The sequence below is a fragment of the Panthera tigris genome, chromosome B1 (assembly GCF_018350195.1).
Source record: "Panthera tigris isolate Pti1 chromosome B1, P.tigris_Pti1_mat1.1, whole genome shotgun sequence".
NCBI lineage: Eukaryota > Metazoa > Chordata > Mammalia > Carnivora > Felidae > Panthera > Panthera tigris.
Window position 1 is genome coordinate 31,624,610 of NC_056663.1, and position 122,126 is coordinate 31,746,735.

General features: G+C 39.4%; 1 protein-coding gene and 1 long non-coding RNA gene across 4 annotated transcripts; one reads left to right on the plus strand and one right to left on the minus strand.

The window, feature by feature from the left end:
• Positions 1–4,444: 4,444 nt before the first annotated feature.
• Positions 4,445–89,832, minus strand: PPP2R2A (protein phosphatase 2 regulatory subunit Balpha). Of its 3 annotated transcripts, XM_042983186.1 has the most exons (11): positions 88,162–88,699; positions 87,591–87,665; positions 54,167–54,305; positions 40,759–40,856; positions 22,798–22,963; positions 15,638–15,750; positions 14,815–14,992; positions 13,016–13,180; positions 11,924–12,093; positions 9,216–9,307; positions 4,445–5,987 (listed from the first exon to the last, which is right to left on the minus strand). In XM_042983186.1, the coding sequence occupies exons 3-11, from the start codon at positions 54,180–54,182 to the stop codon at positions 5,708–5,710; spliced, it is 1,278 nt and encodes a 425-aa protein (XP_042839120.1). In that variant the 5' UTR covers positions 54,183–54,305; positions 87,591–87,665; positions 88,162–88,699; the 3' UTR covers positions 4,445–5,707. The 3 variants fall into 3 exon arrangements, with proteins under 3 accessions (XP_042839120.1, XP_042839119.1, XP_042839118.1); XM_042983185.1 differs by lacking the exons at positions 54,167–54,305; positions 88,162–88,699 and adding an exon at positions 89,525–89,832; XM_042983184.1 differs by lacking the exon at positions 54,167–54,305 and having other exon boundaries at positions 88,162–88,700.
• On the plus strand, positions 7,896–21,369 carry LOC122237879. Its single transcript, XR_006216597.1, has 3 exons — positions 7,896–8,101; positions 10,143–10,220; positions 21,043–21,369. It is a non-coding gene; the product is annotated as an uncharacterized LOC122237879 (long non-coding RNA).
• Positions 89,833–122,126: the final 32,294 nt, after the last annotated feature.

Consider the following 122,126-nt stretch of genomic DNA (forward strand, 5'->3'; position numbering starts at 1 on the left):
CAGGACAAGGAAGAGAAAGAAAAGGCATCTGAAAGGAAAATTAGAAAGACTGTGGAGAAAGAAAACATTTGTTATAAATAATCTGCAGACAACATGGCTCAATAGAAAACTTCTAAAAATCTCCGTAAGTGAATTTGGTAAGATGTCGGGATACAGGGTCTATATATAAAAATCCATTCTATTTCTAGAGGTGAACAATGAACAATTAGAAATTGAAAATTTTATAAGTACCAATTTCCCAGCATACATACAAAAAAACCCATGAACTGGTAACAATACTATTGTGCAACATCTGTACGCTAAAAACTAAAAACAGCGATAAAAGAACTCTGCAACCTACAGAAAATGGGACAATATGCTGTGTTCACTCAGATTGGAGGACAAATCCTAAAACATCCACTCTCCCTGAACTGGTCTGTGTGTGCAGTGCCGTTATCATCCAAATCCGAGAGGGTGTTTTTGTTCGCAACAGGCTGGCTCTAAAACGTGTAACGGAAAGGCAAAGGAATTCAAATTGCAACACGTTTTTGAAACAGAACAAAGTTGATTTTCTGACTTACGGAAAGCGACACGAATCAAGGCAAGGCAGTGTGGATGAAAGCAGATACACTAATGGAACAGTTTAGAAACAGGCTAACACTGTGGCTGATTGTCAGCAAAAGTGTAAAGAAAACACTTGATCTATCTGTGGTGTATAGGTTTTATACGTACCATATGTAAAAAGTAACTCAAAGGCATCACAGACCTAAATGTAAAAACTTAAAGCCATTAGAGTTCTAAAGAAAAAAAAAATCTTTATCACCTTAAGTTGGGCGGGTTTCTTGGATGACACCACAAGCATAATCCATTAAAGTTGCTAAAGTGGACTTTGTGAAAATTAAGAACTGCTGATGTTCAAAAAGCTCTGTTAAGAGAATGAAGAAAAGACTGGCTCAGAGTGGGAGAAAATATTTACAGAGTACATACGTGTCTTGTGTTATAGAAATGAGTTACCTGGCTAGAAATAGGGAAACACAAATTGGTGTACCATTTCTGACTTTTTCAAATTAATAAAACTGAAACATGAGATTTTGTAAGTGTGAAGATATGGGTAATCCCACATACTAGTGATGGAACTTCCATTTTTGGAAGGTAAATCTGACAACATGTATCGTATCTTAAACATATCCATAGCCTTTAACACAGTAACTGTGTTTCTAGGAATGTATCCTAAAAATCGTACCCATCAATACTTCTATTTGCAAAAATAAAAACAAAATTCAGTCCTCACAACAGGGACCAGTGAAATAAATAGTGGATGATCCACAAGCGTGAGGTTTGCAGACAGGGAAATCTCGTATCTGATCTGGAACACTGCTCGGCACAATGTTGAGTAGAGAAATAGGACATTAAACTGTACACAGGATTCCATTCTCCATGGAAAGAAAAAAAAAAAAAAAGGCAACTATGTTTTCCCTGCATGGTAAGATTACTGGTGGGGTATTTTTTCCTTCTGTACTTTCTGAAAAACATGCATTCAGGGTCTAGAAGGTTTTTGTTTTTTTAAAGAAATGGTGGCCCAGAGTTAAATCAACATAAAATTCCTGGTCTCCTTGTAAATAAGAAAGCGAACATGGCACTTAAGGATCTGATTTTGCAAAGGGGTAGCCAGACTGTGTAGGCTAGGATTGAAACAAAGGAGCGCTCGACTCTTGGGTAATTTCACTTTTGCTGCTTCCTCAGTAAGAAAGGATCACAAAAGACCTCATAAGTGACATGTGGGATCCATCCTCTATCATTGGGCCTGTTAATAAGTACTACTAGGTCATGTTGAATACTGGTTTTATTTGGACATAAGTATACCTTGGGCTTCCCCTTTATTTGGTTCCCAATTTAGTGTTTGATAATTAAGCTCTTACAGTATAGGAATAGAATTCTCCTGTTAATGCATTCTTAAAAATACCTGGTAAACGCTGTTCAGGACTTAACCATTGCCCCCTAGTGGGAAAGCCCTCAAATAACTTGTTGCTATTCACATACCACTGAGCAGAAGCATAGAACTTTAAAAGAAACAAGTTTAGTTCTTTGCTAAATTTCTCCTTTTGGAGGCATCTTTGTAGTGCCTTCAGTTTGACAGTTACTGTGCCAAAGAGGAAGTTTTGGTGGGCGTGTCTTAATTCTTACATAGAGATAGATTAAAAAGTCTGATACCACTATGCAATAAAATGGCAAGGCGACAAAGCTAAAGTTATCACCCGCTTAAAAAATTACCTTCGGCATTTGAGAACACCCCCAAGGCTTTGTAAGCTCACCAAGCATTTGATAATACTAAACAGTGAGTGAGGATGTTTTGACCTCATATGCAGTTCTACAAAATGAAGCAGGGTCAGGTTCTAAGGTTTGGGGAAAAGGTGTGTGAAAAACTTTTAGTCACGGACACACACACACACACACCACACCTTATCAACCAACTGAATAAATAAGACCCAAAAATAGTAATGTTCTCAAATGCTAAAGTAAGTTGACTTGATTCTTGATTACCTAGCATTCACCTTTTCTCTTTTCTAGGCTTGGTTTTGTTCTTCCAGAAGTGTAGATTATCGCCACTTGAATTTAAGTGTGATTAAAAAAAAAAAATGCTGAAGCAGTGTTCTCCAAGAAGGTAATGATTTGTATTTCACTGAAAACACTGATCAGTAGTGTTTAGGTTTCACATATAAATTTTCCAAGACCAAAAAGATATTACTTGAAATAATTACACACTGCAAGAACCTGTTCTCATACTTCTCATTTTCTTTAGGAGTATCTGTAGCCAGAATCCTCACATTTAAGGTTTATAAAGATCCTCACTAAAAAAAAAAAACCAACCCCCCCCCAAAAAAAAACAAAGAAAAAAAAAACCCGAACAAACAAAAAAACAAAACTTCAATTTGAAATGAGAAAAAAGTGCATGGATGTCTTTTTGGTTTTTTAAATAGGCTCCATGCCCCGCGTGGAACCCAACGCGGGGCTTGAACGCACCCCGCTGAGATCAAGACTTGAGCCGAGATCAAGAGTTGAATGCTTCATCGACTGAGCCACCCAGGTGCCCAGCATGGAGTCATTTATTCCAAAGGACTAAGGGCTTCACAGAAGACAGTTTAATGTCCAGTAGTTAGTTGTTACATGAACAGCTGTTCACCTAAATACAGAGATTTATAAGAGGACTACTGCCCAGCCACTAAAGAGATCAAAGGAGATTAACAGAATGCAAGTTCCTTTTCCTACTGTAATTTTAAAAACAGGTTAAGACAGATGGGATAGAATATGAATGTTTGTAGGTGTCAATAGAATACAAGCAACTTGACAAGACTAAGTTTATTCTAAGCAAAATTTTTATTAATAAAAAGATTAACCATGACCATATGAGATGAGTGGCTGGGCTTCTAATTTGCTACATCAAATAAGTAGAAATGGATACTTGAGAATATCATTACAATTTGTAAGAGCATTCCTTTATGGAGGCATTTTAACTGTAGTCATGTTTCTCTTAAACATAAAAAACTAACCCTTAGTGTCATGAGTGAGAATCATTATAGCTATTGCTGAATCCAAAGAGAATTTCCAAGAGCTGTTTGGTGGTATTAATCTCAAGATCTACACCCAAACTTTAGGGAAACGATCTTCCACGTAGATCTGGAAAGCTGCCTGATCAGAGACGAGCATCAGTGTTTGATACTGTGGCAGGAGAACATCCCACTCCGAGTCAAGTGTGAAGAATAAATAACAAATTAGGAATGCACCCAAGATCCCCAAATAAGTTAGTAAAAGTGCCATTACTTGAAGAATTTCCAGACATAGAACGTGTTTAAATACAAATTCCAATTTGTTAAGTCCAAAAGATACAGTAATTTTATTACATAAAATTTCTCCTGTGTGCTAAAAATGTTGACTTACAAGACATAATATTCGTATAAGTATAGAGGGAATTACGGTCGAATTGCTTCATCATCTTTCATTGATGAGAATAGAACCATAGGTAGTGGACATATATATATGTATATATGTATATATATATATATATATATATATATATATATATATACACACGAAGCACTCAGAGTCCTCTAAAATTCTAGGTTGTCTATTACTGCTCATCCAAAACATCCTAACCATTCTCTAATAATATACATGCCTACTCAATTTATAGTTTTAAAAATAAAGTCCATTTTCTTCTCCATTAAAGCTTCTGCAAGACTGACAAAGGTACATTCTACCCATTAAAAAATAGGAGTACTCTTCATCTTTGGAAAAGGTATCACCACTTAAGGAAAATGTAATCATTTACAGATTACTAAATTTTTATTTGAGGCAGCTATTGGGAGTCCATCAAGCACTTTCTGAACACTGAACCTTTAAAGTTTGTCTTTAATATTAATACTTTGGAAAACCAAAAATAGAGGAAAACATATCTATGGCAAAGTACATTTCATTCAGATCTGATAGCAGTAAAATACAAAAAAAATATTTAGTGCAGTGTCAATTTTATCTATGTAAATCACTGGAGGATAGTTTTATGTCATGTCTTATGAGTGAATGACAAAAAAAGTTTTAACCTGTTAAGAAAGTTTTTTAAACCTTTAACTTTAGTAAGGCAAAAATGAAATTAAGCACTGTAAAAAGTCTTTAAAAATGAAGTTCTACAAATTTGGTTCCCATTTACAACAATTTCATTAACAGATGAGTTAAGTGTAGATACAATGTATCCAATACTTATAACCACAGTAAAAAAAAAATCTCTAATAGCAATTTATAGATTGTGAAATCCTTAGTAATACCAATATATATTCAAAACATGTTCATACAGAACCAAGACCCCTTCTTCTCCATGTAAAAGAACACTTGTTAAAAATAGTTAACAAAAATACCGATTAAACAATGGAAACTCATTTCATTTCACTGCGCCCAAAAGTATGACACAAAATATTGGCTTAGAGAGGTAGATTAAAAAAGAAAAAGAAAACCAGATTCTCCATTCTTTGTCACTTTTATTCAGTAGTAGTATTTTTTTTTCCTTATTTTCGGTGCCAGACACGGCAAGGAGTGATTACAGCCAACTGTTATTTAAAACATTTGTTCGCAACATATACCCCCTTTACCACTGACCCCAAACTGACTCATTTTGTGTGCTTTCGTTCTTTCTTTTTTTAATATACCACCACCAAGACTGGGTGGAGGGGCAGGGGTGAGAGAGACGGAGGGGAAGAGTCCAGGAGGCCAGAAGAGGAGGAATGCTACAAGCCACAGTAAGAATGAGCTGTGTTTAATTTAAAAAAGGGGGAGGGGTGTACCCCACAAATGATACAGTAATGAGGATACACAATTAAATCCCATAAGCATGACTGAAGGCTTTCACTGTGTTTGACGTCATCACAATGGAAGGCATAAAAAGTGGAGGAAATCAATGTTGACACAGTCCAATCTAGTCCATTAGGCAAGATGGTGCAAGAAGTCATTTAAATTAAAAGTGCCCTACCCTTACCTACATGGCTAGCAGACATGGAGAACACCGCGGTGAGAATCCACAGAGATTTCTCCATGTAGCTATAAAAGATGTGTTGTCGAATGGCACACTGTCAAACACTGGAAAGGGGCGCCACAATGGACCTCTCTCGTTTTTAGGTACGAATGCTAGATTCAACTATCTCAACTAAGCAGGAAGTGGGCTCTTCGGCTGGGAATGCCAACCCTAATTCACTTTGTCTTGAAATATATACAGATTGTTTGTAGTAGCTACAGCGATGATATTTTCCTTGGGGTGCCAGGCCGTATGAAGTATTTTCTTGTTGAAGTCTAGGCTGTCAACGCTTATTTCGTCTTTCTTTCGCTTGCCACTTGCACAGACTTTGCGTGGCTTCAGAACCGTGCGAGGTTTATTGTTTTCCCGCGACGCTTCTAGGGTTATGTCTCGCTTCGTGTTCCTGTCAAACATTCTGAAGAAGTTATTGTAAGATCCGGTCATGACAACACTGCAAAAGCAAACAAGTGTGCAGTCAAATAAGTGAAAAGAGTTCATTTTCAGTACAACGGTTCAGGGATGAAGCCCAGTCCAGTGTGCTCCACAGGAAATAGCGACTTCGAGCACATTTGGATTTAGGAAGAGGGCTGCTGACACCAGCCCCGAGACCATCCAAACAAACTGGTCCTAGTCTGGGGCTAGGGCTAGGGAGCTTGGTTTTCTGTCAACGACTCCTTTTCATGACTACCCAAACCATCACCAACGCGGGAAGCATTCTCAAGGGCAGCTTCTGATTACTAGTAGTGACGTCACCTTTGTCGAACATTTTTGTCACTACAGGCTGTTACGTGACTGACCAAACCTGTAGCTTTCTGAAGTACCAACCGTGGGACCACAGGTTCTGAAACCCCCAAATTGCACGGTATAAAACTGCTCATAAGAAACCCAACGCTTTGCTTTGTTTTGTGATTTAAATGATAAACTAGAGAACTTGTTCCCAGGATGCTGTCTGGCTGGGATCATCCTAGCTTATGAATGGTTTAAGAAATCCGCTTCTGAGAATACTGAGTAGCATATGAAGTTTTTACGAACAGAAAGTCGTTTTACCTATAACATTAAATGAATCTGAAGCACTTTTTTTGACAAATATTTTTAATAGTAACCGTTTAAAGGACTGCCAAATTTTAATCCTACCCAGGGTAGCTCTTTGTCAGTTTCACCTTCCATCCATCACCGCTCAACACTTACTAAGTTTTAAGTATCCCAGTAAGCAAAAAAACCTAAGTTTGAAACCGTTCATTTGGAAAGGGTCTGGTGCTATTATTACTTCCCCCATTCTTCCCACATGGTTTAAATTATTATTGTAAATAAGATCACAGGTTATCAAGGAACTGTTCACCACTTGAAAACAACTCTGAGTATTTGCACATATCGTACGTTACACAGTACTGTCAATTCCCCCAAAGGACACTTGACAACATTTTAATCAAACTTAAATAGGTGCATATACCTGAAGGTACTAAAACTGTATTTCTTTTAAAAGGATTTATGTAATTTAGACCGGCATCCTTGTATTATTTGAATCTGTGAGGTTTGAATGGATTAGGACACGTAGGTCTATTTAAAAGGTTTCGTTAGGCCAGCATTTCTGTGGTATACCTGCCAAAAATGTGTCACCTGAATCAAGTCCCGAGGAAACATTAGACAACACTCCAACTGAGAAACATCCTATAAAATCACTGGCCTGTTTTTCAAAAATGCCACAGTTGCAGAAGACAAGGAAAACACGAAGAACCACTGCTCCAAATTAAAGAAGACTAAGGAGATAGGACAACTAAATGTTACATATACCTTTGGATTGGCTATTTGATCAGATTTTTTCCCTCTGCTAGGAAGGACGTGACTGAGGAAGGCTGGGGGGGGGGGGTTAATTTTTTTGAAGTTTATTTTTGAGAGAGAGAGTGCAAGAGCGAGCAGGGGAGGGGCAGAGAGAGAGGGAGCCACAAAACTCAAAGCAGGCTCCAGGCTCTAAGCTGTCAGCACAGAGCCCGACGCAGGGCTCGAACCCAAGAACTGTGAGATCATGAGCTGCAGTCAGAGGCTCAGCTGACTGAACCACCCAGGCGTCCCGAGGCTGGGGAAATTTTAATGGGCTCTGTGGATCAGACAGGAGGACTGCACCAACGCGAGTTTCTCTGCTTTAGAGGACTGCCTTGCCATCATATGGGAGAAACTATTATGTTTTAGGAAATACTTATTAAATTTAAATACTCATTAAATTAAATTTAAGGGCAATGGGGCATGTTTGGAATTTACTCTCAATTGGTTCACAAATAAAGTATGTGCGTCTGTTTAAATGTTTTTTTTGTTTTTTTTTTTTAGTTTATGTTTATTTATTTCTTTTGAGAGAGAGAGAGATCCCAAGCAGGCTCCGCACTGTCGGCACAGAGCCCGACGCGGCACTCGAACTCACAAACCGGGGGATTGTGAACGGAGCTGAAATTCAGCGTCAGACGCTCAACCAACTGAGCAACCCAGGAGCCCCTACCTGCATGTCTTTATAGAGAGAGAGAAAAAGACCCAGCAAAAGAGAATGACCCAGCAAACAGTACCAGGAGAACCTGAGTAAGGGCTAAATAAGACGTGTAACCCTTACAAGTTTTCCGTGAGTTTGAAATCATTTCCAAAAAATTATTTTAAGGTTAAGGGAAATCAACAGTTTCAACCGTGTGAGGAAGAACTAACTAGTTGCAGCAGTGTGCCGTATTCTATTCTATCAGTGTCTTCTTTCTCTTCCTACTTGCTAATTTCTCCTTTCCTCTTTTCTTTTTTCGAAACTTCTCGATGCCTCAGGGTTAGTGCATTCAAAGGCAAAGCTTGCTTGTTCCTAGTCTAGGTGCGCTCTGGTCAGCCTATTACTGGGTGTCATGTTAGAATCAGATAAAAGTACTTTTAAAAGTCATGCCAAAGATAAACGATCTAAGTTCTATCATCCTCTTTAACACATAATACCACGAGACTCATCACCGATTAAACTAAAAGTACCTCTAATTACCTTGAAGGCAAGTTTAGGTAATCCCCAAATTATGTTTTGTTGTACCATGTTCTGTTCTACTGAAACTAAAACCTGAAAGATTAAGACTTATTTATCCTTGGAAATAATGGTACACATGTTCATGACATGGTAAAAATGAAGCATACCATGGCAAAGTTGTGGATTATAAAAATCCTAATTACTCATGGTAATATGGTTAAAATTACAGATGATAATTACCACTTCCATGAGATATTAATGTAGTGTCTGGAAAAACTGGTGTGTAGCATTCCAAACGAAATATTCACTGACTAAATATTTCTAAAAACAGTTTCATAATTGATGAACAAACAAACTGAAATTTCACCATTTTAACTACTGGCATGTCAAAAATGTCATTGATCTGGTTCACCAAGGGAAATATTTAAAGACATTTAAGTCATAATTTAAGATCCTGAGACTTCTTTGTGCATTTTCATATTTATTAGTGAAACAGGTTTAATTTTTTTCTGCTGTTACTGCTATAAGGTTACTGAATTTATTTCAAGGAAACTGAAAGAAAATGAAGTCAGGATTTATAATTTGTGTCAATCTAAAAGAAGTTGTATTTTTAGTGAACGTGGCAACCATAGAAGCGAAATAGCAAATTTCTTTCCTCTAATGAAATGCACAATTGAATGAGAAGTTCAAATTAAAATAAATTACCTGTCAGATCCGTTCCAACAACATTCAAATTTGTCAAATATGCAGTCATTTTCATACAGTGAACAAAGTTTACTTCTGAGGTATTCATGAACCTGAGTTTTAAGTACAAATGCATTATTACAGATATATTTATTTACATCTTAATATCTGCTGATTGATACTAGGAAAACAATTTAACTAAATCCTTACTTGTTTTTTTAAAAAAGAAATATACAGAGATACATACACACTTTATTTAATCTTATTAAAATTCAATTCTCTTGGTAACAATAAAGGCAATAATTTTATTCTTTTACAAACAAATGAGCCCCTTTCCAAGAACACACATTTTCCCATTGTAGGACAGAGAAAAATACCCTTTGGGGCATGGCAAATGAACACTTTATAGGCCTGACTAATTATTCAGGCTAGAGAACATTTGAAAACGGTACAGATAAGAGAATGATAATTAAAGACTATTATTATTATATCTGTAGTTGAATATGTTAACACTTGGTTTTCAATCCATAAATTACATAATTATTATGTTTTACTTCCTTTTTAAATAACTACTTCCTGGGCATAAATAACTGAAGCCCTATATTATCATTACATACCCATACTATGCGCAGCATGACCATGCGCCCCTGGTTTGGTGATAAATTACAACTGACCCTTGAACACCATGAGGATTAGGGGTGCTAAACCCACTGCAGTCAAAATCCATATAGAACTTTTGACTCCCCCAAATTTAACTACTAATAGCCTACTCTTGGCTGGGGAAGCCTTACTGATAATATAAAGTTAACATGTATTTTTTTTAATGTTATATGTAATATGTATTATACAGTGTATTCTTATAATAAAGTAGGCTAGAGAAAAGAAAATGTTATTAAGAAAATCATAAGGAAGAGAAAATACATTTATGGCACTATACTGTTTTTACAGAAAAACAGTCCACGTGTAAGCGGACCCACGGAGTTCAAACCATGTTGTTCAAGGATCAACTTCATATAGTTACTCGAGGTATGCATCACTAAAAAAATTGGTTATTACTTGATATTCCTTATGGAGTATCAAAAACTAATGAAGAGGTACTGGTTTTCTGAAGTATAATTCTGTATTTTACTCACTAGTATCTCACAAGGGGATAAGCCAGAAAAATCATTAAATCTGGTATTTAAAAAGTATTCTGAGAAATGATGCATTTTTCTCAATATCAACACTGTTAAATTACAAAGGACATTCCAAAGCTTTTGTTGTGACCAGAGGGAGGGAAAAAGGGGTCTCTATCTTACTGACTACTTAGAGAGCCTTATAAAATAAATAATGACAGAAAAGAGCAGGTACCTTCTAAATGCTCAGAATTCTCTATTCTTTACGAAACAACCTTAAGTCATTTTAAGTGTCCATTTCAATTAAGTATAGTGGAATGATTCAGCCATGTCTATGTGACATTAAGCACAAATTTGTTAACACAGAAGAACTGTAACTCATGTAGAGTTAGAAGGCAAAAAATTAGTAAGCTCAAAATACCCTTTAGTCACACAGCTCAGAAAGAGGATTATATAAATTCAGTTAAGAGTTGAATCTGCATACATTACATTTGAGTATAATGGGACTCTACTCTGAATCACTAATTCAGCATAAGCAGAAAACCTGCAAATCTGGTAAAAAGAGGTAAATCCTAACAATCCAACAAAGTTTTAGAATGCACATATAAGGGTTTCTCACCAAACAATTTTAAGTGTATGAAGTTAAGGTTCAAATCAATTACTCTCAATGGCAATGGGGTGGTGGTGGTGAGGAACCCCAGGAAATAGATTACAATCTTGCAGGTCACACAAATGTAACGTGAAAACAAAGCAGTATATATTTGCTTTTGTTTCAACACAGCATTTATTTTAAAATTTCAAATACCATTAAGAAGAGTCTTAAGTAGTTTACGTTTGTCAAAGAGGATTAAAAAGTTAGAGAAACGTTGTTCTAATTTTATGGAAGACATATAACATAAAGAAGGTACCGTTTATAAGTTCTCTATTCATACGACAGTGTTAAGTGTTTTCTACACTGTAGCCTAGGGCTTCACCCCAGGTTTCTGCTTGCCCTCCACCCTGTTCCCAGCTGTGCACACCTTCATTCTCTTCTCTAGAAGAGATAGGGGATCAATGGTAGTGGCTGGCTGACGAGAAGAGAATCCAGACCTAACATCCTACAACAGATAGGCAACACCTAGAGCCGTCTGCTGGGCTTTCAAGCCCTTCTCCTTTAGCTTAAGACAACAGTTATCAGCCAAAAGGCAGAACGCCGGTCCACCTGACTGGGCACGCCCGAGTTCAGCTTCAGTTTTAAACTACTACTGTGCACACTCCAACCAGGACATCTCCAGTAGGACTGGCCATTCTCCCCAATCCTCTTCCCCACCTAGACATTAATAGAGAGCTTGCTCTCCCCTCCTCACTGTAAATGTAGACAGGGGTGGGGAAGAAGAGTTGTTACTACTGAACCAAACTGGTAGCAAAATCACACTTTAACTGAATAGACAACACAACCTACAAAAGTATACATAAAATTAACATTAGGCGAAGCAACATACTCAATGGATGTCTGAAGGAAAAAGCCTATGGGCTGACCATGCTGTACTGGGATTAACATGTAGTACAAAATCCACTATAAAAACTTAGAAGTAAACAAGGTATATGCTCATTGAAAGAAAAAACTGCAAATACCTGGTATGTTTCCACAGGCCTGTTTTCCATATTTAAGTCCCAAATTTTGACTGACAAATAGTCTCTAGTCATCATATATCGACCACTATGGCTGAATTTTACATCAGAAATAGAGGAGATGATTTCAGAAAAAAAAGACCTGTTACTGGGATCTTCAGGTTCTTCAAACACTAAAAACAAGCAAAAAAGGGCAAATTGTATAATATTCTGGCTCGGACAAAGCACTTGCTGAGACAACCATTCACAAACTTCCTACAAGTGAGTCAGAGATGACAGGCTAGTATATAGAACTGAAAAACCTCTCTGGCTACACGAACATAACCTCCCTGGAGGTTTCTTAGGAGTGATTTAGTGCCGACGTCGAAGACGCCCAAGTACATAGCGCACACCCAGAGCCCTACGGCTGGTTTAAGGGAGCTAAGCTCCCCCCAGGGCTTCGGGCTTCAGAGTGCACCAGGTCTGCGGGTTCCGCATCCTCCACGACTGCCTGTACTGCCACCGCAAGGAAACACACCGTCCAAATTCATTCCAGAGTCTACTGTTTTAGTGGCCAGGTGAAACCGTTTTGATAACAGGCACGTACCAAATGAATTTCACGTCTACAGTAACATGAAGACAATAATAATGTAAACCCTTAATTTTTTAACCTGGCGCTTTTTCATTTTTTTTGAAACCAAGGAAAGCTCTTCTCAGAAAGGTCTTCCGAGAAAACTCAAAATAGAAAGTGACAAAGGGAGGGCAGGGGGAAAAGAGAGAAGGGAGGGGGGGAAGGGAAGGAGAAAAAAAACCCGATTACACTTGAATACAGAGTTGGAGAGCCTAACCCCAGGTTCCCAAAAAATCATATTCCATTTAAAAATATATCCACTGGGACATCGACAGACATGCTCCCAGGAGGGCCTTCATGTTGTTCCAGTGGAGTAAGCTCCAGAGCCTCGTGTAGAGTCAGGCAGCTTGGCAAAGGGCACGGGAGACCCTGGGCACACAGATTCCCAGACTTATAAACCTACGTAAATGCAGTCACCACATCTGACACTAGTTTCAAAAAACCAGAAAATGTTATCATTTGAAAAAAAGACACAGTAAACTTACGTTTAGAATGCCTATCACAGAGGGCAGAGGCCCTCATGTCACATAACCGAATAGTTCCTTTACTGCTGCTGTATACAAACGTGTTGCAGCTGTTCGGATGGAATTCTGCTGCTGTGATCACCTCTGTTAGCTCTTCCATATTGGCAGGCTTGATATCCACAATATCTGAATAGCATTTTATTAAGGAATTTCCACTTAGAAAAAAGAGCAAATATAATCTTGCAGTTCTCAAATCTAAAATTCATTCATAAACTTAATTAAGCACAAGTATTAATCCTGAATTGCATTCTACTCCTTAAAGGAGTATAAATCCCAGAGGGATTCTAACGCTTGGGGAAAAATCTTCGAAGAAACCATGGGTGAATTCTATATCCTGTTAGAATGTAGCAGGGCCTTTTTTTCCTGAGTGTGACACAAATCCCAGAAGCCACAAGGAACCGATTGATAAGTTATCTTCCTAAATATTGACAGGAGTTAGTGTACATTCCAAACAAAAGTAAAAAACTTCAAGGGGAACCTACTGCACCACAAAAATGGAGCTGATGTACCTAACGTAAAAACTAGAAAAGAAGAAAAAGAAACATAAATGGTTGATAAACAGGACTTTTCACTAATGAGACTGTTAAAGGGACCAGACTGGAGGAAAAAGGCTCTTTTATACAATATGGGTAGAGTATAAATTCCAATAAGGTGTTAATTTTTCAAATGAGGTCTATTTAAAAATACATACAATGACACTCGCGGTAATAACTGCTAACATTTACAAAACCTTAAAAAATAAAAGGAAGACAAACTTAAATATATTTATATACAACCCTAGATTTGTATGCACATAGTATGCGGTGTATGCCAGGTATGTATAGTATCATACACTTGTACAGAAAAATCTCAGAAGGATAATATGAACAATGAGAATGGCGTTGGGAAAGGTATTTCTATTGACTTTATACCACTATTGCATCATGACTTGTATGAATTTTTTTCCAACTCTAGTGAGCATATTTTTATAATTACATTTTTAAAGAATATTACTCCACAAATTTGTTTTTTACAAAAAACTCAACTATTAAAAACATTAATTTTCACAGGGACTGCAGCAATATTTAATATACACAGTATTATATAGCAAAGCACTTAGCGCTAATTACTGAACTTACTATACGTAATAGTACTTAAAATTCTAAGAATCCTATTTAAAATTTTTTTAATATTTATTTTTGAGAGAAAGAGAGAGACAGAGTGTGAGTGGGGGAGGGGCAGAGAGAGAGGGAGACACAGAATCCGAAGCAGGCTCCAGGCTCTGAGCTGTCAGCACAGAGTCCGACGCGGGGCTTGAACTCTCGAACTGCGAGATCATGACCGGAGCTGTTAACTGACTGAGCCACCCAGGCGCCCCCAACAATGCTATTTTTATATCAATACATTATGCCCTTTATCAAAGAACTTCCCCCAGTGTTTAATCACTTAAGCACAAAGAAGAAATGCTATAGGGACGCCTGGGTGGCTCAGTTGGTTGAGTGACCAACTCTTGACTTCGGCTCAGGTCATGATTTCACAGTTCATGAGTTTAAGCCCCATGTCAGGCTCTGTGCTGACAGTGCGGAGCCTGCTTAGGATTCTCTCCTCCTGTATCTCTCTCAAAATAACTAAATAAACTTAAAAAAAAAAAAAAAAGTGGTATAGTAAGAAGCTCCTATAAGCAGAAAAAATAAAAATACATAGAAGAGAGATGAATAAATAACTAGTGGGCACAACATGCCTTCTTTACCGAACACCAAAAAAAGAAACCAAATGGATACTAAAACTCCTGTCTGTAATCTCCAGATGCCAAAGATTAATCCGTAAATCATCTGCAGATAAATAGGTTTCATAATCACTATTAATAGAAATTGAGTTGATGTGATATGTATGAGCATTGGCAAATATTCTTCGTGGGCTGGCCTCAACCATTAGATCCATGGGCCTAAAGACTGGCACCTGTCAATACATGAAAAACAGTCATTACAAAATGCTCATTTATTTACAATGGCACTTAAGGTTCAGTTCTTTACTCCAGTTTTTGAGGGAACACTACAAATAGCACACAGATTTAGTTTTATACAGCAACTGATATTGATCCTTAAAGTGTTGAAATGAGAAGAAAAATAATTTGGTCAATTTATCTTCTTTTACACTATTAGAATTTGATGTGCGTTCTAGTTCCAATCTTTTGCTTGAGATTTACAAAGCTAAACATTTTCCCAGTTTGAAATGGCTAAAAAGGAAATTGGCCCAGAGCACCTAATTCTTGGTATTTTTCAGCAGAAACCAGAATATCTGGTCCATTTCTGCTTTTTTGACCTCCAAAGAAAATTAATCTTGAAACTTAAGGTTGTGTTAGCTAACAGAGACTATAAAACAGTCTTGCGTTAGGTCTTGGGTCAGCCCCTGACACAGAGAGACCTCTATGTGGGACATGGTTGTTCAAAATGGGAGTTTTTAATGTCCTACCTGGTTACAGAATTATTGGGAGGGGGCAGATTACAGTTAATCCTATTCAAGTTCTGCTCAGGATCTAGCATATATAATATGAATACAGAACACTATTTGTCATACCATCATTTTTTCGTAAGTAGTACTTACTCGTAGTGTAGTGACTGTAGTAGGATCTCTATACCTTCCATCCTCCTCTTTCAAGTTATACCCTTCTGGTCTTTTGTCCCTTTCACTGATTTTCCATAATTTTATTGTTTTATCTGGAGAGAAAAATGAAAAAGTCCTCAAAAAAAGAGTAATACTAATGGAAGAAATATATATAGGTACATTAAAACATGCTATTTCGGGGCACCTGAGTGGCTCAGGTGGTTGAGTGTCTGAATCTTGGTTTCGGCTCAGGTCGGGCTCTGCACTGACAGCGTGGAGCCTGCGTGGGATTCTCTATTCCTCTTTCTCTGCCCCTCCGCCCACTCAGGCCCTTTCTCTCTCTCTTTCAAAATAAATAAATAAACATTAAAAACAAATTTCCTATTACCTGATGAATAAAAACACATATTCATAGAAATACAATACAGAAATCACAAATTTATGTTAATGGTACTCATAAAGTACCATTTGATATTAAAATCAAGTCACAGCCAGGTCCTTTATCTTTTAAAAATTATTAAAGCTATGGGGCGCCCGGGTGGCTCAGTCAGTTAAGCACCCAACTTCAGCTCAGGTCATGATCTCACAGTTCATGGGTTCAAGCCCGGCATCGGGCTCTGTGCTCACAGCTCAGAGCCTGGAGCCTGCTTTGGATTCTGTGTCTCCCTCTCTCTGCCCCTCCCCTATCCACACACACACACTCTCTCTCTCTCTCAAAATAAATAAACATTAAAAAAATACTTAAAAAAGTAATTAAAGCTAGAGGGGAAAAATTATACATATATGTATCTGTGCATGTAAACACATATATGTCTGTACATATATATACAAACACATACATATATATTTACTTAATATTTAATTTTTAATAGAGAACAGACTTAAGAAAGATTATTTAGAATAAAAATGATAAAGGAATATCTATCTTCCTTTGTCCCATACTTCCTAGCAGATCTATCAAAGACTTCCCATGGGTGCCAGGGTGGCTCAGCCAGTTAAGCCCCTGACTCTTGATTTCCGCTCAGGAGTCTGCTTAGGATTCTCTCTCTCCCTCTGCCTCTCTCCTGTTCACGTGTGTGTGCGTGCACTCTCTCTCTCAAAAAAAAAAAAAAAAAAAAAAAAAAAAAAAGAGAAAAAGACTCCACAAATTCCTTCACAGACTGGATGCCTTTGTTTATTTATTTTTTTTAACGTTTACTTATTTTTGAGACAGAGAGACAGAGCATGAATGGGGGAGGGTCAGAGAGAGAGGGAGACACAGAATCTGAAACAGGCTCCAGGTTCTGAGCATTCAGCACAGAGCCCGACGCGGGGCTCGAACTCACAGACCGCGAGATCATGACCTGAGCCGAAGTCGGATGCTTAACTGACTGAGCCACCCAGGCGCCCCGGATGCTTTTGTTTAAATCTATCTTCTCCCTGCTGTACTAGGGATTTAAGTCAAGTTGTTAACAGGACTGGGAAAAAAAAAAAAAAAAAAAAAAAAAAAAAAAAAAAAAAAACCACCACCAATTAAAACTATGTCCCCAAGTTCTTCAAGACAAAATTCCTAGGTTATCAAGAATATAGGAAATAGTATTTTTTAAATAAATGCTTATTTTAAGTTCAGAGTTACAGTAAAGTTGCAAAGGTAGCACAGAGTGTTTCCATTATACCCTTCACCCAGTTTCTTCTAATGTCAACAACTTATGCAACCATGGTATTTATGCAACATCCTATTTTACCATTTGTTACAATTAAGAAATTAACATTGTACATTACTATTAGCTTAAACTCCAGACTTTACTCAGATTTCCCCAGGTTTTCTACTAACAGCCCTTTCTACTCCAGGATCCAAACAACACTGTATTTAGTTGTCAACTTTCCTTGGTCTCTCTGACTTTAACAGTTTCTCAGACTTTCCTGATTTTTCATCTTCCCGACCATTCTGAGAAGTAGTAGTGAGGTACTGTAGAATGTCCCTCAGCTGGGTACGTCTGTTTTCTTTTCTCATCAGACTGGGATCACTGGTTTTTAGGCAGGTACCAGAGGTGAAGTAAGATACACATGTATACATGATATCAACATGACTTTTCCACTGGTGATGTTAGCTTCACTCACTTGGCTAAGGCAGGATCTGCCAGGTTTCTCCACTGCAGTTACTCCTTGCCCCCTTGTCATACTCTATTCTTTGGCAATGAGTCTCTAAGTCTGGTCCACACTTAGAGAATCAAGTTACAGTTCCTGTAGGGAGGAGCATCCATCCATATATTTGAAATTCTCCTGTAAGAAGTATCCCCTCTCCCTGCTTATTTATTTGACCAATCATTTATTTAAATCATTATGGACTCAAGCAGGTTTATTTAATACTTCATGTTATAATCCTAAAACTGCATTCATATAAATGTGTCACATTCTTAATGGTCCTTTCATAAACAAATGGGTAAAACAACTTAAAAAAAATAGTGTATGGGGGCACTTTATAAAATTCTGTCACATACAGGCATAGCAGGGACTCTTCTAGCCTTACCACCTCTCTCTGCCTGGTAGGGAAGAGTGTGTCAGTTACCCCTGTGGATGCCCTTTGCGAAGATGAAGTGTAAACAGAAAAAAAATCGCTAATTTTGCTAACTTGTAATCTAATATTTCATCTAAACCCTAGTAATGTTTAGAGTTATCTTGCAGTTAAAAGTTCTCTATGTGCTATGTGTAAAATATATATATACTGTATATAACATGTAATATATACTGTATATAAATCTTATGTAAAGATGTATATATTTTAGGATATTTTACTTGTCCCCAAATGCATGATATAAATAAGTCAAGCCTAAACTCTTCATTTTTTTAAATTTTATTTATTTATTTTTTTACGTTTATTTATTTTTGAGACAGAGAGAGACAGAGCATGAACGAGGAAGGGTCAGACAGAGAGGGAGACACAGAATCTGAAACAGGCTCCAGGCTCTGAGCTGCCAGCACGGAGCCCGATGCGGGGCTCGAACTCACGGACTATGAGATCATGACCTGAGCCGAAGTCGGACGCCCAACCGACTGAGCCACCCAGGCGCCCCTAAACTCTTCATTTTATAAGAATGAAAAGCTTCCCCTCACCAATTCATAACTATCGTACGGCCTGTTCAAATTCACCATCCTTACTAAAGATATAAAGAAATCACAATATATGTATCAAATTTTTCAAATAAAATGTAATTAGTCTGTGGTTCCTAGTAGTGTTTTAGGAAGAAAATTATATTTTAAAAAATCACGAAAAACTGGGTAAACAGATTTTTAAAACATATTAAATTTCAACATTTTTTAAGTGATATAAATTTGTCACTTAAGAGGTTAAAAAAGTTTTTAATTAATTTAGAATAAAAATGATAAAGGACTATCTCCCTTCCTCCCATACTTCCCAGGAGATTTATCAAAGACTCCACATGGGTACCAGGGTGGCTCGGCCAGTTAAGCAACTCTCGATTTCCGCTCAGGAGCCTGCTTAAGGTTCTTTCTCTCCCTGTACAATTTGAGTGCAGTTCATGGGAACAAGGCAGGTCAGAAATAAAGTATTTTAGGAGCACCTGGGTGGCTCAGTTGGTTGAAATGTCCAACTCTTGATTTTGGTTCAGGTCATGATCTCGTGGGTCATGAGTTTAAGCCCTGCACTGGACTCTGTGTTAACAACGGGGAGCCTGCTTGGGATTCTCTCTTTCCCACTCTCTGCCCCTCTGCTGCTCACTCTCTCTTTCTCAAAATATAAACCTTTTTTAAAAAAGAAAAATAAATACTAAAAACATTTTTTTTAATGTTTTTATTTATTTTTGAAGGAGAGAGACAGAGCATGAGTGGGGGAGGAACAGAGAGAGAGGGAGACACAGAATTCGAAGCAGGCTCCAGGCTCTAAGCTGTCAGCACAGAGCCCGATGCAGGGCTCAAACTCACGAACTGTGAGATCATGACCTGAGCCAAAGTTGGACGTTTAACCGACTGAGCCACCCAGGCGCCCCAAGAAATAAATATTTTAAATATTTTTAAAAGCTTGTTCATTTTTGAGAGAGAAAGTATACACGCACCTGAGCAGAAATCACGAGTCATACGCTTAACTGACTAAACCACCCAGAAGCCCCAAGAAATGAAATACTTTAATAAGTATAACAATTAAAAAAAAAAAAACAAAAACGAAATTCCTAAGCTCTACAGTAGTGACTTTTTTAGCTGCAGTTTTTGGCCTACTGGAGGTATGAAACAATAATCAAACTCCATAGAGGTGCATGCAAAATTATTCCTCAAAGAAATCTGTCTTTTCTAAAAGGTTAAGAACCACTGCTCTTTGGTGGTTCCCTACATTGTCAATACTAATTAGTAAAGGGTGTTCCAGAAATCCCCAAGTCCCAGTGCCCCTCTCACCATAAAAAGAGGGTTGGGAGAGGGAAGACCATGCTACCAAGTTTCCTTTGTGGGAATGCAGCTTTATTATTCAAAAGCTTCTTATTAACAAGCTGTTAAAACACTGTTATTTACTAGTGAACTCTGTACTACTCATATACTCAAGACTCATGACCAACAGGTTAGAGATGGACATTTCTGCAACATGGAAGAATCGAGGAGCATTCAGAGAAAGCGAAAGGAGATGAAAGAGAAAAAGAATAAAGTCACTTAAAGAAACATTAAAATGAACTCAAGTTATAAGGAGGGCATTACGAAGTGACTTAAGAAAGAACAATCTGGGGAACACTGGACAGTGTATGATGGGACCATGGCAAAGCAATGCAAAGATGAAAATAAGATTACTTTGGGTCAATCAAAGCTGCGATATTTAGTTCTATTCCCTACCATTCTCCCACAGTAGTTTCTCATCTTTTAGGAGAGTAAAGGCCCATTACAAGTGGAGGAGGAGGAGGTATCATTATGCTTAATCTCACACAGACAACAATACCAAATTATATAAAGTTATTACTCAGAGTTGAGATGTTGATGTTCTCCCATGAGTACTTTCTTTTAAAAAGAATAAAGCTTTTCAGATATAGTTTAAATTCTGCTCCTTCCATCCTTTTCCCATCCCACCACACCCAGACAGAGCAGTGCGTAAAATTCCCATACCTGTTTTATCCTTCCACAGTGAGCTCTACTTTTTAGTACAAAAAAATAATGCATCCCCAAATAACTATTAGTACTCTTTAATAATAACGACAAAAGATACCTACAATGCACTGTGCAGTGCCCTTGAAAATAATGACTTTAAAATTTACGCAGTAAACCTATTTGGGAGACACTTGATTCTACAGAAAAATACTACATAGAGTCATATACCTAAGACCCAAACACTGGAATCCCCAGTGGTCTCCCCCTCCACTGAGCCTCTGTGAAGTTTTCTGTCTAGGAAGGCTCATCTGATTATACACTGCTTTGCTTATTTCAAATCACAGAGAGCGCATGGAAGACACATGTGGATATCAAGTGAGAACTGAAAGATATTTGAGATTTATTCCATAAATGAACTGAAATGGGATTTGCTTCTGAACAATACTGAGGAGGAGGAGAAGCAGAAGCACCTGAAAAAACAACTGGCTATGAACTGAGAACTGCTGAAGCTGGGTGATGGGTATGCAGGCTCCATTATTCTATTTCAACTTTTACTTTAAAAATCTCCCTTTATAAAAGAATAGTAATTTATCCCGCAAGAAGTGAACTGCCAAAATTATTAAGAACAAATATCCCAATATATGAGGTATGTATGCCCCAGCACACTTACTTGGGGCATTTACTTCCAAAAGTAGAAACCATATAAATGATATGATCAAGTATTATTTTGATGTGAAACAGCAGTATCCGAAGTGTTGTTGAAACAACTTAGTTTACATCTAAATTTAAAGTGAACCAAGATTAGAAGCCAACATACAACATGAATAAACACATTTCCTTCATCTATAGTGCCCTAAGTTATAAGCTTTAAATCATTTTTATTTCTATTTATTTTTCCTTTAATAAGGAGAAGAGAGGCAAATGCAGTTTATGTGAGAAGAGATGGGGTAGAGGGTTTCAACATGCTGGTTGGGGAGAGCTTTGATGATCCGAAAAGTGGTCACCTAAGAAGCAGCAATGGTGTCAGCTAATGGCATCATTTTATGGAATGTATTTCTAAGAACTTGATACAGTGGGTGATAAAGCCTAAATTGGATGAAAGGGTCACTCAGTAATCTCCACCATGTCACCCCAGAAGTCTCTTGACTTTATCATCTGCAAATGGGAAAGGACAGTAAGGTCTAGGTACTAAAATCTAATTTCATTAATAGTGCCTTATACAGCCTCAAGAAAGTTTTAATTTAAATTTTTACAGACAATGGCTAACTAGAACCTGGATGTACCCCCCTCAATCACTCTTAACGATTCTCTTCAGACCCAAACCCCCATGGATAAACCAAGTCACAACAACTTATATTAAAAAAATTTAGAAGAACAAAAAGAGATATTCTTAAATTCTGGTAGTCATTACATGATTCTAATTCTTAGTTAATAACTTTTCTCGAGCAAACAAAATGGTGTAAGAAGAATCTTCTTCCATCCATGAGGCTTGCTGGGAAGAAGGCAGTATGTCGATTCCAGTTTGTGTCCTTAAAGAACAAGTATCAAGTAGAAAGAGTGCTCTCCCAAAAAGTATCCTGGAATGGAGACCATCCTTTGACAGATAGTGTGTATTTACACTGAAATACTCTTTGGAGAGCTTAGGCACACTTTAACGAGCACTCACTATGCACACTAAGAGTTATCACATTTACTACTCATAATGATACTGTAACATAGATACTCCTATCTCCAGTTTGGCCATGAGGAAAATCTGACTCAACTATTATGATCTGCTCAAGGCTACTAAGCCAAGAAGTGGCACAAACGGTACCTGCTCTAAATCTAATAGTAAAGTCTTTTTTTTTCTTCCCTACAGACTGTGTGGGTACTAAAAGAAAACTGACACCTAAAGGATCTCTTTCACGGAATTTAGAGAAACTAAAAGAGAATACAAAAGGGAAGACAAAAAAGAATTTACACATTCCATGTGGGAAAGACACATTTCCAAGTGTCTATTTGCAGAAATCTCTGAATTATTCTACTTTGTAAAGGTCAAAGTAGCCTACAGAATAGGTGTACACAGTGGGCATATAAAAGGAAAAAATTTTAACACTTACCATTGGTAGACAATAAAAACTGAGCAGCATTTTTCTGGGGTAACCACCTAATTTTGTTGATCTTTTCTTCTATTTCTAAACTTTTCAAGTAGTCAAACTCTGGTTCATGGCTCTGAAAGGTGCTGTAAACATTATATTCTCCTCTGCTATGAGACTGGATTTTGTTCTAAAATGGAAACAAAAATATTTGGACGATTGTTGAGAAATATTTCAAAAAATAATCAAACATGTAATCAATTCCAACAGACCTTGCAAAATTCTGGTTAATTATCTGCATCTTAAATACAATTGCTTTTTATGTTTAAGGTCTTCAAGGAATAAATAAAACAGATTCACCAAAAAGGAAAAGCTAAAGACTAATAATTAAGCCCAATATAATTGGAAAAGGGTACGGATCAATCTGATTACTAATTTACCGTTATTTAGTAAATAATAAAGGACTACTGGTTAAAAAAAAAAAAAAAGAAAAAAAAATCTAAGTATCCTTAATGAGGGAGCTCATCCAAAATGGGAAAAGTAAGTAAAAGCTTATCAGAATCAGCTGGCTGAGGCACACTTTCTTTCACTGCCCACTTTAGGGTCAATCCTCAGTTATTTAATATGATGCATTATTTTCCTCCTCCTCTTCCTTTCTCATGCCTGCCTTTAGGTCATTTCACCACTAAAAAACTCATTAAGAGCTCTCATCAATGTCATGGCCACCACAACACCCACCCCAAGACCACTGTCACATAGCTCTGTTACTCACTAAGTCCGCATTCAGCATTAACCAGCAAACCACTCCCCACAAACCCATCAACAATTGTTTACGCTCCTTAAATTAGCCTTCTTATATTATAAGCCTAGCACACACCGATGATTTATTTCATTTAGTATCAGTGAGTGAATATGGTTTAAGCTACTGGGTAAAGAGACTGCTGGTGAACTTCTTTAGTCAACACTAACACCTTAGAAAAAGTCAGAGTTATAACCATGTTCAGAATTTTATCTTTTAACCTATTATCACATGATTAAAAATCTTTCCATCAAAAACACTGAAAGTTTAGTTCAAAGAAGAACCTATAGGAAAATAGTTTACAGGAACGATATTACTGATAGTCAACTATTTTAAGGTAAAACTGAATTATCAAGTGAAATGTTTAAGATTATCTAAGAATGGCTCATTGGTTATTATTCTCCATACAGAAAGAAAACCTTATTGAATCTTTTTTTTAAAATTAGGACATAGGTCTTCTTTAAAAAAAAATTTTTTTTAATGTTTATTTTTGAGAGAGAGAAAGAGAGAGAGAGAGAGAGAGAGAGAGGCAGAGAGAGAGGGAGAGAGAGAGGGAGACACAGAACCTTAAGCAGCCTCCAGGCTCTGAGCTGTCAGCACAGCAACGCAGGGCTCAAACTCACAAACCACAAGGATCATGACCTGAGCTGAAGTCGGAGGTTTAAGTGACTGAGCCACCCAGGCACCTCTTGAATCAACATCTTAAAAGCCTGTTTTGGGTTGTTTTTTTCTGGTAGCTTGATTACCTGGATCGATCATTCATGGTTACAGTTGTCTTTGTGCCCTCCAGTAGCAGTATTAATTATTACTGAGTTTGCCAATATTAAGAATGCAGGGCATATGACAAAATATAATCCACATGGGGATTAGAACCTTGATCTCATTACCATAACCTTACACCAAATCAGATAACCCAATCCATTAAATAAATATATGCTAATATCACTTCAGAAAAAAACATCTTCTATCTAAAATTACTGTTTCAAAAGGTTTGTCACGTTACTCTCCAAAAAAATTATCTTAGCAATTCAATTTTTTTTTAAATGTTTTATTTTTATTTTTGAGACAGAGAGAGAGAGAGAGAGAGACAAGAGAGACAGAGCGTGTGAGCAGAGGAGGGGCAGAGAGAGGGAGATGCAGAATCTGAAGCAGGCTCCAGGCTCTGAGCTGTCAGCACAGAGCCTGATATGGGGCTCAAACTCACGGACCAGGAGATCAAGACCTGAGCTGAAGTCAGATGCTTAACTGACCGAGCCACCCAGGCGCCCCATAGCAATTCAATTTTTAATATGAATGTGTTTTGAACTTGAGCAAGTGAAGTGCACATGTTTCCTACTACCTACAATAGAGAGATTTAATAACACAGATTCTCTACCTTCAAGTAACTTGTGTATGTGAAACTTTAGTCAAAAATAGAAATTAGGGCACCTGGGTCAATCAGTCATGTCCGACTTCGGCACAGGTCATGATCTCGCGGTTCTTGAGCCTGAGCCCCAATCAAAGCAGGAATCTGCTTTGGATTCTGTCTCCCCCTCTCTCTGCCCCTCCCCAACTTGTGTGTGTGTGTGCGTGCTCGCTCTCTCTCTCTCTCAAAAATAAACATTAAAAAGAGTTATAAAAAAAATAATTTTTTTAAAAAGCAGAAATAAGGTCCATTTAATTCAGGTAAGCAATATAGAGAACCAAGGGCAAACACATACACTTCTATATGCAAAAACTGGGTCTCTATGGGTCACAATATATAAAATGATAAGAAAAGCACAAACATAAACATATCTTCTAAAACAGGAAAAAAAAACCCCATCATCCTAAAGACTCAGTAATTATTACATGGATCTAAACATGATTACATGATACAAAAACAAAATCATGGAGATGACTGGCAGTCTTAATGGATTTCAAGAAGCATTTTTTCTTTACAACAGGCAGATAAAAACTACATCACACAAGAAGAAAGTTATGTCTACAATGTTAAACATGGCAGGCTGGGCTCACGTATTAACAACCATATTCCTGAAACTCCACTAAAATTACAGTAAAATAATTTTTTTAATTATTTATTTTGTGTGTGTGTGTGTGTGTGTGTGTGAGAGAGAGAGAGAGAGAGAGAGAGAGAGAAAGAGAAAGAGAAAGAGAAAGAGAAAGAGAAAGAGAAAGAGGGAGCGAAAGACTATGTGGGCATGCACACGCAAGCAGTGGAGGGGCAGAAAGAGAGGGAGACAGGACTTGAACTCACGAACCGCCAAGATCATGACCTGAGCTGAAACTGAATGTCTGATGCTTAACGTACTGAGCCACCCAGGTCCCTACACAGAAGAATTTTTAAAGACAAATCAACAAGAACAAAGAATAACAGCAGAGATGACAGCAGCAGTGACAAACAGAAGAGGCCATAAAACAGATGCATGCACAGAAACTGACTTAGTGGATTCCAGAGAGCTGAATCTTTAGTGAGCAGTGAGATTTCCCCTAAAACTTGGGGAGGGATGTTTACATTATTATAATGATCACGACTGTGAGCAAGTACGAACTAAGTACTTTGAGCAAATATAAAGAAAAGGAAACATAATCCCCCTGTCCTCAACACTGTGACACTTGAACAAGAATGCATCAAAGAATGTCGTTTTAAAAATTAAAGAATTTTAAATTTAAAAATTTAAAGAGTAAAGGGGACTCTTGATTTCGGCTCCTACCCAAGTAGCAAACATGCACTTCACAAAAGATAATATCCAAATGACCAATAAACGCATTAAAAGATGGTCAATCAGTGTTAAAAAAAAGAAAGTATAATATGACATACACAAAATCTCCAAAATATTTGAAAATTTAAAAAAAAGACCGATAATAAAGTATTGGCAAAGACGTGAACAACCAAAATTTTCATATACTGTTCAGGAGAATAAAATCGGCAAACCACTTTTTATTGTGCTGTCCACCTCATGACATAGTAATTTCATGCATGACTGTGTGGACCAAAAAACATGATCAAGAATGTTCAGCAAAACTAAAAGGCGATAGAATGGGAGAAGATATTTGCAAACATCAGATAAAGGCTTAGTATCCAAAATCTATAAAGAACTCATCAAACTCAACACCCAAAAAACCACAAATAATCCAGTGAAGAAATGGGCAAAAGACGTCATGAACAGACACTTCTCCAAAGAAGACATCCAGATGGTCAACCGACACATGAAAAAATGCTCAACGTTACTCATCATCAGGGAAATACAAATCAAAACCACAATGAGGTACCACCTCACACCAGTCAGAATGGCTAACATTAACAACTCAGGCAACAACAGATGTTGGCAAGGATGTGGAGAAAGAGAAACCCTTTTGCACTATTGGTGGGAATGCAAACTGACAGAGCCACTCTGGAAAACAGTATGGAAGTTCCTCAAAAAATTAAAAATAGAACTACCCTACAACCCAGCAATTGCACTACGAGGTATTTATCCAAGGGATACAGGTGTGCTGTTTCAAAGGGGCACATGCACCCCCATGTTTATAGCAGCACTATCAACAACAGCCAAAGTATGGAAAGAGCCCAAATGTCCACTGATGGATGAATGGATAAAGATGTGGTGTGTGTGTGTGTGTGTGTGTGTACACACACACACACACACACACACACACACACACACACACACACACGGAGTATTACTCGGCAATCAAAAAGAATGAAATCTTGCCATTTGCAACTACATGGTTGGAACTGGAGGGTATTATTATGCTAAGCGAAATTAGAGAAGACAAATATAAGACTTCACTCATATGAGGACTTTTAAGATACAAAACAGATGGATATAAGGGACAGGAAGCAAACATAACATAAAAACAGGGAGGGGGACAAAACATAAGAGACTCTTAAATACGGAGAACAAAGAGGGTTACAGGAGAGGTTGTAGGAGGGTGGAAGGGCTAAATGAGTAAGGGGCATTAAGGAATCACTCCTGAAACCACTGTTGCACTATATGCTAACTAACTTGGATGTAAATTAAAAAAAAATAAATTAAATGAAAATACCAAAAAATAAAAATAGTGCTTGTCAAAATAGTAAAAATCCATCCAAATTAATATTTTTAAAAAATTTTAGATACCAACATAAGTGAATATAACTTATTTATCATATAAAAGCTCATTTGTTATCATTAGTCACATTGTATAGTATGGAGAACAGAAGAGAAAGTCGCAAATTAGTATGAGGAATATGGTCTTTCCTATTCCGGGAATCAATCAAAATTATAAAGGACATCCTGGTCAATGTGGGAGGTTGTAGTCAATAGTTGGATAGAGACAATTTATCCAACTGGTAAAATAGCACTGCTTTAAAAAAAAAGAAAGAAATCTTCTACCAATCAAGCTGTTTGTGAAAAACAAGCCTTCTCTTTGTACTGCTTATAATTCTAAATACTACATCAATTAAGGACAGCAAAATTTAAATTCCTTTCTCTTGATTACTGAAGTGAAAATCAATCTCCAGTAGTGATGAAATTGTTCTGCCCACCTAACTATTCAACAGCTTTCACTCTCAAAATAAAAATAAAAATGGCCTTAAATTATACTTTAAAATGTTAATTGGGTGAGTTTTAGGCATCCACCGTGCACATTTTCATATTTTTAGTAACACACTGCTTTTAAAAACTTGTATTTCTAGTAACGTTTTAGTTTCTAATGTATCCCTGAGTTGAGTTATTATGTAACTACTAATCACTCTGCTTAACTAACTTATTCAAGTCCACCTTTTCCTTCCCACCCCTTCCTTATATCACCAACGTCTTAAAACAATTATCTTTTGGAGCATTTTTATTAGTGTCTAATTCCCTCGTAATTTTCAATGTGATCTTTGCTATATTTCCAATGTCATTCCTGTGACTGAATAAAATAGCCAGTTTTATTGAAATGTCTATTTTCAGACTCTCTGAGTTGTAAACATCTTCTACATTATTTTCTATAGAACAAATTTGTTCTTTATATAAAGGTGTCTCCAAAAATTTTTTAACAAATTCTGCCTTGATTGCATATAATTATGAAGAAAAAATATCAGACTGATAAGTTCAAATATATATATATGGATTTGAGGTTCTTTTTAGTGTGTTTATGTATTTTCAATAAAGAAAACATGAAAAACAAAAAACAAAAAAACCAAACAACAACAAAAAATAACGCTCATAGATGCATTATTCTTAATAGTCACAAACTGAAACAACCAAAATGTTTGCACCTACAACATAACAGATAAATTGTAGTAAAGCAACACAAAAGAACATTCATTACATAGCAATGAACATGAGCAAATTATATACACACAAACATAGTATTGAGCAAAAAGGCCAGATACACCCTTATTATGATTCCATTTATGGAAGGTTCTAAAAGTACAGATCAAACTCAGTGTTAGAAATCAGGCTTATAAATAGACTTTTCTTTAAGGGGAGAAAGGAGAAATTAATGACTTGGAAGGGGAATGAGAAGGGTTATGTGGAAGGGTGGAAAGTTCTATTTCTTGACCTAGATGTCTGCTATGTGATAATGTACTAATGCTTTGTATGCTTTTGTGTATTATTTCAATACAGTGTAAAAAAATGTGGCACACAAAAGGTGCAGCCACTTTGAAAACAGTATGTGGGTTCCTCAAAATAGAACTACCCTGTGATTCAGCAATTGCACTTTTCAGGATATATTCGAAAGAATTAAAACAGGATCTCAAAGAGATTATTCACAATAGCTATGTGAATAGCAAACTAATAGTAGAAGCAAACTAAATGTCCAGTGACGGATACATGAATAAAGACAAATGTGACATACAAACACACACGAATATTAGTCTTAAAAAAAGCCTATCTTATGCCACTATATGGATGAACCATGTAGAGATTAAGCTAAGTCAAACAAGCCAGTCAGAAAATGAGAAATACTCCATGATTCCACTTACATGAGGTATCTAAAGTAGCCAACTTCATAGAAACAGCAAGTTAGAATGGTGGTTGCCAGGGGCTAGGAGGAGGAAGAGGGTAGGAAGTTGTTGTTCAGTGGGTATACTGTTTCAGTTATGCAGGACTGGTGGGGGGAGGGGCTGTATGGGGGGGTTGTCTAGCAATCTGTTATACAACATTGTATATATGGTTGGTAATGCTGTATTGCAGACTTGGAAAACGGTTGAGAAGTTCCACCTTATATGATATTTTACCACAGTTAATTAATAATACAGCACACAAAAACAAAATATATATTATAAGAACACATTTAAATCGTTACCTATAGGGACGGATGAATCTACCTCTATTGTTACCTACAGGGAAAGGTACATGAAAGCGTGTGAGAAGCAGTGTATGTGCACCTGCATGCCTATGTGCACAGGTTTGGAGCTCATGAACTCAAGTATGACCCTGAGGTTTAAACAAACCAAAACAAAATATAAAACCGTAATATTCAATGGTGTTAGAACCAACCAACCATTTGGAAAGAAGACTGGAACTTTGTTTCTTATACACAAGTAAACTCCAGACGGAGCAATTAAATGCTCAAAAATAAACAAAAGCAACAAAAGGTAAGTACAATGGTGAATTTCTATATATTTTAAAGTGAAAAAGAACTTTTTACTATAAAGACAAAAGTAAATAGCAGAGAAAGACTGACAGCTAACAAGATGGCTAGTATAGGCCAGAAAATTATGTATTATATAAGATGTATTATAAAAGGTCCTTAAAAATCACTACGAAAGGGGAGCCTGGGTGGCTCTGTTGGTTGAGCATCCGATTTCTGCTCAGGTCACGATCTCGTGGTTTGTGGGTTCAAGCTCCGCATCGGGCTCTGTGCTGACCACTTGCTCAGAGACTGGAGCCTGTTTGGGATTCTGTGTCTCCTTCTCTCTCTGCCCCTCCCCCACTTGTGCTCTGTCTCTAAATGTAAAAAACAAAAAAAATTTTTAAATAAAAAAAAAATCACTAGAAAAGAATATCAATACCTTTCCTTGAAAGATGACAAAGGTCAAAAGTTGGCAATTTATATAACACATGGTCAGTAAATATATGTAGAACTGCTCATTATTGTTAGTAATCAAAATTGAAGAATAATGTTTGGTCCTTAGACGAATAAAAAATGTGATAATGACCATCGTTTTAATGATGAGAATATGGTTCAAGTCATATACTACCAGAAGAAGTATAAATATTTACACAGCTTCTCTGGAGGATAATTTGTCAATACTTATTGAAAGCCTTAAAAAATGTAGATATTCAACAATTCCACTTCAAAAGTATAATCTCATGGAAAACCATGCCTGCAAAGATGTATGAACAACTTAATGCATAAACAACCTCAATATCCATCAAATCAAGTAAATTATGAAATACTATAGAGCCAATTACATTCAACAGCAGATCAGTGTGTCTCAACCATATTAACTTAATCAAGCACAATGCTTCCTGCTACTCGTCTTCTATAGCTCCCACAAGCTCCATGTTCATTTAACTTTTGTCACTTAAGTTATAAAAGCAGACTGGACATGTTCTTCCACACTACACATGCACTCCTTTCCACTCAATTATTGCCCAGTTTCTTCACCTCCTTGACTGAAATTAACCTGATCAACATCAACAGATACAAAAACTTATGGAGTCGCATGTGCAACATGATTCTAATTCTGCAAAACAAAAATACCCAGAATGCACACAGACACAGATTGGTCTTTATTCATGAGATGAGATGAGACGATTCTGAATGTTTGGGGGGGGGGGGGGGGGGGCGGGGCGGCTCCCAAGTAGTCTTTGTGTTGACAAGGGGCTCAGTTCCATCTCACAAACCATGAGATCATGACCTGAGCTGAAATCAAGAGTCGGATGCTTATCAGACTGAGCCACCCAGGTGCCCCTGAGATGGGATGATTTTGGATTTTTATCTTTTTCTTTGTGAAAATGATAGTTTTCATACTTTTCATGATAAACCTATTAAGAATAATCAAGAATTAAAAACAATCTCTGAAAGAACATCATTTGACATTCTGTAACAGCTAATTCTAAATATAAATAACTGCACTGTGCTTTTACTAATAACTTCCTTCTTTTAAAAGAAACTTTATGAAAAGGTAGGACTTACTTTGTTCCTTGAACAAAACATAACACACTTTAGAAAAAATTAAAAATGTATTTTACTGTAACTCATATAAGTGACAATGGATATTTTTTAAGCTGCTAAATAGAACACTAATAAAATTTAGTGTTTATTAATGATTCTTTAATCTTGTAATATATTTGTAACAAGCAAACATTTGCTTTTTATTTCAAAGTGGTTTAAAAGAGTTTGACTCTTGTAGGGTGGCTAGGTGACTCGTCGGTTAAGAGTCCGACTTCGGTTCAGGTCATGATCTCACCGTTTGCAGGTTTAAGCCCTACGTGGGGCTCTGTGCGGACAGCTCAGAACCTGGAGCCTGTTTCTGATTCTGTCTCTTCCTCTCTCTCTCTCTGCCCCTCCCCTGTTCATGCTGACTCTTGTGTTCTCCCTCTCTCTTAAAAAAGTAAACATTAAAAAAACTAAAAGAAAAAAAAAGTTTGAGTCTTGTGAAATGACAGAAATGGTAGAAAACAAAATCAATTCATATCTGATTAACAAACCACTATCAATGCAAATATATGGAACTTTCTAGAATAAAGCAAGATAAAACACAATCGATGTAAACAGAAAACAACAACAAAAAAAGAAATTTCTATCATTTTCTGATCACAATGATGGTGGTGGAATATTTCAAGATTTTTCAGCTCTTATTAAATAGTTGTGCCCCTTCGCTGAATGCCTATTATATACTATACTAAGCAACACACACTTTAGATAACTTAGACTCTTATGGAGTTGGTTTCCTCTCTAAACAAGATTAACACACAGATTGGTCTTTATTCATGAGATGAAATGATTCTGAATGTTTGTTTATTTTGAGAGAGAGAGAGAGAGAGAAAATGAATCCCAAGTAGGCTCTGTGATGACACGAGGCTCAGCTCAATCTCACAAACCGTGAGATCATGACCTCAGCCGAAATCAAGAGTTGGACTGCTTAACCAACAGCAGATGGACCCCACATCTTTAATGTCCAATCGATCCACATTATTTAGACACAACATGATATGGCTAAACATACAATGGCCTGCAATCCAAAAAGCCGAATGTTAGTTTCTCAAATTAGGAAACCTGCAACACCCTGTATTCTGACCAAGTTATTTATTTTGAAAAGAGCAAAAGGAGTTATTTGAGAAAGAAACCAACTTCAATAAATTCTGAAACCTGTATATACAGCTCAATTACAATATGGAAAAAATAAAAAAGATTAGTTCAACACACTTAAGGTACTGAAAAAGTAAAATACAGTAAAGACTAGATATAACTCTATAAAATAATGTTCTGTCTGATACAGATGCATTTAAAATAGTCATTGTAAAAAGATTATCAGTATGTATGTTGGAATAACCTGCCTGTCAGTTTGGGGGTGGGTAGGGAAGGTAGAGGAGGGGAAGATCTCTAAATTACATAAAGCAGAGTAATAAATTTCAATCAGATATTGAATTGAAATGGGAAAATATGAAATATGGGTAAATGTCTAAATAATTTAGAGGCAGGAAACCAGCAAACACAAACAGAAAAAGTAAACGAAACTTAAAGGCAGCCAATCTACAAAACTGAGAAACACAGCCTCCTGAAAGAACTTACTCTCCTCGCAATACATGGCCTATAACAAATCAACTTATTAAATACACCATCAGAAAAACAGGACATATTTTTATGTACCTGGAAACAATTTTAATTACTGGAAGTATCAAAAGTTTAGGTAAAACTAAAATCCAGTAAAAATACCTTTTTTAATCACCAATTTGTCGATTTTATTTCTTCTCTGTATTTAGAAATTTTTGGTTCAAGTATAAATTCATAAAGTTTACTGGAAGAGAATTGGCCAATATAACTTAAAAATGCTCACAACCTTAGATCCAGCTACTTAACTTCTAGAAGGTTCTAAAGAAGTCATAGGTGCTTCAAAGTTTCAACTACAAGAATGTTTTTATAGTGTTATTCATAACAGAAAAAGAAAAAAAAAGATCAGAAAGCAAGAAATAAACAATCTAGGTAATATCTAACAATAGAGATTACATTAAATAAACTTCAGTACATGTCTGTAATGGAGTATCATGTAATCATTAAAGATGAGGATTTAGAATCTTTAACAACATGAAAGGTCTTTACATACAGTATGTGAGGAAAAATAACATACCACCCTAAATATAATCTCATTTTAGAAAGACAAATCTTTAATACACACCAAAAGTGTTGGGTTTTGTTTGGTGGAGTTATAGGTACTTTCTTGCCCCCTGTCCATGTCTCCTAAATTATCTACAGTGAATATGATGTTTTTAATTAAGAGGGAGAAATTACTTGTGAGAAAAATACAATTAAGAAGTGTTGTATGTGTGAGGTTGAGAAGATGGCAGAGAGAAGAAAAAGTAAATTCTAAAATTACTGGGTATTATTAGTTTCACAGATTTGGATTTGTTTTTTGTTGTTTGGATTCTGGGGGGACAATATAAGAAATATGGACAATTCAAATTTCTGGGCAACAGGTAAAGTGAAAAAATTACTTTAATATGTCAAAAACATCCTTTCAAGATCTCATCCAGTGTTATGAAAAATAACATTTAGAAGAATCCTACTTTGTCTAACAGTTGTTTAGTGACATTCATACTGATAACGCTTAGCAATCAGAAATGGTACTTTAAACTGATACTTCACTTCTGGAAAATATAATTCTTTTGAATTTTGAATTCTTTGAGCTGGAACCTCAAAAGATTAGTAGGTAGGTGACATGTGTTTGACAGCTGGTTGGATAGAAATGTGGACAATAGACGGCTGAACAAGAGAGGTGGCTGGATGAATTCATGAACAAATAGAAATGAGGTATTTAAACTCTCAATCCAAACTCTAACTTTTCCCTCCTTAAGCCTACCACAGAGAAGACATCATTCGTTAATGGCTACTATTAAAAAGTCAAGATCAAGTATTTTCCCCATTACGATAAAGTAATGAAACTGATTTTCCTGTGTGACTTGTATCACTTAGGCTCATTACTTAGAGAAGTCAGATTTTTTTTCATATGTTAAACAATATGCAGCGTTGTGGATATTCATTCCAATTTATGCAGAAATTAACTATTACCGACTTCACTAGCTATGTGATCTTAGAAAAGTTATCTTCTCTAATCTCAACTCATCCATAAATTGGTAATAAATTGAAACACAGGAGGTGTGCACACATCTTCATTATTTTGCTGTGAAGATTAAATAAGATTTTGCGACTGTGGCAGAGAAACAAGACATGTGGATTCTAGAATTAAGGGTTCATCTCTTTATTAAAGTGTATGACTTTGGATGATTAAACCTACTGTCTGGGACCCCAGTCTTTTTATTGGTAAAAAGAGACTGCTTTACCAGGGGCTGTAAATTTGGGGCCCATATACTACCTATCCATGGATGAAACCCAGGGATTTTGTGAACCTGGATGTGGTGGAAATTTAAATATTTTTTCCTACTAATGTCTAGCTGAAATTCAGCATTTCTTTCATTTATGGATACAGGTGATAAAACACCATATTAGCAGCCTCCATCACTTTGTCACTATAGACATGACATGTTTTTAAATCACACCCCAGTTGTTATCCACAAAAACTTTTGTTTTTAATTTTATTTACTTTTTCAATTTTTAAAATATTTTTATGTTTGTTTATTTTTGAGAGACAGAGCGTGAGTGGGGGAGGGGCAGAGAGAGAGGGAGACACAGAATCCGAAGCAGACTCCAGGCTCTGAGCTGTCAGCACAGAGCCCAACGCGGGGCTCGAACTCACAAACCGTGAGATCATGACTTGAGCCGAAGTCAGACAATTGATTGAGCCACCCAGGCACCCCACAAAAAACACTTATTACTCAGTAATAAGTGTTTTTAAAAACACTTTGAAACGTATTTTTCAATATAGTTTCCTTCCTAATCCTATGTTATTATATACAATTAAAACATTCTGAGAAGTCCACAGAACTGACCAGGCTACTGACGAAATCCATGACACCAAAGGTTGAGAACCCCTGCAAAAGCTTATAAATTTTAGCACTTAATTTCTGTGAATGCACCATATACAAATAAAGCTCAATATGGGCAAAACAAATTTCACAGTTATCTCTGGTAGAGGAGGGTAGTGGTAACAGGAAGGACAAAGAAGGCCTCTAAAGTGCCAGTAATATCCCATTTCTTGATCCAGGGAAGAATTACACAAGTGTGTTTGTTTTGTGAAAATTTATAGAACTGTACACTTGTGATTCTGTGCATTTTTCTGCATGTATCATGTGATCTATCTTAAAGGTATTTACATTTAATGTATCTTAAATACATTTAAGATCTATCTGTTTAAATGTATTTTTAGATATAAACTTGAAGCTGTATTATGGAGCTTTTATCCTTATCCTGGTACTGGAATGCAGAGAATTTCAATTCGACATTTTCTATCAAATGAGGTCCCCAAAGGACTTTTAAAAAAAGTAAAAGTGGGATCTCGGGCCTCCAGACATTCTGATTTAGTGGGTATGAGACACAGTCCAGTAATCTGCATTTGAAATGCATGTTCCCAGGCGATTCTAACATTTTATTCTTTGAAAAACACAAAACTTAGATCAAAGAGTGAATGAAAAATGAAGACAGTTAAGCCCAGTAGCTAAGAGAAGAAACCTTATTTTATAGATACTTTGATTTAGAATAAACCACACTGGATTTTCTTGAACTTCTCATGTATTCTTTCTATAATATTCCTGACAGATGGGCATCCAGATCTTGTGTATTTATTTCCATATACAAAAGAAACTAATCAATTCTTCCCACATAAATCCCTAAATATCAAGACTCTACACAGTCTCTTCTCCTGGCTATACAGACTTGGTTCCTTCGATCATTTCTCACCAACACTGCTAAATTTGCTGTTCTGATTGCTGCTCAGTAAATACTATGTAAAGCGAATGCTGCCACATCACCCTAGAAAAGTGGGTTCTCTCTTCACTTAAGCATCAAAGTAAATCAACAACCCCTTTGTATGGATGATACTGAATCTGTTAAAAACAAATCTTGTTTTTTTTTTTAAGTTTATTTATTTTGAGAGAGAGAAAGAGCAAGTGGGGGAGGGGCAGAGAGAGAGAGACAATCCCAAGCAGGTTCTATACTGTCAGCACGGAGCCCCACGTGGGGCTCAAACTGATGAACCTCATGACCTGGCCGAATTCAGGAGTTGGACGCTCCAATGACTGAGCCACTTGGGCGCCCTTAACAACATCTTGGTGATTTTGAGCTCCATTCTAGTCTTTCCAAATAATTTACAAAGAAAATACATATTAAACCCCTACCCATTTTTTTTTTCTTTTATTGGAGAGGGAGAGAGAGGGAGAGTGAGAGTGCACTCACACAAAAAGGGGACGGGGAGAGGGAGAGAATTTAAAGAGCAGGCTCCATGCTTGGCATGGAGCCTGACACAGGGGGCTTGATCTCACAACTGTGACATCATGTCCTTGAGCCGACATCAAGCTTAACAACTGAATCACCCAGATGCCCTAACCCCCTACACATCTTTTGTGATAAACATGATTTCTAAGATTTCTTCTATATCTTGTTAAGGAGTTTTGGGAATGTCACATTAAGAACAACCAAAAAATGAGAAAAAGCCTAGAAAGTTACTAGCACTCCTAGAACACAGAAAACAAAGGCTCTATATAATAATCTAGGAAGAAATGTAAAAAAGGAACATCTCCCTTCTCACCTTTCTCCTTAATTGTCCCTTAAAAAAAAAATCTCCCCCCTACACACACTTTAACCTATATCAATCAGAAAGCCTCAGAGAAAAGTGAAGGTCTGAGCAATCCAAAGTCAAAAGAAAAATCAGCAATTTCAACAACTGCCGCCCACCTAATTTGAATACCCATAAAACGAAAGATCCTCTACAAAATACAGAACACCAACACCACCTAGTCTAACAGTTACTTGGAATCTCCCAAGAAAAACTATTAATATTTTCATTATCAACAAGAATATATCCTGCCATCTACTTGGTTGTCAAAAGCTATTACATAAAAGTTATGAAAACAGTAAGAGTGTTCACCTATTTTAGGACATGCTATAAACACCGGACTGGGTATCAACACTTACTGACCACAGGACAAGTGGAATGCCTCATGGAAATCACCTTACTCTTGGGCCTTAATTTCCCTACCCGACCTGCTTCTATCACAGAGATTCTGTCAAACAGAAAACTATAGGAACGTATTAGTTATAAAAATAGTATTAAATGACAGCAAAACATGTTTTAGCATCACCAGGGTGAAATATACTCGAACTGAATCACAGCCGTCTAAATGACTACCCAGTTTCTTTGACTGTGGAACAGATGGACAGGCAGCAAGAGGTAACCGACAGGATGACAGGAAGGGGATCAGCCACACTTGAAGGGTAAAAGAAGGGAGACAGAACGGTGAGTTAAAGGTGTCAGTCTGCCGTGCCAGTCAAGTGAAGTTTAGAAAGGAACCCTGCCAGCCACCCAGTGAGAAGATAAAGCCACGAGAATGCAAATGCCACTGTTTTGTACACGGAGCTAGCATCATTATCAGACACTAAGAAAGGCTCACTGGACAGGCACCAGTGCTCCCTGGAATGTATGTTTAATAGCTGTAACTGTTAGAAGAAGCTGGACTGAAATTCGGAGATCTAAGTTCTAATTCTAGAGCTCTGCTATTAAACTAAGCAATACAACCTTTTGATAGAAACCTTTTCTGGGATTATCTAAAAACTAGAAAAAGATCATCTTTAAGTTCTCTCCCACTTTCCAAACTAGAACACTATTTTACAGATGTAACAGATGTGGATTCATAAAAATCTAATCTAAATATATTAGGTACTGATACAAAGGTGCCTCTAGATGTAAGGCACAGACATTATCAGTGACGTAGGCAGTGAGTGTCCTGAAGACAGCCCTATACTACACGCTCCATATAAGACAGGGCTTAAAAATGTGGAAAATAAATTAGGTAACAGGCACCAAATTAAGATTAACAAGATAAAGTTTTGAAGGAAGAAGTAAATTATTACCTCATCATTATTTAATCCATCGCTTAAAACATACTGATACTTGTACTAAGTAATTCTCAAGATACACTACTAACCTGAGGTTCTAGATAATGCATCTATCTGAATTCTTAAATGCAGTTAAGAAGGTCAGATACATGAAAAAGGAAGTCCTTTTTTGGTACCAATGATCCTTCTCAAAAAGTCATTTTGCTCATTCCTTGTTATAAGGGTATGTATCTTAAATTTTAGCACTTTAGAATCTTCAATGGAATTTCAGAAAAGAATCAAAGGAAACCTATCCTTCAAATCTGGGGCCTTGTTTGCCAATACAAGTAAAACGTTCGAGCAGTTGCAGTAACTCTGTGTTAGATCTTTTATTCCAATTTATCGTATTACTGACGGCCTTCAACTATTACTTTGAGGACACTTATCAAACCCCTACTAGATTTATCGAAAGCTCCAAACACCTTTCTTTAAAACAAAAGCTAAGTTGTAGACAGTCATTAACATCCAGTAAAAAACCAAAACCAAACAAACAAAAAAACCACTCAAGGGCAGAGAATGCCAGCTCTAACTTCTGAATAACAAAATTACCATTCATATTTTGGTTATCTAAGGTGAAAGGCACCGAAGAATATTAAAAGATGGTGCGTCAGAAGTTTTGAGTCCTAGCTGTTAGTTCTGCCACACTAATCAAGTGGTCTGTTAATATCCTAACTTTCTCATTTGTAAATAGAAAGGGAAACTGTAATGATCTAAGGTTCCATTTCAACTCCAAGTAGTTCAAGATTCCTATGGTCAAGATTTTAGTTGCTTGAAAATAGGAACAGAAAACTGATTTTGCTTCCCCCCTTCCCATAAGAACAGTCTTTGTCAAGAAAAGCTGGAGTCTTTTCATATTGTCTTCCAACCAAAAATAAATAAATAAATAAAAGGAGACATATTTAGTGTTTGTGCATCTTCTAATCAGACACTATTAATCATTTCTTTTAAAATTAAATTACCTACCTCACTGGGGTGTTGTGAGGATTAATTCATTAGTGTTTGTAAAGCACTTTGAGATCCTCAGGTCAAAGGCGCTATAGAAGTGCAAAGTAGTAGTATTATTACTAGATTCTTTGCTTATTTAAGGAACTTCACAATCCTTTAAAACCTAACTCTCTGTTATGATTGAGACATCTATTTGTAAAACCCTGCCATTTATGCACATTACTTTTAACTCTTTTTGGATATATAAACAGGGATAGGATGTTTCAAAACAGACGATTTTAAATAATGTCTAACTTTGATCTACGAATGGACAGAGAGAGTAAAGGAAAATCTAGTGTGACAAATTTTAACATAAAATTTTAGTGAGAAATCTTGTCAATCGGATTTAGAAGTGTGCCTATGCTGTACCCAAAACAAAACAAAACCCACTTTAATCTCAAGAGTCTGCAATGAGAAATTCCTTTCTTCAAAGAGAAAAGGAAAACAATTTTCAAATCAACTAAGCTTGAAAAGGGGTACTGAGCTTATAAATTACATTACATGGGTATACATGCAATTGTCATTTAAAACAGTTTTATTTAAACCACAGTAACAGTATTAGTATGAACTGATGTCAAAATAACTCAACAGCTTTTTCTTTAAACTAGCCTCCCACCCCCAATTACGCAAAGCAAACTAAGCATTGAGAAGAGATCAAAGCAATTTTGCTTTATGGAGTTTTAAGAGAAAAAAAATGAGGGCCAAGGCTTCAAAACCAGTTAAAATCTTGAATTAACACCACTTCCCACTCCTTTCTCTAACCAAATCTAACAAAGCGCTGTGTTTTTATAGTCAAAACAACACACACACACACACAGACACACACACACACACACACACACACACACACACACACACACACACACAAAGCTAAGAGAAGCAGAGCCATCTATCCATTGGGATATTCTGCTTGATAAACATTAAGGAAAAAAAAAAAAAAAGTCAAAATCCTCTGATGAAATACTCGAGTGCAATACAAGTTCTAGCCCCAAAAGCAAACTGAAATTTAGATATATTAAACTTTCAACACTTACCTCCTGCTCCTGCTGAAAGATGACGACTCTACCACCTTTATCTCCTGTTGCTAGTAATTCTCCAGAATGATTAAATTCTACTGTAGAAATTATATCTGCTGTATAATTGAAACAAAAACAAAGAAGAAATGATTTTAGTTTTTCTTTCCCAACTTACACAGAACTTAGCATGTTTTCCCTAACACATTCCAGGCCTACAGATGAACCTACCATCAGAAATAAGTAAATCTAAGGTTCTTTCATGAATATTTTAGTTCTCCAAAAACACATTCTCTCTAGAATAAATCAGTATGAATCTATTGTAACAGGAATACAAATTATACTTAAATACTAGTGGTTTACTGGTATTTCACTAAAATCATGAGTGTAATCAACAATTTGTGAAACATTTTATAATAGGACCATTAACCATTATAATAATTATCTTGATAATTTTCCTTCTTATATACTTTTGATAAGCTTCTTTATGCGAACCCAAAGGTGGCCTCTGGAACTAAGGCAGATATAACTAAAATGGGGGAAATTTTTAAATGTAAAAGTAACTTTAGATGAAATTTTAACAGTCATAAATCAATATTCAAATTATGGCCTCTCAAACAAAAGTCTGCAAACAGAACCCACACACATCAGGAACACTTTGTGCTATGCGCCGTCAATATGGACAGCTCTTCTTGTGGCTCCCAAACACCACACAGGCTACTAGAAGCAGTCCTTTTACACCCAAAGTCAGTGCTAATTTCACAGTAAATTCAAATAAAATTATAGGGTATTTCACTTGCTTACTGACACCAGAGTCATTTTTCTAAGGGAAAAAATCTAAGTTACAGAATTAGGTATTAAGATAAAGCAACTACACTGGAAAAATTCACCACTGTTACTAACAAGTTCTTCACTAGAAGGCATTATGCCAAATTAGGAAAGATTTCATCATGTGCAATTTAAATAAACTTTTTTTTTTACAAGAGAAAGGCCATTTTCTGACCTATATTAGCTCACTATCACAATTTAAGAATGTTGATTTGCTATAATAAAGAACACTATACATCTTCAATTTTAAAAATTACTGATCAACGTATCTTTACTAATAACCTGTCCAACACTCCATTTTATAGTTTTCTTTTTAGTGATTTTTCCAAGAACAGCTTGATTTTGGAAAGCTTTCTTTGCTTCCTTCATTGTCTAGGTCCAAGGCACTTTACCTTTTTGGAATACTCTGAGAGCCTACTGAAAGTTACACGTGTCGTGCCAAAAAACTGCATGCTTAAGTGTACACAAAAATGTGCATGTAATTTCAGAAGGTGTGGACAGCACCCCACTTCCAGATTAAAAACCTTATCCCAGGGGTGCCTGGGTGGCTCAGTTGGTTGGGCGACCGACTTCGGCTCAGGTCATGATCTCACAGTTTGTGAGTTCGAGCCCCACGTCGGGGTCTGTGCTGACGGCTCAGAGCCTGGAGCCTACTTCAGATTCTGTCTCTCCCTCTCCCTACCCCTCCCATGCTCACGCTCTGTGTCTCTCTTGTCTCTCAATAATAAATCAATGTTAAAAAAAATTAAAAACAAAAAACAAAAAAAACCACCTCATCTCAGAAGCCCACCGTGGTCAGCGGTATCAGGAGGAAAAAATAAATTTAGTGTTCGTATATGTAACATAAAAGTGTGAAACTGAATATATCAGACTAATCTGTAAAGACAAACATAATTATTTAAAAAGCCATTCTATTTTGCTCATCAAGATTAAGTGTACTCTTAATCCCCTTCACCTATTTCATCCATTCCCCCACCCACCTCCCCTCTGACATGCTTTAAGTGAGTATCCTCAGTTATTTTTTTTCTTTTTCAACAACATTTTTTACTTGAAGCATACTTAAGAATACAGGGTTCTAAAATATATAAATATATACTTTAAAATATATGTATATATTTTTCTAATACATATATTCATATATAAATATGTACATATATATAAATATATACACATATATACATATATACGTGTGTGTATATATATAAAACATTCCATCCAAGAAAAACAGAATACACATTTTCTTCAAGTACACACAGGGGAATCCCCCAGTTAAATCACATAAAAAAGAGACCTAACGAATATGACAAATTTAAGAACCCTTGAATCATACCAAGTACATTTCCCAATCACAACGGCACAAAACTAAATATCAGCAATAAAACAAAGCTGGAAAAGCTACAATGTAATTATTAAATATTTAATATGTAAATATTAAACAACATACTGTTGCACAAGCAATGAGCCAAATAAGAAATCACACATAAAAGCCATTCATTGGGTGCTCTGTATTCTGTAGTGAAGGTTTAAAACCATACAAGAGACCTGCACTTAAAGTACATTAGGGTACACTTCGAGAGAGAAAATAAATAGAAGCTAACAATAGCAGACACAATATATGGAGTCACTTCTTACCTGAAGGTCAGGTTCTTTTTAAAATCAGGGAATAAGGTTAAAAACCATACATCATAAAAATTACCTTTAAATTCAAACCACTCAGACAAGCATCACTTTGGAGACGCAAATTCTTTCTCTTGTCAGTCCAGCTCAGCCAACTTCCCCCAGTGCATTGCTAGCTTATGGTTTCTTTAGCTAATGCACCAGATGAACTAGTTAATTTGCATACAAAGTCATGCTGCACCAAAAATACTTCTCTTTGACTCTCAACTTGGTGAAATGCTCACACCTAACACCAACACCAGATTCACTTTCCTGTTCACACAATGGAATAACAGGCAGAGTTGGCTCAGTATTTAAATTACTTCATCTTTTTCCCAAATTGTTGCGTTCACCTAAATTAAAGAAATTACAACTCTTGTTAGTTAGATGAGCTGTTATGGCTGTAACTTAATAAAGGATAAGTCAATGATCAGTATAATTAGCCTGACTAGCCTTCCTGCTGAGCACTGGAAAGCAAGAGGGACTTGCTGAAAGATGTGCTTAATTTCCAATGGGGGAGAAATCTTATCCTTCTAAAGTGACCTGGACAGGAGAAAAATCTAGAGATGATTAAGTCAACAGGGAGGTCATTATAATAGTACTGAAGAGATGTGGGATAGGAATGGTGGTGATAGGATTCTGTATCTATGTTATCCTCAGAAGACAGAACAAGAATCAAGTAATAAAACAGTAGGCTTTATTATAATACCCCAAGGTGCTAAAGATAGTACTGGTTATAGCTGGTTATAATGCAGTCACTGAATCTGTGACAGGGTGGGGAAGAAAAGAGAAGTGTGTCTGTGTGCATGTAAGAGAGAGAAGGGAGGAGGAAAAGAGAAGGGGAGGGAAGAAGAGAAACAGACTAGTGTTTTAGCGCCAACTGTAACAGGAATAAGGCGACATCTGTTCTTACAATGGTCACTTATCCCAGGAATGGCTATTTTACAACTAGAACTCCAAAGAAAGTGATGTCATAAATGCTTAATACTGAAGCAGCTTCACAGCAAGGGTACAAAATTTTAACAGGCACACTTGAGACAGGCCGAGGAATCCTAGAAACAAAACTAACCACCAGCCTATCAAAAAAAAAAGGGGCCAAGAACCAAAGATACTATATACCACAGAAGTCAACCCACTCTAAATCACTGAGGTAAATCATTGAGGAAGGAAAATATTGGGTGAAAGGCATACAACTTTCTCTATTTATACACACTTTATTATTATTATTTTTTAGCGTTTATTTTTGAGAGAGACAGAGTACAAGTGAGGGAGGGGCCAAGAAAGGGGGAGACACAGAATCTGAAGCAGGCTCCAGGCTCTGAACTGTGAGCACAGAGCCCAATGCGGGGCTCGAACTCATGAACTGTGAGATCGTGACCTGAGCCGAGGTCAGACGCTGTATCGACTGAGGCACCCAAGCACCCCTCAATTTATAGATATTCTTTAAAAAAAATTTTTTTTAATGTTTATTTATTTCTAAGACAGAGACAGAGCATGAGTGGGGGAGGGGCAGAGAGAGAGGGAGCCACAGAATCCAAAGCAGGCTCCAGGCTCCGAGCTGTCAGCACAGAGCCCAAAGCGGGGCTCGAACTCACAAACCGTGAGATCATGACCTGAGCCGAAGTCGGTCACTTAACAGAGTGAGCCACCCAGGTGCCCCCATTTATAGATATTCTTAATACATTGGTGTCTGTTATTTTTCATCTTGCTAAAAGCCAATGAATTAAGAGAAAATCTGAGAAACAGCCAACCAAGCCACTGCTTAGCTGAACAGTGTAAAGCAACAAACAACAAAAATCAAAGAACAAAAACTTCCTCTTTTAAGGAAAAAAAAAAAGATTATTTCCTATGGCCAATAAAATGTTATTTCACAATGAAAAAACTGTCCATGTTAATCTTTTTATAAGAACATCAGTCAGTTTGCCCTACTATGCCCGAAGTCAACACAAAGCAATTTTAGGCATAGATCGAATTCCAGGCAACAGCACTTAAAAGGCACAAATTTTTAGTAAGAAAACTTAATATACACAATGTTTTTGACTCATTAAATCTTATAAAATCAAGGATTAAAATGTATTCTATAAAATGGAATTCTCATTTCTTCCAACCCTTTCCTTTCTTTGTAAACCACTGGCAGCCAGGTTTCATTCTCGGAAGCTGAAATCACTGCTTTCTTCTGGGGGCAGAGTGGTGGTTGGTGGCAGTACGAGTGACAACAGTAGTATTACTGGTCTGTTTTTATTTCACCAGGCACAACATTTCTTGTTACCTGTCTTCCCTATTTCCTAAGTGGTATAATAAACAGAACAGGGTACAGCCAGAAAACTAGCAGATGGTATATATCAATAGTAGTAATTAACAAAAATTACTATGTATTAGGTGAGCAAATAATTATTAGCTCTGACATGTGGGTGAGGGTGAGAATGAGGGTTAGGGGTTAGTTTCTGCTTCTGGCCATGAGGGAGAGACTAAGACAATCTGGATGCATCCTCTTGCTGGGAAGGACCAGAAAACGGAACAAAAATGTTGTCGGACTGTGAACCCTTAGACAAGAGAAAGAAGTGAGTCATATTTAACGCCCTTTACTTTCTGGACAGGGCAGTCAGACAGACAGAGCAGCAATCTCACTTAGTTGTGGAGACAGAAACTGGGGGTTATGGAAAACAGAAATCAGGGGGAATTTGAAGCAGAGCACAGAAAGAGAGAGGACACTTGGGTTCTTTAATTGAATCTGAGCATTTGTGGGGACACTGCACAAGGCCTAGAAAAGAACCACTAGAAAGCTTTTGAGGGCTCAGAACTATTAGGGGATCCCTACCAGCTGGAGTAGAGAAACCTCATAATTAATGAAGCACCAAGTAAAGTCTTCAGAAGAGCATCACCTCAGTAAGTGGAACTACATCAACACAAAAGACTGAATTTGTCCTAACAAAGCTAAAAACAGACTTTGAAAGAATCAAATGTATCTCAAACAACTTAACTATGTGCTAGAATAAAATCCAATACTCAACAATGTAAATTCACAACGTTTGGCATCTAATCCAAAATCACCAGTTATGTAAAGCAGCAGCAATACGTGACCCATAACCAGAAGGACCCGAAATGACAAAAATGATGGAATTAAGGTCCTATCAGACAAGAACCTTAAAACAACTATTGTAAATATGCTCCAGAACACAGAATGAAGTATAAACATGTTGAGAAATGTAAGAGAAAAGACAAGGAACATCTAGAAATGAAAAATACACTACCTGAAATGAAGATACACTGGGTGGCATTAACCAACTAGATACTGCAGTAGGAAAGATCAAGAACTCAAAGGGCTATTATAGGGGGGAGGAAAAAAAAAAAAGCAAGAGCAAAGCAGGAAAAAAGAACAAAGACCTGACTTGTAAGATAATGTCAAGTGTTCTACCATGTGGATCACTGCAGTCCCAGAAAAAAAAAGGTGGAAAATACTGAAAAACAAAATAAAAAAGCCCTCCACCAATATGTAAATGTGAGCATGACGACACTCTATGTAGAATAATCACAATAGATCAGTTATAAATGCAGACTTATACAGGTATACAATAGTGGTAACTCAAAAAACATCAACAGCCTTGCACTGGTGATGTGACTGGAAAATCATGAAGAATTCTTTGTAAAATTCTAGTATTTCAAAGTACAATGTTCCCTTGATTTACATAGCACACATCAGTATATATATTAAACCCATGCAAAATACTATGTGATAAATAAAACAGATTTTAGGCTTAGAAAATATTAGTAAGTTTTTTCCAGCACCAAAAGCATTTGGCAGAATATTCTAAGTCATGCAGACCATGGACGATTTTTTTTTGTTCAAGATTGTCCCGCAAACTGCCAAAGAGCTAGCACACTTGGCCCATGCCTAGTAAATGCCACTAATGCTTCCAACCACTGGTTAAATTAAGTAAAAAGAAATTCAGTATGACAGAGTTTATAATATGTATATAATGATAAAAAGTAAGCTAAAGACGTTAACAGCCATGAATCTTTCCACATATTTTTACTATATATATTTTAGGGTTTTAGAAATAAAGGAATTGACAAAAATTGTAACTACAGCAGAAGACTGACATCCCTCTCCATGCCTGACAGATCAAAAAAGGGAGAAGGGAAGAAGGGGGAGGGGAGGAGGAAGTATACACACTTGAAAGATCAAACTGATACACACATACAGAGAACTTTATACCAATACAGAAGAGCATGTATCTTCCAAAGAGCTATGCAATTAAAAAACTCATACACTGAGCCACAGACAGTCCCTTAAAGAATTCTAATTTCAAATTTAAAGACCACATTCTCTAACCACAATAAAATTAGCTCAAGATTAAGAACCACTGATTCTAACTAACCACTTGATAATCTTACAACTCTAAGGCAAAAGATAAAAACCAGTATTGCAATAAAAATACTTAAAAAGATTTACAGGAACCTAAGTATGAAAATATTTGTTTTTTGTTTTTGTTAAAAAAATAATATAGTGATCATTTTAACCAACTTAAAGAATAAAAAACCTGAAATCCCATCACTAAGAGATAACCGTAGATAGTAACTAAACAGTCTTTCAACAAACATGTGCAAACTGTAAAACAGGTAGAGATGTATTTATGTATACTATGATTTGTGTAAGATCTGCAATGGGATTTAACTCTTTTAATCACACAAACTGCTCTGTAAAAAAAAAGACAATCATCACTCTTAACCCCATTACTGACAGACTATGATTTTAGTATACATCCTTCCAAAGTGTGTCTATGTGTACCTTACATTCTCAGCACAAAAAAATAAAATCTATTTGTACTGAGAAAGAATGCTGCTTACATTATATCATGGAGATAAAAAAAAAAAGATATAAAGCATGTTTGATCTGATTTGTACACAACATAAATGAAAACAATCAGAGCATTATGGAATTTGTTTCCAAAGCTCAAGACAGGGAGGGAGACCAGGTTAACATGCCTATAACCATTACCGTAAGAGTAACATGAAAACCCTGACAACAGATGAATCTCTAAGTCATGAGTTATCACTACACACTATTTGAATGACTAAAATTAGGGGCGCCTGGGTGGCTCAGTCGGTTGGGCATCCGACTTCAGCTCAGGTCACGATCTCGCGGTCCCTGAGTTCGAGCCCCGCGTCGGGCTCTGGGCTGATGGCTCGGAGCTTGGAGCCTGCTTCTGATTCTGTGTCTCCCTCTCTCTCTGCCCCTCCCCCGTTCATGCTCTGTCTCTCTCTGTCTCAAAAATAAATAAACGTTGAATGACTAAAATTAAAAAAAAAAAAAAGATGACAATGCCTGATAAATAAATATCACCTTTCCTCTCCCCAATCCTTTACCCCTTCTGTATGTAGTCCATTGGGGGGAAAAATGTATATTAGATCTCTAGAGGGGTATAAATACATCAGAAGAAGCATATATATATAGATAATGAAAGAAAAATGTGACTTTTACACAATAACTAAAGACAAGTGGCTAAGAAAAATACCTGTATTTCCAAAAACAGCTCATACAACATGGGGAAGACCATTCACAGAAGAGCAATACTCGTAAAATATAATAAAATATCCACTCAAATTAATTTTTTTATTTATTTTTGAGAGAGAGGGAGAGAAAATATGAATATGAATGAATATGAGCAGGGGAGGGGCAGAGAGAGATGGGGAGACAGAATCTGAAGCAGGCTCCAGGCTCTGAGCTGTCAGCACAGAGCCCGATGTGGGGCTTGAACCCACAAACCACTAGATCATGACTTGAGCCAAAGTCATGCTTAACCAACTGAGACACCCAGGTGCCCCTCAAATTAATTTTTAAATAACACACCATTTTCTATCTCTTAATCTAGAGGAAAAATATAAATTGCTCTACCTGCACTGTAGAGAAGTATATCTTGTTATTTTGGAAAACTATTTCATAATTTATACCAACAGCCACAAAGCATTCATTCTCTTGGAACTTCATGTCAGTTCCAGAAATCATCCTACTATAATAATCCAAAAATTTTATTTTACTTTAAATGTTTTAAATGTCTATTTACTTCTGAGAGAGAGAGAGGAAGAGAGAGCGAGCTGGGGAGGGGCAGAGAAAGAGGGAGACACAGAATCCAAAGCAAGTTCCAGGCTCTGAGCTGTCAGCACAGAGCCCGACACAGGGCTCAAACTCATGGACTGTGATGTGAGATCATGACCTGAGCTGAAGTCAGACACTGAACCGACTTGAGCCACCCAGGCGCCCCAATAATCCAAACATTAAAAAAAAAAAAAAAGTATAAAGATGCTCACTGATGTCTAGACCATTAAAGAATAGAAGAATAAGAATACAAGGGAAACATCAGATGTTCTTATTTTGCCAATATCTTTTCACATTTTGCTCTAATTTTTCTTTAAATCCTCCTCCCTTTTCACACTTTCCCTTGGCCCTTCATTAACTACTAGGTAAAAACAGTAAGACACCTGGAGATGTAGTCTCAGCTCTGCTATTAATAATTCGACCTCGAGTGGGGCACCCGAGTGGCTCAGTCAGTTAAGTGTCCAACTCTTGATTTTTGGCTCAGGTTATGATCTCAAGGTTTGTGAGAGCGAGCCCCACATCAGGTTCTGCACTGACAGCCCGGAGCCTGCTTGGGGTTGTCTCTCTCTGCTCCTCCCCTGCACCTCCTCTCACTCACTCATTCACTCAAAATAAATAAATAAACTTAAAAAAAATAATTCGACCATAAGTTAATTGTGAACTTCAAAACTGGCAATGAAATTTCATTTGCCAAGAAACACTGAAAGATGATTTCTCTCTTCAGAGAATTTATCTTTCACAGAGCATATAACATGTATTCAGACACTTCATACATTTAGGGGAGGAAGAAAACAGAATGATGGCTGGAGAAAAATAACGTGCTTTTATCAGGAAACTTCAAATATGGAAAATTAAAGACCTGTAAGACAACACGTCTGCAAAAACTGCGTTAACTCCACCCATGACCATGGATCTCTGTCAGGGACCTCACTCTGACAAAAATTGATCTCAGATTTATTTCTTTGTAACCTGGAATTCACAACAATAGTGACTTAATGAAAGTTACTTTCTGTAAGTTATAAGCCAATCAATGTGAAAACAGAATGGGACTGAAGCAATGAAGCATGATTCTGCTCTGCTCAACTCCCGCCGCTGCTACAGCAGGAAACTATGGTGCTGGATATGCTCGTATCGTTGGAAACTACTCACTACACTTCTATGAGATAGGGTCTTTCTCACTTTTATACATAAAAGTCACAAACTACTTAACTGCAAGTGATGATACATATACACATAGCAGAGAAGTTCTCCATTTTTCAAAACACCTGGGGAGTTTTCAAACATCACTGAACAAAAGCTACACAGCATAAGAATTAACTGAGCTGGATCTTTATTTTCCACAAATTAATTTTAGCCTAATTTTAGATTTACATTAAGAGTTGCAAAGACGGTACGGAGAGTTCCCATACACCTTCACCTTACATTGCTATGGTTTACCTGTCACAAATGAAGAACCAACACTGGAATATTAACTGAACTCCACACTTTATTCAGATTTCAGTCATCTTTCCCTAGTACCTTTTTTTCAGTTCCAGGATCCCATGTAGGATTCCATATTGTATTTAGTCATCTTGTCTCTAGCTTCCTCCGGTCTGTGACACTTTCTCTTCGGTGGTGACCTTGACAGTTTTGAAGAGTAATGGCCAGGTGCTTTACAGCATGTCCCTAAATTTGATATTGTTTTTCTCCTGGCCACACTGCCATTATGGCTTATTGGCAGGAAGATCACAGAGACGAAATGTCATTCTTACTACATCATGCGAAGTTACATCTTATCAATATGGACTTATTGATGATAACCTAGATTATCTGGCCATGATGCTGTCTGCCAGGTTTCTCCACTATAAAGTACCCGTCCCCCAGTAAGGTACTCTGGTAGGAAGTTATTAAGCGCAGCCTACATTTAAGGGATGGAGATATTAAGCACTACTGCCTTGAGGAGGAATATCTACATATTCAGAATTCTTCTCTAGGGGAAATTTGTCTTTTCTCTCCCACTTCTTTATTTAGTTATCAGTATGAACTCATACTTATTTATTTCATATTTTGGGTTATAATCATACTATGAAGTTTACTGTATTGTTCAAATTATTCCAGATTTGGCCATTGAGAGCATTCAGGTTGGCTCCTGGGTCCCTTTGTGGGATGTTCCCATCCTTCTGGGTTTTTTTTTTAAGCACTTCAGGAACTTTAAAAAAATGTAACTTTCATATATTCTGAATATTACCACAAATTAAACATGACTTCTAACTTCTTCATTCTATAGTTACACACTAAAGTTTAAGAACTGAACTTTCTCGGTGAGTTCTGAAGAGAAGAATAAACAATACTGGGAACAAAAGGAGTAAACACAGTAAAGGTCAGCACCATAACTAATTCTTATCCATGAAGTATCTGATCCAGAGGAAGATATCTGTGCTGAAACAGATTTCTCATTTGATCAACTGAGGTTCTAAAACTTAAATTGTTATGTTAGCTTTCTTAGAAGTTTTAACATATGCCTGGCAACTTGAACCTCAGAATATTAATCTCCTGGTATTCACTGTTCTTTTCTTTTCAGATGTTGGAGAGGTAGGGATGAGAACACAGTGGGTATACTCATCACCTTTATCTCTGCTAAAGTCAAAATGTTCTGGCACACAATAGCACAGAAATTAATTCTCATTTTGATCTGATCTGCTTCAACACTCAGAGCTCCAAGCATGCTAATTTGAGGGTACCTGCGTGGCTCCGTTGGTTAAGCATCCAACTCTTGATTTTGGCTCAGGTCATGATCTCACAGTTGTGAGATCCAGCCGTGCACTGGGCTCTGCCCTGGATATAGAGCCTGCTTAAGATTCTCTCTCTCCCTCTGTCTCTGCGCCTACCCCCATCCCTGCACACGTACCCTCTCTCAAAAAAAAAAAAAAAAAAAAGTAAATTAAAAGCATGCTATTATGTCTGGACACAATCTATTATCATGATCTTTTCTCCTTTATTAGTTCAATATACCATAACACAGCAAACACTGATTTTTAGGAATGACCCCACATAGCTATTAAAATATGATTAACCCAAATTTCTTCTCAAAGGCAACTAACTACTCCCCAATGTAAGAAAGTATTTTCCTGGATAATACATCTATAAAATGCTAGTTTCTTGCTGAAGGGGTAGACTAGCTTTAGGTTACTTCCCATTATGATGCTCCTTTATCACTGTTGACCTCTAGAGGGAGCTCAAAGTTTTTGTTACCTTTTCTGAAAGGTCAGGTCCACCCCTTCCACTAAAGTGCTCTGTTCAAGATTTAAGAACATTTTATTTCGGCCTAAAAAGCAAGTGAAGTATGTGCCATCCTTTTAGGAATCTCTTGCTCCTATGAAGTAAGTAAGGCTTGACCTACTCACCTGCTCTTGGGGAAGTGGGCCCCAACCATTTCTTCCTCTCTCCCTTCCAGACCATCCTGAAGTTTTCTTGCCTACTTGGCACTGACTGGGGGGTTATTACCGTAACCTGAGAGGCTGAAAGGAGGATGGCTATAAGAACTGGCGCCTAATGTTCCCCCTTGCTGACTTGTTACTTTCAGTGGAGCAGGCCAGTGTGTCGATCTTTCTCATGTCAGGGCACACACAGAATACACTGTTTGTAAGGCACGCTAGTGTAAAGATAAGATTAGGCTGTTCATGTCTGCTCAGGAACTCTAGTCAGCGAAGCACCCCCCATCCAGCTCAGCATGCACCCCACAGGAACTGAGGGATCACTGTCTTAGCATACCTGTAATACATTCTTGGGGCCGTATCTATAAGAAACCTGTGCAGGAAATGATGAGAAGTCAGACTGGACATTTCTTCACTTCACCTGCCTGTTAAGACCCTGAGGAAGTAACTAAGGCTCTTAAAGATTCAGTTTCCTCATCTTTAAATACCTATCTCACAGAGTAGCTTTGAGGGCTAAACAAGCAATACATGTAAAGAAATGAACCTTGAATCAGGCACGTGATAGGCAGGAGATGTTGGCTGGGCTTTGGGCTTTGCTGCACAAAGCAGAAGCAAGCATTGTAACCTTACCTGTTTCTAGGCTATTGAGGCCAATCTAGCTTAGGTAAAGTTCTCCAAATGGTCCAGCAAAGCTCCCTGGAGACTGAGGCTGAAGCCCAAAGTAGTAAAGTGTCATAACTGCCCTGCTTTGCTGCTTCTTTGCATATACAGATACTCTCGACCTAAGACGGGGTTACAGCCCAATAAACCCATCATAAGCTGAAGTGCACGTAAATGCACCTAACTTACCAAACATCGTAGCTCAGCCTAGCTTACCTTAAATGTGCTCAGACCATTTACATTAGCCTATAATTGGGAAAATTATCTAATTCAAAGTCTGTTTTGATAATGTGTTAAATAGCTCATTAAGTTATTGAATAACTATACTGAAAGTGAAAAACAAAATGATTATATGATAGATACGGAATCACTGTTAAGCATATTCGCTGTTTACCCTTGTGATCACATGGCCAACTGGGAGCAAATACCCTACCATCTATTGCTAGCCCATGAAAAGATCAAAATTCAACGTTCAGTTTCTAGGAATGCATGTTGCCTTCGTACCATCATAAAGCTGAAAAATCGTAGGTCAAACCATCATTAAGTCAGCGACCGTCTGTACACTCAAGAAGCCTCAGGCTGCAGGTTAAGATTCTGTACTCCTAGGTCTCTGGACTAAAATATCACTTTGATTACATTATGATTTTCAACAATAAAGTAAGTGCTAACAGCCTTTTTAAACACCTTTTTTCAACCTCTGACTCAGTGAACAGGAACATGTTACGTGATAGGCTCAAAAAAGACCACTGGCTATTGATGCTCATACAGAACCTACATTGTAATGTTGCCATGAGAGTCAGGGTCCATAGGGTAATTTCCAGAGATGTGTTCTGGAACCAGTCTCCCTTCTTTTTAACTTGTTCCTGGATAATCTGATATCATGTTTGGATAAAATGGAATGGAACCATACCCTCCTGCAACAAAGAACAGAAAGATAAACAGTTGCTAACACATTTACTCTACAGGTGTGATCGTAACAAACAAGCCTTGGTGTATTTATGTTATATATAATGTTAGAATGAAGAACTTGAAACTGACCATTCTAAACCTAAAGTGACCATCTTTATTAGATGTTCACTAACTTTTAAGTGGCTCATAATTCAAACCACAAAGCAAATCACCTCATTAAAGTTGCCTTATCAAAATATAATCCAAATAGTTTCCATGGAGATTATACAGAGCAGTACTGCACAAAGCTTGTGCATCTATGTATGCATGCCTTAAGATATTTTTTAACTAGAATGGGCACCTGGTTATTAGTATCTGCCTAAAATATTTACAAACTAGGATTATTATGGCCATGCTAGAAGAACCAGAAAGCCCTTCACTGTCCATCTGTCTTGGCAGAGTCACACCCAACTCCACTTTGTTTTGACAGGATTCCTCCTGCTCACCTACAAACCCGGTACAAAGGGGAAGCCTATTTACAGAAAGAAGTTAGAGATCATTAAGGTATGTTACAGAAAATTTTACAGACTTTACCCCAATGATTAAAGGGAGCTCACTGTGCCGTTTTAAATACGAGTAATCCAATTAGACGTGCCTTTAGATTACTCGGACTGAAGTGAAGAGAAGTGGGAACTGGGAGGATAAGCAGAGGGAAGTCTGGAGACCAATCTGGAGTCACTCCAGAAATCGGGGTAAGCAATGACAGTGATCTGAGCCAGGACAGTGCAGTAACAGTATTATCATAAGTAGCAAACATCTAAAACGCACTTATTGTATGTTAGGTATTTAACCCTCGCAACAAACCTATAAAGTTGGTTTTATTAATATCACCTGTTCCATTAACTAAACCATGGAGACACAAAGAGGGGACAGAAGTGTACAGATTTTAAAATACATTGATGAAGTATACGATGCAAGGCTTCTCAAGGCTTGATCACTGATAAGGTGTGGAGAGCTAAAGATGAAAGCAAGAAGAATAATGTCCAGGTTCTCATGGTGGTTGAATGTACTTAGGAACATTAATAGACTGATGTTTGCCTTATATCAAGTATTCTTTAATAGCGTGTAAATGGCAGGTTTAAAGAAAGAAGTTAACTTCCATTGGTCATGAATGATTTCACCAAAATTCTCAACCAAAAGGAATACATCACATACTACTACAAAAAAAAAGACATTTAGTCCAGAAAATTCTTTTTCCCCATCTTTTCCCTTTTTCATCCTTTTTCTCTCAGCTGAGGCAGGTTAGTTTGTTCAAAGTGATACTCCTGACCAGTGCAAATTATATTTGCACTGCAATTCATGGTCTCTACTAAACTTTTTAAAATAATTGTAATCATGCTTTTCCAATGATTTGAGATTTTCACATGATTCCATTCTCAAAGATGCAATTTCTTTCATGAATCTCATTGAAAAATAAAGTTCTACATTAAAGGTTTTTCTCCATTTACTTGAACTAAAGATTTATTCCTCTAATTCTGGAAACTGGTGTTTTTTATAAATCTTGTGCACTTGTTGTTTTGCTCATTTTTAGGACGGTCATTCCTTCCACAATATTTGAGTGAGCACCTACCACATGCTAGGGACTCTAGGTCAAGCTAGCATTTCTAGCTGCTGGGGGTACAAGAGTAAATAAATATCCCTGCCTTCATGGAACATACATGCTAGCGATGGAGACATAAACAAATAAATATAAAATGTATAAGGGCAGTATAAATAGAACAGAAATAAAAATAGAAAAATACAAAGACCAACAAGAGAATAAAAGTAATGAGGGTGGGGCATTATTTCAGGTAGAGTGGTCAGAGAAAGCCTCTCTGAGGAGGTAACTTAGGCAGAGACCAAACAGGGAATTAGTCATCCAAACCTGTAAAGGAAAGTATTTCAAGCAGGCAGCCTAAGTAGAAATGTTGCTATATTTGACAAGACTAATTGCATAATAAGGTGGTAGAGGAGACGGAGCATTTGGCCGAGGCCAGATATACATACAGCCTCGTAGGCCATGGTAGAAGGACTGTGGCTTTGTTTTAAGAATGAGAAGAAGTCCTTGCAGAATTTCTATCTTGTTTTAAAGGGATTATCTGTTGTGCGACTGCAGCACAAAATGGGGGGTGGGGGTGGGGAAGGAGAACGGTTCCTAAATTACTGCAGTAGCATAAGCAAAGATGATGATGGTCTGAGCTAAGGTGGTGGCCACAAAGATGGACAGATTCAGAACACATTCTGAAGACAGCACTGCCAGAATTAACGGATGGATGGAGGTTATCAAAGGATGATTCCAAGGTCTAGGAACCCAGCCCAATGGAGGAAAAGCAGTGTCATTTACTGGCAAGAGACACACCAGCAAATAGCAGGTTCTGGTTAAGAAAGGAGCCAAGAATTTCATTTTTATAACTTTAGTATGGATTTCAACCACACATGCAGTAGAAATGTCACATGGGCAGCTAGATAGATTTGAGAGCAGTTTAGGGAAGGAAGGAGAGACATAAATTAAGGCATCATCGGCTAACAGAAGGCATTTAAAGACTAGATATGATTTCCTGGTGAATGATTACAGAAAACAAGAGGTGTGGCCTGAGGACTGGGCCTTGAGCTCTCCCGCACCTAGCACTAAGCTAGCTAGTAAAGGACACTGCACAGGGAACTACCAGTAAGGTAGGAAGAGCTTTTGCGGAAGCCAGGCAAAGTGTTTCTAAAAGGAGGCAGGGATGAACTGTGTCCAAAAAGTGTCCAGATCAAGTAAAGTGAGGGCTGAGAAGCTTGGATTTGGTGGCATGAAGATTCTCTGTGCGATTTCAACAAAAGCGGTTTCAGTGGATTAATTGTCCTTAAAATAAAAGCTGTTTTCTGTGGCTAGCTCTGGAGTTGAGCTGTAGGAGGCTGTAATCATTGCTCTGACACTCTGAAATTTAGCTTATGAAGGACATTCTCTTCAGATCTGCCATGAACGGAGATTTTCCCTTTTGTGTATCTTGGGTTATTCTGAGAAACAGAGGGTTAAACAAACAGGACTCTGAAGCTGATTCATCATGCTTCTGAGTTGCTGACTTCCCAGCTGCCCGGATATACTAAGAGTAGAATTTTTTCAAGAAAAGTACTCGAGTGACACACTTTCAATCATTACAAGCCTGAAAATTGCCATTCTGTTATCCTGCCTATGTGAAGTTTTAGCAATTTAAGATTCTTAGGTTGTAACAGCTTTCTCCTCAGGGTTTTCTAAATGCCACTCCACTATCTTTTAGCACCGTGCTGTCCAACAAAACTTTCTACTGTAACAGAAATGTTCTATTTTGCACTGTCCAACACGGTAGCCACTAGCCACGCATAGCTATTGAGCACTTAAACTGAGGAAATGAATTTATTGTATTTTACCTAACGGATTTAACAGCCACACGTAGTGCTAACATACAGAAGACAAATGAAATGCTCATCTGATACACCTTCCTTTGCAGGTAACTTGCTTCTTGTCAGGATACTTGTACTATTTATTTCTATACCTTAAAGTTTTGAAATCTTTGAAATCCATTAGGCTATTCCTAGGTATGGATCTCATTTATTTTGCTTGGTATGCACTTTAATTATTTGTAGAAGAATATTAAAAGACCCTATCTCATGGGGGTTGTAGAGAATTTCAAATGAGTTTCAATGTGAAAAATACTTGGTACATAATAAGTGTTCAATAAATGTTAGCTATATATTCCCTGAGCCCTTTTGACCTGTTCTCTCTAGGAAAATTTTTACTGTTTCTCTGACTTTATCTTTTATATGTTTGCTCTGATCTCTCACTCTGAACCTTTATTATACATTGGATCTACTCTTTGTGTTTCTTATACTTATGCCTATGTAATTTTCATCTCATTTTCTCCTCTGAACTGTGGGACTATTTCTAAAACCCTCTGCTACCACTCCAAAAAGTTAACAGTTAAGAAGCACAAATTTCACTTAAGAACTCTTACCTGCTCTCTGATTTTTTTTGTTGTTGCTGTTGTTCAAGTGTTCAGGAGTCTCCTTGAGAACAGTAATTAGTTGTTTTTTAAATTGCAACATTTTCTCTTGTTTTTTGAAATAAGTCCCTATCACAGGAAATCACCTGCTCACACTGGTCACCTTCTTTTAGACTGAGCCTGTATGTGTCCACCTTTTCATATGTTCATCTTTATAGAGAAAGGTGTATGTTTATGTAACATTTGGGCATTGTCTTAGGTTAATCAGAAAACATTTAGAACCAAGTTCAATCCTCTAGGGTGGGGGTGTGTGTGTTCACATGGTTACTTCCTGTATTAGTTTCTCAACTGCTGCCTAACAAATTACCCCAAATTTAGCAGCTTAAAACAACAAACATGTACTCTACTCCCTCTGTTTCTGTGGATCAGGAATCTGAGTGTGGCTTAGCTGGGGGCATCCAGCTCAGGATCTTTCACAAGTCTGCAGTCAATGTGTCAGCCAGGGCCTCTATCATCTTCAAACTTGATGGTGGAAGGATCTGCTTGCAGCTCAAGTTCAAACACGTGACTGCTGGCAGTCATCAGGTCTTCACTGACTGTTGGCCAGAAACACCAGCTCCTTGCCTCATAAGCTCCACAGAGAAGCTTACAAAATGGTAGATTGTTTCCCTCAGAGCAAATGAAAGAGGACAGCCCCACATGAAAGCCAAAGCCTTTTTGTAACCTAACCTCAAAAGTTTTGCCATCAAGTTAATCCATTCACTTTTGTCATACTTGGAGAAACCACCAGGTCCAGCCACACTCAAGGTCAGGGGATTAGATAAAAGACATGAATACCAGGAGGCAAGGATCACTGGGGGCAATCTTAGAGGCCGCCTGCCACACTTCCTTGGTCACCATATAGATTCAGCAGTAAGTGGTCAAGTCACAGCCCTGCAGGCCAAATAAGGTAGCTTCAGAGCAGGAAGTTTTCAACTCTATGCTTCACGGCTAGTCTCTCTCCTACAACCATGTGGAGCTAGCCCCTCTTTGCAGATATTCTCCTTGGTGAGAAGCATTGAGTCACTTAGTTTTCAATCCTTGCTTCAAAGTACAAAATCTCATACCAATCAACTACCCTATGGACCACCCTTAAATTCTAGCTCAAAATAGGTCTTTCCTCATACCCCAGGATGGCTTCTCAACCACATAAATGAACACCAAGCTAACCAGAAAGAACTTCCCTCACTATATTTCTTTCTCATTTGTACCTTTTCCTGCCAAAATTCTTTTTAGTTTAGTTATGGCATGCTTCCAGGGTTTCCAAGGAGACTGAACTCTCCCATTATCTTGTTGGGTCATTTCGGTGTGTGTTTGTCTGTTTTAACACATGGACTTAGATCATCATCTTCCACCGGAAGTCAACACAGCGGATTTGTTTAAGTAAAGCACTTTACACATTCTTTAAAAGACTCTGTTTTGATAAACAGGACAGGAAATGCCTGTTGGTTTTCCTACCCATGTAATTCAGTTCTATTGTTGGATAAAACAAAGATGTTTTAATCTACATCATCAATCCCCAGGAAACATCCTACTATGGTAATTTAACTAAATTTTGATGATTTCCAAAAAATGCAATGTCACCAAGCCTAGCACAGAAACACTTTAACAATATACCCATATAATCTTAAAAGGAATCAGACACACAGCTGCTCAGCAGCACAAACCACCACATCACACATGGTTGTAAAGAAGCCCCTACAACTACATGCCAGCAGTAGATACCTTGCACTGCGAAAAGAACCTAACATTAATCAAACACAAACCTTAAGTCAGGACACCAACAGCATTCTAACTCACAAACCAAAATATCCATTTTTTATTTAACAATGTAAAAAGTTTCCCTACCACGTTACTCCTTTACCCCATCCACATTCCCCTGGAAATAATTTATTTGCCCTATTTTCTTAGAATCCTAATAAACAGGTTAGGAGAACCAACAAAAACTAAATCAGATGGCAACAAATTTTCTCATCCGATGACACACTGGTATAGGGTGTACACTCTCCAGGATAATCAGACTTCAGGTTTCTTGTCCTGTGCTGATGAATATGCAAGAAACAGAATTAAGAAGGGACTTAACACAATGACATTAAGCACAAATAACATACTACTGCACGAGACCTAACCTACACAAGCAGCCAACCTGTACAGACAGGTAGGGCAGAGTGTCTGAGGGGTAAACCCTGTATCTGAGCTCTCATCAGATTTCTAGGTGATACGTTCTTAGTCAAAGAAAAGGGATTTTCAAACATCTTAGCACTCTACTTAAGGAATACAATTCCTTATAATCTCAGCAAAGTTGCAGAACACAAAATCAACACACACAACTCAACTGTGCTTCTAAACACTAACAATGAACAACCCCAAAAGGAAATCATGTAAACAAATCACTTTATGATAGCATCAAAAAGAATAAAACATTTATGAATAAATTTACTCAATAAGGTGAAAGACATATACTGAAAATTATAAAACATTGCTAAAAGAAAATTTAAAAAAAAATGGAAAGACATCCCTTGTTCACGAACTAGAAGATTTACTACTGTCAAGATATCAATACTACCCAAAGTGATCCACAGATTTAATGCAATCCCTATCAATGTCTAGGTCCATTTATTGCAGAAATAGGAAAATCAATCCTAACATTGGAATCTGAAGGGACCTGAATAGCCAAAACAATCTTGGGCAGGGGGAGGGGGGAGTTGGAGGTTTCACTCTTCCTTATTTCAAAAAACACTACAAAGCTACCATAATCAAAACAGTGTGATGCTGACATAAACGCAGACACACAGACCAATGAAACAGCATCCAGAGATAATCACTATTCTATTCTGCCTATGGTCACATGGGCCCCCACATAAGGTCAAATGCTTATTGACAACGTCTTTTCGACACCTGGTGCTAGGAAAACTAGATATCCATGTGCAAAAGAATGAAGGTTGACCTCTTATCTTACACCATTTACAAAAATTAACTTAAAATGGATCAAAGACCTAAACATTAGACATAAAATTTTAAGAAAACAGGGAAAAAGGCCTCAGGACATTGGATTTGGCAATGATTTCTTGACTATGATGCTGAAAAAAGGATAAATTGAACATCGTCAAAATAAAAACTTTTCGTGCATCAAAGGACACAAAAGTGAAAAGGCAACCCATGGAATGAGAGAAAATATGTGCAAATCATATACCTGACAAGGAATTATATCCAGAATATACATAGAACTCCTGAAACTCATCAATTAAAAAAAAAAATTAAAAATAGGCAAGGGAATTGGAAAAACATTTCTCTTAAAGGAGATATACAAACAGACAAAAACACATAAAAAGATGTGCAACATAGCCAGTCATCAGGAAAATATAAATCAAAACCACATCGAGACACCACTTCATATCCGTTAGAATGGCTATTATCAAAACCAAAAACCAAAAATAGTGTTGGGGAGAATGTGGAGAAATTAAAACCCATGTACACTGCTGGTGAAAATGTAAAACAGAACAGCCACTGTGGAACAGTATGGTGCTTCTCAAAAAGTTAAACACAGAATTAGCTTATGATTCAGCAATTGCACTTCTGGCTACAGACCCAAATACTCTAAGGGACTTGAATAGATATTGGAACACCAATGTTGAATAGCAGCATTATTCATGATAGCCAAAAAGTGGGAACAATCCAAATATGTATCAACAGATGATTGGATAAACAAAGTGGTATTAAATACAATGGAGGAAGGAAACTGACACAGTCTCTAACATGGATAAGCTCTGAGCGCTGTTATGGACTGAATGCTGAGTTTTTTTACCTCCTCCATTCTATATTTGTATCTTTTTTCTCCTGCAGTGAGAACCCTAGTTCCCTAATCTGTAGCTATCTTTTGTCAGAATATGAAGGTGAAAACAACCTGGATCTTTGATGAAATAAGCCCAAAATTCATGTTGAAATCCTAATCCTCAGTGATATGAGGATGTGGGGCCTTTGGGAGGTGATTAGGTCATAAGGGTAGAGCCCTCATGAATGGGATTAGTGTCATTACATAAGACATCCCAAAAAGCTCTCTCACCCCTTCTGCCATATGAGGACACAGTGAGAGGACAGCCATCTGTGAACCAAGAAAGCCAGCCCTGATCAGATACAGAATCAGCTGGCACCCTGATTTTGGACTTTCCACAACTGTGAGAAATAAATTGTTTAAGCGACCCAGTCTATGGTAGTTTGTTATGGCAGACGGAACAGATTAAGGCAAGGACATTATGCTATGTGAAATAAACCAGTCAAACACTGGTATATTGAAGACAAACACTGTATAATTGCACTTTTATGAGGTACCTAGAGCAATCAAATTCACAGAGACCGAAGTAGAATGGGAGTTGCCAGGAATTGGGAAACGGGAGAATGGAAGTTACTGTTTAATGGGAATGAAGTTTCAGTTTGGTAAGATAAAAAAAATTCTCAGGCACCTGGCTGGCTCAGTTGGAGAAGCATGCAACTCTTGATCTCGCAGTTCTAAATTCGAGCCCCATGTTGGGTGTAGGGATTACTTGACAATAGAATCTTAAAAAAAGTTCTGGAGATGGACGAAGGTGATGGTTGCACAATGTGCACATACTTAATGCCAATAAACTGTACACTGAAAATGATTAAAAAACAGTAAGTCTAATGTATATTTTATCACAATAAAAAAATTATTTGTTATCCCTCACAAGAAATCCCAGTATAGAGCAATTAAATGCAGGGTTAATCCACTGGTTTATCTCATCAAAGATCCAAATTCTTATCATCTTCATATTCTGACAAAAGATAGCTACAGATTTGGGAACTGAGGTTCTCACTGTAAGAGGAAAAAGATACAAATATAGGCTGGGGGAGGTAAAAAAGAACTCTCCGGTATTCAATCTAAATTGGCAGATCTGTAGAAATTAATATTTTCCTAATTCCATCACAAACTATTTTAGTCATCTGCAACAGTAGAGGTAGAAAACTCAGGGTCACTTTTGTTTTATCCATAAAGCCATCCCGTATTATTTTGTGCATATTCCAGATACCTAATTATTTCATCCATATTTCAAAGGTATCTCTAAAAGATAAAGGCACCATTTTTAATATAACCAAACACGATCATACCTGGGGGAAAAAAGGCAAACAGTACTTCCTTAATATCAAATATCCACGATACTGTATATGTTCAAATTTCTAATTCGTATGGAAGATAATTTTTTAAAACTTTTTTAGCTGTCTGAATTACAACACAGTAAGTTTTACAAACTACAATTGACTGATATATTTTGTAAGTCCCTTTTGAAAAAACAAGGTATTATAGTTCATCCTGTACAAACTCAAAAATTAAAAACTGCAAAATCCTTTTAATTTCCTAGCTGTCTAGAAAAAAATGACATTCCAGTAATAAAGAAAACACTTAGCACTTAAAATGGCTTCTAAATACCATTCCCTATTAAAAGAACCCAAAACTTCTTGGAAAAATATTGATTCTAAGTCTGAGGCAGAAAAGTTACACTCTTGAAACATCTTGTGTCAGAAAAATAGGGAGTGATCAAAGACTAACTTGGGCATGCAATGGGGGACACAGGAGGGACTTAATAGGTCTCTCTTACAGACCAAATTTAGGACCATTTAAGCATCAAAAGGAACAGTGGCACTAACAGATTAGGGGACATTAACAGATTAATACACAGAATAACAAAAGAACCTGTAAGTCCACAATGGTACTAAAAAAGGGAGAGAGATGGGTATTAGGAAATTCTGAGGCACCAATGTAAATACTACCTACCTCAGGCAAGGACCATCAATGAATACTTATTAATTACAAAAAAAAAAAGTTTTTGCTTTGTTTTTTTGAGAGATATGGCAACCACTACATGATCAAGTGATCAAATTAACAATCGTCAATAATGGGACAAATTTACATGATTTGATGTTCTGCCAAGAATGTTTAACCTGGATTTTATACGAGGAAACAGCAAAATCCAGAAAGTATGGTATGTTAGAAAACAAGCTTTGACTCTTCAAAATTAACAGGATGCTTTGACTGGATCCTGGACTTAAAAAAAAAAAAAAAAATTTTAAGGACAGTTTTTGAGCCACTTGCGGAGGTTTAAATATGGACTATATAACAGAGAGCATTTATGTTAAATTTCTTGGGTATGATAATGTTATTAAGAGAAAGTCTTCTTAAGAGATTAATGCTAAGTTATTTAAGGGTAAAGCATATGCTGCTTCCAACATGTTTTCAAAAGATTTGGGGACAAGAATGCAGGTGTAAGTATGAGAGAAGAGATAAAGCAAACGTGCCAACATGCTTGTAATTGGTGAATATGATTAAATAATAGTTATAGTAGTATTTTTCAACTTCTTTGCGGGCTTAAAAATTTTCAGAATAGAGGTGGCCTAGGTGGCTCAGTCGATCAAGCGTCTGGCTTCGGCTCAGGTCATGATCTCATGGTTTGTGAGTTTAAGCCCTGTGTCAGGCTCTGTGCTGACAGCTCAGAGCCTGTCTGCTTCAGATTCTGTGTCTCCTTCACTCTCTGCCCCTCCCCTGCTTGTGCTCTATCTCTCTCTGTCTCTCAAAAATAAACAAATGTTAAAAAAAATTATAAAATTTTTTTTTCAAAATAAAAAGTTGGGACAAGGGAGAGACAGACTATAGCAGCTCTAGATATATTCTCATACATTACAGCAAAAAAAGAAAAAGAAAGAAAGAAAGAAAGAAAGAAAGAAAGAGAGAGAGAGAGAGAGAAAGAAAGAAAGAAAGAAAGAAAGAAAGAAAGAAAGAAAGAAAAAAGCACCAGCTCTCTCTTCCTTGGGTTTCTTTTTAAAGGGCTGCGAAGCCTTTCAAAGAACCCTACCACCCCTCCACACACCCCCCCCCCCCCGCTCCTACCCCCAGCAAAGAGCTCTTCCTATATCATTGTATAGATCTAATATTATCTGTCTGACCTCATTTCATATTTAGCTTAGCTATAAAACCATGAATCCACCTACATTGACAAAAAATGTCAGACTGGACTTCTCCCACCCAGGCAGCATGATAACCAAGATCTAAGCTGGCAAGTTCCTGCCAAACCATCACTGAGACAGATCATCTTCCCTATTGTTCTCCCATTTTGTTCTCTACAGTTATGAGTTTCTTGCTTTCTCTTTCCCTCTGTTTTGATGTGCTCATTTGTTTTGTTTCCTAAATCCCACATATGAGTGAAATCATAATGTATTTGTCTTTCTCAAACTGACTTATTTCACTTAGCATTATACTTCCCAGCTCTACCCATGTTGTTGCAAATGGCAACATATATAACAGGCTATATAATGGCACTCAAAATGGGGGAGGAGGATTCTTGCCTCCTAAAAAGGAGATGTAGGCCTATCCGGTCCCACATCAAACAAGACACAAGCAAACTAAATTTGAAGACATTAGTTGTTATCATTCTGTTACTACTCTAGAACCTATGTCATTATAGATTAACCAACATTTTATCTGACAATGAAAGGTGCAGTAACATTTTTATTCTTGAACTTCCTGAAGAAAATGTCTATTATTATGTACAGATGAAGTAGGAAGGAAAGAGCAATGCACTAAGGAGTAAACAGGCCTGAGTAAAAGTTCTAACAATTACTAGCTATAACAGAGACTATCCCTGCAACTGGCCATGCCCCCTTTTCTCCTTTTAGTAAAAAAAAGAAAGGGTCTCCAGGTACCCCTGTCCCTCAGCAAAACCACATAGTGTTTTAAAGAAAATGAGAGGTTAAAGAAAATTAGAATATTCCTTATTTTAAAAAATTAGAAAATTTCCTAATTCTGACCATGCAGACAAGAGCATACTACAACACCAAGACAGAAGAAACCTGGGATCCTGGAAAATCACTGGCAAAGGCAGCTTATCCACTCTGGACTACTCTCTACCACTGTAGGATTACAGGAGAGAGAAATTAGCTAATTTGGGGAACCACTGTATGGGTCTTTTATAGCAGCTTGGCCTATAATAAATAATAGCTTGTAGGACTCTGGGTACTTCTCTGGGCCTCATTTTACTGGTTTACAAAACTGGAGAGAATGATTATGAGCGCTATAAATTCTTCAGCATACAGTATTTTCTATTTTAAATAAAAGTATGTACATTTAGTAAAATTAAAGTCTCAAATATTTAAAAATGGAATGACATGTGAAAACACCTTGTTCAATTTACCTGCCCATTCAAAATATAATTACAAAATTCCCACTAAGTGCCAAATACTGTTATGTGCCTGCAACTATTCAAAATGCTAAGAATAAAGTGATAAAACAAAAGTTTATTCCCTTGTGCATGAAACTGAAAATATGAGAGGAAGCCTACAATATGCAAGTCAACAATAAACAAACAAGATTATTCCAAATAATGGCAAGAGTATTTGAAAAAGAAAAAAAAAGCAGAGAACACAGAGTTATCTAGGGTTAGGAGGGGAATCAGTTAATTTACACAGGGCCACACAAAAGTCTAGGTAAAGTTTATTCCAGATTTAAAAGGGCAAGTCTGAAGCCCTCAGCAAGAACAAGACGGTGTTTGTTCATGGACCACCAAGAAAGCCCAGGTGACTGGAGCTACTAGTGAGCAAGGAAAGAAAGAAAACATCTAAGGCAGGCAGAGGCAGCATGGTACTGGGCCAGCATTTGACTAGATCTAGCCCAGTGGGGCTGGGCCAGCGTTCGACTAGATCTCAGGGTCGTTAAGTTGAAACCACAATGGGTGTAGCGATCACTTAAAAATAAAATCTATAAAACAGAAAAAGTATAAAACTGTTTTATTACTAATATCAGGGGATGAGAGCTCCCCCTGAAAAACAGAGAAAAATTATTACTCCCTCTATGTCGTGGCTTCAGGAACAATGATAATTCCCAACAGAAAATTACGATCTTAGCTGCCCTGCAATCAGTAAGTGACTATAATCTTACATTCTACTTATAAATGTCTTTACTCATAAACATTTTAATTAATTAAAACCAATTTTAGGAGTAGAAATAAAACTTAAACTCATTTGCATCTAATAAAGCTAACACCTCTGATATTTTAAATACATGAGTAAATTTCACATATGCACTCACTCAACAAATATTTCATGAGCACCTACTATGTATGCCACACGTGGTGGCAAGTGCTTTATTAACAGTAAATAAAGATCCACCCTTTACACAGCTTAACAGAATATATGTCAAAGTTTAAAAATGATAGTAATAAATTTTTAAAAATCTCACTGCTTTTGGCTGATTCCTTAATGCCTAAAACTTAGGTTTGAAAGTGCAAGTTAGTGTCTTTTAACTTGTCATCCTTTGCTGTACTTGAGGGAAAGAATTACACAGTATTTTAAAGTTTATTATATTAAAAACAAATAGTACACAACCTTAGAATTTAGATCTAAGAAAAAATCGTCTACTTTTATATAGAAAAAAACCAAATACAAATTCTGTGAATTCTACTGTTTCATGGTAGACGAAGTGATTACCAAGTGTTCTGGGACATGAAGGAAAATCGTACTATAAACATTTTATTGATACACTTGTTAAACACAGAAATTCAAAACTCATTTCTCTCTCCCCTCTAGATCCCACTAAAATGACAATAAATGAATAAAAACAGTTTAAGACAGTAAGAACAAAGGAACATTCAGGGAAACAGCCGAAGGAAGACAACAACAAATGTGATGGGAAATGGAAAGCAGGTAACTCACAGAATAAAATAAACTGAAACCTAAGAACGTATGGAAGGAGTTGCCAAGAGAGGCAAGCAGATTCACCCTGCAGACCCTGCAAAGGGTCAAGAAAGGACGACAGTGAGGAATAAGGCTCCAAACAGGACTACCAGTTAAAACATCTGTTTAAGATGCGAGAAGCCCCATTCTCAAAGAACCACTTTAGCTTTCTGAACTGGCTGGATCAGAGAAGACAGTAGTTGGGAGCTAAGGCTGATGGTGAAGTACCACACTGAAAACAAGATTAAGTTAGAGGGCACGTACTAAAACAACGAGCTGCTCAGTCGTGTTCTTGGCTCCCAAAATATCCGCAGCCAGGCTTGAATATAAGTACCCCCCCCCCCCACACACACACCCAACCCCATACAAGCTTCCTTCTGAGACAGGACACTGGAAGTTCCCTCTCACTGAAACCGTGAGAGTCCCAGGTTTAACACCTTACTGTGAAGCTCAAGGCTGACTAGATCTGTCAGTGCTCACAGCATTTCCAATCTATTTCTCAGCTCCTCATTCTTAAATGCTATGGACAACCAAGGATTACCAGATAGTGCAGTCTGCTGACATAAATAAGAAAAAAGGAACGTGAAAGAAATGGAATGCCAAGATTAGAAAAAATTTAAAACATTAGTCTTCTCAGAGCGCCTCAGTGGCTCAGTCAGTTGGGCCTCTGACTTCGGCTCAGGTCCCAATCTCATGTTTTGTGAGTTCGAGCCCCACATCGGGCTCTGTGCTGACATCTCGAAGCCTGTAGTCAGTTTCGGATTGTGACTCCCTCTCTCTCTGTCCCTCCCCTGCTCGTGTGCTCACTCTCCCTCTCTTAAAAATAAACGACCACTAAAAAAAATCAATCTTCTCAAAAAGAAAGGTTGCTGAAAAAGGAACAAAGGAGCTCTTAAAACATAACTGGAAATGTAAAACATCTGTGAAAGAGTTGAAAGCAAAACTGAGAATTTCTGGAACACAGAACAAAACATAAAGAGAAGAAAAAAGTTGGAGGATCGGTGTAAAAAGCCCAAGATCCATATAATAGGAGTTACAGAAAGAACAAATAAAATAGAGAAGGAAAAACCTAAAGGAAAAGAATCCACAAGGTGAAACGGCCCAAGGACGACTAGCCCAGTATCAAGGCACATCATCCAAACAGGAAAAAAGAAGAGTAAACAGCATGGCATCGGGCTTCTCAAATGCAGTGACAGACACTAGCAGACAAAAGAAATGCCTTTCAGGGTGTCTGGGTGGCTCAGTCGGTTAAGCATCTGACTCTTGATTTCAGTTCAGGTCATGAGTTCAAGCTCCACATTAGGCTCCGTGCTATAAGCTTGGGATTCTCTCTCCCTCTCTTCCGCTCGTGCGCACAACACACTCTCAAGATACGTTAAAAAAAAGAAGAAAAAACTCCTTCCAAATTCTGAGGAAAAATTATTTCCAATAACCAGCCCAACTTTGAAGTGGGAAAGTAATGTAAAGACAACTTCTCCAGGCAAGCAAAATCTCAAAGCCTGTACCACCCATGAAATCTTTCTTGTGAAATACTGGATGGTACGCACCACTAAAATGAGGGAGCAAACCAAAAGAGGAAGTTATGGAATCCAGGAAAATAAGGAGATCCAACACAGAAGAAGCAAAAGGAATTCCCATGATGGTGAAGTAAATATAAGAACGAAGGAAAGGACAAGGACAACAGCTATGCAATAAACTTAGAAAAAAGCCAGGCCATATCGAAGGATAGAGCTCAAGGCAAAAGTAAAACTGATAGAACATCTGATGTACTTCAATATACTGACAGGAGATTTAGTCACCTGTCAGAAAAGCTAAGGTGGTTTAGTGATAGATTCACAGAAAACAAAGCAAATCACTCTAGACTGAAACAACAAAATGGAGAAAACACCAGAAGGTGGGGTGTGTATGTACGTTATCTGATTCTTTTGACAATGAAGAAAATCATATTGAAAGGTGCAGAAAGAAAATAGCAGCGACAGACTAAAAACAACAACAAGCTAAAATCAAGGTAATTATTAACTCTGGAGAAAACAGCATAGCAGTACAGGGTATATGGACACAAGTATGTCCACTCTTACATGAGGTTCCTATGGCTACTGTAACAAATTACCACAAATTTGGTGGCTTAACAGCACACTGAAGTTCTGGAAGCCAGAAGCCCAAAACTCAGTTGCATTGGATTCAAGGTACGAGCCTGGCTAGGCTTCTTTCTAGAGACTCAAGGAAGAATTTGGTTTCTCTGCTTTTCAAACTCTGGAGACCACCTGCATTCCTCGGCTTAAGACCCTTCCCCTGTATCTCCAACCTCTTGCTTCTGGTATCACATCTACTACTTCCTCCTTAGATCTTATCTCCCTCTTGTCCTTGCAAGGGTCCTTGTGATTACATTTAGGGCCAGGATAATCTCAAATAACCTCCTTAGATCAAAATCATTAATTTAATCCCATCTCTGCTCCCTCTCCGGTGAAGTAAATTCACTTGTTCTGGGGATTAGGATGTGGCTTTCTTTGAGGGGCAGGGGAGAGCATTACTCAGCCTACCACAACACTGAACACTGGTTTAAACAACAATAATAATGGTATAGCAATACTGAGAAAACAGGAGCAGTAAGAGAGGCAGAACAGAACGAAACTCTTAACTACCATTTACTTCTGAGGACATCTAAAATGGATAAACAGCTGCTATGTACTTAGAAATAGGAAAATAAACCAGTTGAAAAGTGTGGGGAAGGGGACTCAAGGTGATTACAGGTTAAAGGGGCAGGAAACTGGTTACTTTTCCTCATAAGCATTTTGAATTTACCAGCTTGTTCAACTATGTACCTGAGCTACACAGATAAAATAAAAATCAACTTAAAATAAAACTAAGATTGGGTGGTTAGGAAGAGAGAAATCCTGATACGAGACTGAAAAGGTACCTCCAGTGTTAACAAAGCAAACAGAAAATCATAAAGAATTCAAAACTTAATCATTTATACTTACCAGAATTTATACTTATTAGAAATCTGTTAGCAGTTATAAAATAACCAATTAAGGCGTTAAAATTTTATTTCCTAAATTCATCTTTTTCACAGCACTAGGGGGCCAATCTATTTAAAAAAGCAAATTACTAGCAAAAGCAAACCTTTATGTATGCTAAGATACTGGCCTGAGCTAAACTTGAAATACAAACACAAATTCAATCTGACAATTAGGGATGGCTAACGTGCAGTACACTGTGCTGCAAGCTGCTCTTTTAACAGCTAGTACAAAGCTCCCCAGGAGGTGTTTATTCATTTATTGAGCAAATGTTAAATGATGTGAGAACAGCACAATGAATCTATTCAGTCTGTCAGAAATGCTGAGTAAAATAATTAAGATACTACCGTACCTGTTCTCCCTTCCCCTACAAAAGCTATAAACCAGCTGCCTTTCCCCTGGAAGTGTAGATAGTACACCAACACACCAGCAACAGCAGCAACACGGCCCTCACTGGAGTGGGTGAGAGATGAAAAATCACAGGCTCCACCCCAGATGTACACGCAGAATCATAATCTGCATAATCTCCATAAGCACAGAAAGCTTGAGAAGTACTAGTATCCGCTAATAGAATTCTTTTGACAAAATAAAACACAGCACAACTTCTGAATAAGGAATCAAAGAGAGAAATAAGGGTGTTCACCAGTACAATAAAATGTGCTTTCTCTCCAGACTCCTGTAAAATTTTTAATGGGCTCTACACCTACTCATCAGTCTGCTCAAGGTCTGGTAAGGGATTCAGATCATCATATAACGCGATAGAAATAGAGAACATCGCCAAAGAGAGGGGGAAGAAAGGGCTTTTTTTTTAAGAGCCTCAGCAGTTAAGGGTCAACACTTTTAATGGGATTTTCCTGAGATCACACTTTCAGATGCTCCCAAACTCCCATTTCTTACCTGCTAGAGGAAAATGAAACCAGCAGCGAAGGCTGCTTTGGCTCTAGTGCGTTCAAAGCCCCACCCCTCAAGTAGAGTATCCAATCACAGGAAAGAAAGAAAAAAAAAAAAAACAATGGAGAGACTTGAGAACAACAGGAAAATGGAACAAAAAAAACCCCCTAAAGAATGAGCTTGAACTTCTATTTTAAATTTCTCAAAGTGCCAGACCCCTGCCTAACCCAAATTCCGATAAAACTAATCTTCCTACTTCTGTCTTTGGATTCCCCAAACTCCTAACTCAACCAAGCTAAAGCTGTATTCATTAATGCAACATATACTTACTGAAAGTGCCTGTATAACCTGCCCCAAATCTCAAAAACAACTAGTTTATCTTGATTTGTGGGCTTGAATAGGCATTTACTCCATTAATTTTTAATGTGTTATTTCTGTTAATCATGCAATAAATAACTGCATCAACTAAATTTTCCAAGCAGTAAGGATATGCCAAAACTAAGCACTCCTATACGTTTAATCCTCTGAATAACAAAGCCAGTACTACTAATCAGCCCCATTTGCAGATAAGAAAACTAACAAGTAATAGTTCTCAAATGTTTTTTTCTTACCCTCTGCCTTCCATTGCCTGGCAAGAACAAACAAAAAACCACTTCATTTAGAAAAGACTTTCCCATCTACTCTAGACCCAAATGACTTCTTTGAGCTTCCATACAACTTTCACTAGCTATGATGATGGAAGGTGGGGGCAGGGTGGGGGGAAAGTTTACCTTTTACAAATGAATACGAAAAGTACCCCCAAAGAACAATAAAGGACATGAACAGAACCTACATAGTTAAACATGCTCAAACAAATAAGCGGAAAAGATTTTATTGAATGGTATTATTGTGCTAGACGTTGTCAACAGGTTAGGAAATGGGTACTCCTATTCACTGCTGGAGGAAGAGAAAACCAACACCAACTTTCTAAGGCAATTTGGTAATACATTACATAAGCCATCAAAAGATCGTATCTTTTGACCGGCAGCTCCATTTCTAGAAACATACCCTAAAGTATTAAGATTCTCACAAAGATGTTCATCATAAATTTACAACAGCAAAAACTGTAGAAAACTAAAATGCCCAAATTAAGTACAAGAGCCATTTATCTTTCTAGATGTTAAATAGAAAAAAAGCATTATACAAAACTACACATGTAAAACAAGTTTTTAATTTTTTTTTTAATGTTTATTTATTTTTGAGACAGGGAGACAGAGCATGAACGGGGGAGGGGCAGAGAGAGAGGGAGACACAGAATCGGAAACAGGCTCCAGGCTCCGAGCCATCAGCCCAGAGCCTGACGCGGGGCTCGAACTCACGGACCGCGAGATCGTGACCTGGCTGAAGTCGGACGCTTAACCGACTGCGCCACCCAGGCGCCCCACTTTATGGTAGTTCTAAAGTGAGAAGAACCAAGGCTCAACCACTGGCTTCCCCACTTACCACTGTGGCCTTGATCAAGTTACTTTGTCTAATCCTTGATTTCCTCATCTATAAAATAAAAATACCTATCCTCAGAGGCTGGCTGAGAAGATTAAATGATAATGCATGCAAAACAATAGTGATAGGCAGTTAGCTAAGTTTCTCGAGCGCTTATGTAAAATACATCAGACAGTTTATGTTCGCATTCAGAGAATTCTTTTTCCTTAAATAAAAATCCTTATTAATGTTAATAAATTACCACATAACAAGAATTTAATGAAACTGTATTCTCACCAAACTGAGCAGTGTAAAAACCGTCACATTTTGGCATTTGTACAATGTTAACAAAATTTCCAAGAAATTTGGTTGAGAATTAGAGATAGAAGACATAACAAGGAGCTATGTATTTACCAAATAGTCAAAAAGACACATAAGGAGGGGGGAAAAAAGACACATTTGGTCTTTAGGATCTAGCCTACTAGTGTCCAGTTTAGTCCTAATTAAATAATCACCAAAAAAGGACCTAGTCACTACAGACATCATTAGGAACGGTAAGATCTAGATGGAAAAATACTCAAGGTCTAATTTAATGAGGGATAAGACACAGACTTCAGGTATCAATGAACCCAAATTGTTATTTAAAAAAAATTTTTTTTAGTGTTTATCTTATTTTTGAGAGAGAGAGAGAGAGAGAGAGAGAGAGACAGTATGAGAAGCAGAGGGGCAGAGACAGAGAGGGAGACAGAATCTGAGGCAGGCTCCAGGCTCTGAGCTGTCAGCACAGAGCCTGACGCGGGCCTCGAACTCACGGACCGCGAGATCATGACCTGAGCCGAAGTCGGCCGCTCAACCGACTAAGCCACCCAGGTGCCCCCCCTCATTGTTATTTTTAAAGATCTGGATATGTGAGACATTAGTACTTTGGTATTAGACATTGTTATTTCACAAATTTTACTCAGCTTTAGAATCTACTAATTGCACATCTAGATGCACATCCCAAATATGTACAATCTTCTCAGCAACTCTTCAGTCCGAAGCTACAGAAACCTCATAGGACAGTTAAAAGAAAATGGTAGCTACCTGGCAATTTTTTTGATCCTATGGCAATTTTTTTGATCCTAAGACAGGGCCTATAAACCTTGCATATCATGGATTTCTGGAACGTATTTTCCCACTTTCAAATCTAAAATGATGAACATGCTCTGTTAAAGGTAACAATTTGCAACTGCGAAACACTTCTGAAACACATAAAAAATTGTGACAGTATCTCTAGGGACACAGAACCTGGGAGAAGGGGGTTAAGAGGGAGACATACTTTCACTCTGTATCTCTTGCACTGTTTGGATTTACCATTTGTATGTGTAAACTAATAAGTTTATTTACTATTATTCATTTGTCAGATTCAGTGCACAATTCAGCTTTTTTACTCTATTTACAAAACTGTGCAACCGTCGTCACTATCTAATTTCAGAACATTTTCATTACCCCCTTAGAGAAATGCTGTACCCACTGGCAGTCACATCATCCACCAGCCCTACCAACCACTCATCTACTTTCTGTCTCTATAGATTTGCCTCTTCTGGATATTTCATACAAATAGAATCATATAATATGTAGTCTTTTGTGACCACCTTCTTCATCTTAGCATAATGTTTTCAAAGTTCATCCAAGCTGCAGCACCTAACAGCATTTCGTTCCTTTCTATGGCTGCATAATACTCCATTGTATAGATACACCACCTTTTCTTTATGCATAGTCAGTAGTAGATAGACATTTGGTTTGTTTCCACTTTTCTGCTATTATGACTAACGTTGCTATAAACATTGATGTAAAAGTTTTTGTGCACACATGTTTTCAATTCTCTTAAGTATATACCTAGGAACAGAATTACTGGGTTCTATGGTTAAATCTATGTTTAACTTTTTAAGGAATGGCCAAACTGTTAAAATGAAGGTCTTGAAACACACAGGAAAGACGGAAGAAAGAAAAGGCTTATACACTACCATGGGCATTTAACTTGGGAGAGATCTTCAAAGATACTCATGAGTAAATTCGATTCACAGCTATTTGAAATCACTGAAAGACATTTATGTCTTAGACTTGAGATAAAGATGATTCTTTCATTTAATTCCAAGAACAACTAAGTATTTGTACTACATCACCATCTCAACATCAAAAAGCACGTCAACTGACGGGTGCCTGGGTGGCTCAGTGTCCGACTCAACTCAGGTCATGATCTCACGGTTTTTGAGTCCAAGCCCTGCGTTGGCCTCTGTGCTAACAAGGTTGGAGCCTGAAGCCTGCTTCAGATTTCTGCTTCTCCCGCCCTCCCCCTGCCCCTCCCCTGCTGGCCTGCATGTGCGCTCACGTGCTGTCTCTCTCTCAAAAATAAACTTTAAAAACAATGCCAACTTAGAAAAGGGAAAATAATTTCTTACATCCCAACATTACCTGTAAATTTTTTACATAGGATTTGCAAAGATCTCCCAGTAATGTCAACAGGTTAATAATACCAAAAGCCACAAAGTTATGGAAAAGGCTTATTTTAATAATTTTGACCCTCCTAATACACCTGAAGTGAAGGATCTGTTCTATTTCCTACACATTCTCTACAGCACTGGGCACTCAATATTACATATTCTTGTTCACTTGTGGATACTAACTAAGGTCTCACCTTAGCTCTCTACCCTTTCCCTATGAGAACAAAAGATTTAAATTTGTAATCAAATAGTTATTTTTAAAAACTGAACCACACAGAAGAAACATGGAAGCCTAAAAAGCAGAACAGTTTTACTGACTCAATCTTAGATTAACGACGCTCAACTCTGAGCTTCAGTGTCCTTGTGTACAAAATGGCAGTGTCTACCTCAAAGGTTGTTGTAAAAAATACAATCTTGATCATTCCTTGTCTACAACCCCAACCTCCAATCATTTAAAGAAAGTATTTCTGGAGCGTCTGGGTGGCTCGGTCAGTTGAGCGACCGACTTCGGCTCAGGCCATGATCTCAAGGTTTGTGAGTCCGAGCCCTGCCTAGGGCTCTGTGCTGACAGCTCAGAGCCTGGAGTCTGTTTCGGATTCTCTGTCTCCCTCTCTTCTCTACCCCTCCCCCACTCATGCTCTGTCTCAGAAACAAACATAAAGAACAATTTTAAAGAAAGTATTTCTGTTGTTCCTTCCCATAGAACCCGAGCCATGTATAAAAAGACATATATTAAAAAAGCACACACTAGCTAAGAGGTGGAAGCAACCTAAATGTCCATCAAGGTATGAATGGATAAACAAAATGTGGTATTTACATACAATGGAGTATTATTAAACCTTAGAAAGGAAGGAAATCTTGTCATGTGCTACAACATGGATGAACTCTGAGGACATGAAGTTAAGCCAGTGACAAAAAGACAAATACTTTTTTGTCTTAGGATTCATTTGTAGGTTATCTAAGGTAGTCAAATTCATAGAAACAGAAAGTAAGATGGTGGATACCAGGGGCAGACAGGAGAATAGGGAAGTGTTAACAGGTCCAGTTTCAGTTTTGCAAGATGAAAAAGATCTAGAGAGAGTTTCACAATGATGTGAATAGTTAACACTACTCAAGTGTATGTTTAAAAATCGTTAGTAAGGTAAGCTTTGTTATGTGGTTTTTGTTATGTATTTTTAACAATAAAAATGCATTAAAATTAAAAGTAGCTTTTTATTTTATAGGCTAAAACATATTCCGTTTGAAGAATTGGTTCTGCTGCTAGAAAAAAATTAATTCTCCTTTTATGTTAAGGGGGAAAAGCCTACCAGTTCCTACAATAACCATTTTTGCATGTTGCATCCCTAGATGAGGAATTATTTATTGCCTACAATAGCCTTTCTCTCTTGAAATAGAGCCTTCCCAATCAACGAGTCAATAAAAATGTACTAACTATTCCCCTTATGTTATCTTAGAAACACATCTATTCCAGACCCACAGAACTCTTACTTTGTGGTAAGCTGGAAAAAAGGAGACAAAAAGGTTCCACTTTCACACAAAGGAGACCTAAAGCTCTACAATGTCAGGTTCTATAAGTTAAAATTTTTCCATATCTTTAGAAAATTTAAAAATTATTTCTTACCAATCCCTGTTATCTACTTTGGTATCTCTCTTAATACAGGCTAATGAAGAATTTAGATTCCTTCTGAATGAAGTATAGAACAAGCAGCTGGTTCAAAACTCAATATAGTCCTCTAACAGTTTTACCCATGGTTATAGAGACAAGTTTTTGATTAAAAAAAAAAAAAAATTAAGATGGAAACACACTAAAGTTGTCAAGTCCAGTACCTTAGAGAAGATTCATCCCTCTAATATCATAGAAGAAACAGTAAGCACTGAAAGGATTCCTAAGAAAGAATACCCTCTTAACAGTCTAAAAGTTATCATTTCCATATAAAATATCCTCAACTCCTCCCAATTTCAGTAGGCATATAACCATAGGCAAAACTTGAATTAAAGCAAAGGTTCTTAAACACAGTCATTGGTCCATGAACCCCCACCCCCGAACTGTATAAAAGATATTATTCAAAGATTTCAGAAGAGAAAATCCCAGTTTTCTCAGAGGAAGTCAACCAAGAGAAACTAAAATTCCAAAACTACAACTCCTGGCATAGTGGCTTATAGAAAACCATTCAATCATGATTTGCCAAGGATTCTACATAGGACATTGGCAAAGACCTAGATGACATTTCCATCAACTACTGCTAATATTAACTAAAAAATATATTATAAAAAATTAGTTTTCCTTTTTAATAAACCCAGCATTGGAACATGGAAGAGAAACTGGTATAGCTAGTTTTAAAAGTCCTAAAGTTCTTTGACAAATGTTCTTTAAAGGGTAGAAAAAGAACTACAAAAGTACTGAAAATACTAAGCAATCAAGAGTTGATACTGAATTCTTAGAATGGCAAATTCAGCATCTATTTTAAAATAGACTTATGTTGTGCTTTCAAGTAAAATTTAAAGAAAACACCATGCCCTCTCTTTAGTAATAGAGTTGGTAAGTAGAAAGTTAACAAGGCAATTTTATGCCTTTCTTCCAAGAAAAAACAATACATCAAACTCCTACATGTTGGGCTGAGAATAAAACACAATGCCAAGGGCACCAACTCATTTCTAATAACCAGGCAGCAACCCAGAAATGGCACCATGCCAGGTTCTGAGGAACTCAGTAATCCTTCATTAAGTATTAATGTTAACAGGACCTGAACAGATAGTGGGAAAAGACCTCAAAAACTTTTAAAGCTGAAGTATTTTGGCAAATATGCACTAGTATGTAATCTTTGTAAGGGAGGTTAAGTTTAAAAATAGATAATTTTAAAGTCCTAAAGGTATCCTTCCTTCACCAAGATCACCAGATTGAAAGAGCTTAAGCAGATCTAATTTGGTATCTAAAGAACAGCAAGGGAGTAGGCTGAAACAATATCAAGTCACAGGAAAGCTTTTATGGGAAAGCTTTGGACATTCATGCACAAAAGCAGCATATTACTCTGATTACTTACCCAGTGGTCTGTGAGACTCTCTTAAAGCATCAATACAGTGAAATCTACTCACAGACTAAACCAACAACTGTCAGGTATTTCTGGGTGGCAGGATTTCCTTACAATTAAAATCTGAGGGTCCCCAAAGGCCTTTCAAATTTTAAAATATTTATCAATTTAAAAATATTAATGATAAGCCCTGCACGTTAACAAAAAAAAAAAAAAAGAAAGAGATTTTACTTCCCCTGCTCCCCAAAAAATTAGTGAGAAGAATGCCACTGTTTTTACACTGCTGCAAATCTGGCTTAACAGAAGATGCCTGTTGTCTCTTGATTGTTTCTGCATTCAACACACCACAGTGTGTTGTGTTAGATGTATGAAGTAAATCCACGTTCATTCAAGTACGTAGTTGAAAAAGGAGTATTTTAATAGGCTTTTCAGGTAATTATGGTTATCCCTTTGATACTACACCAAAACTGGACAAGCAGTAGTTTCTTAAAGGTTTGTGGAATCTGAAACCATATCAGCTGTCTGTTCCATTAAAATCCAATGCTGTGTCTTGCATTTTTACTCATGCATCATTTTTTAACCTCACAAGCATTGGATATTTGCAAAACACTGATTCAGAGTTATACAGAGCTTCCAAATGTTGACACCTTTCATTACATAACATCAAAAAACTGCAGTCACTAATATTACTACTGATCTTATCTGAAAATTCTTTGAGTATTGGGAAGTTATCCAACTCAGGATGGCAGATACATGTTTTCCAATATTCTCATTTGTGCTTGAAAGCTCAAATTTTACCATGGGCAACAGATACTGTCCACTGAGGCAACAAATTCACTGTCCATTTGAGAAAATTTCTGCCAAATATCCAAGTCTGAATAATCATCACTTATTTGTCCATAGTTATTTCTAACAAAAATAATGGTCCATGAAAGCAGCAGCTAGTTCACCTTAAAACCCAAGTGACTGCACCAATGCTTTTCCTCCAGACAACCGCTGTGCTCTGGTCTGTAGTAGAAGTGCTTTGGTGTACCTTTCACTTTGTCACAAAGAATGTTTAACAGACATGTACTCAAGAGTCAGATTTAATAAAATTAGTTTTTACTGCATCATCAAAGACATTCATATGTAAAATTGGCATTTTTAAACTACTGGAATATGGTGAAGATCACCATGACTACTGGTACCATTTGGTGTCACGGCCTTGATTACGCCAAGGCACCGGCATATTTACCCACATTGCTTTTGTACCACTGCTGCAAATGTCAACACAGTCAAAAAGGCAAGCATCATATTATTATGAAAATAGTTTCCACTTCATAGACCTTCTGAAAGAGTTGAGAAGTCATCAGACCACACTCTAAAATAGCTGCTTTGACAATGGTGTGGACCTCTCTGATCAGAAAAATGCACATATGTACAAGTATACACAATATGTGACATACGACCTCAGAAGATTTAAAAAACCCTTATAGCCCACTTATAGAACATCCTAGCTTAAAAATTCCATTAGAAAATCCAGAAAATCTCCAAATTGGATTTAATTACTTCAAAACAACGTCTACTGGACATTACAAACAACTGTTAAACAAGTCACATTCCAACAACCTCAAAACACCCTCATTTAAACTAAGAAGAGAAATAGCAAGCTTTTAAATTAAAAAATTACATTATGGACATTAGAAGGGAAATTAAATTTGAAGTTAAGAATCCCAGTTCCATCACCTGCTCAAGGATACACAATTAATCTTCCTAGCCTAGTTTCCTCATCTATAATATGGAAAAACAACATCTACTTATTTCAGTTTTGGTGAAGATTAATGAAATATATAAAGCAGCTAACATAGTACTTGGCACATAGTTAAGCACCCAATAAATGCTGACCGCTGTGATTAAGATGACCAGGCCATCTCTTCCTCATGCTGATTATGTAGTGATAATAATCAAATTCAATTATTTATAAGAAATGTAATTTAAGTATCACCAAGACTTTCTCTCTACTACTACTAAAAAGCCACTTGTGGACCCTTGGTTACTAAATTGTATTTTCCATTATCACCTAAGGTAAAGAGACTACAGTTGAGGAGATTAGCTAAAACATCTATGTCCAGGGCACTCACTTCCAAATGTCCCCTCTCTGTAAAGAGAGCTTTCCTACTATTCTTCCTTTCTAATCTTACATTCTAATAAACTTTTGCAAAAAAATAACAAAATAAAAAATAAATAAAACATCTATGTCCAACCATTCAATTTTCCTATTAACGACAAAAGAAACTTAAAATATAGCTTATCTTTCCTCTTGCAACTCAACTAAGAAAATACGGATGTGCAAATACATAATATATGGGAATCTTTTTACTGACTTAATAACAAATTCTTTGCTTCAAACAACCTCTCATCATGCTGCTTATTCCACGATTTTCTAGAATTTTAAAATTTAGTTCACTAAGAGTATCAGAACATACCTAAAGTTCAGCTCAGGTCATGATCTCACAGTTTACAAGTTCCAGCCCCACACTGGGCTCTCTGCTGTCAGCTCAGAGCCTGCTTCAGATCCTCTGTCTACCTCTTTCTCTGCCCGCCACCACCCCACCCCCCAAAAATTAAAAACAAAACAAAACAAAAAACAAGGATACTGCCTAATGCTAGATAAATACAATCATTCGCATTATTTAATGGGCATATTTACACTAAGTGATTTACTGCATGAGCACAAGACTTCTATCAGTAGTAATGTGTGTTAAGGGCAAGGAGGAGTGTCACATGTGATACAAGAATGTTAAATAAGGCCTTTCCTATGGGTCATTAGGTTTTGGAATATAGCTAATGTGCCACTATTTTGAAATCCACACATATCAGGGTTCTACTATTTTTTCCTACTAATGGCCTTAGTGCCTAAATCTAACATGCATACTACTCTAAGAAACACAGAACACAAATGATCTTAAATTGTTTACACTGTATGTAGCATTAGATATATGGAATGGATTTAAAAACATTAAATTTCATGTGGTATCTCAAAAATTGTTTTTCACAATTTTAGTTATATCTTTATTTGGGGAATATTTAGGCTCTACTATTGAATTTTTTCCCCCAAGAACCAGTCTGTAAGTCTAAGTCCTACCAAAAGCAAACAGGAAGCCAAGCGTTGAAAAGATGTTATGCCTGTGGATCCAAGTTTCATAAAAACAGGCATCGTGTAATAAACTCATATCCTAAAACAATTTCCTATAAAAAATTAAGAATGTCAAATACGGAAATGAGGAAAATTATACTCGCATTAAAATGATGTATATTTAAAATTACTATTTAATAGTTAACAATATTAACTATTAAATAATGAAAATTTACATTAAATTAAAATAACCATCTTGAATGGTTAACAATAGTTCCATATTTTTAACCAAAAATTACAGACTTCAGATTATCCACATGTATTTGAATGTTTAATATTTCCACAAGTAAAATTTAAGCAAATAACAGATTACCAGGTATTGCTACTGCAAAAAAAAATTAGGAAAAATTCCTTACTGTTTCACTTTAAATGATGATCTTGGTTTTTCTAATTTGTTTAACCAGATTTTAAAAATACAATCAGTGTTTCTATTACTAAATACAGAGGACTAGGAATGGATCAAGTGATGTATACATAGGACAGCACGAGCCATGGGTTGATGATGCCAGGTGATGGGGGTTCAATACATATCTGAATGGTCATAACGATGTGAGCACTGACTTCTTTTTTTTTTTAAATGTTTACTTTTGAGAGTGAGACAGGCAGAGCATGAGCAGAAGAGGGGCAGAGAGAGGCAGGCAGGCACAGAATCCCAAGCAGGCTCCAGGTTCCAAGCTGTCAGCACAGAGCCAGACGTGGGGCTGGAACCCAGGAGCCGCAAAATCATGACCTGGGCTGAAGTTGGACTCTCAACCGACTGAGCCACCCAGGTGCCCCTGGGGGCACTGACTTCTTAACCCATAATATGTGCTATAACGTTGGGGTATGGGGGTGATAATGACAACAGCTTAATCTTCATCTACTAGAAAGTCAACTGGAAATGTCTAAAACTGATGAGAAATAGAAATATCATTTTATTCACAAAAATTAGGCACTAAGGAATACAACTAGAGGAGTTCAATTTAATCGCCTTCAGAAGGACGAGGGAGGATTAGAGAGTGGGTGAAGGTGGGGATGGCCAGTGTTCACTCTAAACCCTTTTTAGAGTACAGTATTGATTTAAACACACACACACACACACACACACAAACATACACCTTTTTGGGTGAAATCTAACAAACACACACAAATCACAAATCAACAGAAAAATGACCAGGATAATCAGTCAGTACAATCACCACCCAGGTCAAGACACTGTCTCCATGAGGTCCCCCCAGACCCTTTCAAGAACGACTCCCTTCCATCACTTAAAGGTAACCACCACATACTGGCTTTTACAGCAATTATTTTGTAGCTATTCTTCAAAGTTTTACCAGTTTAATATGTGTCTCTAAGGCTATGGTTTAGTGCTGAATGTTTTTTGAGCTTTATATTAGTGGAACCAAAGAATATGTATAAATCTCTTCACTTTGGCTGAGGAGAAATTCTTAGTAACCTTTAAAGACAATTCCCCAGTTTTCACATTCTCCCAACTCTTCCTTACTTACTGTAAGTGTTCAAATAATAACAGCTAAATCCTTTATAACACGCTTACTGTGGGCCAGGTTTCTGTTTTTTGGATATTAACTCATTTAATCAACAAAACAACAGCCTCAGATAGATTTTACTGTTATCTTCATTTTAGAGAGAGGAAAACAGGCACAAAGAAGTGAGTTACCTTGCCCAAGATTACACAGCTAGTAAAGGACTGAGCAGGATTCGAACTATGTAGCCTAGAACTGGTGTCTATGTTACCTATAGTCTCATGAGAGAAAGTTGTCAGTGAAGGAAAATTTTCAAGTCCAGATGATAAAATGTTACTACTACTACCACAAAGATTAAAATGAAAACTGCAGGACAGGAGACCATCTGAATGATAGAGATTTTAGTACCTCACCCTTCTCTCTGACAAGAAGCTACACCAAAGGTAAACCACTTAAAGTGCCCAAAAAGACCTATGCACAGAAGAAGTATCCCAAAAAGTGTCTACGTGAGCCAAAGGTCTATAAGAGTATCTGGTCAAACATTAAAATTCTTAGTTCTGCAATGTACATAATGAAGAATTCTAAGCCTTGATTAAGTAGAGACTTCTTTCTAAATTAAGGCCCCCAAAGAGCCCAACATCTCACACAATTTAACTTCACAGTAATAATGTTGAGCTGCTTCTTTTCTAAAACATCTTTCAGAATTAACTAGACTACAGTATAAAGAACAACAGAAATCATCTAATCCAGTCCTGTCACCTTAAGGCTAAGCTTACTGGAACCCAGAGAAGCACTTATCCCAAGTGACATACACTAGTTTGTCACCAGGATAAAAGCCCAAGGTCTCCTGACTTCTTTCCATTACACAGCTGTAGAACATCAATCCAGTTACAAAGCCTGCTGAGTAAATACCTCTACGATTTCCAGAAGTATGTCTCAATCATCTTTTCACCCCATCTCTTTCCCCTTCAAAGCCTCCTAACACTCACATTCCCTCATTCAACAAATACTCAACACCTACTGTGTGCCAGGCATCGTTCTAAGCACAGAAGTTTGTATAGGACGTTCTGGACAGAGCACAAAGATGCATTAGTCCTGCGCTAAGCTTACAGTATAACCGCAGAGGTTTAGGGTAAATTATAAATACGAAGTGCTCTGAAGAAAGACTGTAAAAAATATTTCCAAAAAAGGAAGAGAAGTAAAAGAGTTACAAATGTGACTTGAAGGATTCTGATAAGCGATGAAGTATGGGAGGAGTGTCAGGCATTCCAAGGTGGGAAGAGCAAAAACAAAGACCCTCGAGTAAGAGCGCACAAAATTTTTTTGAAGAACAGCATCCACTGAGCTGGATCATGAACCATATCAGCAATGAACTGAGAGAAACAGGGGTCATACTGGTGACAGGTCTGGCACTCTAGGCTGAAATATTTGAATGTAACCCTGCAGATGCAGTGACCACTGAAGATTTCTCAGGAACATAAAACTGGGATAGCATTTAAGATCAACTGAGAAGCAAAATAAAGGACGAGAAGCAGGAAATTTTAGGAAGTTTAGGAAATTTAGGAAGTTACTGCAACCTGAAAAGAAAGATACTGAGAACCTGAACTAAGCTGAAAGTGGGTACGGAAAGAAGATTAAAGCATTACAGAAGTAAAAATGGTATGCCATGACAGCTAACTGCATGTAGGAGGAAAGACAATTTGGAGCTTTTGATGGTGAAGAACTTCCAATGCATCATTAACAGAAAACAGGCAAGCTGAACTAAAGATTGAGCTAGATGTAACCTGTTTACAGATTACAGTCTAAACCAAAGGAGAAAACGTATTAATCTTATTTTGGAAAAGCAAACCTTCCCTTAGTAACATAAACATAATACACTATGACAAGTAAGCTGCCATATGCAAAAATCCCCAAATTGACAGAGTATCATTTGAAAACTGGGTGCTTGTTATGCTTAATACACTAGCATACACATACGTGCTAGAGTTAAGTCGTTAAAATGTACATACTAAGCCTCAACATGGTAAGATGATGGGGTTGTATGTTAAAGTATTATTTAACAACCTCAAAAGAAAATTATTTGATGAATCAATAGCAAAATACAGCTCCTAAGCATTAGAAGAAGAGAATGACAACTGATCCCATGATACATACCACAAACTATCATTTGATTCAGTTAGGTTAAGTTTGGAACCATCAATTTCTTCTAATTAAATAAAACTCACGTGGTCTTTCTGCCTACCATTTAACAAGTAAACTGCAAGCTCCTTCAGGGCAGGGTTTATGTTCAGACACCTCGCAGCCCCAGTGCTCAACATTTAGGAAGCCCCCCAACAGATCTTTCATACAAAAATCAATGGCAATCAACAAAAGAAGTTTTCTAGTATACACCACTCTCATAACTTGGTGCATACTACACAACAGCACAGAATGCATGGTCCAATATCCGAGTGCCTACTATTCAACAGGTAATGGAATCACAAAATGAGTCACATATGGCTCCTCCCTTGAACTTAGGATCTCTCAAGTCAAACACCATAGGCTTCACCAGAAAACCTTGATTTGTACCATTTGTGTGACCATCAGTAACTCTCTTAACTAAAGCGTCTAATTTCTCATCTGAAAAACAGATGAGGACTCATCAGAAATGTGACAGGGCTCTGTAAAGTATCACAAATATAATGGATACCAGTTGGCTCCCCAAAGGACCCGCCAAACTGATCAGACACTTCTTTGAGAAAGACACGGGCACAGGCAAATCCAAACCCTTCACTGGCTCAATACAAAGTCATCAACCTATCATCAAAGAAATCCTGAAAACAAACTGCACTGTAGGCACTAGGTGAGAAACAGAATCTTAATAGGACAATACTGTTTAGAGAAAGATGATTTATAAACTTTCACTAGACAAATTCTTTTAAGTTTATTTTGAGAGTGAGAGTGTGAGCATGAAAGGGGCCGGGGCGGGGGGGGGGGGGGGGGGGGGGGGGGGGGATCCCAAGCAGGCTCCATGCTCTCAGCGCAGAGCCCCAACACAGGGCTCCATCGCACAAACTGTGAGATCACAACCTGAGCCAAAACCAAGAGTCGGACGCTTAAATGAGCCACCCAGGTGCCCCTAGACATTTTTTTTTTAATTAAAAGTACATTTTAATTCGTTTGAATTTTGTTCAAAAATTCCTACTGTAATTCAAGACAGGATACCATTAAAATTCAAACTTTAAATAATATTTCTGAACAATGAAATAATACAAATACTTTATGGGAAATAATGCCTCCAGCACCTAAGACCACCTCAAATGAGTGCAAAACCCTAACGTTTCAAAATGTTAAGCTTTTGAAATACACTAAGAAATTTGGGAGAAGACTTAAATACTTCAACCGATCAAACCCAGCTTCTAACTGCACCAGAATAAGCTCCCAGGAAGCCATGCTATATATCCACAACACTGTTGTTTTCTTATCCACCTAAATTAATCCTTACAAGACAATAAAATGTATCATTTGAGTCAGCATTTCTTCACAGAATGTCAACCAACATCACCCTCTCAAAGTACACACACACAAAAAAAAACAAAACTAAAAATCTTCCTTCAAAAAAGATACTCATTTTTGAAAAATGTTTCCGAGCTAAATGCTGATATGTATTTCAACACAATTATCTAAAAATGATTTACAAACATGAAAATGCATCACCGTTTATTTGTACGAGAAATTTATACAGCCAGGAAACCTTTATGATACAAGCCTTAGATTTTTCTTGTGACGGTTTTAAATACATCATCATCCAGTGCTCCTTTCATTTAATCGAAATAAAAAATAATGATACAAGGTATTAATAAAAAAAAAAAACTGAAGACCATTTTCCAGAAAGATGACTTTAAAACTGTTCCTCCATTGCTTATGCAATAAACACAGTATGTTCTTAACCTGGAACAGACTCAGCTGCAAAGAAATCCTTCAGTATCAAGATTTTGAAGATTCCATATTCAAACTTTGCATTATTAAATGCTTTCTTACCTTCTGCTACGTCATCATCTACTGCTCCTTTCACCTGAGAAAAACACCACTGAATATCATTCCCTCCTCCAGCTCCTGGAAAAAGAAAACATACCAATTAAAACCCAGTTCTGTTCATGTTTACTCTCGTAAACACAGAGATGGTATCCAGGGTTGGCATGATGCTAATAGCCTAGTACTGCCCACACATACAACCACCAGCCCAGAGCATTAATTCGGAAGGTTAGTCTCCAACAGTTGGCACTGGATTCAAGGAGAGAGAGAGATCCCAGGTATGAGATAATCTAAAGGCCATGTACTACCATTAACATGGCACATGTGTTCAGAACTTCCATTTTCCCTTCCCCTCAAAGACAGTAAAAGCCTTACGGTCACGCAAGACCTACCAGAGAAAAGTAAATACCACCAATTAGACAGTTTTCCTTTAAGCCTACAGAAGGGTTAATAAGGTTAAGCTACCATAAAACACGGAACGGAGAGAAAACTTCAGAAACATTACTGCCCGGGTGAGGAGTAATGATTCGTGTGAACCCAATCACCAGAGCACACACACAGCAAACACAACACTCACCACCCATTTCTTTGCATTTCATTACCAGCACATCACGGCCTCCAGACAGGAAAAGAAACCGAAATAAATGCTCAAGAGCCTGTCAGAGGAAGCTTGTTTTGCCTCCCTCCACCTTATCCCTCAGAGTCCAAAGGACCTTGCAAACAATTTTGCTCATTTGTCATCATCTTGTGCAAAACAATTTTAATTTCGCTTACTCGACAAGGCCAAAGGAGCAACTTGTTTACAGCAAACCCTAAGTCAATCCAACATGTTAACTTTTTTAAAGGTTTGATTATTTAAAGATTATCTAAATATTAGAAAACGCATGGAGAATTGGTTTAGTTCCTCAATGTTTCTATTTCACTTCCAAGCACTAAGAAGGAAATGCCCTGGCGCTATGAAGGAAGAAATTGAATCAAGAACTAGAATTGGTTCTACTAGAAGCAGGAAGATACTCAGCAACATCAAAATGTATAAAGATAATCCTCAAAGCAATCACCTTTTCCTTCCTTCACCATCATTCCTTGCTAAATATTCCAAGCCGGTTTTCTCCATGCATCCTTCCCGCCCCCCCCTCCCAAGCTTTTACCTAAATCAATCCCCTTGGCTATTTATATCGCTGAACTCCACAACTATTTTAACTAACTCCACGAAACCCTTTTGGGAAAAGGACATCTGCACAAAAACTAACATACAAAACAGAAAGTTTAAATCACATTTTTCATGCAACTTGGTGGATTAACAAGGCCTTGCACTCTTTGGACACGAAGGGTAAGAAACGAAAGGGAGCTGGTTCAAGACAAAAAATAAAGGTTCATGGTCTCAAAAATACATGTATCCACAGTGGGGAAAACATACACATAGGTCCCCATTGTATTTTAACTTGTAAGGCACTCTTCCCTCTCAGTACAAAATACGGTTAGTATAAACACCCAAGAAGGCTTGCAGCAGGAAAAAAAAAATTGGAATTATATGGAGAAAGATCCATATAAAAAGCTCGGGGCGGGGGGGGGGGGGGGGAAGGACGGGGAGGAGACGGTGGGGGGAGCAGAGGTTACACCGGGTCCAAAGGAGTAGGAACAAATCTGCACTCGCCCCCACCCCGCCCCACCCACGCCTTACCCCTCGGCTCGCCAGCACACACCCCACCCCCACCCATGCCAAGGTTCCAGCCCTCATTTAAAAAGCCATTTAGGTATCACTGCCGCCCCTCGCCTCAACAAACCCTCCCCACCCCCACCCCACCCCACTTGACCAATTCCCTGAAATCCAAGGGGCGCCCCGTGGCTCTACGCGACGCACAGACGGTCGCTAGGGGGTGATGGAGGGAGGAGGAAGGAAGCGGTGCCTTGTCAGTGGACGAGGGTGATTTCTCCTTTACCTGCCATGTTGCGCTGCAAATGGTGACCCTGCTGGGTTCCTCGGGGTCGCCGCTTCCTGAACTCACCCCCCTCACCTGGGGATGGGGGGGTAGGGAGGGCGGATGGCGGCGGATGGCACCTGTGGGGGGAGAGGGCGGGGGTCGGGGGAAGAAGGAAGGAGGGGCGGGCAGACCAGTCAGGAGGATGGTGGATTTCACTCTGGGGCTTCCCCGCTCTCTCTCCTTCTCCGGCAGTGGCGGCGGCAGCTACGACAGGGACGGCGGCGGCGGCGGCAGGGGCAGGCGACTCTACTTTCAAAATGGCGCCGGCTGGCCTGGCCAGTGACGTCACCCAGGGGCGGAGCGGCCGGGCCGGGCCCGAGGGGCGGGGCGGGGCGGGCGAGGGCCGGGGCGGAGACCAGAGGGGGCGGGGCGGGGAGCGGCCGGCCCGGCTCCTGGCTCCCGCCCCTTCCTTCTCCGCCCCGCGCTGCGCCGGGGCGGCCTGGCCTTCGCCGCGCCCTGGTGCGCGAGCTGCTGGTCTGGTGTCTTGCCGCGCTCGTCCTGCCCTCTGTCCCTGGCCCAGTCCGCGGTCCCGCGCACATCAGTGTCCCAAACCCTCGCGTCATGTGCATGGATTCCCGGGCGGGCTCAGCCGTGCGGTTACCGTGCTCGCTCGCGGTGGATTCGCGGGATCCTGTGTCTTTGGGAATACTGTGTTTCTACTCAAAATAGTGACACTATGGCCGATGAAATAAAAGACCGGGGGGGGGGGGGGGGGGAGGGAGGGTGTGTGTGTGCAGACTTGCGGCTCGGCCAGGGGAACAGTTCTTGGGTCTGAGAAAGACGCAGCTGGGCTGGTTCCATCTGGGTGAAATAAATTACCTTCTGATGGGTCCCGGCAACTGAGGCAAGAGCCCTTGGCGACTGAAAGCGGTTCAGTGTTTTCTGAACAGAAAACTGAGTTTGCTAGTAGCAGAACATGGCCGAAAAAGCGGCCCAGGTCTGTCCTGCTGAAAAAGTGGAAGCGGTGGTTGAGGAAAGAACTGGGCCCCGAAGCCAGGCTGCCAAATGGTGAGGCCGTGATGAGATGCGGGTAACAATCCTACCTCATAGGATTGTTTCTAAGATTAAATGATTTAGAATACGAGATAAATGTTTGCTGCTGTTATTATTAGATTTGTATTGAAAGCATCTTCAATAGTTAAGAGGTATAAGGAAAACAACCAGGAAACACTTGTCATCAGCCAAAAGATGTATATGTACGTCATTGAAAGATGCATTAATGATGCACTCACTATAAACTGGACACTTTGCAGATCTCCCTTAATCCCCACGATGCTCCTAGGAGACAGATTTCTACTTTGCACGTGAAAAATATCTGTAAAAATATCCAGAATTTGACCTTAAGGCTGAAAGGACTGGTCAGGCATTGAGAGACCAAGGGGAAGTTTATAATTATTTACACCTTCTCTCCATTATCTCCACTTTCTACCTTGTTCTTGATTTCCAGAACAGTTCAGTTGTAAAATAAGTCTCAAAATGTCTCCACTCAAAAAAGCTGTACCATTGTATTATTATTCCTCCATTGCTATGTTAGTATTTCTCACTTAACCAAAGAACAAACCCAAACTAAAAATCCACCCTGTATTTTCATCTTTCAGCTACCTGTACAAACAGGTACAAAACTTTAATGCACTGTGCTGTATGTACTTCTATTTTGGCTGATTTTGTAAATGCATTTCTCTGCATCTGCCTTTTATTACTTGTTTTCCTTTTTACGTTCTCTGCCCTTGTTTAATAATTCAATCCTAGGCTCTCCAGTGAACCTCAATCAGAACTAAGAGGGAGAGACAAAGAGAGAAGGAGGGACTAGACCAATAAACCAGAGGATTGGAACCCCTATACATAAGCCATTTTCTTCAGTTTTTGTCACGTGTAAGATTGGTATATTCACACTTCCTGAAAAATGATTTGGTCTACATAAATGATCTGTTCTTCTGGGAACCCAGTAAGGCTTGCCTAGAAACGGAAATAATTACAACAAGCTCATACAGCACTATGTGCTGGGTACTGTTCTAAGAACATTGTATGGAATCTTGGGACAAGCTGAGATGGGTCCAGTAATCAAGGATCAGTGACCCTAAGCAGTAATTTCAGCCACAAGCTGCCTCCCTTTCTTCTGAATGGCTCTTGGGAAGAGAGGCCCAAATACCTATTAGCCCAAAGACAAGGGTTGCTGCTGTACTAGGGCTCTGTCCCTACCATTTCATGAAAAGGCACCAAGGTCACTAATGATCTTCCAATGGTTCACTTTGGTTTTCTCTTTCTCTGCTTCCCAGCAGCATTTGAAACCACTAACCATCCCATGCTTTTTTGAGACCCTTTTTTGCGTGTTACAGGATTGGTTTACCTCCAGTCTCTCTATACACCCCTTTCAGGGTGCTATCTCCTTCTCCCAGACCACCCTCTAAATGTTAGGACGATATGTCTTCCTGGTCTCTGCCCTGCATATGCTTCTCTGTCCCAGGCAACTTCATCGAGTATTTATAGGTGTAAATACCACGTATATACCAGTCCCTGCCAAATCTAGATCTCCAGCGCTGTCCTCACCCTGAAACTGCAGACACACACTTCTCCCTGCCTGCTTGACATTTCTACAGATGTCTAATAAGCACTTCAAATAAGCACTGGCAGAACATAAGTCTTGATTCCATGTCTTCTTCATATCTAGGATGATGCTAGTTTTCCCCTGGAATGTCACCATCTACTCACCACACCCCTGCCTCAACAGTCCCACTTACCCATCTCTCTTTCCTTCCTCAGCCAGCAAAACTTTTTCTGATTCTTTAAAAACCAATTCAGATGTAACTGCCTTCAGAAAGCTTTCTCTGATATGTTCCCTCACTCCCTACCTTCTGAAATAGTTTCATAAAATCGAATGTACTTCTCTCTTACTAGATCATGTTAAAATTATCTAAATATGTGTCTGTTACTAGACTGAGTTCTTTGAGGTAGGAAATATGTCTTATTCATCTCCATATCGCCAACCACCTAATTTATTGGATTGACCAATGAATGAATAAATCTCCCTGGCTTGGGAAGGAAACCACTGAAGTGTCACCTCCTTAAAGCTTACTATGTCGTGAATGTTTTCACTCACCCTTCCTGACCCAGGAAAAAAAGGCATTTTACACATTATCTTGGTCATTCGGATCTATATCTGTTAAGCATGGTTGGTTAAATATGTAAGTTATTTATAGATAGATTCATCCCAACTACTTCGAACTGGTCCTTTGTCCCTGAATACATATCATCCAAGAGAATCCCATAGGACATCATTCCCTCATCCACATGATCCACACACATTCACGTAAACATTTTTTCATGTAAGCCCCTCGCCAGAACTTCAACACCTAGCCGTGTGTAAGATGCACAAAATAATAGTTCCCTGCAAAACTGAGTTCAGCCTGGGAACACCCAGAGGAAAACTCTTCCTGGTAAGGTCCCGGAGAATCTATGAGTCTCGGAGGTGTTTTGTTTCAAATCTAAGCTGAGAGGTACTAAGGACACCCACAATCTCAACAAAGAATGGAGCTAATGGGATCTTGCAAGCTGGCTTTTTAAAGAATTTTATAGAATGAGGGGAGAATCACTTGAAAGTTGTGTGTTTCCTTGGAGTTAAGATGAATACAAACTCTCCTCCACACTAAATGAGAAGTTCAGATGCTTCTCTCCTCTAGGCAGTTAGAATTAGGGGTGTCTAGGGACACCTGGGTGGCTCAGTTGGTTAAGCATCCGGCTCTGGATTTTGAGTCAGGTCATGGTCTCACAGTTTGTGGGTTTGAGCCCCACACTGGGCTCCACGCTAACAGTGTGCAGAGCCTGCTTGGGATTCTCTTTCTCCCTCTGTCTCTGCCCCTCCCCTGCTGGCATGACCTGGAATGCTCTCTCACTCTAAAAGTAAATAACTTAAAAAAAATTTAAAAAAGAAGATTACCTCTCTGCCCCTCCCCGTTTCTCTTTCTCTCAAAAAAAAAAAAAAAAAAAAATTAGAGGTATCTAGGAAGGACCATGAACTCAAGGGTAAAAGGAGAGTGATACAATTTAAAATTTTGACAAACTACTTACAGCCATGCTTTCTAACATGGAATATGCTCAAAGGCTTTATAGGGAAAATTATAAGCAGATGTCAGCTTTTTACATACTTCCTTAATATCTACAAATTTGGCCTACAAGGCAGTTTTCCAAAACCCTGCATAGTCTAGACTGTATTGACAATTCCCGCCACAATGTTCAAGGTATAGTATGCACTATCAAATCATGAAAATATCCTACACTAGCAGGTGTTCAAAAATAACAATAGTGAAGCCACCAGGAGGATTATTATGTAGCCAAATGTTTGGAAAACCAGAGGAAGTTGCTTATGCTTTAGGAACAGGATACAAAATCCAGATACAATATGATCACATTTGTACAACAAACATACACAAAATACATAGAGCTGAAAAAGACAGGAAGGAAATGTACTAAGGTGTTCACCAGAAATGTCTCGAGGCAGCAGCAAACTGGCAAATTTTTTTTTTCTTCTTCGACATTCATGTTTCTCCAAATCGTCTATAATCAGTATATATTAAGGGAAAGAATAAACTGAATTTAAAAAGTCCTTTAAAAGTCCACTCTACTGCTGGTATAAGAGCCTGATGATAAAATCTATGTTACAGGTTTTCCACATTAAAGTAAAAGTTGTAGTCCATTATAGCTGTGTTCACAGATATGATTTAATTCATGGTTCAACCATAAAACAGAGAAATAGTTTCTTTTCGTCTCTTAATAGTGTGAATATTTAAAGATGAAAAAAAGATCTTCATGAGTAAACTCATGTCAGTAACCTTGAGTTTGTAAATTGCAACCAAAAATGTTGTTTTATGCTTTTGTTGGAGATACAGTCTATAGATATATAGCTGAATATCTCTTCGATATGAGATGCAAACTCTGTGAAATTAAACATTATCTCTGAAATCTATTTTCAGTATCGCTTATCAGATGATCATAAATGCTCTGCAATGTTGACAAACTATTATCCAAATGGCCTATTTGTTTGAAGTATAAGTCTACTTCTGTGCTGCCGACTTTTTAGGTGGCATTTGAGTTTAGCTATGACACTAGTATGTGTTTTATGCCCAAATAACAGAAACATATGGACCCAACACGGGAAGGAACTTTAGGGATTAACTAGTTCAATCCTCACAATGGATGAACTCCCTATTCAACAGGCCCTCCAGTGTTCGTTCAGCCTTTGCTTAAAAATGTCCAATTAATCAAGAACTAAGATCTATTTTTATTTTAGACAGCTATACCCACTAAGTAATTCACCCCTATATTGTATAGAAATGCACTTCATGGCAACTTTGTTCTATAGACCCAGGTTCTCCCATCTGGGACATCTTTAACATGAATATGAAGGTCATCTGGATATTGGAATATAACTATGTCTCCCAAATGTTCTCTTCTCTACAATAATCACTCTAGCTTCCTTAAAGCTTCCTTCCTTGACCCAGCTTTGATCTATGTATCAATACATTATCTCATTCAATATCCTATTCAATATCCTAGACTATTCATATAGTCATGTTTTCCATTTTTTTCCCAAAGGGGGTCATATTTTAAATTTTAAATAAAATAGGCAAACAAGCTTCCAGGTGAATCTGATAGGTAGTCAAATTTGAGAATCACTGATTTAGTATATCCACAGATTGGACTGACATGCCATAAATTGTCCGATTGAAGTCATCAATAACACATGTTGAGAGACGGGATACTTAAGCATACCCACAAGGCAGTGTTTTTCAATCTATTTTCCATGAAATATTAAGTACTCTGTGGGGAAAAAATGATTCTACCAGTCAAAAAAGTTGGGGAACACTAGGTATAAAAGGGTTCTTTACTATGTAATGTTTAAATGTACATTGTGAATACGCAGCAAATGAGATCTAACATGAAACATTCCCCAAGCTTATGGGACAAAAATCATTGATCCACAAACCAGCATTATCATTCTACAGTTAAGTATTCACTTTAATGGAGAAGGACCTAAACCCACATCTCTCCATATTTTTTTTCATAAATAAAAGAAAAATTTCACTGCTCTTCCTTTCTCTTTTTATCTTTCCCTAAAGATGCTCTGATGTTCTTTCACTCATTGGCAGTGGTGTGTTGGAGCCTCTCATACTGTCTCTCAAGAGCTAGTTGTTAAATTTTTAGGAATTTTGTGAGCCGGTTGTTAAAAACCAGACATTATTAAGAAGGAAAAATTGTACACTGACAATCAAATTATTCATATTATAAACAAAGATAATAGAACACTCATCACTTCCTAATCATCTTGTCATTTTACTATTTTCTATGCTTTGGAGGTTATTTACATCTATTGTACCTGTGGGATAGAAATTGGTCATGATGAAACTATTTATACCTCAGAAAGCAGCAAATGCTAGAAAGTAGCTCACCTCCCCATACTCCTTAAACCCCTTCCCCCCCGCCAGAAGGCCGGTGATGAGATGTTTATTAGCACATCACCACTCATAGATTCAGTGACTTCCACATAAGTAAATGTCTTTTTCTGTTGTTGAGATGGCAAAACAATGATGTTAGGGTAAGTGTAGTCATGACTGATGGCCAACCAGCAGCAAAAGAAATCTATGCTCACACATAAAGGCTGTTTTTGAGTTGCGATAAAGATCGATCTGGATATGCTAGAAGCTGTTCCATATTCATTTCTCACCACACTGTCAGTTAGGGATCGCTCCTGTATTTCTTTCCAGAAGTCAGCGCGCAACTCTGCCCCGATGTTTGGTAATACACTTTCGGGCTTAAGCCGTTGTTTCTGTGCTTTAACCTCATACGTCCAGTATATGAGGTGTATTGTATCTTGCCATCACCCACTGCCTGCTCATTTCTAGCTCAAGGCATTCTGCACCAAGTCATGAGAACCCCTTCCGTGCGAATACTTCTTCCAGGCCTCCTGGCTGGACATCCTGCACTGTCCTTCATTATTCCCCTGGACTCATCGACAACAGTGATGAAACAGTACTCCATGAGTCCTTATCACACACCTTTCCTCCTTCACATACATTCTTAGCCTGGAGCATTCGACCTGAAATATCAAATCCTTTGATGTGCCTCCACCAGACCTTCTATTCATCAGTTTTGCGTTAGCTATTCAGATAAACTATTGGGTCTGAGTATATTCAAGAACCTAGGATTCCTCTCATATTGATGACTGGACCCTGCTCTGCTGTATCCAAGTCTGGTCCATGTTGTTTCCAGGCCCCTCCGAACAGGAAAGAGTTTGTCACTCAGCCATTCAGAAAATAGCCTTCGATATTGACACACACCTCGCAATGTCTTACCTTAATGCACTTCTGAATTCGAAGCCTGGTCCAACATTGAGTCTGCCTGGGAACCCTGGAAGTCCCTGAAGAGTATGGGGGAAAGTGTATGCGGGTCTTCCTGTGTTCACCTCCCAAATTTTTGAGTGAGCCAAAGGTCTGCTCGTTTCAGTTTTTACCATCATTCAGGCTTCATACCTCATGTTATTATTCATGACAATGAGATCAACAATAGATTTCTGCATTTGGACAGTACGTTAGCTTTATTTATAACGTCATGTACGTTATCTCAAAGACCTTTACGACATAAATGAGGACACTGGGCTTCCAAGAGGTTAAGGTGTTCGTTATTAAATGCCGGTAGCTTCCTTGAGGTCACCCGGGCTAGTTAGTGGAGAGTCTGGGAGCTAGAAACTAGTTTCTGGCTCTCAATCCACTCAGTATAGTACTCCTTCCATTTTCCCAGGAAACTACTGTTTATCTTGGTCACGTACCTTGATCCAGAGCACTTAGAGGAGATAAGTCCTCAAACACACACATTTAAAAAAAAATTTTTTTTAAGTTTATTTATTTTTAACAGGGACAGAGAGTGAGCATGAGCTGGGGAGGGGCAGAGAGAGAGAGGGAAACACAGACTCCGAAGCAGGCTCCAGGCTCTAAGCTATCAGCACAGAGCCTGATGCAGGGCTCGAACTCACAAACCGTGAGATCATGACCTGGGCCGAAGTCGGATGCTTAACCGACTGAGCCACCCAGGCGCCCCCTCAAACACACACATTTTAAAAACAATCAAACCGGGGCACCTGGGTGGCTCAGTCGGTTGAGCGTCCGACTTCGGCTCAGGTCACGATCTCGTGGTCCGTGAGTTCGAGCCCCGCGTCGGGCTCTGTGCTGACTGCTCAGAGCCTGGAGCCTGTTTCAGATTCTGTGTCTCTCTGACCCTCCCCCGTTCATGCTCTGTCTCTCTCTGTCTCAAAAATAAATAAACGTTAAAAATAAAATAAAATAAAATAAAAATAAAAAATAAAAACAATCAAACCACAGCTGGCTGGGTAAAAATTCCTTGGGGATGAAACATAGAAACCCATCTATGAAGCCCCCTAAATGTGGCCCGGTATGACTGTATCGCTCCTCCTTAGACAGACTCCTACCCTCCAAAAGGTTACCTATGCTTCCGCAAACACGAAGACAGCTTTGGAGAAAATTGAAAGCTTAATGAATCAAATCCAGCTCATACTTAATAGACCTGCAAAAACCTCTCTGACATGGTATGTTGGTAGCTTTGCAATAAAAATTTAAATTTAATAACTTCTTAATTTGGAAGGCAATAAAGCTACAACAGAAGTTAAACTTCAAAATTGCTTTCAGCGAGGGAAACGAGATAAGACGCCACTCGGCAAATGCTATTTGAGTCACCCACCTCCATGATTTTTAAAAAAAAAATTTTTTTAATGTTTATTTATTTTTGAGACAGAGAGAGACAGAGCATGAATGGGGGAGGGTCAGAGAGAGAGAGGGAGACACAATCTGAAACAGGCTCCAGGCTCTGAGCTGTCAGCACAGAGCCCATCGTGGGGCTCGAACTCACAGACCGTAAGATCACGGCCTGAGTGAAGTCGGACGCTCAACTGACTGAGCCACCCAGGAGCCCCTCCGTGATTTAACCTCCTCCACCTCAGCCGTCTCTGTCAAGGTGCAGAAGGAAAAATGTGTGATTCTTTTGAAGGTCACGTGAGAACGCTATTCAGTGTCCCGCCTATGTTCCCTGCCAGAGTCCTTTCCAACCTAAGAAGACTTCTCTCCAACACAGGTATCTACCTCCACAAATAAGCCTGTCTAATCACTGGAGGCTTCATGGTCCCAAGCAAATCATCTGAGGGAAAATACAGCTTGTGTTTGAAGAAGGAGGCTCCTAAAAATCAAGACAACATGAGCAGGTAGTGACAATGCCATCAAAGTTGGGAGACAGGTCCTCAGCTAAAATCCTGTTATATCCAGGAATAAATGGGCTTAAGATGCATCCACATAGCAAAAGTCTACAGTAACAGCAAACTGAGGGGTACCAGTGGTTGGCAAGCCACTAAGAATTAAGATCATTGTGGGCACCTTGGTGACTCAGTTGAGCATCTGACTCTTGATTTCAGCTCAGATCATGATCCCAGGGTGGCAGGATCGAGCCCAGATCCAGCCCAGGTCCACACTGAGCGTGGAGCCTGCTTGAGATTCTCTTTCCCTCTCTCTCTCTCTGCTCCTTTCTCCTGCTTGTGCTATATCCCTCTCTCAAATTAAAATAATGATAATAAGATAATTGAATTAATCAGCTGCTATGTTAAGAAATCGGAAAATGAGGCTACCTCAGCTGAGTGGACATTGGAGTATCGATCACTGAAATCTATGTATTTTATAGGGATTGTATTAACTTGATTGAGTCCTGCTCCTTATTGGTCCCAATGTTGATTAGAAATGGAGTCCTAAAATTTAGCCAATGTCATTTTATAACAGGAAATCACTCTATATCAGTCCAGAGCCATTACAAAGGAGTTTACCAAGTATCTCAGAGTCTGGTAACTACCTTGGACACTTTTAGAAAAAAATAAAAAGCAGAAGGTACAGAAGACATTCGTAGTTGGCCATTTGGAAACCGCATTACTGTCACATAAGGAAATGTACTCTGTTCTTGGAAGGTCCCAACAGTAAATTTTTAACAGGCTAATAGAAAAGCAGCACTTACAGAAAACTCACTAGAAATGCCGTTGTCATCACTGACCAATTTGTGGCAGATATTTAAACCCAGCCCTAAGTAAACAGGGCCTAATCGGGAAAGAGGGCCGGCCTGTCTTTCAACAAGCAAAAAGTCACAGAAATCAGAGCATTGCTTTCTCAAAAAGGAAAACCACTGGCGGAAGGAGAAATAGCGCTCACCTGAGGGACAACACTATATCTCTAGGGGAGAAGTCAACTCAGAGGCTCCCCTACAAAGGCCAGTTTTCATACAAAGAAACTCTATAAGGAAAGAGGTGGAGAGTGAGGCATAGGACACACATCTGGGGCCTTATTACCTTTGTAGGAGTGTTCTCTCAAGCGTCCATGTGTTACCCTCCAGGGATGCTAGAATCCAGATGAAAGGATGGAAAGATATAAGGAACAGGATTCAGAACCAGCAAACTTTTCTCTTTTTGAAATGTTTATTTATTTTTGAGAGAGAGAGAGAGAATGAGCGTGAATGGGGGTAGGGGGTCGGAATGCGAGGGGCAGAGAGCGAGGGAGAGAGAGAACCCCAAGAGGTCAGGCTCCATGCTGTCAACACAGAGCCCGATGCGGGGCTTGAACCCACAAACCATGAGATCATGACCTGAGCCAAAATCAAGAGTCAGACGCTTAACCGACTGGGCCACCCGGGAGCCCCAACAAATGAGTTTTAGAGAGGAAAAAAAAAATTTAGGTTTGGCTGTTGTCCTCTTTTACTCTCAAAAGTGTCTAGGTTTAGATGACAAAGTGGGCGGTCACCGTATTAATGAGCTCTAGCCATTGAAGATGAGAGAGGCCTGGGCATTCAGGAGGCCTGGGCCCATGCCTACCCCACCACAACCAGCTGAGAGACTTCAGGCAGAGACATCACCAACCTGGGTTGCTTTCTTACCTATAAAATGAAAGAAATAATTCTGAGTATCTCAGTGATCTCTTCTAGCTCTAAAATCATGACTTTGTAGGAACTTTTTTTTTGGCCTACTCAATCCCACCTCCTTATTCACCTTATTCCTCACCTCTGCCGATGAAAGGAGCATCACTTTTGAGATGTTTCTGCCTTTTCTCTGGACCTCTTCACTCTTGCAGATTTAACTGAGTCATCTACCTCTTCAAAATCAGCTTGAGGAATTTTTTTGGGCCACCACCTCCTCTCTGTCTTCTGTTCTTTCAGTAAAGCATACCCATGAGGTTGGATGGAGTTTAACGATTCGGGGTAGCTTTTGTTTTCTTCTGCTTCTTGTTCTCCCCCATCGTAACCTCTGAGTCAAACGAAATCTTTCTTAAGTGGTAGCTGAACAATACATTTCTTAGTGACATTCTAGATAACGAGGTGAAAGGCAATTATTAGCTTAAAGAGGAAATTGTTATACCCCACACAGAAAAGACACTGGAAGTGTCACAGAAAGACACAGAAGATATAGGGGGTTGCAAGCGGCTGGAATACCCAGATTGACAGAATTATTCTCTCAAGTACGGAGGGGCAGAAAAGCAGGATTTCTCAACTTCGGTTTAGCATCCAAATTATCTGGGAGCTTTAAATAGTATTGTTGCCTTGCTCCTACCCTCCAGAAATTCTGATTTGATTGATCTGGGGTATGGCTTTGGGCACACACTGCGATTCTTAAAAATTCTACATATGATTCCAACATATGGCCAAGGCAGAGAACCGTTGCAAGAAGAGAAGTTAAAAATAATGGCAAAAATAGCTGGATCTCAAGTTTCACCTTATAAAGGTGTGGCCCTAGAACTTGGACTCTCGAACAGTCACCATGGAGATGGGCCCCAAAGAATTGTGGAAAGAGGATCCATTCCAGATCTTTCTTTTTCTATCTATCCTATGTCTATAGCAGGGGAATTCTAACTTGGGGTGAATGAGCCCCGTGATACAGCCTGAAAAATATTCTATGCATATGTGAATGTGCACTCTTCCAAGTGGAGGGCCCACAGTTTTCCTCAGGTTTTTAAAGGGGTCTGTGGCCTAAAATATTAAGAACCACTGCTTTATTGATGGGGGGAGGTCATATGAGATGCTTCAAAGCAAATAGTAAATATCCTTATATTAGTAGAATCTAGGCCCTTTAAGATTATTTCCCATGAATCAGCGCTCCTGGTTAAAAAAGGTATCACTCCCAATCAAGTGTTGTATTTTTATTAGACCTGACACCCTGATGAAATGGGGTGAATACCACCTGTTCCGTCCCACAACTAGCAACACATGTTTTGAAAAGATATCACTGCTGCAAAGCAAGTGCTGCTTGTCACCCTCATTCTCATGATTACAGCCCTACGGATGCAAGGTCACAATAATACAATCGGATACATTAGGATGACCGTACTATAGTTGAGGGAACTGGAGTATGATGCCATAGAATGTGATCTATTTCCATTTATTTACAGAGAGTTTCCAGTCACTTAAAAGCTGCTGCTGAGAACACGACTGCTTCTCCCAACTGCTCACAGGAGACATATTTTTGAAGAAAGGGTAATGGTTACTCCAGACCTTGCAAATGACACACAGGCTACTTTTGTTTCGCGTGAAAGAGTCACCCCCGGTTTTCTTCATCCCTCTGCAGAAAGTCTGAGAGTACAGTCATGAAGCACATGCCATTTTATGCCACCCCCATCAGCTGGCACTTCTTGAATGATTGCGTGCTCAATATGCACGCAATTGAGCTCAATACGCTCAATAACCTGCCGGTTACCAAAGGAGCCACATCTTCCAGGTCGTGCTTGGAGGTGTGTTTCGCAGCCTTGGATCTCAAAGAAGGAAGGGCTTGGATGTCCTGCAGCGTGAGCTTCTGGTCCTTCCAGAGAAATCAGCTCTGTGGCCAAATCCAAAATGTCTATGACTTCCGTTTTGTCACTCCAGCTCCTAAAAATTCCTGAAAAGTGCTATGGGATTTGTGCACGGTCTCTTTCAATTTTTTTCGTCAGCCAGAACCTTGCAGTTTGGCATTTCCCTGTTAAATCCTGAGCTTTCTCGTGCAGCTCAATGGCAAGCACTCGTTTTGCCAGTGACTCATTAGAAGCCCTCTCCCTAGCACCCCTGTGGGCAGTGGTGTTGAGGGATATCCCTTCCTCTGTCACCACACAGAACGTCCTGGGGGACTGTGCAACCAGGTCACTGATCTTGTCTGGCTGTGTTGGTACCAGAAGTCACATAGTGATATAAACAAAGCACAGGGGAACAGAAAGGCAGACATGTGACACCCTTACCATCCCGGAGGGGTTGAACATGTTTCTGTGTCAGAAAAGTTGACTGAATGGCCTAAATGTTGTGAAATGTCACAGGTGGTTTTTTTTTTTTTTTTTTCAGGGAGAGTGTCAAAGCCACAAAATTTTTCATCAACATAGGAAAGAAAAACAATGAATAACTGGTGTAGTTCAACAGATGACTGCCGTGCCTTCATGGACCCATCCTTATTTGGCTGCTAAGAGATGCTAATCTCTGCAGGTCTCCCTTGGACTCTTCCCTCCAGTACATGGCTTCTTCGTGGATGCCCTGACTACTGAGTGGGAGGGAACTTGATCCAGTTAAAATAGACCTACTTCCCTCCTTCGCCCCAGCCTCCTCATCCCCAATTTGTACCGTTATATAACAGATGAGGACACTCTTTGACTTGGGAGAGAGAGAAAAAATACTTGTGGGGGTACAGAAGTGACCTTTGTCATTTGATTAGCATGTCCCAAATGTTAAGAGGACTATTGGGCCAGCCGGTCAACATCAATCTAAAAGGTGCCGTCAACCATCGCCGGAGTATAGTACAGTACTAGAGTTGAACGACCCCAGCCAGGTGACAATGCCAACTCGGTGAAATATTAAATGGGTTCTGCCACCACCAAAGTAGAGTGTGTCCTTGAAGAAATGCAAAACCCTTCCTGGTTTCTGTACCCCTGGTAACTTGAGGATTTTGTGGCACATGCAAAGGTCCAGGGGCAACTTGACTCAAGTCCTGTCTGAACCCCGAAAGCAGCCAGCTGATGGTGGTCTGAATAATGGACGTTTACCTGAAACAACTTATCTGAAGTTTGAAACTATGCTCTCTGCCTCCGAAGAAGTTGTCTGGTTCAGAAAATCAGAAAAAAAAAATACATGTCATAAATTGCTTATTTTAAACAGAAAGATGTATGCAATATGTATTTATTTCTTTAAAAAAAAAAATGTGTCTCAGGGCACCTGGGTGGCTCAGTGGGTTAAGCGTCCAACTCCGGCTCAGGTCATGATCTCACAGTTGGTGGGTTCGAGCCCTGCATTGGGCTCTGTGCTGACAGCTCAGAGCCTGGAGCCTGCTTTGGATTCTGTGTCTCCCTCACTCTCTACCCCTCCCCCACTTGCTTGCGTGTGCGCGCTCTCTCTCTCTCTTTGTCAAAAATAAACATCAAAAAAAAAACCCAAAAGCGTTCCTCTCTAACTCCTCTGAACACATGATTTAAAAAAAAGTACATTGGCTTAAAGAGTGCATGATTACCAGTTTGCCTGAGGCACCTTTTGTTTAAATCAAGCTCTATATATTCTCCTTATATCAGCCCAGCAAACTCCTCTGATGATCTGCATGCAGTCTTTTGAAACAGTCAAAATGATGTACCAAATCATACTACATGAGAACTGTTAGAAATATCTAACATAGTGAGGCCTGGGTTTTGTCCAGAATCATCTGGAAAGATTTCTTCTTCCTTTTTTTTTTTTTTTTTTTTTTTAAAGCTACAAATGTATAGATCCTATCTCAGACCTACTGAATCGTTCAGCAGGGAGTCCAGGCATCTATGTCTTTTAAAATCCCAGTGCAATTCTGCTGTGGCCCATTGGAGAACCAGGATTTGAGAACTGCTAATTTAGTCCACTGACCCCCCCCCCCCCCCCCCCCCCCCCCCCCCCCCCCCCCCCCCGCCTTGAACCAGCCTCATACAGATGAAGAAAGTGCAACCCAGGAAGGTCCCAGGGCAATCACTCAACACACGTTTAGGAGAGCCTGCTATGTGCCAGGCACGATTCCACGTGCAGAGGCTACATCAGTGAACAGAACAGGAAAAAAAATCTACTAGTTTAATGGCTTATTCAAAGTAATTGATTAAAGTTATTATGTACCCACAACGTAGTTTGTTAAGCTATGTTCTGGAAATACAAAGATAAAAGAACATTGTCCCTGCCTTCAAGGAGCTTATAGACTCTTGAGAGACAAGTATGGAGCCAGGTGATTATAACATAATAAGAACAAACCTAGGGGCGCCTGGGTGGCTCAGTCGGTTAGGCGTCCCACTTCGGCTCAGGTCATGATCTCACAGTTTGTGAGTTCAAGCCCTGCATCGGGCTCTGTGCTGACAGCTCAGAGCCTGGAGCCTGCTTCGGATTCTGTGTCTCCCTCTCTCTCTCTGCCCCTCCCCTGCTTGTGCTCTGTCTCTCTGTCTCTGTCTCTCTCTCTCTCAAAAATAAAATAAAATAAAATAAAATAAAATAAAATAAACATTAAAAAAATTAAAAAAAGAAAAAAAAGGAAAATCCTACAAAGTGGAGATACATACCAGGCAGGACAAAACAGTATGGGAACAGGGAGGTCTAGAGGTTATTTTTGCCTGTGATGCACTCTCTATTCTTATGTAGTTTTATTGTTTAGTTAGTACAGCATTTAGTTAGTCATTTGGGAGCCGCTAATAAGATGTTCGCCTGGAATGCTGATTTATGTTTTCGGTGTGACTGACAAAATGAGGCCTACATGATTACACTACACTATAACTGCATAAAATTAAGTGCTATGCTGGTAAGGTACTGATAAAAAGTGCTATTAAAGGGTAAGCAAATAGTACTGTGGGTTGGGCCGGTGAGGGGGGGGGGTGTCTAAGATGGGCGGGGTAGGGAAATGAACTTTACATATTTACAACACTCCAAGCCCTTCACACCTGCTACCTTATTAAATCCTCACAAGAACCTTCAAGGCAGTTATTATTACCAGCTCCTCCTCCTTTTATAGAGGAAGATACAGAGGTTCAGAGAGGCCGCATAACTTGCCCAAGGTCACACAGCTGGCACTCAAATTCAGTCCTCAATACCAACCTTAGGATTCTCCCACTTCACCGCCCAAGGGCCCTGCACTTCGCCCGGTGCAGGGTCCAGACTCAGACCCGTTTTTGCAAACGCTAAGTGCTACCCTCTGCACTTGATTATTCGTGGGGTGGTGCCCTGGAAAGGAACACGAACCATGCACGGTTGTCCCGAACCTCTCAGCACGGAGCTCGCCTGGGTGTTCTGGTCATCACCCAGGGTTCATTCAGCCAGAGGAAAGCATTGTTTGAGGAACCAGGCGCCCACGATGGATGGATGGCCGGGGGGAGATAAGATTGCTGACGATGGCTGCGAGGCTGCAGCAGGGGCCTGCTCCATTCAAGCAGGAAAATGTGTCACTTCCTCCTGGCTCCTATATCATTTCTCCGCGGGGGAGGAGGGGGGGAGGGACCCGCGCCTTGAAAGAATTTAGAATGGGTCCGGGCAGGGTGAGGGGAAGGCCAGTCGGAGTGGAAGGGTAGGATTTAACCGGCTCTGGCTACACCCTATTTAAAAGCCCCAGCATATTTTTACTTCTTGGCTCATTTTCAGCCTACCCTTCTGTGTCCTCATTCTTTTTTTAATTCAGTGCTGGAATCTCAGCGCATTTGCTCCTCCCCCACCTCCTCATATGCAAAATCTCACTCCTCAATCTTTGCTGCATCTATTTTCCTGCAAAGCTGAAACATTTAGAGCAGGCTGAATGCTCTTCCCCTCTACAGAGCCCCACCCAATAGAAATGTACACACACAATAGAAATGTACACACACACACACACACACACACACACCGCACCTAGCGCCTGATTCCCACAGGCGACTTATTTTATTTTATTATTTTTTTTTCAGGCGACTTATTTTAAAGAGTCCTGGCTTCGCTCACGGCCGCACTCAGCCACTTCTCTCTCCCTGTCCCATTGGAAAAGTCATGAAAGGAAGGAGAGTGTGGGGTTAATGCTACACCAGTCTGAGTTGGTGAGGGAGCAGCAGTACAGCCCGTCCCCGACTTGCCATGGTTCGACTTCACATCTTCCCACTGTACGTATTCCACACGTAGAAACCATACTTCGAATTTTGAATTTGGATCTTTTCCCGGGCTAGCAACGTGCCACACGATCGCGTCTCGTGATGCGGCGCCGTGGCAGCGAGCCCCAGCTCGCAGTCGGCCTCGCCATCGCGAGGGCCAACAACCCGGGTACTCGGGACCCTTCTGCACCCATAGAGCCGTTCTGTTGTTCACTTCCGGTACGGTATTCAATCCATCCCACGAGCCGATCAACAGCGTGTTACCAAACGGGCTTGGCGTGAGCCGCTTTTGCCCGGCTGTAGGCTCGTGTCCGTGTTCTGAGCACGTGTCAGGTCAGCTCGGCTGGGCGGTGCCGGTCGGTAGGTTGGGAGCGTTAAATGCATTTCGACCTCGCGATGTTTTCAACTTACGATGGGGTTTCCCCGGGACGTAACTGCATCCCAGGTCGAGAAAGATTTGCGATTTAGAAATGGAAGAGCTTATTGTGCTCTGAAGCACTTCCTTTCAGCAGCTGAGAAAACTGGGCCCCCACACAGTTGGAAGACTTACTCCAAGTGCCCCACAGCTGGTTAGGCGCAGAACCCAGGCCGTGACCTGAGCGCCCTCGGTGGACAGGGCAGTGTCATGCAGATGGGGCCAGAGGTGGCTCCAGTGCCCGCAGCTCTTCGCTGCTGTTTTGTAATCCACCACGTGTGCATAATTGCACCACTAGGGCTTCCGTGGCATTTAAGGACCTTCTCGGGGACCCCCTCCCCTTAACTCACTTCTTTCCTCAAACATCCCAGAAAGCTGACCTTGCCGCTCAGATGCACGGCGAGTGTCACGGGCAGCAACTCCACTCACCTCTCCGGCTCTAAAGCCACCTAGACTTTCGCAACCACCGGCTTCCCTATTTGCCTTGTTCCTTATTTGGAAACAGCTGAGCTTTCCCCAAAACATGTCGGGACAGTCCTAATTGGCAAGGTGTGTGTCAACACTTCTAAACTCACCGGCCAACTTAACACTGTTCGCCTTTCAAAGTGGTTCCAGGGGAGAAGCCGGTTCCCTTCCCAGCCCTCGCTCTCGATGCCACACACGCCCAACCCACGGGATCAGAAGGGCTTGTGCGGGGAGAATTTCCTGTTCTGCTGACTCATCTCCTGCAATGAGATGGAAGGCAAGCTTAGAGTTTCTTTTCCAGCTTTTAAAGGGAAATGGGAGTCTTGCAAGGTCAGGTCTCTTGGAGATGAGATGAGGCGCCAGCAACGCCTGGCACATAAGACTACATGAGCGGCGAGTGTATTTCTGATGGCCCGAGAGCCCACGCAGAGCGGTGCGGATGGGGTGCAAGGCTGGGTGGGGGTGGAGCACAGCCAAGGGGCTCTGAGCTTCGGTCTTGGAGGGAGGCTATTGGCCAGGAGGGCAGTTTGAAGGGGGCAGGCCCCGACTTCACTTGCGGAGTGGGTAACAATGCAGCAGTCCGACTTAGAATCCCATATGCTTTCTGACTGAGAACAAAGGCATTCCGTTTCTGGCCAAACCTAAATCGAGGGAAGGATGATTCAACTCAGTGTAGGAAACAGCCGGAAATCCGTCAATAGCATTTACATTTGGGAGGTGGTAGAGCCAGATTTCTGCCACACAAGATTGGAATTAAGGGAAAAAAGGGACTTGGGTAAGATTTGTGCATTTCAATGTATGTACATTTTACTTAAAAAAGTATACATATAAATAATGGAATAGGGGGTGGGAATGATAGAACATGGGAGTCCATTATGATATTCTATTTACTTTATAAATGTCTGAATTTTTTAAAATAAAAACATTTTAAACACTTGGATCCCATGTTTGGCTCTAATTTTCAATGTTTCCTTATGCTCTTTATTTCTGTACTTCAGAATCTTCCTTTGTAGTCTAGGGATATCCGAATGTGTCACTTCTTGGTTCATGGGTGTTTGGAATATCTGTGCAATCACGAAAGTCCTTTGTAAATTATAATGTCCTACTGAAATGTGGTGGTTAGAGACAGCTCATGATTACTTAATCATAATAAAGAAAATATAGACACCTAAGGGGCACCTGGGCGGCTCAGTCGGTTGATTTCGGCTCAGGTCACGATCCCACAGTTGGTGGGTTCAAGCCATGGAGACTGCTTAGGATTCTCTCTCCCTCTCTTCCCCTCCTCCACTCATGCTTGCACTCTCTCTCTTAAATAAATAAACGTAAAAAAGAGAATATAGACACATAAAAAATAATTCAAGCCATACAAAGGGTATGACATTGAAAGGGTCCCTCTCCCAGTACTCTCCTCCACAAGCAATTCACTGTTGTCACAGGAATTCTATGGATATGAAATTCCACGGCCTCCTAGGCCAAGGAGTCTCAGACTTTAGAAAAGATTCACTGAGGTGGAACGCAGAACTCCAGGTTTCTCTTTTCCTTTTAAAATTTTATTTCGAGAAAGAGAGAGCATGCGCCACCAGGGGAGGAGCGGCGGGGGGGGGGTGGGGGGGGGTGGGGACAAAGGACCCGAGCAGGCTCCCTGCCTGTACAACCTGGTACAGGGCTCGAACTCCACAAACCACGAGATCATGACGTGAGCCTACGTCAGAGGCTTAACCAACTGAGCCACCCAAGCCTACCTGGAACTCCATGTTTCTAACCAGCCTTTTAAGGGCACAAGAATCCCCTAAAGAGATTCTTTAGAGATGCAGATTCTAGTCAGTACATCTGGGGTGGGACCCAAGATTCTGCATTCTAACTGGCTCCCACATGCTGCTGTTCCAGGATCATACTCTGTAGGTTTCTACTCTGCCTAGAAAAGTCCTTAGGTTTATTTCCAGCACTTGCTGCAAAGCAGTAAAGCATATAGAATTTTAAGAATGAAAGCAATATTGAAAAATACCCATACATAGACAGGCAAACATGCCTTCTAAAAAAAAGCAACTCAGACCTGTATCTCTTTGGTCCCGAGCACCAATGAACATCCCCTCAAAGAGGGCATGTTATGATTTCATTTCTTCTGGGCTCTAGAATCTGGAGCAAAATTAAAATCCTCTGTGCCACCCAGCGGGTGCCTCCCAGGGGTAAAATCATGGTTTTGTACTGAATGACAGCCCCCCATTTTATCACTTCGCTGCCCTTTGCTGATGACGATTGATCTCAGAAGATCTTTTGAGCTTTTACTCTCAGCTTTTTGTGGACTGAAACTGAACTACAACGTGAGGTTTATAATTTTTGGCCCCTTGCAAGGAGAGAAGAGGTTCGTTTGGCAGACATGGTAACTAACGTTTTGGGAAATATTATGAACTGCACCTTTTTTAATATTTGGAATAACGCTTAGGAAGTAGTCTAAATCGGACGGCAGTGGCATAATAATTACTTTGAGCTGAAGACATCTGACAATCAACAGATCCAGAAAGAAGCTTTGTCTGACTGCCCGCCCTCCCACCTTCACACATGTATCTGACTAAAAGCAGAAACTCCTGGGAATGAGATTGTCATAATTCCCCTCTTCTGGGCAGTTTGACTCCCAGGAAGGATATCTAGAATGAAATGATCATAAATCCCCTCTCCAGGGAAGATTCAGGCCCCAAAGAAGATAAAGAAGACCGCTCGCACTTGCATAAATAAACATTATCGCAGACTATCTTATCTCCCTTTTATTTTTCTACTAAGAGCCCATTTGTTTTTCCTAAAGAAACCATTCGTTCTTCCCCTAGGAGCTTTCTTCGACCCATTCCTTTCCCCTTGTTAAGTCAGGTACAGAAACCCTTAGTTTAGTTTGGTTTCTTTGTGAGCTCTCAAATACCTATGTAAAGAAACATCATCTTTTCTCCTGCCAATCTGGCTTTTGGCAATTTAATTCACAGGCCCCTTGCACTACCCATAAGAGGGTAGAGGAAGAGTTTTTCCTCTGTGACACCTGTATCACTGATACATGATAGAAAATTCTTGATGGAGAACATGTATTACTTCATTTCTATTTCAAAATTTTCTTAAATTAAGGTAAAATGCATATAACGTAAAAGTTACCGTCACAATCAATTTTAAGAGTGTAAGGCAGTATTATTAAGTATATTCACATTGTTGTGCAACCAATCTCCAGAGCATTTTCATCTTGCAAAACTGAAACTCTGTATCCATTAAACAACAACCTCCCATCCTCCCCTCCCCCCCAGCCTCTGGGATCTCCCGTTCCGCTTTCTGTGTTCATGAATTTGACTACTCTGGATACCTCACATAAGTGGAATCCTATAGATTTTGCCTTTTTTTTTTTGTGAGTGGTTTCTTTCACTTTGCGTAATGTTCTCAAGGTTCAGCCATCTATTTGAATTTTTTAAACAAAACGGATATCCATTCACAGAGACGTACCAGAGTGACACTTCCAAAAAGCTGCCTATTGTCAGATTTTATTTTTGTAGGGATAAGTCTTAACTTCTGTGTGTGCGTGTGTGTGTGTGTGTGTGTGTGTGCGCGTGCCTTGTGCCTGTATTGGCTTGTTTTATATTTCCAGCCAAGACTGGTACTTCACCATCTGAAAGGCTTTAAGTGATTCATGTCATTTTACCTCACACTATTTCTGTTAAGTCATGAAGCCAAAATAAATAGACATTTCAGGAACAGTAAGTCGTTGGTTGAAAGTCAGACTCGAGGGCTGTTCTGTTTATGGCCCAAATGGCTGTAGTACCGTTCTAGGGAGATAAGTCTTGGTTGTAATCTCCGAGTGGGTCAGCTTTCTGGTGGCGTGTGTGTTCTAGGGTGACAGCACCCATCTAGCCCCCACGACCCTCTTGATTCACAAGGGGACGCATAACCATAGGAGAGCTACCTATAAAATTAGTCAAGGCCATGTCCTGTGGGCTTTGGGACAGTGGCATCATCTCCACAAATAAGGACACATTCGTGTCCCTGGCTTTCTCCCAAATATCCTTCAATTTCTGCCAGAAGGGACTGAGAGAAATGAGGCTCCATCTTCCTGGAAATTGTTTTATTTTTATCATTCTGAATGCTGATCCTCTGAGGAGGCAAGGCCAGCGGTCCCCCAGAGGGGACTGTAATGGAGAATGGTGGGAGAGGACAGAACTAAATCCTGGCCCTGGGGCTGCCGCTCGTGCCCCTGATGGAAACCCACTGGGGGCTGTACCCCCGTGCCTGGGACATGCTGGGCACACAGTAGACCCCCAACAACTACATAGTAAGAGTGAATTTTCCCACGTGACCTTGGACAAATCAGATAACCTCCCTCGTCTTCAGTTTTCTTTCTGTCAAATGAAATGACGGGGTGGAATGCGTTCTGTTTTTCCTCTCAGTGTGAGTATTCTCTTATTTGAGGAAGAACTTTCCAAATTTCACTGTTATCACTTCTATGTCAGCATGTTCAGGGTAGGGATAAATTCCAAGAGAACGGTTTTAAAAATTTCTCTTCCCAGGGAAATAACATTGGTTTTCTCCTTAGGGTAGCACCTCAGAGTTGAGACTTGGGTGGGGAAGAGGAGCAGAAGTTTGGACACTAGTTATCAACCTAGCCTGAGTCCCTAGATGATTGCTTGTCACTGCCAGAGGTCATCTTTTGGGACATCGAGAATATTGTGTTAAGAAAGACACTTAGGAGGCCCTGTGTGGCTCAGTTGGGTGAGCCTCTGACTCTTGATTTTGGCTCAAGTCATGATCCCAGGGTCATGGGCTCAAGCCTGGCATCGGGCTCTGCAACGAGCATGGAGCCTGCTTAAGATGATCTCTCCCTCTCCCTCTGCCCCTCTCCTGCGCACGCTCTCTCTTGCTCTCTCTCTCTCTCTCTGGAAAAAAAAAAAAAGATGGATGTTCTCTTTTTCCTTTGAAAGGTTCTAATTTAAAACTCTCATCATGAATGAGAGGAATCAATAGTCCAACTATCCAAGTAATCCAGATTATCCAACAAGCATGACATATGATTATATGCATTTGGAAAAACACCATGACTTTTTACAGTTTATTAAATATATCAGCTATTCAGGACTTTGATGTGTGCTTAAAGCAATTTGCTTTCAAAGGAAGAAAAAAAAGAGGAAGTCTGTGATAGGCAAAGTTTTCTAGATTGTTCTGTGAAATGCTGGGTAACTTACCATCCGGCTGCCATGTAATGGGACAATGAGACAGCCTGTTGTGGTCGTAGTTTACAGGGATATTTTCAGTACGGGCAGGTTCGGTATAAAATTAAAGTGTAAGAGTGGCGTTGCTCAAAGTGATGCTATTTTCACTCCTGGTGAAGAGTGTGTACTTCTTACCAGACCCTGAGGAAGATATAATGAAGCCGGGAGTAAAGCCACTTGGGAGCCCTGATTTGAACACTATCGTTTTCTGTTTAATTATCAAGCGATTTCATTATTTAAGAGCCACCGAAGGAGGCACACAATTTTGTCGGAAAGATAGTCAAGACGCTTGGCACAGAGCCCACGCCTGGGGGAGGAAGTCAGTGACTGGGATACTGGAGTCGGGGTTGAGAAATAGAAACTTCGGTTTTATAATAGACGTTTTATATTTGAAAAATTTAAAAGCCATGTGCAGATAGCACATTTTCCACTTTCACAAAGGGCGGTACCTCATTACTCAAGCTGTCAGGATAAAGTGTGGTATAAACACATGGGCCAAATTGTCCACAGGCTAACATGTTATAAAAGCATAACAAAATGGTACAGAAAAAAGTTGAAAAAAACATCATGGCACGGTGAAAAAAAAGGTTCAAATAGCCGTCAAGAGGGACTCTACTCCTGTCTAGTTTGCTCATCACAACAGGTTATTTCTCTTTCTCGGTCCCCAAATGCCCCATGGGATAAGAGGAGGGTTCGTCTAGGTCACTGGTGCTCAATCTCAGCTGTATAGTCAAAAACTAGTTTTGAAAAATTGTGCTGTTTTGGGGCACTTGGGTGGCTTAGTCGGTTGAGCGTCCGACGTAGGCTGGCTCAGGTCACGATCTCACGGTTTGCGAGTTCGAGCCCCATATCCGGCTTGCTGCTGTCAGCGCACAGCCCACGTCGAATCCTCTGCCCCCCTCTCTCTCTGCCCCTCCCCAGCTCATGCTCTCTCTCTCAAAAAATAAATAAAAAACATTAAAAAAAAAAAAGTGCTGTTTGGATCCCACTCCTGATGGATTCTGAGTTAATTGGCCTCAAGACACTGGCCCATCAGTGTTTCTCAACTTTGTGTTTTCGTTATTTCTCCCCTAAGATCCTTTTTAAAGATGGATTTTCCTCGTTACCCTCTGCCATAAAAATGTACCACCACCTGATATGTGATATGCCGTGTGTATGTTTACGTGCTGTATGCGCATCTGCACTCTGTGCATAAAAGAGTCAGGTGGGTTTTTTTGCTCATGTTGGGAATTTACGTCCTAGATGAACTTTGAGGCCCCTTATAAATTTGAGAATTATATAACTCTCTAAACTGAACTTATCTGAAGTAACAGAAGGAAGAAACGAGAAAGGGGCTACCCACTCCATGCATATTCCGACACCGTCTCTGATATTCAGGCTTACAAAACCCACATGGGTGTCCGTGCCCTGGTGGGTGGGACAAGACTTACTAGGTCAAGACGTTCCATTCAGTGAAGGGAGCAGACGGGGGGCAAGTGCAGACAAATATCAAGAAGATTCCCACCCTCCCCCCGCGGGAAATTTCTTGAGCGCCATAGCTAGGCATGGGGGGTGGGACTGCCTCACACAGGGGTGATCTGCCAACGCTCGGAGTGGTCGAATATGAGTGGTCAGATATGAAGGATATCGGAGTGGTCAGATATGAAAGCAAATCCCAGAATTTGCTGGGAGTTTGAGCCAAATAACCTCGAAGGGCCCCTTTAAACACGACTCGATGGCCGAAACAAGAGTGAGTAACTGGAATAAATGGTAAAGCAGTCTCCCCTCCCAGGACTTCCCCAGTAGATGGATGTGTGTTAGGTCGTACTAACCACCTGCATTGGCACTGGCGTTATTTGTAAACTCTCTGGGGTCCTCCCACTCGTAAAAGGGGTTTAAAAGACAAATAAAAGCGATAGTACTTAATGAATGTGGAATGACTTGCAGAAAAATGTTTTACATTAAGCCCTTTCATTCTGAGGGAATCATTTACATGCAGGCTGGATCCCCCCCGCAACAGCATTTGTTTCCTTTAACCACAACAACCAAAGGCTCAGACGAGCCTAAAACTTCCGACGTGGATGTGTAGATATAGAGTCCTTATTTTATTTTATTTTATTTTATTTTATTTTATTTTATTTTATTTTATTATTTTTTAATGTTTTTATTTATTTTTGAGAGAGACAGAGACGGAATGCAAGTGGGTTAGGGGCAGAGAGAGGGAGACACAGAATCCGAAGCAGGCTCCAGGCTCCGAGCCCAATGTGGGGCTCGAACCCACAGAGCTGTGAGATCATGACCTGAGCCAAAGTCAGGCGCTCAACCGACTGAGCTACCCAGGCGCCCTGAGAGTCCTAATTTTAAATATCAGCCTTGGGGCCCCTGGTGGCTCAGTTGGTTGGGTGTCTGACTCTTGATTTCGGCTCAGGTCACGATCCCAGGGTCGTGGGATCGAGCCCAGTGTTGGGCTCCATGTTGAGCATGGAGCCTGCTTAGGATTCTCTCTCTCTCTCTCTCTCTCTCTGTCCCTCCCCCTCTTTCTTTCTTTCTTTCTTTCTTTCTTTCTTTCTTTCTTGAGAGAGAGTTCAAGCAGGGGAGGGAGGGAGAGAGAATCTAAAGCAGGCTCCATGCCATCAGCACAGAGCCTGATGCGGGGCTTGAACCCACGAACCGCGTGATCATGACTGAGCCACCAGGTGCCCCCCTCCTCTCAAAACAAAAATCAGGCTTGATCTGAGGTGCTTACGATGCCATCATTTGAGGACATTGATCCTGAATGCTGGGGCTTCCTTTCCCTCTGGCCAGAGGGCAGTTCCAAATTCCTCACCTCACTTTCATTTGAATGCACCTGTGAAAACTCTTTTGGTCTAAATTTGAAGATTCAGGGTCAAAGGAGAGAGTGGGAAGTAGAGGGAGATGTCAACCTCAAAAATAAAAAAATAACAAATAAACAAAAAAAGTAATAAGAAAACTGGAAACTCAGGTTGGCCTGTGTGCCATCGAGGGTCTTACAACACAGTTGGTAAATCCGATCATTTTGAGGAAAAGCTAAGTGATAATACAAAGTGTTATCAAAGAGGAAGTACAGATAATAAGGAATTTAGAGGTGGGAGTGCTCCCTGAGATCTGGTGTCAGAGACACGGAGGGATGTTGGGGGTGGAAATATCTGCATCTATAAAAGGCAGGAATAAAAGCCAGCTGGAGATTGAAAAGGAACAAAGTAAGTTGGGTTAAACTATTCAAGAGAAAGTTAGAAGTTTCTACTCTTAAGTCTGGTTCTTCAAGCTCCTGCCTCTGGAGCTGTTCCTCTGCCTGATGGTACAAGTCTAGAAGAAGATGATGTGGTATAAAGGCACCTGGGCACCTTTTATGGCCCCCAGATGGAGATGGAAAGAACTCCCGTGCTCAAAATGAGTCATTAGCGACTTGCTGGTGGACATAACCCAGGACACGCAGCAGTTCTTGGGGCTTAATGTGACGGGGCAACCGGGTGCATCTCTTCTGGCAATGATGTAAACACCTCACTGCGGAGGACCCCATGTTCACTGGTCCGGCACAATGATGGGGAAGCCTGTCTGGGCAGAACATACGTAACCTACGGAATCAAGAATTACATTCCTGACGTGGTGTGGAAAGATATGGACTATGCCATCCAGGAGGCTTTTCAAGTATGGAGTGACGTGACCCCCTGCAATTCAGACAGATTAGCCCCCGTGAGGCCGACGTTAGGATACATTTCACACAAGGAGCTCACACGAGGGGCTCCAATCCTTTGATGGCCGAGGTGGACCCATCAAGCTTATGGAGCCCGAGCTGGCATTCAAGAAGCCTTGCATTTCGGTGGGGCTGAAATCTAGGTTAAACACACCAAAGGCATAAACTTGTTTACTGCTGTTGTTCAAGAGCTTGGCCATTCCAAAGATCCAAAGGCTCTCATGTTCTCCCTCTACAGTTACGTTGACTTTAACAGATTTTCTCCTCTCTACGGATGACATCTGTGACGTCCAGTCTTTGTAAGGAGACTCAGAAAAGCATCCTTACACTAGGCGACCAACCACCTGTGGCCCCCATTTCAATGTTGATCCTATCACTGCAGTTGGAGGAAAAATTTTTTTCTTTAAGGATGGGCCCTTTGGTGGAAGTTTCCTGAGCTATAAAGCCACTTATGAAATTGGAACCAGGAGTCAAGTTTTTCTTTTTAAAGATGACAAGTACTGGTTAATCAGTGGTTTAGAACCACAGCCAAACAATGCCAAGAGCACATCCACTTCCTTCCTTCCACTCCAGCCCTTCCTCCTTGTGCAGAAACAACACGGGAGGTGAGACAAGAGGAGACAACTTGGGGACCTTGGTTACTCCATCTTGATTCCTGAGGCATTTCCGGGAATTGGACCTATTCCAAAGGATACAACTGTTTCTTCCTAGGATATAATCACCTTGAATACGACAGGCTGTCCAAGCATGTCACCCAAAGGCTGGGAAGTGATTGTGGGTTTGGTTGTTGGGAATGGTGTAACTAATAGTGTGTCAACTGACTTCAGCTTATGACATATTTATTGCACATAAGAGCTTTGTGCCTAACATGCCTTTATATTGTGGTATCTTCAAATAATAAGGTAATATTTATAGAGAGATCACCGATTACTGGTTATGAAAATATAAACTGAAATGTCTATAACATTTTTCAATTTTGGACACCCCCCCCCCCCTTAGGATATAGTCTCTTCATTTTCAATTTTTCCCATTCAGTTTGAAAATAGAGACCATCAAAGGCCAAGAGGATACCTTTTGGAGAATAGTTAGTAAGCTGATTTTTAAAAACCTTTGGACAGAGAAATTACAACTATTCCTCTCTTGCTTGCCAAAAAATAAGAAATGGCATTTCAATGACCATTACATTTTCAGCAGGGGCATCATTTTATTTATTTGTTTATTTATTTTGGAACTTTTAAAAAAAGTGTTTTATTTATTTATTTTCAGAGAGAGACAGAGCATGAATGGAGGAGGGACAGAGAGAGACACACACAGAATCTGAGGCAGGCTCCAGGCTCTGAGCCATCAGCACAGAGTCTGACGTGGGGCTCGATCCCACGGACCGCGAGATCATGACCTGAGCCGAAACCAAGAGTCTGATGCTTAATCGACTAAGCCACCCAGGCATCCCATTCTGGATTTTCTGAATATTACATATACAGTATACATAAATTAAAACTTTGAGAGAAAACAAAACCCCACTAGATCAGCGTTCTGTTTGGATTCCCTAATCCTGTCAACATCCCCTTGACTTTGGCCCATTTGGATTCCCAGTTCATCCCTGGGCCTATTGTAGTCTCAGTCCCCCAATGATCAGCTTTGACCTTTGCCGGCAGACGGCTCCCGGTGAGGTACTCCCAGGATACACTTCCACAGCTATGTCACCAGTGAGGCAGTGGCAGGATGCGACTGGATTTTGGCCTTGTGGGTAGGTTAAGGCTTAGGCAAGGGTGATGATCAGAGTAGGGCATTTCATGCAGGGGTAGTGATCTGAAGAACGATGCAGAATGGAAAATGTGAAAGGCATGGGGGGGGAGGGGCTGTGTGTTGGTCAGCTCCCCTGGAACAGATGGTTTGCAGCAGGGAACATGGAAGAAAGGCTGCGAAGGGAGCTCAGAGTTCTACAGATGGAAGCTTCTAGATGCCAAGCCAAGGATTGAACTCAAAGACCTTAAGGCCCCAAAGTTCAACAGAATTGACTCTCAAGCTCTGGCTACCGTAAAGAAAGTTCCTTGTCTTGGCTGCGGGATCTTTTTGCCCAGTTTTGTAGTCGGACGCTTTGGGAAGGAAAAGAACACAAATCTGGTCTGCTTTCTCCCTTCTCTCCTAATGTGTGAGGCAAGGCCACATTTCACCAAGTTTAGAGAATCATAGACTCTTAGGGAGAGAAAGGGCCTTCAGGTCTTTATACACCACACCCTCATCCGATGTTTAAAGACCTACAACATCAACAGCAGGGCATTGGGCCCACGCCCAGTGCTGGGTGGCTCCCGACTTCTCAGAGCAAAGTAGACATTCATCCATCTCAGTGAGTTCAACCTCCCCTGGGTTACACAGATCACCTCGCATCCCTTTCCCCCACGGAGTACCCCCAGGGTTCCTCTCTTCCCTTCCCCTCGCCTTTCTAGCTTGACCATCCCCAAGTCTTTACATTTCTGATGTGACATGACTTTGGGTGTCCTCTCATTCTCGTCTCTGTCCTTGCCATTTCTTTCTGGGTAAGGAATAATGTTTTGGGGTGCCTGGGTGACTGTCGGTTAAGCTGGCTCTTGATTTCAGCTCAGGTCATGATCTCTTGGCTTCGTGAGTTCGAGCCCTGAATTGGGCTCTTTGCACTGACAGCGCGTAGTCTGCTTGGGATTCTCTCTCTTTCTCTCTCTTTCTGCCCATCCTTGTTCGTGCTCTATCTCTGTCTCGCTCTTTCAAAATAAATAAACTTCTAAAAAAACTTAAAAAAAGAATAATGTTTTATGGTTAAGGACTGAAGGAAGCATTCATATAGTTCTTTTATTTTAAATCTTGTGAGTTGTAATATGCACAACATAAAATCCACCCATTGTAATTTCCAACCCTTCCATCCTCCAAAGGTTCCCTTGTGCCAACGTGATCAATTTGCACAATCAATCCAATCCCCATTCCCAGCCCCAGCCCTAGGCAACTGATCTGCTGTTCATTCTCTACAGTTTGGGTTTGTTTTTTTTTTTTAAGGGTTGCTTTTTATATAAAAAATTTTTTTTTCTATCAGCCATTCAAGAGCCTATGAAACAGCTTTGTATCATAGAACATTCCTTGAAGATAGTCTTTTGTGTGTCTGTGAGTTTTTGCCTAGAGATGAAGACAGGGTTAATAAAAAGTCATGAATGATTGTTCCAGAGTAGGTTATTATACAATTTAGCTTCCCAATCACTAAAGACTCATCCAAAGAGTATCACCAGAAGCTCTCCCAAAATATCCCCTGGAGTTACGGTCCAAATATAGAGTACTGAATGGACTATGGATCCACCCCGGGTGGCCCTTCATACGGTTTTGATGCTTCGCCTGGGGTCATGGGATGAGGCCTGAATAGAGCACCACGAGCCCTGGCTCTGCTCTCCTCGATCCTTAGTCTCCCAGACTCTCTAAGCTCCAGCCTGCCATTATTTGTATCCTCTGTCCAGCAAGGACAACCTGAATCCAACCTGTCCCCGAACCTGAATCCAACCCATTCTTTGAGATCCAGCCCAGGTCTCTGTGGCCTTCACTGACCACACCCTGGAAGATCCTGTTGTGTTCAAATACCACACAGTTCAGTTGCTTATGACGCTGTCCATGACCATAAATGGCTTCGGAGTGTGACCTTGCCGTTCAACCTCCCTCACAGTTCCCACAGCCTTAGACAATGGGCTTTCCTGACCCCTGACTCCTGATTTCTCCCTCCTGCGAGCCCCTCTAGGTCGTTGAACTTCTGCCTTATTTCATAGGCCTTTGAGTGCTTCATTTTGTGGCCAGTGTCCTGTGGGCAGTAGTTTACTCATCTTCAAGTCCCCCTTCGGGGCCTGACAGAGTGCCTTGTGTGTAGCAATAACAGTAAAATAACCACCACCGACATGTGCATATCACCTTGCAATTTCAGAAGAGCTTTTGTATCTATTCTGCGACCTGACCCCATGGCAATCCTGTGATAAAGGTATGATTATCACACTCCTCTTACAGACCAGACATCTGTGCCCAGGGTCCTTGCTTCTGAGATACTCTGAAGCAAAGTGCCAGCACTCTGCGACACCTCCCTACGGCGCAATAAATCTTTGTTGAATTGATTTAGTGCTACTTGGTTGCCGCGTCGATAAAAATGAGGGTACAAGAAGTAAGGAGCAGGGTTGGGCTGTTCTCTGTTGTAGCCTTTGTTGCTATTCGCGTATTCATTATATATTAATCCATTTACTCATTCAATGGACAAGTACAGAGGGCCAACTTCGGGCCGGTGCCAGGCAGTGGCTAAGCGTTGGGAATGCACAAAAAAATTGCCCTCAGGTTGCTCGCTGTGAGAGCACACACAGGTAACCCAAAAATCGAAACATGAAAATTCATAGTGTTAGGACCGTGGGAGCCTGGGGTGGGGGATGGGGGGGGGGGCTTGAGGTCAAGTTGAGGATGTCAGCCAAGGCATCTCCGGAACTGAGTCTTAAAAGGCAAACAGGAGTTAGCCAGGGTTTTCAAGAGAGGGCAGAGGATGTCCCAGCTGGATGAACAACAACCCTGCACCTGTGGGAAGGTGGGGTGGCTGGTGGGGGTCGGATTTGCTCCAGGTCAAACGCAAGTGTTAGTAGAGCAGGAGCCAGTGGAGGCCAGGGGCTAAAAGCTTCGATGTCAGATGCACCTCGATTTTAAGCCCACCTCTGTCATCGATTAGCTGTGTGACTGCGAACAAGCCACTTAAGTTCTTCCTTTCCTTAACCGCGACGTAGATAAAAGTCCTCGCCCATAGACTGTTGTGCGGACCGTAAGGGCGGCGCCTGGCACACGGGGAGGGCCCAATAAATGAGAGAAGACAAGCTTTCTCAGAAGATTGTTTTTGCCCTTTTGTGGCGTCATTAAGAGATGGAATTAGCAAGAGACGCCACGACCTGCCCCTATGCTCCCTCTGAGAACTACTGCTCCCCTACCTCTGCCTGGAAGAGCCCACAATAGCAAAGAGAAGGGGAAGGGAGGTGGCAGAGAGAGTCAAGGCTCAGACACACAGGACACTGAACCAAGATCCAAAGTATTACACTGAGAGCAAGAACACACGAAGCGGGAGATTTTAGGGGAAAAAAAAGAATAGATCAAATTCAACAGCAAAATGTTCCTTTTCCACTGAGTTTCGGGAACGTTTCCGTTAAGTCTCTCCGCGGACAAGAAAACTGAGGCCGGGGTTCTAGGATTTGGGACCTCAGCTCCCCTTGTGGGTTTTCTCCTGGATGGTTTATTATTCCCAGTTTGCACAACACTGTGCAAACATACAGTGTCTCATCTAAATCTCACAAGCCATGATGTCAAGCTGTCACGACAACAGGCCGGCTTCATTTCGTAGGTGAAGAAACCAGAAAGCCAACTGCTCTGAGTTGAAAGGGACAAAGATCATCCCTGATTTACAGCTTCCTATAAAAATATCCCAGGGTGCCTGGGTGGCTCAGTTGGTGAAGCAACTGACTCTTGGTTTCAGCTCAGGCCATGATCTCACAGTTCGTGGGTTTGAGCCCTCGCCTCTGGCTCTGAGCTGACAGCGTGGAGCCTGCTTGGGATTCTCTCTCTCCTTCTGTCTCTCGTTCTCTGCCCCTCCCCT

Excerpts from the sequence above, each read along its gene's own strand:
- PPP2R2A (XM_042983184.1), bottom strand. The coding sequence starts at position 88,183 with ATGAAATGCAAAGAAATGGGTG. Across the intron at positions 87,666-88,161 it reads GAAATGCAAAGAAATGGGTG|GAGCTGGAGGAGGGAATGAT; the intron begins GTGAGTGTTGTG and ends TTCTTTTTCCAG. Across the intron at positions 12,094-13,015 it reads CTGTGATAGGCATTCTAAAC|TGTTTGAAGAACCTGAAGAT; the intron begins GTAAGTTTACTG and ends GCTTGTTTTTAG.